This window comes from Sus scrofa, chromosome 7 (assembly GCF_000003025.6).
Source record: "Sus scrofa isolate TJ Tabasco breed Duroc chromosome 7, Sscrofa11.1, whole genome shotgun sequence".
NCBI classification, from domain to species: Eukaryota; Metazoa; Chordata; class Mammalia; order Artiodactyla; family Suidae; genus Sus; species Sus scrofa.
Genome location: NC_010449.5, coordinates 78,631,024 through 78,775,202, shown reverse-complemented (window position 1 = coordinate 78,775,202; position 144,179 = coordinate 78,631,024). Strand labels below are relative to the sequence as shown.

General features: G+C 38.8%; 7 protein-coding genes and 3 pseudogenes across 8 annotated transcripts; 9 read left to right on the top strand and 1 right to left on the bottom strand.

Moving 5' to 3' along the window:
• LOC100525057 lies at nucleotides 8,450-9,587 on the top strand (annotated as a pseudogene).
• LOC100525235 (olfactory receptor 11H6-like) lies at nucleotides 16,346-17,972 on the top strand. Its single transcript, XM_003128791.5, has one exon. It carries the CDS (start codon nucleotides 17,028-17,030, stop codon nucleotides 17,970-17,972), a length of 945 nt encoding a protein of 314 aa, XP_003128839.5. The 5' UTR covers nucleotides 16,346-17,027.
• On the top strand, nucleotides 26,443-29,476 carry LOC100523805 (olfactory receptor 11G2-like). Of its 2 annotated transcripts, XM_021099325.1 has the most exons (2): nucleotides 26,443-26,455; nucleotides 28,530-29,476. In XM_021099325.1, exons 1-2 carry the CDS (start codon nucleotides 26,443-26,445, stop codon nucleotides 29,474-29,476), a joined length of 960 nt encoding a protein of 319 aa, XP_020954984.1. The 2 variants fall into 2 exon arrangements, with proteins under 2 accessions (XP_020954984.1, XP_003128834.4); XM_003128786.6 differs by lacking the exon at nucleotides 26,443-26,455 and having other exon boundaries at nucleotides 28,419-29,476.
• Nucleotides 39,756-40,705, top strand: LOC100524879 (olfactory receptor 11G2-like). Its single transcript, XM_013997676.2, has one exon. The coding sequence runs from the start codon at nucleotides 39,770-39,772 to the stop codon at nucleotides 40,703-40,705; it is 936 nt and encodes a 311-aa protein (XP_013853130.2). The 5' UTR covers nucleotides 39,756-39,769.
• Nucleotides 60,221-61,489, top strand: LOC110261610 (annotated as a pseudogene).
• LOC100155522 lies at nucleotides 85,557-86,580 on the top strand (annotated as a pseudogene).
• LOC100738550 (olfactory receptor 11H4-like) lies at nucleotides 103,267-108,346 on the top strand. The gene is made up of 2 exons (XM_003482265.1): nucleotides 103,267-103,273; nucleotides 107,403-108,346. The coding sequence occupies exons 1-2, from the start codon at nucleotides 103,267-103,269 to the stop codon at nucleotides 108,344-108,346; spliced, it is 951 nt and encodes a 316-aa protein (XP_003482313.1).
• On the top strand, nucleotides 112,837-116,098 carry LOC100738521 (olfactory receptor 11H6-like). The gene is made up of 2 exons (XM_021100059.1): nucleotides 112,837-112,876; nucleotides 115,125-116,098. The coding sequence occupies exons 1-2, from the start codon at nucleotides 112,837-112,839 to the stop codon at nucleotides 116,096-116,098; spliced, it is 1,014 nt and encodes a 337-aa protein (XP_020955718.1).
• LOC100152678 (olfactory receptor 11H7) lies at nucleotides 120,745-121,778 on the top strand. The gene has a single exon (XM_001927282.3). The coding sequence runs from the start codon at nucleotides 120,751-120,753 to the stop codon at nucleotides 121,693-121,695; it is 945 nt and encodes a 314-aa protein (XP_001927317.2). The 5' UTR covers nucleotides 120,745-120,750; the 3' UTR covers nucleotides 121,696-121,778.
• LOC100153886 (olfactory receptor 11H6-like) lies at nucleotides 134,364-135,364 on the bottom strand. Its single transcript, XM_013989075.2, has one exon. It carries the CDS (start codon nucleotides 135,335-135,337, stop codon nucleotides 134,393-134,395), a length of 945 nt encoding a protein of 314 aa, XP_013844529.1. The 5' UTR covers nucleotides 135,338-135,364; the 3' UTR covers nucleotides 134,364-134,392.

Here is a 144,179-nt window from a genome sequence, read left to right as displayed (position 1 = left end):
AACTCCAGGTCTGTCAGACTGCAGAGATCAGTTTCATTGTTGACTGTTTTAGGTGAGTTCTCCTGTTGGTTTGACTGGGGGTGGTTTCTCAGCTTCTTCATCTTGCTTGTTGTCTTCTTTCTCCTGAGGGAGTTGTACTCTCTGTTATCGGGTAGTGTTTGCCTTGTCACTGCCCTGGAATATTTCCTGAGGGCTGTCGTTGTTGGTCAATCTTTTTTTGAGGCAGTGTGGCTTTTCTGGAGTGTTGATGGGACTAACAGTGTTTCTTTGAAGCAAAGGAGGACTTCCTGAGGGCAGACAGGACTGGGAGGTCCACCCCACGATGGTAGCAGATTTCACTTGGTTCTCAGCACCCCCTGGGGTCTTGGGCGGGTAGCAGGGCCCTTGGAGACTCAAGAGGTTCCTCCCCAGGGCAGCCCGACTCAGAAAGACCGTCTGAGATCTTTTCCCGATTCCGCCAGGCTTGTTGCAGCTTTTCTGGGCTGCAGGGGGTCCTGCCTGGAGCTGGCAGTCCTATGCAGCTGGTCCACTAGGTCTCAGCACCCCTTGGGGTCTTGGGCGGGTAGCAGGGCCTTTGGAGACTCAAGAGGCTCCTCCCCAGAACAGCCCGACTCAGAAAGACCGTCTGAGATCTTTTCCCAAGTCGGCCAGGCTTGTTGCAGCTTTTCTGGGCTGCAGGGGGTCCTGCCTGGAGCTGGCAGTCCTATGCAGCTGGTCCACTAGGTCTCAGCACCCCCTGGGGTCTTGGGCGGGTAGCAGGGCCCTTGGAGACTCAAGAGGCTCCTCCCCAGGACAGCCCGACTCAGAAAGACCGTCTGGGATCTTTTCCCAAGTCGGCCAGGCTTGTTGCAGCTTTTCTGGGCTGCAGGGGGTCCTGCCTGGAGCTGGCAGTCCTATGCAGCTGGTCCACTAGGTCTCAGCACCCCCTGGGGTCTTGGGCGGGTAGCAGGGCCCTTGGAGGCTCAAGAGGCTCCTCCCCAGGACAGCCCAACTCAGAAAGACCGTCTGGGATCTTTTCCCGATTCGGCCAGGCTTGTTGCAGCTTTTCTGGGCTGCAGGGGGTCCTGCCTGGAGCTGGCAGTCCTATGCAGCTGGTCCACTAGGTCTCAGCACCCCCTGGGGTCTTGGGCGGGTAGCAGGGCCCTTGGAGGCTCAAGAGGCTCCTCCCCAGGACAGCCCGACTCAGAAAGACCGTCTGAGATCTTTTCCCGATTCGGCCAGGCTTGTTGCAGCTTTTCTGGGCTGCAGGGGGTCCTGCCTGGAGCTGGCAGTCCTATGCAGCTGGTCCACTAGGTCTCAGCACCCCCTGGGGTCTTGGGCGGGTAGCAGGGCCTTTGGAGGCTCAAGAGGCTCCTCCCCAGGACAGCCCGACTCAGAAAGACCGTCTGAGATCTTTTCCCGATTCGGCCAGGCTTGTTGCAGCTTTTCTGGGCTGCAGGGGGTCCTGCCTGGAGCTGGCAGTCCTATGCAGCTGGTCCACTAGGTCTCAGCACCCCCTGGGGTCTTGGGCGGGTAGCAGGGCCCTTGGAGGCTCAAGAGGCTCCTCCCCAGGACAGCCCGACTCAGAAAGACCGTCTGAGATCTTTTCCCGATTCGGCCAGGCTTGTTGCAGCTTTTCTGGGCTGCAGGGGGTCCTGCCTGGAGCTGGCAGTCCTATGCAGCTGGTCCACTAGGTCTCAGCACCCCTTGGGGTCTTGGGCGGGTAGCAGGGCCCTTGGAGACTCAAGAGGCTCCTCCCCAGGACAGCCCGACTCCGAAAGACCGTCTGAGATCTTTTCCCGATTCGGCCAGGCTTGTTGCAGCTTTTCTGGGCTGCAGGGGGTCCTGCCTGGAGCTGGCAGTCCTATGCAGCTGGTCCACTAGGTCTTAGCACCCCCTAGGGTCTTGGGCGTGTAGCAAGGCCCTTGGAGACTCAAGAGGCTCCTCCCCGGGGGAGCCCGTCTCAGAAAAACCGTCAGAGAATTAGGTCGATCTATTCACGGCCTGGCTAGGCTTGTTCTAGCTTTTCTGGGCTGCAGGCCTTTTTTAGGGGGCTGGTGGTGTTTGGTGCTGCTCTGTGGAAGTGTAGCCCCTCCAAAGGGCAAGCAGGCCTGTGCAGGGAGAGCCCCTGCGGTGGTAGGCTTCAGGCAATTGTTGAGGCCAGCCCTCCTGGATGGCAGGCAGCCCCAGGTTCGGCGAGAGCGTAGGGGGTGGTGGGGGTGGGGGGAGGGAATGCACTGGGAAGCACAGCTTTCTGCTAGCTAGCGGGCCTGTAAGCTTGTTGTGGCGTGGGGGGTATTCTATGGGGACCCACCCCTTCTTCTCTCCCCTCCTCAGCACTGGCGCAGACCAGGCTCTTCTCCCAGGTTCCCTCTGAGGCGGCTTTCCACTTCCCCGCCCCTAGAGTATTGCTCCCTTCCTCTGCGACAGCTTTGTTTTCTAGTCTCCCAGGCAGTCTCTGCCCCGTCAAATGGTTTAGAGACCTCCCAAGCAGTTTCCGCTCTTCCCCGCCCCCCTAGCCCGGGGACTAATCTCTGGAGCCGAGGTCTCGGTGCCCAGCCCCCCCCAGGCGTCCCCCGGCCCTTTCTTGGGGACTAACCTTCGGAGGCGAGGTCTCGGTGCCCAGCCCCAACCCAGGCGTCCCCGGCCCCCTCTCGGGGACCAACCTTCAGAGCTGAGGTCTCGGTGCCCAGCCCCCACCCAGGCGTCCCCCGGCCCTTTCCCGGGGACTAACCTCTGGAGCCGAGGATTCGGTGCCCAGTCCCCACCCAGGCGTCTCAATTTTTGGTGACTGTGCCCGTAGTTCAGATGGTCCGTTGGGTTCTTGATCGTTTTTCCGTACTCCAACTTACTGCTACACTCTTCTCTGCATCTGGAGATTCCTCCGGTTCGTTTGATCTTTCGCCCGGTAGGTGACTTTCCAGGGTGCGGGATCCCTTTCCCCTCCGCAGTTCCCTTTCGGGAGCGCCCGTCCCGCTCGGATTCACCTTCTCTCACTCTCCTCTTTTCTCCCGTTCTGCCCAATAATGTCACGAATTTCTTGCCGTTATTGGAGATTAGGTTCCTCTGCCAGCGATTGGTTGTTGTTCTGTGCGAGTCATTTCTTCTGTAGATGTGCTTTTTTTGTTGTGTTTGTGGGAGAGGGCGAGCGTGTCCCCCTACTCCTCCGCCATCTTGTCCTCTCCCCAATGGTACTAGTTTAAAGTAAAAAGTTGCTTCTAAGAATTTTTCATAAGCCCTCTTTTCAGTAATACATGCTAGAAAATTTTCCAGATACAATGTCATTTTCACCACTTTTGTATTATTTCTCTATTTTTAGCTTAGTTAGCCATCTATCTATAATTGTTGATAATAATACATGTTAGCCTAGAAAAAGCTTTAAGTGATCTGGAAAAGCATTTTTTTAATGTTCTATGTATTTTAATCAAAAACATAGGTGAAAATAATTAGAAATTTTATCAAATCCATAGGCAATAAAAATAGAACTGGAAGCTAATATTTTAATGTTTAAAGTAAAATTAAATTAATATTTTAATTTTTAAAGCTAATATTTTAAAGATCTCAATCAGCTGAAACACTTGGTGAAACTCAGCAACTAACCTTCCTCACTTCAAACACTCAATGACTCAAGCATAAAATGGGGCCAGACTGGTTTTAAAGAAGTTCTTGTGGACAAAACTCTAAGGGCTCTGGTAAAATAAAAACCAATAAAAGTCAGAAGTAAAAAGTTACTGCCCAAAAAAACTAAAGAATTTAACCCTCCATGAGTTTCTGGAGCAAAATAGATTATAGTATCACAGTGCTCTGTGTCAGCCACACAGTATGAGGGAGATTGCATTCAGTTTTAGTAAGATCACATCTTCAGAAAGGTATGAGGAATCAAAAGAAGGCAGCTAGGAGGGTGAGCACGCTGGAAATCGTGTCATATTCAGTTGAAGAAACAAAAGGTGCTTAGTTCAAATAGAGAAGATATGAATATCTTCCTAAAATTTTTTTTTTTTTTGGTCTTTTCTAGAGCTGCTCCCATGGCATATGGAAGTTCCCAGGCTAGAGGTCTAATCAGAGCTGTAGCCACCAGCCTACACCACAGCCACAGCAACGCCAGATCCTTAAGCCACTGAGCAAGGCCAGGGATCGAACCCACAACCTCATGGTTCCTAGTCGGATTCATTAACCACTGAGCCACAACGGGAACTCCCCCAAAATATTTTTAAATGCTGCTGTGTAGTCTTACTCTGAGTTTCATCATAATGTAGTTGAAACAACACAAATCTGCTCAGCACTGCCCTTAATGCTTTCCCGTGGCTCAAATGTTACTTCTGTAATTGTAGGAAGAATAAAACAGATAATACTTGTTCAAAATTCTGATAGAGTGTGCCCATATGATGGGCACATAGTAAGTGTTAACTCCCCTTCCCTGGGGCAGAAGTAGGACCAAGCAGACAAATGAAGATGGGAAAGTGACTTGGGAATGTAACAAGGAAGTTTATTACACCTTCTAAAAATGAAAGCTCTTCTGCCTTTCAATAACCCTTTTGTTGTGGATTATTTCAGCAGAAGCTGGATAACCAACAAGCAACTAGAAGAGAGAGCTCTTACTGCTGGTGGAAGAAGAGGTTACACAACCCCTATAGATTCTTCCAGCTCAAAGATTCAGTGAGTTCAGATAAATAAGAAAATGTGATTTTTTTTTTAGATCCCATTTTAATTCATGCTATCTCTGAGGCCAGTGAATATGAGTGATAAGTTACTCCAAGAAACAGAAGGCCAGACTTGACAGTTGCTTTATTCCTCTATGATATAGGAGGAAACATGTGAATAGAAACAGATTTCAACTATTCCCTTAAGTGATTCCCTAAGATACAGCATATTGAATCAATTGGCCTTCATGCTACAAAAACAACTGGAAAACAAAGATTCAAGCAGACAGTGGTAGAAATGGGTAACATCTAATTGGTAAAATAATAATAATAATAATAATAAAATAATGAATCAAAGGCTCTAACAAATAAAACACCCAAAAATGCAAAGAAATGATTGCCTGAATCCCCCTTACATATCTCCTCAGTGTCTATCATCATCTTCTTAGTCTCCTCTCTCTCTTTTCTTTTTTTTTTTTTTTTTTTTTTTTTGGCCATGGCTGCAGCAGGCAGAAGTTCCCAGGCCAGGATCAAACCCAGGCCACACACAGCAGTGACAATGCCAAATCCCTAATCGCTTCCAACAGGGAACTCCCTCTTCTCCCTTTTTAAAATTGATTTTCATTTTACTTCTTTAAGTCAACTAACTATCTTGATTTTGTATAAATGAAAGAGTACTAATCTGCCTCAGGTTATGGATAACTACAGGAGCTGAATATTGCACATCACAACAGTCAGGTAAAATAACTGCAAATAACTGTCTGTTCTGCCCTTCTCACTTCAGTTCATTTGAAAGTGAATCACTTCTTTTTTAACTACTGCCAGAAATAACACCTGCATCAGATCTCATTTGCCATACTCAATTGATGTCACATTATGACTACATTTGAGAATATTTTAAGTTCAGCTCTTGAAGTATGACGTATGATATTTGTATGCTTTTTAACCATTCTTATTACAAAAAAATAACCATGTAAAAATGAAAAATAAAAGAAACATTATTCCCCCTAAGTGGTACATTTTGAGGGGTGCTACAGAGATTGTACCTACTTTCCCTCAGATGGTGTGGTGTTGTCTATTAGCACCAACAGTTATTCATTTTATTAATTTGATGCACTTTTTCCCCTGAGATGGTGACATCTCAGATACATTTATGCTGGAGATCCTCCAAAATAGCTGGGATGGGCAGTAAAACAGGAGCTGAAAAGCCTAGACTCTTGCTTTGACCTTGCCATTTACTGGTTTGGGACCTCAGGCACTTAACCTCTTTGAGTATTTATCGCCTCATTTGTGAAATGGAAGCAACAACTCTTGTTAAGACTTCCCTATAGAGTAAGTACAAAAGAAAGTACAAAAAAAAATACATGTTCTACATAAGGGTTATCTTGTTCAAAACTAATCCCTTTCAAGGTGCCCTTGCAAAGAGGCAGTTACCTCCTATGAAGCTCCATGGAAATGAAGCAGCACAAGACCTTAGGCAATCCTTTCTCTGCCAAGTGGCTAAAGTAAGGAATCTCACTACTAACTTGTCATATCTTACTGCTGCCAATGCAAAGCTTAAGCTCCAGTGTCCAGTCACACCAGGAGAAAAGTCTATGTTCCCTCTCCCCCAGCCACAAACTCTGAGCCTGGAAGTAGTACTAAGCCAAATTTTCTTCATTTTGATATTATATTCCAGCCCTAATCACATCTGAAGAGGGATTAGCACTTCCCTAATCATGCAATTAAAAATCCCTCCAATCTCAAAGGTTTGGGTGCCCTCCTGGAATGTAGTATCATAGATTTATGTGTGTCATTATGGTTATAGTGAACAAAAGGGACCAGCCCACCTGTGACTGATCCTGAGTCTACAAGTTTCCCCCAGCAAATGATGCTCCAATAAATCTGCTGTTTGTGCCATCTTGTCTTCTGCCTTGTGTACAGAACATGGAAAATGAAAACTGCTAAAATATTCACAGATGTTAGAGGTTAAGTTCATGCATGAGTTAACTGGGGGTTTTTTCCAGTAAACTGGTGTTATTAAGAAAAGGTGAACAGAGCATTTGAGCTCTGAGCTTCTAAAATAGGAAAAGAGGAGAGAAAAGGTGGAACAGAGATGACAGATAGACCCTTATTCCAAACTTCTAATGGGTTAAGCTTTGGCCTAGGCCAAGACCTAAAATTTAGATAAACTTCTCAAAAGAATAGCCAGGCTTTCTCCAGTGCTGAATACATCACAAAATCAAAGAATACAAGAGAGAAAAAAAGATTGTATCAAAAACCTGATTTCCAGGATTTCTCGGTAGCCTAGTGGATTAAGGATCTAGCATTGTCACTGCAGTGGCACAGGTTCCATCCCTGGCCTGGAAACTTCCACATACTGCAGGCATGGCCAGAGAACTATGTCTAGATACTCATGTTGCAACAGAAGAAATGGTGGGGAAAAAACTGTAATTGTAATGTATACATGTAAGGATAACCTGACCCCCTTGCTGTACAGTGGGAAAATAAAATTTAAAAAAAAAAAAAAAAAAAAAAAAAATGCAAAAAAAAAAAAAAAAAAAAAAAACCTGATTTCCATAAGGCTGCCTGTTTTGAAACAGTATTCATTAGTGTTCCTCTCTTGTGGTCATTTAAGTACTGACCTGATCCTCATTTCCCAGGAAATCCCATAGGAGAACCTGGTGAAGGGGGCGGGGGGAGCAGTGTAGGAACAGATTACTCAGGAAGTTCTGCAGATTCAAAGCTACTCGGCCTTAATATTAGTATAAACCACAGTGTAGCCATCAGGAAAATGATCCTATTATTTAAGATTATAATGACATCCCTACCAGGGAAGACAGTCTATAAAGAAAATGAGAGCTCTGGTGTGTCTCATGGGCGAAAAAAAAAAAAAATGGTCTTAAAACTTTTTAGGGAGTTGAATCTGATGTGGTCTGGGAGGACTCTCTATACGTACACACACATGTATACACACACATACACACATGTATATACACACATACACACAGGTACTTAGCCTGTCACATGGGTAAAATTCCACTGGTAAAAATATTATTTTGCATTTTGAAATCAGTTTAATTTATAAGATTAACAAAGGAGTGTAATAACATCTAGCATATTCCTTAATAGTTTATAATAGTTTATATTTTGGTTGCATTTTATAATATATAAACTGCTTTTTGAATATATTATTTGATGCCATTCTTAGTCTCAGAGGTTAAGTCCTTCCTTGAGGAAATACTCCTCAGGAAGTGGCAGAGCCAAGACCCATAATGCCGCCAAAGGCCTCGCTCTGCCACGTCAGTGGATCCCAGACCTGAACTGGGGCCCAGAAATCTACACCTTTCAGAGATGAGTCCTATGATTCTGATATTATCAAAATCTGGAGCTAATGTATTACATCATCCTACAGATAGAAAATCGATTCTAATAATGATCTATAAGTGGTCACTTAGTGAAGTTAAATTGTAACTTGCTTAAAGTCATCCTGTTATTTTCATACCTGGATTTTAAGCCTCAGGTTCTCTCCTTTATGCCACTTAGCTGAGATTAATGTTTGGTTCAGTAAATCTGTCATCTGCAGCGTTTTATAACTAAATTAATTTAGGTTTAGCCAGACACCCATCTGTACTGTCTAGACCAATGTTCTCCAAAGCTTGGTGCACCAGGCAACCCAATGAGACATGCAGAAAGGAAATATCTGAATTTTGTTTTTATTTTATTCTAAGAAACTTTTTAAGAATCTTTACCAATATTTATTATGTTCCTTGACAGTGGTTTGTATATACTTTTAAAGTGAAGAGTCATTTATAGACTATACTCAACACCTGTATTGTTGGGGTGCCCAATCAAAAATAGAAACCACTGGTCTAGGCCCCCTCCTCTATGCTCAGAAAAATGTGCTCATCTTCTGGGGAGGAATCAGGAGGCATGATTCCCTTTGTATACGTAATTTCTGCTGTAATCCTCACAGGATAGATGCTAATGATGACCTCTAAGGCCAGAAATTCTTCCCACACTGTGAGTGAGTTCATCCTCTTGGGCTTCCCTTGCCGCTGGGAAATACAGCTCTTCCTCTTTTCCATATTCTTTATAACTTACATCCTGACCCTCCTTGGAAACATGGCCATCGTGTGTGCAGTGCATTGGGACCACCAGCTCCATACCCCGATGTACATTCTGCTGGCCAACTTCTCCTTCCTGGAGATCTGCTGCGTCAACTCTGATGTACCCAACATGCTGGCCAACTTCTTCTCCCAGACCAAAACCATCTCCTTTGCTCAATGCCTCCTCCAGTTGTACTTCTTCTTCTCACTGGGCACAACAGAATGCTTAGTTCTCCCAACATGGCCTATGACCGGTTCCTGGCAATCTGCCGCCCCCTGCACTACCCTACCATCATGACTACTAAGTTCTGCAGCAGCCTGGTTGCCTTTTGCTGCTGGGTGTACGGTTTCCTCTGGTTTCTGATCCCAGGGATACTGGTTACTCAGCTACCATTTTGTGGCCAAATGTGATTGATGACTTTCTGTGTGACCTGGGACCTCTGCTGGCCCTGGCTTCAGCAGGTGTCCCAATCCCAGGGACTGTTCTCATATGTGGCACCATGAGCTCCCTCCTCATTTCTGCCACCTTTTTCTACATTACTGGATCCTACACCCTGGTGCTGAAGGCCGTAATACAGGTGCCCTCAGTTGCTGGCTGGAAGAAGGCCTTCTCTACCTGCTCCTCACATCTGGCCATTGTGTTTCTTTTCTACGGTTCTGTCATGATGACATATGTGAGCCCAGGGTCAGGACAAGCAGAGGGCATGCAGAAGTTCACAACTTTGTTCTACTCAGTTTTGACCCCTTTTTTCAACCCCATGATCTACAGCCTCCGGAATAAAGAAATGATGCCTTGAACAAAGTTCTAGGAGCTTCCTAAAATTGGTATTATGTACATTAAAGTTGGAAAATCATTGATCTGCAACATTCTCTGAAAGGCTCACAGTAATCACAACCATAGGTAGCACATTCTACTGACATCTACCTCCAACTAAGCAGTGGTTCTCAACTAATTGACTCAAAATTGGGGGTACTGGGGCCTAGGCACAGGTATTTTGCAAAGCTCCCCAGATACCATAATACATAGAGTGGGTTGAGAACCACTGCATTCAAATTTAGGGATTTTTAAACTTTGTGGTAACACAGAATGACACCATACACACATTCCTTTTCTTTCCAAAAGCCACAATGGTGCAAATCAATCAAATTGAATATTCAATAGTAATAACACATAAGTATAACAATTATTGCTTTGACAAAAAAGTTGATGTGCAGGATAAGCCAGTCTCTTTTGAATGATTTCACATTCTTATTTTGGGGAGATTATGCACAGAAAAAAGAAAGACTATGAAAAACTAATCTGGCATTATAATACTGGCCTTTGGAATGACCCAGATTAGCAATATTTCCTGGTTTAAGAGAAACCACAGTCTAGTTATAGAAATAAAAACTTTTTAACCTTTTTTCTTGTTTTATAGCAGCTTGATTAAAATATATTCATGTACCATAAAATTCATCCTTTTTAAAGTGGACAATTCAGTGTAATTTAGTTTATTAAAACAGGTGTGCAACCATCATCACTGACACATTTTAGAATATTTCATCACCCCAAAAATATATTTCATATCCACTGGCAGTCACTCCCTACTCCCCTCCCCATTTTTCCCATGACAACCATCAATCTACCTTCTGTCCCTATAAATTCTGAAGTATAGTTGATTAACAATATTGTGTTATTTTCAGGTGTAAGCATAGTGATTCAGTGTTTTTGCAGATTATATTCCTTTATAGGTTATTAAAAAATAATAGGTATAATTCCCTGTGCTATATAATATATACTTATTGCTCATCTATTTTTTTAGCTCACACATTTTTTTCATTAACATATAGTTGAGTTACAGGGTTTCTTCAACTTCTGTTGTACAGCAAAGTGACCCAATCACACTCAGTTCCCTGTGCTATACAGTAGGACCCTACTGCCCATCCATTCCATATGTTACAGTTTGCATCCACCAACCCCATCTCCTCATCCATCCCACTTCCTCCTCCCTCCCTGTGGCAAACACAAGTCTGTTCTCTATGTCCCTGAGTCTGTTACTGTTTTGTAGATAGGATCATCTGTGCCATATTTTAGATTCAACATATAAGTGATATCATATGGTATTTGTCTTTCTCTTTCTTTTTTTTATTTTTTTCCCACTGTATAGCAAAGGGATCAAGTTATCCTTAGATGTATACATTTTTCCCCCACCTTTTGTTCTGTTGCAATACGAGTATCTAGACATAGTTCTCAATACTACTCAGCAGGATCTCCTTGTAAATCTATTCTAAATTGTGTCTGATAACCCCAAGCTCCCAATCCCTCCCATTCCCTCCCTCTCCCATCAGGCAGCCACAAGTCTATTTTCCAAGTCCATGATTTTCTTTTCTGTGGAGATGTTCATTTGTGCTGGATGTTAGATTCCAGTTATATATCTTTCTCTTTCTGACTTACTTCACTTAGTATAAGAATCTCTAGTTCCATCTATATTGCTGCAAATGGCATTATTTTGTACTTTTTTATGGTTGAGTAGTATTTCATTGTCTGTATGTACAACTTAATGCATTCATCTGTCAATGGAGATGTAGATTGTTTCCATGTCTTGGCTATTGTGAATAGTGCTGCAATGAACATAGGGGTGTGTATCTTCTTGAATGAATGTTTTATCCAGATATATGCCCAGGAATGGGATTGCTGGATCATAGGGTAGTTCTATATTTAGTTTTCTCAGCTATCTCCATGCTGTTTTCCATAGTGGTTGTACCAATTTACATTCCCACCAACATCCCACCCCTTTTCTCCACACCCTCTCCAGCATTTATTATTTGTTGACTTATTAATGATGATCTATTTTATATACTTTGTATCTGTTAATTGCACACATACAAATCCTAATTTATACTTCCCCCTCCCCTCTCCCTATTGGTAGGCACATGTTACCAGTTAATTGAGCTGTATGACTGTTAATTTATTTTAGGTATTAACACGTTGTCAGTTATATCATTTACAAATAATTTCTCCCATTCTGTAGGCTGTCTTTTCATTTGTCAATGGTTTCCTTTGCTGCACAAAAGCTTTTAAGTTCAATTAAGTCCCACTTGTTTATTTTTGCTTTTATTTCTTTTGCCTTAAGAGACCAATCCAGGGAAATACTGCTACAAGTTACGTCAGAATGTTCTGCCTATGTTCTCCTCTAGGAGTATTATGGTTTCCATTCCTACATTTATATCTTTAGGCCATTTTTAGTTTAGTTTTATATACTGTGTGAGAAATGTTATAATTTCATTATTTTATGGTTGTCTGGTTTTTCTAGCACCACCTATTAAAAAGCCTATCTTTTATCCACTATATATTCTTGTCTCCTTCATCATAGATTAAGAGATCACAGCTGTGTGCATTTATTTCTAGGCTTTCTATTCTGTTCTAGGTGTCTGTTTTATGCCAATATCATGCTGTTTTGAATACTCTAGCTGTGTAGTATAGTCTAAAGTCTGGGAACATGATTGTTCCAGCTCCATTTTTCTTTCTCAGGATTGCTTTGGCTATTCAGGTCTTGTGTGAATCCATGTGAATTTTAGGATTATTTCTTCAACTATTTGAGTGTGCCAACCCACTCCCTTGTGACTTCAGTGGTTTCTGATGAGAGGTCAGCTGCTAATGTTATTTAAGACCACTCGCATGCTACAAGATGCTTTTCTCTTGCTATTTTCAATATTTTTCTGTCTTTTTCATTCAAGAGTTTGACCCTGATGTGTCTAGGTTTGGATTTATCCTACTGGAATTTATTAAACTTCTAGGATAAGTTAATCAATGTCTTTTATCAGATTAGGGTGTATTCACGCAATACTTCTTCAAATATTCTTTCTCCACCTTCTTGTATCTTTTCTCCTTCTTGGATTCCCATTATATGTTGGTATGCTTTATGGCATCCTATATTTTTCTTAAACTCTGTTCATTTTTCTTCATTCCTTTGGCTTCTATTCCTCAGACTGAATAATCTCAATTAATCCATTTTAAAGTTTGAGGAGTCTTTCTTCTAGTAATTTAAATATGCTATTGAATCCCTCTATTGAATTTTTCTATTTCAGTTACTGTTTTTTTAATACAAGAATTTCTACCTGATTATTTTTTGGTGAGTTATATCTCTTTCTAGATGTTTTCTATTTGGCAAGACATCGTTCTCATAATTTTCTTTAATTCTTTAGACACAATGTTTTAATTCTTTGAACTTGTTTCTAAAAGCTTATTTAAATTCTTTGCCTAATAAGTCTCATATCTGGACTCCCCCGAGGTCAGTTTCTATTAGCTGATGTTTTTTCCTGTATATACGGGACATATAATTTCTTCACATGTCTCTCTCTTTTTTCATTTAAAACTGGATGTTTTAAATAATATAATGTGGAAAATATGAACATCGAATTTCTCCTACTTCTCCAGGTTTTGTTGTGATTATTGTTTTTGTTGCTGATGCTGATGCTGTTTATTTATTTAATGGCATTATTTTTACTAATTCTAAGAAGCCTCTATCACCTGGTATGTGTAGCTACTGAAGTCTCTGCTTGGTTAGCTTAGTGGTCAGATCATGACTGAATGGGAGGGAGAACTTTACTACATATTTGGAGAGACAGCTATAGATGTAGATGTGGATAGAGCTATATTAAATCTCAAAAGTGTTCCTCAACTTGTTCCTATTAAGTTCTGCAATTTAATACTTCAGCTCAACTGTCAGAAAAAGCACATTTCATCCTATGAAAGTTAAATAAATTATTTGCTCCTAATCATAATTTTGGCAGAAATTAGTATCAAGAAAATTCTTTGTGCCCTCACACACCAAACAGTTTCATTAATAAATCATTCTGAAAACTTGATGACTGTGCATCCTAGGATATCAATTTATGGTGGAAGAAGTGATGTTTCTATTTAAAAGATGAAAACACTCTGCCTTGCAGAAATGATGCTGAGAAAATGAGTAAGTTCAATTTATAACCTACCCAAAAAAACCTCTTTTTGTCATTGAATAATATGTAGTCATTAGTAAATTGTTAACAAGAGCTAGTATCATTTAAGATTGTTCAAACCAATATCAGAAAAAAATAGTTAAATATCTGATCCAAATGCATACACACCCATGTGCATATGCATGCACATGCAAGTAATAAACACAAAGGGGTTCAGAAGTTTGAGTCAACAACCCTCTCAGCAATTTCTCACTTAAAAGAAGCAAGAAAATTTCAACAATCATGTCAGCTTTTAGGGATATCTACTAAACAGTTTGAAATACTCTAAAGGGCTAGGAGGAATTTCTAGATGCTTGGCGTTCCACCACTTGCACCATAGTCTCCTGGGAACTGCTTACCATGAAATGATATTTATTTATCAGTACCATGCTAGAAGCACAGAGCTGATCAAGAGAGAAAGTTTTTTACCAAAAAACTAAAGGGAATAATCATTTTCAAGCCAGAGTGAGTCAATCAGAAAAAGAATGAGAACTCTCATGACATTACTCTGATATTGACAGATAAGAGTTCAAAACTTGCAGACAGGCTCAAAAAATGAATAAAAGTGAATGTAAAGGAATAAGAAGATAAACCAAAACTTCTAACTGAGCTGGTACTAGTGTATTGTTTGCACAATGATGAGAGTAACCTATCTATAGAACAAAATAAACATGAGATGATCATTCACTACTGGAGAAAGTGGGTCCCAAGAGCCAATTAGTGGGCTCCTGAGGGAAGGGAACATTTGGGAGACAATTAAGACTCTCCTCTCATAGATTCTCACTTTTGGAATTGATAGGAGACTGTCCCTCAGGAGGTTTCAGAGCAACATAGATAAATCTCTGCTGTGCAGCAAATGTGATGATTTCTCTCTAAAACAATATTTTTGTCCACTAAGGTTACCCCCTTCTCTGGGCTGACAGTTGCCAAGCATGCTATGCTCCCAATCTTGCCTGCCTTTTGCTGCAGCAAAAACAGAAGATTACAAGTCAGACCCATGATTTCTACAAGGAGATGAGTTCAGAAGAGGTACAAGTATAGGATAGCTCTTAATTGTGTTTTGTACCTCCACCTTCTTTTGTGTGACTATAAAAATAATGGTATCTCAAGTTGCATGAATTACTGTAGGGAGATCCATCTTTAAAACTAAGAGGTATTTGCCTCTCTTTTTCTGACTTACTTCACTCAGTATGAGAGTCTCTAGTTCCATCCATGTTGCTGCAAATGGCATTATTTTGTTCTTTTTTATGGCTGAGTAGTATTCCATTGTGTATGCAGAGTATTGCCTTTGGAATGGATTAGCAATGAGATCCTGCCATATAGCACTGGGAACTATGTCTAGCCACTTATGATGGAGCATGGTAATGTGAGAAAAAAAATGCATACTTGTATGTATAACTGGGTCACCATGCTGTATAGTAGGAAATAATAAATAAATAAAAATAAGTTTTAAAATTAAAAAAAAAAACTAAGAGGGCTGGGAATCAGGGAAGTGAAACAGATGAGAATGAGGTAAGAGCCTTAATGTATATAAATTCTGTCCTTATTAACCAGGGGTTGCACCTAGTGAGAACCAGGTCTTTGGAGGAACAAACATGTTAGCAAAGTGACATCTGGAAATGAACAACAAAGCAGCTAAGAGAAGCAGGGTAGAAAAAAAAGAAACAGGTTTTTTTTAACCTGTGTTTGGCTCCACCAAGAGCCGATGATCACCTGCTGCCTCTGCAAGGAGGGAGAGCAGTGCAATGACGGAGCACTCCAGATTGGTGAGTTCACTCCCACGTGGTTTACAAAACCATTGGAATCCTCATGCACAATAGCACCAGATATTCCTTGCTATTTTCACTCTTTCCTCTTGGTTACTTTGGCTTCTGGGTAACTATCAACTCCTGCTACAAGGAATCACTCACAGATTTGCTGTGCCATATATGATCTCTTCACAGATTAAAGAGGAGACTTGCAGTGAAGTATGATATGAAAAATTCTGAATTTCTCTCATCCTTTGTGTCACTATTTGCAATCATCAAGATTATCCTTAAAGCTACGATATTATGTTATCTGGAAAGTAATACATTTTATAACTACTACATTAGTAAATATTCTTTGCTAGAATACTGTTTTTTAATACTTCTGGGTCTGTATTCTGCACTTATATTTTCCTGAATAAGTATCACTCAGGCCTATCACTTTGGGCATTTTGGCACAAATGATAACTGTCCCTCACTAACAGAGGAGATTCAAAAACAATACATTAAGACCAAATGACTGACAACAGAATCTTAAGTGATTTCAATGGATTTGTTTTTGTTTCTCTAGCATTAGAAGTCACATAAAGTTCAGAACTAAGTCTTACTCAGAGAAGGAAGATTTCACAAAGATTCTTAATACACTTACCAAAACAACTTTAACCTCCCACATCTTTAAGAGGATGGGGAATGTGACAAAAGAGGAGAAATAAGAGGAATCCTTGTCCAGAGGGACAGTTATGGCTCCCACCACTGTCCTCTGTTCCCAGAGGTCTCTGCTTATGAGTACCCAATATTTATGATCTCCGCATCTATCCATAAACTAGAATAGCAGCCTTTCTAGAAATCTTCACACATCAGGCAAAGATCTCAAACGTCTGTAATATATCAGATCCATTGCTCACTTTCTCTACGTTTTTCTAGTTTCAACCGAGATCAAGGTTGTACAGAAGTATTAAACTAATGGTAAAAGGACCATTATGTAGATATCTAGACTTTCAAAGTTTTCTTGAGTTAACAAACCATGATGAACACTGAAGAAAGGATGGCACATTTGACATTTCTTGTCTGGGTTATCAGAACACCTTAAAAGGCTGACACTTATAATTCCAGCACTAATTCAGAATAAAAGTGAAATGCACAAGACTTCACTGTGTTTTTACCTTTTTCCTCCTCTTATGATGCTTAGCATTTGTGTCTCTAATTACAAAGATCCAGAGAACTGAAATTCTGTGTCCAATATTAAGGCTCTATATATCCTATCCTATAGCTCCAAATAAAAATGTTCATACCTATTTATAAATAATTTGTAAGTTCTGTCAATAACCTTCTCCAAGCTGTTTATTGCATAAGATTCTATTTTTTGCTGGATCTGAGAAAATATTTAAAGAAGAATAAGAAAGTATAAAATTCAAAGTCTGAACATATCAAGCACTCTCAAAGTTTTACAGTCTTGAGCAGTATAGTTACATTATCTATTTAATAGAGTAATAGAGTCTGAGGCACTGATGGATCTCTTAAAGGAAATATTTCTAAACATTAGAGAATAAAGTCAAATTTGTCACTGTCATTTCTTCCTCTCCACCCCTTAGGAAGCCATGAATGCGTCAGGAGTCAACAAAGTGACTGAATTCATACTCCTGAGTTTTCCCTGCTCTAGAGAGGTTCAGGTCCTCCTCTTTGTGCTGTTCTTTGTGTCCTACATCCTGACACTGATGGGGAACGGGGCCATTGTCTGTGCAGTGAAGCTGGATCACAGACTCCACACCCCCATGTACACGCTGTTGGCCAACTTCTCATTCCTAGAGATCTGTTACGTCAACACCACCGTTCCCAATATGTTAAGGAACTTTCTCTCTGAGACCAAAACCATCTCTTTCACTGCCTGCTTCCTCCAGTTTTACTTCTTCTTTTCCATGGGCATCACTGAGACCTTCTTACTGCCCCTCCTGGCTTTTGATCGGTACCTGGCCATCTGCCGACCTCTCCACTATCCTACCATCATGAGCAGCCATCTCTGCATGAACTTGGTGGTCCTCTGCTGGGTAACAGCCTTCCTCTGCTATCCAGTCCCTATATATCTTATCACACAACTTCCCTTTTGTGGCCCCAATACCATTGACCACTTTGTCTGTGACCCTGGTCCTTTACTGGCCCTCTCTTGCATCCCTGCCCCTGGAATTGAGCTCTCCTGTTCCATATTGAGCTCTCTTATTATCTTCATCACTTTCTTCTTCATCCTTGGGTCTTACACCCTGGTTCTCAGAGCAGTGTTGCGTGTCCCTTCAGCAGCTGGCAGACGTAAGGCCTTCTCCACCTGTGGTTCCCACCTGGCTGTAGTGTCTCTGTTCTATGGAACTATCATGGTGATGTACATCAGCCCAACCTCTGGAAATCCAGCTGGGATACAGAAGATTGTCACCTTGTTGTACTCATCAGTGACGCCACTTGTAAACCCTCTGATCTACAGTCTCCGGAACAAGGACATGAAGGCTGCCTTGAGAAAAATCCAGATGTGCACAAAAATTAGCCAAAGCAAATGAGAGCTCATGAGTAGACTAAGATCATAACACTTATTTTTCCTTATTTCTATTCTCACTTGAGAAGGAGGATATTGTGGAGTCCCACTGTGACTCAGCAGGTTGCAAACTCAATTAGTATCCATGAGGATGCAGGTTCCAATCCTGGCCTTGCTCAGTGGGTTAAGGATCTGGCATTGCTGCAAGCTGCTCAGACCCTGCATCGCTGTGGCTGTGACATAGGCCAGAAGCTGCAGTTCCCTAGCCTGGGAACTTCCATATGCCACAAGTGCAGCCAAAAAAAAAAAAAAAAAAAAAGGAGGGACTTTACTTACGGTCACCTAGAAACAATCTTAAATCCATCCACTTCTGCTAGTCAAGTACAGACAATAGCACAACCAAATAAACCAGACCATACCTTCAAAATAGGACTTGACAGACAGTCATTTGAATTAAATGACCTGGATCTGAACTTTAAACTCTTCTCCTATTCTGACCTCCAATAACTACTTGCCTTTTATCTGTGATCACTTTCCTCTATTTTGTGCATCCACTCTTACACTTGGCTTCTCTGGCCTAATGATCTCTGTTCTACTCCCAGTAGAAGAAAAGGACATTCACACCTTTGTAGCTCAAATTAAAAGCAATTAGTGCCAATGAAGTCATAATTGAGCCACATTTTTATTTAACCAACATCCAAAAGACTAATAATGCCACAAAGCACTACTTCATGATTATTTGGCATGCTCTTTATTTTTTTTAATTTAATTTTGTTGAAGTATAGTTGATTTACAATGTTGTGTTAATTTCTGCTCTACAGCCACACATATACACATATCCATTCCCATATAGGTTGTCACAGAACACTGAGGAATTTCCCTGTGCTATACAGCAGATCCCCATTGATCACCCATTCCACATACAGAAGTGCCTTTGCCATTCTCAAACCCCCAATCCATCCTCTTGGGGAATCTCTTTAAAAGAACAGATTCCTAAGTCTTTCTCCAAATCGTCTAATTCAGAATCCTTGAAGTTGACCCCATAAATTCCCATTTTAATGCTACCCAGATGATTCTGGTGCACCTAGAGCAGCACCAGTCCACAGACTGATCTTACAGAGCCACTATTTTAAAATAAAAATGTGCTATAGACAGAGAAATAAAAAATCTTATATTAGCTGGGAAAAGTGAAAGGAGTTATAGTGAGTAGTATAGGTGACTCAAATATCCATGACAGTAGCAGTAGAAGTTTCTTCTGCTTCTAGTTTCTAATCCTCCATTTATAAAATAAGAAATAGATTACATTCTTCTTACCTTTTCCTATCTGTGCAAGATAATGAGGATACTTGTAAACAGATTTACATTTTAAAAGAAAATTAACATATAGTGGCAATATATTTTTGGGTTAGTTTCAAGTGAAAGAAGGTTTGGATGGAGCACACAGCCCAAAAGCAGACAGAGAGCAAAAGCCACTGATTCTAAGATACTGAGATGAAAACTGATGCAAAGGAATTTTATGGCAGGTCCAGGTTATTTGGCTCAACTATTTGATCATAAATAAGTTGGCCAGTTGGCATCCAGGGTTGGTGCATTTCATTCATTCATTAAAATAAACATTTATTTACCTCTTTGAAGTTCATTGGGTTTATATCAATATAGAACATCAAGTCCTTGCTTTTGTGAAACTTACATTCTAGTGAGGGAGACAGACAATAAGAACTTCAACACATAAATCTACAATTCTAGTAGCTATAAAAAGAATAAAGGGTAAAAAAAAGAAAATAAGTAACTATATGCAGTGGTGGATGCTTATTATAATTAGACTTACTGAAGTAAGTATGCCATGATATTTACATATATTGAATCATGTTCTACACTTGAAACTAATCTTGTATGTCAATTACATCTCAGTAAAACAAAAATAATAAGAGTATGAATATAGTTCATTGTTGGGGTAGGACAGAGTATAGTTTAGATCCAAATGGTTAGAGAATGCCTTGTTATGGAAGTGATATTTCAAAGTAAGATAATACGCCATGCAAGGATCTAGGGCAATCAACTCCCATATGAATGAGTACAAGTAAAACCTTGGGGTTTTCAAAGAATAAGAGATGTTGATTTGTCTCGCCATAAGGAAAATGGTACATGAGGCTGAAGAGGTAGGCAGCATCAGATCGTCTAGGCCACAATAAAAAGTATTTTATCTGAACTCCTAGGGAAGCCTGCTAAATACTATATAGTAGGAAGAAGGCTTAATAAAAATCTCTCCTTAATAAAATCAATACCTTCACCAGGTCTTCCTGTCTTGGAACTACTTATTTACTTATATGTTTGTTTATATGTGCCTTTATTATATTATATTACATCTCATTCTATTAAGGATCTGATATACTAAAGAGCACCAAAAGAAAGAATAAGAGAAATGTGAATGTTTTGTCCCTTTTTTGGCCACACCCACAGCATATGAAAGTTGCCAGGCCAGGGATCGAATCCAAGCCACAGCTGTGACCTATGCCACAGGGGCAGCAACACCAGACCCTTAACCCACCAGGCCAGGAACCAAACCTGCACTGCCTCAGAGACAATGCCAGATCCTTAACTACTGTGCCACAGTGAGAACTCCTAGAAATGTGAATTTTAAAAGGACAAATAGAATGATGATTTACACATTATAGGATATTCTGCTGGCATTAAGTCAAGTCTCTAAATGTGTTATGAACTTCCCTTAAAATGAAGTGGGGAATGGGGAAACATTATCTGTTATATGATTTTCATTAACTGTAAAAGGAAAACAAGTTGGTTCATGGGGAAAGCTAAATTACTGGTTCCTAGTTCTCTCAACCTCTTTCATGGTGATTCATATGAGACAGACTAAGAGATACACTGAACAGTGGCTCCCCAAAATGTCTGACATATATATAGTTCAATACAGCTGATTCTTATGGCATTTCTTAATAAAATCAAAAGTATTATAAAGAAGTATAACTCAGTGTTAGCAATTATTCCCAGATCTAAGTTCTGTGGTACAAATATCAACTTTCTGATACTCTACCTTAATCTAAGTCTAATCCTTACCTCACACCAGTCAGAACAGCCATCATCAAAAAGTCTACAAATAATAAATGCTGGAGAGGGTGTGAAGAAAAGGGAATCTTTCTACACTGTGGGGATGTAAACTGGTATGGCCACAACAGAGAACAATATGGAGGTTCCTTAAAAAGAACTAAAAACAGAGTTACCATATGTTACAACAATCCCACTCCTGGGCATATATCCAGAGAAAACTCTAATTCAAAAAAATGTACACACCCTGAAGTTCAGAGAAGCACAATCTGTGATAGTCAAGACATGGAAGCAACCTAAATGTCCACTGACAGATGAATGGATAAAAAAGATGATAGATAGATAGATAGAGATAGGTAGATATTATTATATGAGATCTTATTATATTATATTAGTCAGCCATAAGAAAACAATGAGATAACGCCAATTACAGCAACATAAGTGGATACAGACATCATCATACTATACTTAAGGAAAGTCCCAAGAGAAGTGAATAATGAACATAGAGACATCTCTTGACACCAGAAGTAAATGAATCCTTAAGGATCAGGGAAAACAGGGCTTACTTCCTGGCAGGCTAAGCTTATAACCCCTCCAACCTTCAGCAAAAACATGCAAGGACCCTTATCATAATCACTTCCACTTTTTTTCTCCTCTCTAGTTATTGTCAAGAAGACTATCTCTTCTCTCTAAGAAAATAAAAAAGAAACTTTCGAGAAGCTTCAGTGTAGAATTACCCCTGCTGTTCCAGGTAATAAGGTTATATTGTTTAGAAGAGGAAAAAAAAAAAAAAAAAACATAATCTACCAGCTTTTAACCAAAACTCTCTTTGCTACAACCATACACATGCAACCAATATTTCTTAAGTTCTTACTGGTCAGGGAATGGTCCACATGAATTTATTTCAGTCAGTAATCTTTATAACAGCCCTTTAAAGAATACCCATTTTATAGCTAAGGAAACTGAGTATTTATTTTCTATGACTAGTAAAACAAAGCTCTTTAGTTCTAAATCCAATGCTTTTTCTATTATATACAGTAGCCTACCACGCATCCTAGTCTGGAAAATTACCCTTCTTCTTAAATATTTTCCAGAAATAGATTATCCAATGTTACAGATGGGGCAGAGCCCTCACTGAAACTACACAAATTAACTAAAGGAGGGAACTGACTTGTCGTGAGACATCTCTGGCTTGGATATATAGAGAGGGCCAGCAAATAGGTACCAAGGCTTCTACTGTACTGAGCTTTAAGAGGAAATTAAAAAATCAGGGAATGTCTCCCTTGCACTCTGGGTAGCATGGCCTGGCTTGCTCAGAAATAGTCTATCTCAACTTTTCCAGGGTTAACTTATTTAACAAGTAATCCAAAGGGAAAAAAAAAGGTGATTATTGTTAATTAACTCAGTGCAAGGAGCGTGGGTACATAAACACAGACCTCATTGTACCCATCTTCATAGTGCCCTCTGTGGTTGATGCAAGGTGAATTTACCAGCCTTTTATGTTTGGTTGATTGGTTGGTTGGTTTTTTGAGAGCTTCAGCTTAGACATAAGGCGGTAACATCATAATTTCTTCTGTACAGAGGAGCTCAATAATAAAAGGTAAGTAACAATACAGTCTGGTTAAATATATTAGATTGAGCATAAAATAGTGATGATAATTCCTGTTCTCTAGGATATCTTCCTGTTTTCTAAAATAGCTTTGTAAGACTTCCTGGCACAGAATTGCTGAGAGGGAAAGGTTTTACTTAAAAGTCTAACATGATCAATTTTTCCATTTTAAGAAGCACTGCGTTGCTGCTTGGAAAATGGAGGACAAAAGGGCAAAACTAGAAACAAGGAGCTGTGTTAGAATGCTGCTGCAGAAGTCCAAAACAGAAAGGATGATAGTTTGAACTTAAGAGATGACAGTAAAGACAGAGGAGTGAATGATACGAGCCATATTTGAGAAACAGAAGTATCCTGCTGATGAATTAGACGTGAGGGGTAAAAGATGTAACACTGAAATAAACCAAACCAGAAAGAGTATGTTCTTGAACATTAACTAAGCCATTTAAAGTGCTGAAAATATTTTGAGAAGATAGACAAAGTTTATCACCCACACAAAAATACCTTTTTAAAAGGATCCTGCAAAACCCTTTGATTTATTTTTTTTTATTTTATTTTATTTTTTATTTTTTGTATTTTCTTGGGCCGCACCCATGGCATATGGAGGTTCCCAGGTTAGGGGTCTAATCAGAGCTGTAGCCACCGGCCTATGCTACAGCCACAGCAACGCCAGATCTGAGCTGTGTCTGCAACCTACACCACAGCTTACAGCTATGCCAGATCCTTAACCCACTGAGCAAGGCCAGGGATCGAACCCACAACCTCATGGTTCTTAGTCGGATTTGTTAACCACTGAGCCATGAAGGGAACTCTAAAACACTTTGATTTAAACTGTCCTAACCACAAAAGGTAATAAATTATTTTCACCTATGGAAAAACTGAATGACTTTTCTCTTAGTTGGTATTAAACTGTTGACCTAAAAATGACTTTTTTACCTTTACGAAATTTAGAGTTCATAAGTGACTTTAGCATGTTATAGCCAATTTTCTTTTGACTGACTCCTTCTATTCATTAGAAGTTATTGTATCATTATGGCTCCAATATTAATTAAAATCCCCATTCAAAGAAAAGGGCATTAGGAAAAATGCTTCAGAAAAACAGAGAATTGCTTCAGAAAATGCCATATTCTGTACATATACATGATGAAATACTACTGAGTCATAAAAGAAAAATGAAATGATGCCTTTTTCAGCAATACTGATGAACCTAGAGATTATCATACTAAGAGAAGTCAGTCAGAAAGAGAAAGACAAATATATCACTTATATATGGTCTCTAAAACATGATACAAATGAACTTATTTACAAAACAGAAGCAGGCTCATAGACTTAGAAAACAAATTTATGGATACCACAGGGAAAAGGCGGTGGGAGGAGGGATAAATTAGGATTTGGGACTAGGAGATACAAACTACTATATGTAAAGTAGATAAACAACAAGGTCCTACTGTGTAGTAGAGGGAACTATATTCAATATCCTGTAATTAAACCATAATGGAAAAGACTTTTTTTAAAAAAATAAAATACCGCTTTCTTTCTGATGACATGTGGAATCTGAAAAAAGGACAGACTGAACTTCTTTGCAGAACAGATGCTGACTCACAGACATTGAAAAACTTAGGGTCTCTGGAGGAGACAGTTTGGGGGGTGGGGGATGTGCTTCGGTTGTGGGATGGAAATCCTGTGAAATTTGACTGTGGTGATCATTATACAACTATAGATGTGATAAATTAATTTGAGTAATAAAAAAAATTAAAAAAATAAAATACCACTTTCTGAATATTTTCATCCTCAATAAAAATGGTATCAAGTAATGCAAATACATATTAGATATTTTATGTCTGGTTTAAGTTCACCTTCAAGAGATGAATATGTGGTACCTGAAACTTAATCTCAGTCCCTAGCCACATGTCCTTAAAATCAGAGAGGAAAGGGCATCTAGAAAGGGTAAGTTTATGGTATAAGAACCAAATCCTCCCCCATCTGAAGAACTGAAAGACCTGAGGTAACTGTAGATATAAACTACGAGGATCTTGGGAAATTTTATTGGTCACATGAGTCCCCCTTGTCACTGAAATCATATAAAATCCATAACTAGATGTAGCTCAAAGATGGACAGTTCTGCACATATTTAATAAGTTTCAAAACATTAATCAGTTTATTAATCTCTTGTCACAATTTTTCTTCCTCTCCAAAAGCAAAACAAAAATACACTGTAATCAATTACCCCCTTCCCTAACACCTTCTGCCATTTTTGCAGGGAGCGTTTTTTGAGAGTTTTTATTTGTTTGTTTTTGCTTTTTAGGGCTGAACCTAAGACATATGGAAGTTCCCAGGCTGTGGGTCAAATTGAAGCTGCAGATGCCAGCCTATGCCACAGCCACAGTAACACAGGATCCAAGCCACATCTGCAACCTACACCACAGCTCATGGCAACACTGGATCCCTAACCTACAAGTGAGGCCAGGGATCGAACCTGCATCCTCATGGAGACTAGTCAGATTTTTAATCCACTCAGCCACAACAGGAACTCCCTTTTTATTTTATTTTTATTGGAGTATAGTTGATTTACAGTGTTGTGAGGTCTTACTGCTTTTGAATATTTCAGACAGACTATTGTGAAGAGTCTATGCCAACTCTCAAAAATAATGGAAAATAGACACGTTTCATGTTCCTTACGCATCTCCTATTTACCAAGGCTATAATAACTAAGACCAAAGCCTGAATTGCAGGACTATTTAACAACGTTTTTTTAACTCAGAAAAATATAAAGCCAATACACAAACATATAACCATCCAAAGTCATTCTGCCAAGATTGGAAGAGGAAGCAAAGAAATTTAAAGTTTTCTCTTCTTTTCAAGTTTCCTGCTACATGTATCTTAACATTAAATCAATAATATCAGGTTCCACAGTTTACATAACTAGAAAAAGAACTAATGGATTTTGCATAGTCATATTCGCGACCCAGATAATCAAAGACCTGTTTGAACAAGACTAGATTATTGCTAATCCTTTCTCTTAACTGGAGGAACTCTACCCTAAATGACTGGGAAATGTATTAACAGAAGTAAGCTGCAGTTATTTCCTACAATTAATATGAATGTTTTCCTCTTGAAGCCGGTAGAGTGCATTACCAAATAGAATCAACAAGTTAGTTCCGTACCTCAAAAGAAAAAAGGCGATTCCAGTAGTCCCAAGGGTCCCTCGTTCCATGGCCACAGAGTCTAAGTCAGCTTTGTCCACAAGTAGCTATGTTGGTGTGATCTCTTTCTAGAAGTTAAAAAAGTGCATTTATTCATTCATTTTATAACATTTGCTTTTTTAATTTTATTTTATTGTTATTAACCATAGCTGATTTACAGTGTGGTGTCAATTTCTTCTGTGATAGTATTATATCACTAAATTGAAAATATTGATGGTGGCTTACCCAGCTAAATATCTTTTTTTAAATTATAGTTGATTTACAATGTTGTGCTAATTCCTGCTGTACAGCAAAGTGACCCAGTTTTCATATATACATACACATTCCCTTTCTCATAGCATCCCCCATCATGTTCTAGCCCAAGAGACTGGACTCAGTAGGACCTCACTGCCCATCCATTCTAAAAGTAATAGCTTGTATCTACTAACCCCAAACTCCCACTCCCTCAACCCTCCACCTTGGCAACAAGAAATTTGTTCTCCATGTCTGTGAGTCTGTTGGTTTTGTAGACAGGTTCATTTGTTTCATATTTTAGATTCCACATATAAGTGATATCATATGGTATTTGTCTTTCTTAACTTCACTTAGTGTGAGAATTTCTAGCTGCATCCATGTTGCTGCAAATGACATTGTTTCGTTCTTCTATGGCTGAGTACAATTCCATTGTGTATATATACCACATCTTCTTAATCCATTTACCTGTCATTGGATGTTTAGGTTGTTTTCATGTCTTGGCTATTGTGAATAGTGCTGTAATGAACATAGGAGTGCATGTATCTTTTTGAATGAAAGCTTTGTCTGGATATATGCCCAGGAGTGGGATTGCTGTATCATATGATAGTTCTGTATTTAGTTACCTGAGGAACCTCCATACTGTTTTCCATAGTGGTTGTACCAATTTACATTCCCACCAATAGCGTTTCTCTACACCATCTCTAGCATTTATGCAAATCAAAACTACAATGAGGTACCAGAATGGTCATCATTAATAAGTTTACCATTTTCTAAATATTTATTAAAAGATGCCTAAGTGCAAAGCATTATACTAATTCCTAATCATGTCTAATAAAGTAACTTCTCAGGCAAACTGATTTTGAGCTGATGACAAAGGTTCTATTTGAAATTTGCTGCTCAGGAAGATGTTTCTGTGTGACCCACTTTAAAGAATTCTCTCTTGAGACAAGCATATGAAAAAAGAAGGGGTGCAGTAAAAATATGTCTTCTTAAATCATAAGGCAGATCACAAGACTCAAATCTTATAAAAGATAAAGGTGGCTGTAAATTATATCATGCATTAAAATGTTCTCCTAAACCAAGTTTGGAGACAGTTTTATCATTTTCAGAATTCTCTTCCTTGAAAGCAAAACAGTTCTGACATAAGCATCTACTCTGAAAAAAACAAAACAAAACAAAACAAACAAACAAAAAAAACACTGTCAGGAAGACAACTACTAAGTCTGATATTACAAAAGGAAAAGAAAAAAGAGAGAAGCCATTAAAATTCAGTCTATATTTAATTCCCCAGGCTCTGGTAAATATAGACCTTAACATTACAAAAAGATGTTGACAATCAGAGATCTCATACACTGTCAATGAGAGTGATAAACAGTGCAATAATGATGGAACAGCGTTTAGCTTGATCTACGAAAATTGACGATACACACGCCCTATGATCCAGCCTACAGAAATGCAAGCATGGGTCAACCAGGAAAAAGGAACTATATATTCATAGCAGCATTACTCCTAATAGCTGTAAAGTATAAATAGCCAAAATACCCAACTCTAGTACACTGGTTTAATAAGTGGTGGTTTATTAATAGACTGTAATGGTATAGAGTGGTAAAAATGGACAAACTATAGATACATGCCACAAAATAAATTTCAAAAAACTTACTATTGAACAAAAGAAGCCATACAAAAGTACTATGTATACCATGATTTCATTTATGGAAAGTATAAAAACAATCAAAACTAAAAAAATTGTGTTTCAGAACGCATATTTAGTTTTTTTGTTTGGGGTTTTTGTTTGTTTGTTTTTTGCTTTATAGGTTCACACTTGCAGCATTTGGAAATTCCCAGGCCAGGGGTCTAATGGAAGCTGTAGCCACCAGCCTATGCCACAGCTGCAGCAGTGTCAGCTCCGAGCCATATCTGCAACCTACACCACAGATCACGGCAACACCAGATCCTTAACCCACTGAGCAAGGCCAAGGATCGAACAATAATCCTCATGGATCCTGGTCAGGTTCATTACCACTGAGCCATGACAGGAAAGCCCCATACTTAGTTATTAAAACAAAGAAAAGAAGGAAGGTGATTACCATCAGGAAAGGAGAATGTTTCAACTGGAGGGACAGAGAGAGGCAGAGGTAGTGATTGTGATAGAGCATGAGAGGAGATTTGAGGGTGCAAATGATAATCTATTTCTTGACCTCAGTTATAGTTACTGAAGAGTTTTATAAATAATTATTTAAATGTCAAGCATGTTTCTATATATTGCAAAATAAGGAAATGTCTCTGTCTACTGATATTCATTGACTTCTCGTGTTTTTACAACCCAGCCACTAAGCCAGTTCAATATTTCAGGATTAGATAAAATAGTAACTATTGACATATAAATGTTTATTGCATTCCCTAGGGTGGTTCCAATGCATATCTGAGTCCCCATCTGTCTTTGCAATTACTCAATAATTTGATGGTGCTTTCACAGCTCCCAGACACATGAACATCTCCAACACCCCCAGCAACTCCAGCACCATCACCGGCTTCATCCTCCTGGGCTTCCCTTGCTCCAGGCACGGACAGATCCTCCTCTTTCTGCTCTTCGCTGGGGTCTACCTCCTGACCCTCATGGGCAATGGTTCTATCATCTGTGCTGTGCGCTGGGATCAGAGACTCCACACCCCCATGTACATCCTGCTCGCCAACTTCTCCTTCCTCGAGATCTCCTATGTCACCTCCACTGTCCCAAACATGCTGGCCAACCTCCTCTCTGACAACAAGGTCATCTCCTTCTCTGGATGCTTTCTCCAGTTCTACTTTTTCTTTTCCTTGGGTTCTACAGAATGCTTTTTCTTGGCGATTATGGCATTTGATCGATACCTTGCCATCTGCCGGCCTCTACGTTACCCCACTCTCATGACTGCACGTCTCTGCACCAATCTTGTGGTCAGCTGCTGGGTACTTGGTTTCCTCTGGTTCCTAGTCCCTATCATCATCATTTCCCAAATGTCCTTCTGTGGATCCAGGATCATTGACCACTTCCTGTGTGATCCAGGTCCTCTGTTGGCCCTCACCTGCACTAGAGTACCTGTAATAGAGTTAACGAGCTCTACTTTAAGTTCACTGCTCTTATTTATTCCCTTTTTCTTCATCATGGGGTCCTATGCTCTGGTCCTTAGGGCTGTATTCAAAGTCCCTTCAGCAGCTGGACAAAGAAAGGCTTTCTCCACCTGTGGGTCCCATCTGGCGGTGGTTTCTCTTTTCTATGGCTCAGTGATGGTCATGTATGTGAGCCCCACATCTGAGCATGAAGCTGGAATGCAGAAGCTTGTGACTCTGTTTTATTCTGCAGTTACTCCACTCATTAATCCTGTAATATACAGTCTAAGAAACAAAGACATGAAACATGCTATGAAGAAATTATTAGGAACATAAAAGTCTTGGTTTAAAATATTTGAGGGGACGGAAGTTGTTTGCAATCTCTTGGTTAAAAAGAAGACTGACATCATTCAGCAAAGTGTTTATATTGGTTTTGACCTGTATACACCATAGTGTGTTTTTATTTCCTAGAATATAGGACTATAAGGAATCTCAAAGATGTACTCCATATCCCTAATTGTGCAAATGATAGAGACATAGATTGAAAACCTGAGTTGCGTTTTTTGAGGAAATATAAGTTAAAGTGGATTTCCTGCCAACCTAGAAAACTTCTCTACAATGGCAGAAGAAATTTTAAAGGTTTCATTACTGGATAAGCATTAAAGAAAGAGAATATGGCCATCACGGGCAATCCACTACAAGATGGCAAAGACAGAAAGAAAGCTCATCCTTTTATAGCCAAGCAAATACAACACATCACATACATGTTCTCAAAATAAATAATAACTAATCCTCAAAAAGACTTGACCATTTTACCACACATAGTTTATCCCAGATTCACCTGGTAATTGGAATGGCCATCTGATTTTGATAATTGGCTTCACACAAAAGAAAAATAACATACTTCTATGACAGGAGACAGTTTTGCAACTTGGACATTAAGCCAAAGTTAGTCTCCTACCTTCCCTCGATTATTACATTTCAAAGACACTCCCCAGATCCTTGACAGAGACATCCCTGGGTCTTAAATCTGACAAGAGTGTTATTAACCTTTTTAAAACGTACAAGCATTTCAAAGACAGAGAAATAACTGAAGTACAAATTTTCTAAGGTAAATGCTCCTTAAAAAGGGAGAGGGGAAAATCTCTTCATTTTCAACATGGATAATTAAGCCTCTTATTTTTTATGTGTATGTGCTCTTACAAATTGCATGAGCCTAGGGCAAAAACTGAAGTTTTATATTACCCTTCCAACATCAACAAATTCTTTACTCTTCTAGTTGCACTTATATTTCTGCCCTCCAAAATGTCTATTCTGATAGCATCAATAATAGAGATATCAATTATTATATATCTGTATGTATATATATACCTTCATATAAATAAGAAAAATAGCATCAGCATAATAAAAAGGTGCCAAATATATGACAAAAGTAAAAAGCAAAGTCTTTTAAATATCTGAAAAGACATTGTGGTTTATTCAGAGAAATATAAAGAAAACTACAATAAATATACCTCTTTTCCCTTCAAATTGACAAAGATCAAAAATAATGTTGGGTTGGAGTTCCTGTCATGGCTCAGTGGCTAACGAATCCAACTAGGAAATATGAAGTTGCAGGTTCGATCCCTGGCCTTGCTCAGTGGGTTAAGGATCCAGCATTGCCATGAGCTGTGGTGTAGGTCGCAGACGGAGCTCAGATCCCGCGTTAATGTGCCTCTGGCAAAGGCCAGCAGCAACAGCTCCGATTAGATCCCTGGCCTCCATATGCCACGGGAGCGGCCCCAGAAAAGGCAAATAGACAAAAAAAATAGTAATAATAATCATGTTGGAAGTTCCCATCATGGCTCAGTGGAAACGAATCTAACATCCATGAGGACGCAGGTTCAATCCCTGGCCTCGCTCAGTTGGTTAAGGATCCGGCGTTGCCGTGAGCTGTGGTGTAGGTCACAGATGTGGCTCGGATCTTGTGTTGCTATGGCTGTGTATAGGTCAGCGGCTACAGATCTGATTCGACCCCTAGCCTGGAAACCTCCATGTGTCATGGATGCAGCCATAAAAAGACAAATAATAATAATAATGTTGGGAAAAACAGCAATCTCATCCTTTGCTAGTAAAGCATAAACTGGTACAACATCTATGGAGGACAGTTTGCTTAAAAACTATCAAAATCTAAAAGGCATTCTCTCTGATTCAATAATTCTACTCTTAGATATTTATCTGAGTAGGACACTTATGCATAAGAAAAATGATAGTTGTACAAGAATTTTGACTATTCCTTCTAATAGAAAGGATTGGAGCAATATGAATTCCCATTTATTAAAGACTAATTAGATAAATTATTGTATATACACAGAATGGAATATACTATATAACTGTTAAAAATGAAGATCTGTGCATACTGACATAAAAGTATTCTCAAAGTTAAAGGAAAAGCAAGTTGAGGAGTTCCCGTCTTGGCACAGTGGAAACGAATCCAATTAGGAACCATGAGGTTGGGGGTTCGATCCCTGGCCTCGCTCAAAATAAGGCTCCAGCATTGCCGTGATCTGTAGGTCAAAGACACAGCTCGGATCTGGCATTGCTGTGGCTCTGGAATAGGCCGGCAGCAACAGCTCCAATTAGACCCCTAGCCTGGGAACCTCCACATGCTGCAAGTGTGGCCCTAAAAGTACAAAAGACCCAAAAAAAAAAAAAAAAGCAAGTTGAAAGATATCTGTATCTTGATTTTCTATTATGTGAAGAAAGATTATGTAAATATGTATATATATGTTCATAAACACAATGTGTATTTCTAAAAGAAGAAAGAGGAAACTAGTACCTGGGAAAACAGAATTGTGTATCTAGGGAATGGAGAAAAAAGGAGATGTTTTCACTGTAGTAAATGCCTCTGTATTTTTAAAATTTCTTCCTATATGCCTGTATTTCATTTAAACAACATTTAATGTTAACATTTAAAAATTAATTTTAAAACTATTTCATTATGAAATTAGAACCAGGGAAAATTTCTTCATAATTCCTGTGATTCTTTGGGAAACTAGGAAAAGAACTATTTGTTAGTGGAAGAAAAAAAAAGGAAACTGACAACCCTTGGTGTAGAAGTAAAGACAATAAATCACATCATCATCGTGACACTTCTATAAAGCCTCATCTTAAACTTCCTTAATGAAAGCCTACATTGATCTCAGCTTATTTATAAACACTAAATTCAGCCACTGGGCTCATAAACTCATAATTTATGAGAAGAGAAACAATTTAGGTATAGCCCAATCACTGCCTACTGTTACTAACAGTTTCTCATTTGAACTTCACCCTAAAAAGTAGTTGACTGGGAATGTACAAGGAAAGGAAGAATAGTACATGAATAAAACATTATCAACTCTTCTGAGGATTTAGCTGTGATTGACGTCTGTTTTTTAATCCTATTCTGCATATACTTTTTAAAAAGTAACCATTGCTGGAAATATAAATTCGAGCCAAAGACTGAAGTTTTCACCAGATTTTTTCCATCTAAACATTATGAATGATGATTAAGTATCTAAGTTAGCACAAATAACCTATTCAACCTATAACGTACCTGCTCATAATGCGAATGTATTCCAAGATCTAATCCACGTACCAGTGGGGGTAGGAAAGGCAAATAAAAAGGAATAAAAACATAGTAACACATTCTTGCTTGCAATTAATATGTAAACCTGCTACAACTAAATATATGAATTTAGGTGCTCTCTGGGTGCATTACTCCACAGAGGTGGGTGTCTCCTGCTTTCAGAGTCAGGATGGTCTTCCATGCCTTTCAGACTCACTCAACAAAACATGGCTATTTTGTATATGCATAGGCTAACTATGACTAGAACAGAACACAGGGCAAAGAGCCCAGGAAACTCTGACAGGGAAAACCTGAAAGACAAGGCAGAGCTCTACTGCAGAGGTCTTATCAACCAGGCTATGGACTTTGAGTTTTATGTTGTGGGTAGAGGAAGCATAAAAGGTGCTTAAAGAGGAGGAGAGATGTTTAAGATGAAAACTCTTTCAAGCAGTGTGAAGGGACAAAAGGTGGGTTATGCTAAAAGACCTGCTCCTGTGTTGAGGATGAAGAAACCTTGAAGCCCAACCCCTAACTGCAGCTTCTCTGCAAACTGCTACAGAATGGCCCTGCTACCACCTCTTAGACAAAAGTATCCTTGGGCCTGGTAAGTGCCCCATGAGAGGCAGGGTTCTTCAGTGCAACTGTTGGAACTCCAAGTTCTAACTGAGAGAAGAGAGGAAAAGGTCCCTGAGAAGGCCATGGTGGTCTTAGGAAAAGAGTAATTCCAAAGCCCTCTTGACTGACCTCCATCACTCCCTGAAACCAGTCTACTCTGTCTGAGAGCAAGACAAGGATCTGTCCCCAGAACACACAATTGGCAACAACCTAACAGAAGACAACAAAAAACTCCAGCAATACCAACACCTTATCATGGGTTTTGTTTGACAAAACTTCCCTAGAGCACATGAGAGGTACTCTAAACATGTTTAGTGAGTGATGGATGAACTTATTAAATGCATCTCTGGACATCACTAAGAGATTTAGACCCAGTAAAAGATAATATTCCCTCCACCACTGGAGAAAATAAAGGAAAAAGTGAAGGCACAATGGTCTCCAGAGAAGACAGGGAGTGAGCAAGGGAATAACCAGCACAGACCTGTCTCCTGGCACCATCCTCTTTCTAGAGACAGTGAATGATTCCTCAAGGACCAAAAGACAAGCTCTACTTATAATCCATGGATCCTAAAGTGCACACATCCACTCATCTTCATCCCACCTATTTTTACTTTCTCTCCCAGCTATTTACTACAAAGAGTTTCTACTCTCAGAAAAACCTGCATGAAACCAACTGAGAAGCCTCTGTTGGGATTCCCTTCGCTGCTTCAGGAAAGAAGGTAATTTTGTTCTTAGAGGAGAAAAATATTAAAATATAGCTAGAGAATCTACATCTCTGAAAAAAGTCTTGTGTTAACTCTGCCACAGTTTTACACAAAACATCTAATATTTACTATATAACAGATATGGACAAGGTGCTTGCACTTTGTCAAATAATTATTTCATTCAACAGTATTCATAACAACTCTTTGTTATCTCCATTTGATGTCTGAAGAAACTAAGAGTTTCAAGAAATAACTGGCTTAGGAGTTCCAGTCATGGTTCAGCGGAAATGAATCTCACTAGTATCCGTGAGGACACAGGTTCGATCACTGGCCTCACTCAGTGGGTTAAAGTATCCAGCCGTGAGCTGTGATGTAGGTCACAGATGTGGCCTGGAACCCGTGTTACTGTGGCTGTGGCGTAGGCCAGCAGCTACAGCTTCAATTCAACCCCTAGCCTGGGAACCTCCATATGCCAAAGGTGAAGTCCTAAAAAAGAAAAGAAAAGAAAAGAACTGCCTTACAGAATTTTCCACAATAATGCAATGTTAAGTGCTGGAATTCAAATCCTGTATTCAAATTCAGTACTCTTTCTAGTATAAGACAAATGCCTACCACTTACCAGCAATGGATAAGTATACTTTCAAGGGGTTTCAAAAAAGTTTTTACAGTGAGATAGAGGGCCAAAGAGAGACAGAGACGGACATATAGAGAGATAACAGATAGATACCACTAACTAGTGCCAGGCATTTAGAAAATATTATTTCTGAAATCTTCAAAACACCCTCTGTAGTCAGTGCTCTTATTCTCTCCACCTTACAGAAAAGGAAACCAAAGCATAGAGAGGTGCTGGAAAGTTGTGGAGGCAGGATTCAAACCCAAACAGTCCCATTATGGAAGCTGAGCTCCTGCATGCAGCAGCCTCTCCATGTCAGTGAGGCAAAGGACAGTGCTCAGCTGGGCTGGGAACTGTCTGGGCTGGCTACTGAGAGAAGCTAGTGAGGATACCAGGACTCCACTCCAGTTTGGTTTCTGGGATCCAGCTTTGGAGAAAAAAAGAAAGTATCAGTCAAAAATATCCAGATTGGGAGTTCCCGTCGTGGCGCAGTGGTTAACGAATCCGACTAGGAACCATGAGGTTGCGGGTTCGGTCCCTGCCCTTGCTCAGTGGGTTAACGATCCGGCGTTGCCGTGAGCTGTGGTGTAGGTTGCAGATGTGGCTCGGATCCCGCGTTGCTGTGGCTCTGGCGTAGGCTGGTGGCTACAGCTCCGATTCAACCCCTAGCCTGGGAACCTCCATATGCCACGGGAGCGGCCCAAGAAATAGCAACAACAACAACAACAACAACAACAACAGCAACAACAACAACAACAACAACAACAAAAAAAAAATCCAGATTGTTAAACTAGTCAAAATCAGGATGATCACATAACATCCAGACATTTAGATACTAATTTACTAAGTTTAAAAGTGAAGCTTGTTTTCTTGGTTCTGTTAATCCTCTGTCTAAGCAGCTTGAGTACACAGACAGTCTTGGGGCCCTTTTGCTCCAGTTCTCACTACCTTGGCCACAGCACCCTGTAGCCACCCACAGGGACCTGGCCAACTTAGGATGACCTGTTAACACAGGCACTAAATTCTATCCTTAGGAGTTCATTAACAAAAGATGCATAACAAAACAGCTTAGCAGAAATATCTCTACCTTTACCCACTCAATTTTATTAGGTTTAGAATAAAATATTTTTACACATTTTCTATTTCGTGGAACAATTTTCTCTACCTTGTATTTAGAAAACTATTCTGAAAAGGGAGCTGTCCTGAATCCTGAATCCTGTCTTGAGTCCTTCTTACACAATTAATATATCACCCAGCAAGAGTTTCCATTCCAGGATTATATATCACTTCTAGATCTGCAAGTTTGTGTCCCATATACTCAGGGCATTCTTAGAATAACAATTAACATCTCTGAGATGAACAGGATTAAGAATTATATAGCACAATTCCCATTCTACATTTAAGATACTAAAGTTACAGATGTTAAATAACTATGCTAGATTCATAAATAAAGTTAGTTTAAAAAAATCAACAAAATATAGAACAAGTCTTTCCTCTTTTCCATTCTGCTGCCCATTTTTAGCAGCTAAAGAGATAATCGATTAAAATAGAATAGCTTCCGTTACCAAGAACATTCAACCTCTTATATCCCCCTTTCAAATGAATTTCATAGACTATCAATAGTCTAGTATCTTCAGGTAATACAAAGTTCTTAGATAAAACATTCCTATGAATTTTACTGACATTAGTTTCTAGGTTCACATGATATGAAAATCATTTTCATATAAATATTGTTTTCAGGCTTGAAACATATTTCTCTCAAAATGTCTTCTATGTATGGATATTTTAAGGAATCTTTTATTCTCTTCACTCTAATCCATGTGTTTTCCAAAGTTTCTATAATAAAGAGATTTTATAATTAGAAAAATATTTTTGGAAAAGAGAGAGCTGTTAAACAAGTTTAGTAAACAGCTACTATGTGCCACAACTATAATGAAACAATGAACTCAACAGCCAGAGTTCCTGCCCTCATTCAACTGGCAAAGATATACAAATAAGAAGCAAAATAACTTCAGATTTTTATAAGTAGTAGGAAGGAAATAAATAGAAATTTATAAATAAAAAAATGGCAGGAGAAGTACAGTGTTCAGAAGAACAGAATAATTAGGCTAGAAACTGAAGTATAGACTTCAGATAACATTTCCAGGCACACACCTAAAACAAAGAACTTGGTCAGAGAAGAACTTGGCTTATTCCAGGATACAGAGAAGGCCCATGTAAATGAAGGGGGAGAAGGGAAGCCATGACCAGGAAAGGGGGAGGGAGAAGTGAAAAAATAGTGAAGTAGGTGGAAGCCAGACCATTCAGGGGTCATGCCTCGCAAAATGGAGCCTGGATTTTATTCTAGGTTGGAGGAAGTTACTAAATAATGTTTTCATATGAGGAAATGACATGATCTTATTTACATTATTAAAAGGTCAGTCTGGCTGCTGTGTAGAGAATTGGTTGTAGAGAAGCAAAGGCAAGAGGCAAAGAGACCATTCAGCAGGCCTTTGCAGTAATCCAGAGAAAAAAATAAGGGTAGCATAAATAGGGGGATACAGGGCAAAGAGAGAGAAACAGACGCCTCAAGGCTCAAGGCATATTTTAGAAAGAGAGCAAATAGAATTACAGGCGAACTATGTATGAAGGATGAAAGAAAGAAGTGATATTAAAACATAAGAGAAAAAAAAGAAGGTCCTCAAATGTTTTCTCAATCATCCCTACTTCAAGTAATAAGATGGTCAAATAAATGACCATGAATAAATTGAGATTTCAGGAAAACCAGCAAAACAATAACAGACCAAAAAAACACAATCACTACTAAGCAACAAATTCCTTGAAAAATTGACTTGATAAAAGCCAGGTGTCACTTCTCTAAATTACTATTATAAACTCACGCCTTCGGAGTTCCCGTGTGGCGCAGTGGTTAACGAATCCGACTAGGAACCATGAGGTTGCGGGTTCGGTCCCTGCCCTTGCTCAGTGGGTTGACGATCCGGCGTTGCGGTGAGCTGTGGTGTAGGTTGCAGACACGGCTCGGATCCCGCGTTGCTGTGGCTCTGGTGTAGGCCGAAGGCTACAGAGCTGTGGTGTAGGTTGCAGACACGGCTCGGATCCCGCGTTGCTGTGGCTCTGGTGTAGGCCATAAGGCTACAGAAGGCTACAGCTCCGATTCAACCCCTAGCCTGGGAACCTCCATATGCCGCGGGAGCGGCCCAAGAAATAGCAACAACAACAAAAAATAAATAAATAAATAAATAAAAAATAAACTCACGCCTTCATAAAATGTTTGTTTTAACTTCTGAGACTCTATAATCTGAATTCATCAGTCATATTAAATCCTACCTTCTGCCACTTATGAGTAAGCAGTGCGCCAAATGACCCCATTAGTTTCTAAACATTCTACAAACAGACAAGCCAAATTTGGGGGGGAAAAAACTTCTTCAACAAAGACAAAAGTCCTGAACATTTTTATCCTAAATGAATACAGAGGAGAGCTGTTTTACAAATATGATTTTTTTTTTTTCTTTTTCAGCCATACCTACAGCACGTGGAAGTTTCAGGCTAGGGACCAAATCTGAGCCAGAGCTGCAGACCTATACTACAGCTGCAGTAATGCTGGATCTTTAACCCACTGCGCCAGGCTAGGAACAACTGGCACATCGACAGAGATAAGCCAGATCATTAACCCACTTTGCCACAGCGGGAAATCCAAATATGAGATTTTTTAAAGAAAATATGTTTTCAGTTTCCCTTCATGATATATATAATTGTTTGAAACTTAATCTGAGCCCCTTGACAGATGACTTTAAAAGCTAAGCAAAAACATAGAAGAGCTCATACATAACATGTCATTTTATATATATACACATACACACACACAGAGTACATAACGTATATTCTCCCCTTCCTCATCCCACTCTTGCTGCAGCCAGCAATGCCCTGTGGTAATACACATTAAAATAGAGATGGTCAGGGCATTTCTGTTGTGACTCATTAAAAACAAACCCAACCAGAATCCATGAGGATACAGGTTCGATCCCTGGCCCCACTCAGTGGGTTAAGGAGCTAGCATTGCCACCAGGTGTGGTGTAGGGTCACAGACACGGCTTGGATTTGGTGTTGCTGTGGCCATGGCATAGGTTGGCAGCTGTGGCTCCAATTCAATCCCTGGCCTGGGAACTTCCTATGCTGCAGGTGCAGCCCTAAAAAAAAATGCAAAAAAAAAAAAAATGGCAGAGATGGTCAGAATCTTGGGAGTTCTTATTGGACATAAGAGTGCCTCTTGACCTGAGAATCAAGTAATATCCTAAGCAAACCTGACGCAGAGGAAGGGTTCCAGGACACCACTACGTTCTCATTCCAGAGAACAGACCTAATTCAATATGGTCACATTACTGATGGTAATTTTATCTTTCAAGATACCTATCCAGATGGCCCTTTTTTGGGGTGCTGTTTTCTCAGGTAGTTTTCTCCAGCAAAGTTGACTGATTTACTTATGAAATTCATAGATAATTTGTAGATAATTATGAGAGAATAAATCAACAAGTTAAGCTGAAATATAGCAACTGTCTATTTTTAAATGACATCAAAAGTCCCATATGTTTTCCTATTTCAAAATCACATGATTCAACAAGGCACCTGCCTACAAACAGTTGCATTTGGTGACAATTCAAGGAGTACTTAGGAAGTGCACTTCTCCATTCATTAAAAAAAAAATTACAGAACCTTTATAAGTGCAAGAGTCATGTGCATCCCCAGTCAACACCATGACACTGCTCTTTGGCATAGCAATAATCTTAACCTACTCTTAAAAAATCATTTTCCAAAAAGAGAGCTAAGCCAATATATTTAGTTTAAAAGGACAGGAAAAGAGAATAAACACTGTAATGTGAGTCTACACTGCATCCTCCTTCCTGGGATAAGCTACATGAGGTAGGTATTTTAATCTATTTTGTTCATTGCTGTATCTAAAAAAAAATACCTAGCAAATAGTAAATACTCAATAAATATTAAATTAATAACAAATTAGAAAACAAAGCTCAGTTTCTTGTTTGGACAAATATAATGAATTCCTCTGCTATTCCAGGGATATTCAGCAATTTTAACCTTTCACAGCTCCCAGACACATGAACATCTCCAACACCCCCAGCAACTCCAGCACCATCACCGGCTTCATCCTCCTGGGCTTCCCTTGCTCCAGGCACGGACAGATCCTCCTCTTTCTGCTCTTCGCTGGGGTCTACCTCCTGACCCTCATGGGCAATGGTTCTATCATCTGTGCTGTGCGCTGGGATCGGAGACTCCACACCCCCATGTACATCCTGCTCGCCAACTTCTCCTTCCTCGAGATCTCCTATGTCACCTCCACTGTCCCAAACATGCTGGCCAACCTCCTCTCTGACAACAAGGTCATCTCCTTCTCTGGATGCTTTCTCCAGTTCTACTTTTTCTTCTCCTTGGGTTCTACAGAATGCTTTTTCTTGGCGATTATGGCATTTGATCGATACCTTGCCATCTGCTGGCCTCTACAGTACCCTACTCTCATGACTGCACGTCTCTGCACCAATCTTGTGGTCAGCTGCTGGGTACTTGGTTTCCTCTGGTTCCCAATCCCTATCATCATCATTTCCCAGATGACCTTCTGTGGATCCAGGATTATTGATCACTTCCTGTGTGACCCAGTTCCTCTTTTAGCACTCACTTGTACCACAGCCCCAGTAATGGAGGTTTTTTGGTCAATTATAAGTTCTCTCCTCTTATTTATTCCTTTCCTCTGCATCATGGGGTCCTATGCTCTGGTCCTACACGCTGTGTTGAAAGTCCCTTCAGCAGCTGGACGAAGAAAGGCTTTCTCCACCTGTGGGTCCCATCTGGCGGTGGTTTCACTGTTCTATGGCTCAGTGATGGTCATGTACCTGAGCCCAACATCTGAGCATGATGCTGGAATGCAGAAGCTTGTGACTCTGTTTTATTCTGTAGGGACCCCACTCATTAATCCTGTGATCTACAGTCTGAGGAACAAAGATATAAAACATGCCCTGAAGAAATTTCTGGGAATATAAAAATTAGAACCAAAAAATAATATTTGGGTGACTAGTGTATATTTCCACTTTTTCAGATAAAAAAAATTAAAGTAAATAACTAGTACCATTTTGAAAATTGTTCATCCTGTTATTGAACCTATTCATCATGACTGTTCCTAGAATTGTTAGGGGGAGAAAGGATTCAGAGACTATCCAACTCCCTCATTTTGCAGATGAAAAAGCTGGAGAATGGAAATTTTGAGTGATTTACTCTGATCATAATTTATAAATGCACAAAAAAACCTTTTTAAAAGAATTTCTCTTTTTACTTGTAAAGAGAGAATTACCTAATAAACTATAAGAAAGTATTGAGGTTTTGGCATTCAGCAGCCATCAGATATTTTTTCATCTAAGGAGAAGAAAATGTCTACATTACTGGTAGAAGTCTAAACTGGTACAATTTCTACTTGGGACATTACAGCCAATTGAACAGAATTTAAAATTCACATATCCATCAACCAAGCAATTGAATTTACTCCTAGATATTCAGTCTACACATAAATCATACAAATTAACTACATTGTTTTTAACAACAAATTACTAGAAACCACTTGAATGCCCATTTATTGAGACCTATTTTAATATGTATAATGTGTCCCTGCCCATGGAATGTGATGTAACATTTTTTAAATGAGGGAGTTTTAGATACACAGATATGGAACAGGTTATATTTGTTGCTAAGTGAATAAATTATGTATAGTAGGCAGTCATTTATTTATGCATGAGATTATAAATTTGTGTGTGTGATTTTTTAAAAAGATAGAATATATCCTTCAAAGGACAGATAAGAAAGCTAACCATAGCTGCAGTTGGAAAGAGGATACTTGGATTCAAGAGGAAGAAAAGACTTTGCACTCTCTGGTGTCTTTGGTACAAAATTCTATAGACGGAACGCCCACTGTAGCGCAGAGGGTTAAGAATCTGAATGTAGCAGCTCAGGTCACTCCAGAGGAACGGGTTTGATCCCCAAGCAAGCACAGTGAATTACAGGATCCAGCATTACCACAGCTGCCACACAGGTCACAACTGCAGCTCAGATTCAACCCCTGGCCTGGGAATTTCCATATGCCACAGGTGCGGCCATTAAAAAAGAAAGAAATTTTACAGATGATGATGATAATATCTTTATTGGTAAAATATTCTACTGTATAGCGCACAGAGAACTATATTCAATATCCTGTGTTAAACCATAATGAAAATAATATGAAAAAGAATTCTAAATGTGTTGTGTATAACTGAATCTCTTTATTGTACAGCAGAAATTAACACATTGTAAATCAACTATACTTCAATAAAATAATTTTTTAAAAATTAAAATACTGTGCTTTATTTTTATGAGATAGATTCCCAGGAATGTATTTTTGGATCAAAGAGCTGTACACATTACATATATTGTTAGATTTCTTTCACTCAAGGCTATATACAATCACATTTCCACTGTCCATACAAGTACTATTCACCTTAGAAGCTAATGAAATAACTTTAAATTTTGCTGGTTTGGTGGGTTCAAAGAGACAGCTTACTTCTATTATTAGCAATAGGTTGAGCTTTTTTTTTTTCTTATGTCATTGGACAATGGATTTTCTCTACTGTGATCTGCCTGTTGACATCTTTATCCATTTTTTAATTGTTTATACTTTGCTTTAAAAACTTTAATTGTTTATATTTTGCTTTAAAAACTTTATTTTAAATATCAACACCATATCTGTGAGTGTACTGCAAATATTTTTCTATACCATTTCATTTCTGTTTATAGTATCTTAACTAAAATTTTGTTACAGCAATGGGAACTATGTCTAGTCACTTACGATGGAGCATGATAATGTAAGGAAAAGAATCTATACATGTATGTGTAACTGGGTGGCCATGCTGTACAGCTGAAAATTGACAGAACACTGTAAACCAGCTATAATGAAAAAATAATTATATAGAAAAATAAATAAAATAAAAAAATAAAATTTGATTAAACATACTGGATACTTTTCCCTTTTAACTAGAGATTTATAAAGAACAAATACAAGTCAACTTGGATTGTTGAAAGAGAATTATTCTCAAGGATTACTCTCCTATACACCTCTTCATCGAAACAGAAGAAGACAGAGCTAGTTATTGGGCTATACAAAGGCAATTCATGAGCTTGGATAAATTCTCATTTCACAAAACATGACTGACGGCAAGATCCAGATTATTGCCAAGTAGACTAGACGTGGCAGGGATTGAGACTGATATCACTACAGAATATGCAATACCTGTCTGCATTTTACCTGAACTCCCAGAATTGGGACCCAGGGAATGAAATATGTATTCTATGGTGGGTATGAAGGTACAGAACAGAGCATCAGTGGGTCCACGAAACATAGAGAGTAACAGTGTGGAAAAAATGAGCATTATGCATATAAAGACATGAATGAGCAATCACAAGAACAATGGAATACCCAGAGCCACCCATGTCGATGGGATAACGCAGCAGATGTTCATATACCAATCATTAGTCATGAAAGAGAGGCAGTAGCATCCAGTTGTGTGCAGGGAAATACAGCAGAAATGAGCAAAGCAGCAGAAGGAGAGTGTTGGACTGTATATTGATAAATATGTTGTGGGCTGTGCAGGAAACATACAAGAATGCAATCACTGTTCCAACAACTCATCAACACAGGCTCAAAGAACAATGGACCCAAACACTCATGTCCAGGCTTGAATTCTAGGTGTGCCAATTACAAGTTGTGTAATGGCAGAAAGTGACTAAAATCCTCTGAATCTCAGTTCCCTGTATGTAAAAGGTAAAAGTTAAATGTAACATTTATAATTTCCACAAGCCATTTTACTGTTAAATCCTAGACAAAGAGCATTTATTTTTATGAGAATTACCCATATTTTTGCCTTAGGCTGAGAATGGTTTAGCAAGAGTTATACCAGAAGGGTTAATGGTCAGTCTTTAACTCACAACTGAACAAAGCTAAAAAGAAAGTATTAGAAATTGAGGCTGATTTACTAAATAACTTACTTTAAATCATTGTTAGGCAATAAAATCAAATACAGAAGATAGGGCTATCAACAGACAGTCCAAAGTACTCTCCTGGAACCAGCCTTGCCTGAGCCCATCATGGATTGGGAAGTTTATAAGAACTGGGTCCATGGCTACTCTGTCCTGGACTGGCACAGTAGGCAGAATAATCACAACCGAAGACATCCATGTCTTAGTCTCTAAACCCGTGAATATGTTACCTTGCATGGCAAAAAGGACTTTGAAAACAGGATTGAGTTAAGGATCTTGAGACAGGAAGACAGTCCAGGATTATCTGTGTAGCCAGTCTAATCATAAAAGCCCTTATAAGTGAAAGAGAAGCAGAGGAGAAAGAATCAATGAAGATGTGACAATGGAAGTAGGGGTTAAATTTAGAGAGAAATTTGAAGTTATTACACTGATGTATATCAAGATGGAAGAAGAGGGCAAACCAAGTAATGCACTTTTAGAAGTGTTAGAAAAGGGAAGGGAGGAGGCTGATCAAGATAGCAGAGGAGTAAGACGTCACGCTCACCTTCTCCCACAAACACATCAAAAAAACACATCTGCATGTAAAATGACTCACATGGAACATCTAATGAATGCTGGCAGAAGAACTTAAACCTCCAAAAAGGGCAAGAAACCCTTAACATAACCAGGTAGAACAAAAGAAAAAGAGAGAGAAAAAAAAGGAATCAGGACAGGACTAGCATTCCTGAGAGGGAGCTGTGAAAGAGAAAAGGAACCCACACCCTGGGACACCGCCTAACCTAACCGGAGATCAGCCCAGATGGAGGGAACCTCAAAGTCGCTGAGAAAAGCGCAGCAGGTGGCCTGAGGACAAAGCAGAGTGAGAGCCACACAGATGATCTGCACCACCGGCCAGGATGCCACAGCCTGAGACTCTCAGGCGGGGACTGGGCACTGAGACTCAGGCTCCAAGGGTCAGTCCAGGGGAGAGGACTGGGGTTGGCTGTGTGGGGACAGCCTGAGGAGCTAAGGAGCCGCGCGCCACAGGCAGGGGAGCGGTATGCTAGGAGCATGGGAGTGGAACGCCACAGCAGAGGGAACCCTGGAGAAGGTCTGGGCCCATAGGAGAAACAAGGCACCACTGTTAAGGAGGGTGAGAGGAGGAGGGGCAGATGGTCATAGGAATCTCCCTGCACTTGAGCACTCAGGCTCTCAGAGGGCAGAGCACCTATGGTGCAGGCTACAGGTGGTGAGGAGCCACTTGCTTAGTCTACGGGAGACCGGGAGACCAGGGGCTTCTTGTGCAGGCTCCGGGGGCCAGGAATTTCTTGTGCAGGCTAAGTGCAACATGGGGCTATGTGCAACATGGTGCCCCTTGCAGGTACTTCTTGCATGATTTACAGACAGCAGGGACTTAATGTGATGGTCATCTCAGAGGCCAGAGGGAGGCATGGCCTGCCATGACTGAGGGGCCTGTGAGTGGGCTCCACCTGCAGGCCCAGTCACCTCAAGGGTCCACAAAAAAAAAAAAAAAAAAAAAAGAGGGCTCTGTAACCGAGCTTCACATGATGTGGCTCTCACCCTACAGGTAACACATCTGCCCCGTGGCTGCCACTGCCAAACACTCTGGACAATGCCCCAATGCTTGATCATTATCCTTTCCCAACACCCTACAAATAGAAGCAGCTGGTGCAGCACCTCCTGTGGGGGCTAAGCAGAATGAGGTACTTCTTGTAGGGTCTACAGGTGGTGGGGGCAAACCACAGCAGTTATCTCTGACTCCAGAGTGGGCGTGGCCCACCATCACTAGTGGTCCCTGAACAGGCACCACCTGCAGACCCAAGCACTTCAAGGGTACTACAGAGGAGGGCTATTGTGACCAAACACCACCTGTTGTTGCTCTCGCACCCCTGGGAGCACACCAGCCCTTTAGCTGCCACTGCCAAATGCTCTGGACAGTGCCCACACACTTCATCTCTGTCACTTCCCAGGATCCTGAAACTAGGAGCTGCCTGTGCAGCACCTGCTCTGTGGGCTAAGTGAGACAGGGTGCTCCCTGAACTGTCTGCAGGTAGCAAGGGCAAAACACCACAGTTATCACTGACTCCAGAGGTCGGCAGGGCCTGCTACCACTAGGGGCCCCTGAACAGGCACCACTTGCAGCTCCAATCCCCTCAGAGGAGGGCACTGCAATCAAACACTACCTGTTGGGGCTCTCACTCCCCTGGGAACTCACACACCCTGCTGCTGCCACTGCCACATGCTCCGGGCACCTTGGAAATCTGCCTAGGCTCATTACCACTTCCCAGGGCCCTGCAACTAGGAGGAGCCCGCACCACCTTCCTGCAGGTCCTTGCTGCTCTTAAGAGCCCAAAAACCAGGCACTGACTACTAACCCTATCCATTGCCTCCTTCTCCCTGGACACACTCAGCACCCTGGGGATAACAGCCTGCTCACACCAAACAAAGAAACAACAAACATTTGAATGTTTTCCCACACCAAAAATAAATAGTAACCCCCCACAAAATACAAAGGGGAGCTCTTGCATACAAGTAGCCCTCCAAGACTACAGTGTGGCTTCCCTAAACTCACAGAAAAAGAAAACCATAAGCAAGGTGAAGAAGCTCAGGAACCAGTCCCAGTGAAAAGAACAGAATTCACATGAAGCAGCAAACAATGAAACAGACCTCTGCAGTCTGACAGACACTGAGTTCAAAAGGGACGTAGTGAAAATACCGAAGAAATTAAGGCTGAATATCAAGGAATTCAGAGTGGATATGAACAGTAATGCAGATTCCTTTAGACAGGAACTAGAAAATATAAGGAGGAACATAGAGAAATTAGAAAATTCATTTGCAGAGACACAAACTGAGCTAAAGGCAATAGAGAGCAAAAGGAATAATGCAGAGAAACGAATCAGTGACTTTGAAAACACATTAATGGAAATCACCCAATCAGGACAGCAGACAGAAAACCAACTGAAAAAACACAAAAGCAACATGAGAAATCTATGGGATAACAGAAAGTGGGCCCATCTACGCATGATAGGAATTCCAGAGAAGAAGAAAAAGAAAAGGGGATTGAAAACCTATTTGAAGAAGTTATGGCTGAAAACTTTGCAAATCTAAAGGATACTGATACCAAGATACAGGAAGCACACAGGGCCCAAAACAAGTTGAACCCAAATAGGACCACACCAGGACACAGTATAATAAAAATGGCAAAAGGTAAAGACAAAGAGAGGATTCTAAAGGCAGCAAGAGAAAACCAAAGCATTAATTATTACGGAACCCCCATTAGGCTATCAGCTGGTTTCTCTACAGAAACACTATGGGCCAAAAGGGAGTGGCAAGATATATTCAAAGTTCTGAAAGGAAAAAAAAATTGCAGCCTAGAATACTCTATCCAGCAAGAATATCATTTCAAATAGAATGGGAAATAAAGAATTTCTCCAACAGACAAAGGCTAAAAGAGAACAGCAATACTAAACGCATTCTAAAGGAAATAATGAAAGAGCTTCTCTAAATAAATAAAGAAAGAAAGAAGTAAGAAGAAACAGGATGGAGGAAACCACTGGAAAGCAATCACTTAAATAAGCCAGCATACAGATCTAAACATGAAGATGTTAAAAAAAAAAAAAAAAAAAAAAAAAAGACTTCAAAATCATGAAATGTGGGGAAGGAAAGTAAGAAAATATAGATTTTTTTTTTAATGATGTGTTTGAGCCTATATGACTATCAGACTAAAGCAAGCAGATACAGGAAGAGGTTAACATACTTAGAAAACAGGGCAACCACAAATCAAAACCAAACATTACATTCACAAAAACTAAAAAGAAAAATACTCGAATGTAAAATAAATGGAAATCATCCAACCAAAAAAAAAAAAAAGATAAACATAGAATCTACTGGAAAACAAGGTTTAAAATGGCAATAAATACATATCTATCAATAATCACCTTAAATGTCAATGGACTGAATGCTCCTATCAAAAGACACAAAGTGGCAGACTGGATTAAAAACCAAAAGCCTACAATCTTCTGTGTACAAGAGACTCACCTTCAGGCAAAGGACACATATAGATTGAAAGTGAAGGGATAGGAAAAGATATTTCATGCCAATGGACAAGACAGGAAAGCATATATACTTAAAAATCCTCCTATCAGACAAAATTGACTTTAAAATTAAGGCCATAAAGACAGACAAAGAAGGACACTATTTGATGGTAAAGGATCCACTCAAGAAGAGGATATTACAATCATCAGTATATATGCCTCTAATAGAGGAGCACCCAGATACCTCCAACAAATACTAATAGACATAAAAGGAGAAAATGGTGGGAATACAATCACAGTAGGAGAATTTAACACCTCACTCACATCAAAGGACATATCCCCTAGACAGAAAATCAATAAGGCAACAGAGATCCTAAATGACACAATAGAAAAGTTAGACCTGAACGACATTTTCAGAACACTACATCACAATAAAAAAAGAATATACATTCTTCTCAAGTGCCCATGGAACATTCTCAAAGATCAATCACATGATGGGGCACAAAGCTAACCTCAAAAAATTTAAAAGTATGGAAATTATTTAAAGTATCTTCTCTGACCACAATGACATGAAAGTAGAAATCAACCACAGGAAAAGAAATGAGAAAAAACTAACTACATGGAGACTAAACAACATGCTACTAAAAAACCAAGAGGTCAACAAGGAAATCAAGAAGGAAATTAAAAAATACCTTGAGACAAATGATGATGAAGGGAAGTTCATAGCAGTGCAGGCCTTCCTCAAAAAGAAGAAAAATCTCAAATTGACAACTTAACCCATCACCTAAATGAATTAGAGAAAAGAACAAATAAAACCTAAAGTCAGAAGAAGGAAGGAAATCATAAAGATCAGAGAGGAGATCAATAAAATAGAGATTCAAAAAACAATAGAAAAAAATCTATAAAACCAAGAGCCAGTTCTTTGAAAAGGTAAACAAAATTGACAAACCTCTGGCCAGACTCACCAAGAAGAGGAGAGAAAAAACCCAAATAAACAAGATAAGAAATGGAAAAGGAGAAATCACAGCAGATACTGCCGAAATACAAAAAACCATGAGAGGATACTATGAACAATTGTATGCCAACAAATTTGACAACCCAAGAGAAATGGACAATTTTCTAGAGACTTACAGCCTGCCAAAACTGAATCAAGATGAAACAGATCAACTGAACAGACCAATCAATAGAAATGAAATTGAATATGTCATAAAAACACTCCCTACAAATAAAAGTCCAGGACCAGATGGCTTCACAGGCTAATTCTACCAAACCTACAAAAAGGAACTTACACCAATCCTCCAAAAACTTTTCCAAAAGGCTGAAGAAGAAGAAACACTCCCAAAGACATTCTATGAGGCCACCATCACCCTAAAACCAAAATCAGACAAAGATACCACCAAAAAAGAAAACTACAGGCCATTATCTTTGATGAATATAGACACAAAAATTCTCTGCAAAATTTTAGCCCACTGAATCCAACAACATATAGAAAAGATCATACACCACAACCAGGTAGAATTCATCCCAGGTGCACAAGAATGGTTCAACATACACAAATCAATCAAGGTCATACATCATTATTAACCCAGGAAAGGTCAAAAACCACATATCATCTCAATAGATGCAAAGAAAGCATTTGACAAAGTCCAATATCCATTCATGATAAAAACTCTTACCAAAGTGGGTAGAGAGGAAACATACCTTAACATAATCAAAGCCATTTACCACAACCCACAGCAAACCTAATACTCAATGGAGAAAAGCTGAAAGCCGTATCTCTAAAATCCGACACAATGGAGTCCCCATCACGGCACAGCAGAAACAAATCCTACTAGGAACCATGAGGTCACAGGTTTGATCCCTGGCCTCACTCAGTGGGTTAAGGATCCAGCACTGCCGTGAGCTGTGGTGTAGGTCACAGATGAGGCTCGGATCCTGCATTGTTGTGGGTGTGCCATAGGCCAGTGGCTACAGCTCCGATTAGACCCCTAGCCTGGGAATCCCCATATGCCATGGGTGCGGCCCTAAAAAAAAGGACAAAAAAGACAAAAAATTAAAAAAAAAAATCTGGAACAAGATAAAGATATCCACTCTCACCACTGTTATTCAACATAGTACTGAAAGTCCTAGCCACAGCAATCAAACAAAAGAAATAAAAGACATCCAAATAGGAAGAGAAGAGGTAAAACTGTCACTGTATGCTGATGACATGATACTATATATAGAAAGCCCTAAGGACTCAACCCAAAAACCTCCTGAACTGATCAATAAATTCAGCAATGTAGCGGGATATAAGATTAACATTCAGAAATCAGTCACACTTCTGCATACTAACAATGAAATATTAGAAAAGGAATACAAAAATACAATACCTTTTAAAATTGCACCCCCAAAAATCAAATACCTGGAAATACACCTGACCAAGGAGGTAAACAGCTTTATGCCAAGAACTGTAAAACATTAATCAAGGAAACTAAAGGAGATATAAAGAAATAGAAAGATAGTCCATGCTCCTAGGTTGGAAAAATTAATTTTGTAAATATACCCATACTACCCAAAGCAATCTACAGATTCAATGCAATCCCTATCAAATTACCCACGACAATTTTCACAGAACTAGAACAAACAATCCAAACATTTATATGGAACCGCAAAAGACCCAGAATCGCCAAAGCAATCCTGAGGGACAAAAACCAAGCAGGAGGCATAACTCTCCCAGACTTCAGGCAATATTACAAAGCCACAGGCATCAAGACAGTGTGGTCCTGGTACCAAAACAGACAGACAGACCAATGGAACAGAAGAGAGAACCCAGAAATAAACCCTGACACCTATGGTCAATTAATCTTTGACAAGGGAGGCAAGAACATAAAATGAGAAAAAGACAGTCTTTTCAGCAAGTATTGCTGGGAAAGCTGGACAGCTGCATGTAAATCTATGAAACTAGAACACACCCTCACACCATGCACAAAAATAAACTCCAAAAGGCTGAAAGACTTAAATGTAAGACAAGACACCATCAAACTTCTGGAAAATACATAGGCAAAACATTCTCTGATATCAACCTTACAAATGTTTTCTCAGGTCAGTCACCCAAAGCAACAGAAATAAAAGCAAAAATAAACCAATGGGACTTAATCAAACTGACAAGGTTTTGTATAGCAAAGGAAACCATAACAAAAAAAAAAAACAAAAAGACAACTTACAGGATGGGAGAAAATAGTTTCAAACAATGCAAGAGATAAGGGCTTAATCTCTAAAATATAGAAACAACTTATAACTCAACAGCAAAAAGCCAACAACCCAATGGAAAAATGGGCAAAAGACCTGAATAGACATTTCTCCAAAGAAGATATACAGACGGCCAATGAGCATGTGAAAAAATGTTCAACATCACTAATTACTAGAGAAATGCAAATCAAAACAATCATGAGGTACCACCTCACACTAGTCAGAATGGCCATCATTAACAAGTCCACAAATAGCAAATTCTGGAGAGGGTGTGGAGAAAAGGGAACCCTGCTACACTGTTGGTGGGAATGTAAATTGGTACCCCCACTATAGAAAACAGTATGGAGGTACCTCAGAAAATTATACATAAAACTACCATATGACCCAGCAACCCCATTCTTGGGCGTATATCTGGACAAAACTTTCCTTAAAAAAGACACATGGGAGTTCCCGTCGTGGCACAGTGGTTAACGAATCCAACTAGGAACCATGAGGTTGAGGGTTTGATCCCTGGCCTTGCTCAGTGAGTTAACGATCTGGCGTTGCCATGAGCTGTGGTGTAGGTTGCAGATGCGGCTCGGATCCTGCGTTGCTGTGGCTCTGGCTCTGGCATAGGCCGGCGGCTATAGCTCTGATTAGACCACTAGCCTGGGAACCTCCATATGCCACGGGAGCGGCCCAAAAAATGGCAAAAAGACAAAAAAAATAAATAAATAAAATGGCCAATGGGCACAGGAAAAGGTGCTCAATATCCACTAATCCCCAAGAAAATACAAATCAAAACCACAATGAGATATCACCTAACACTTTTTAAAATGGCTATCATCAAGAAGACAAGAAACAACAGGTGCTGGAAAGGAGGTGGTGAAAAGAGAACCTTACATATTTTTGGTGGTAAGGTAAACTGGTCCAAGGACTATATGGAAAACAATATGGAGGTTCCTCAAAAAAGTTAAAATAGACCAACCATATGATCCAGCAATTCCACTTCTGGGTATATATCCAAAGGAAATGAAAACAGGAGTTGAGTAAGAGGTGCACTCCCATATTTACTGCAGCTTTATTCATAGCCAAAATACGGAAAAAAAAACTCAAATTCCCATTAATAGATGAATGGGGGAAAAAAGATATGGTGCATATATACAACAGAATAGCATTCAGTCTTGAGAAAGGAGCATGTCCTGCCATTTGTCACAACATGGGCCTTCAGCACATTATGCTAAGCAAGATAAGTTAAAGACAAGAACTGCAGGATATAATTTACACATGGAATCTAAAAAAGTTAAAATTGTTAAAAAAAAAAAAAGTCAAATGGTGGTTACCAGGGGCATGGGGGGAAGTGGATAAGATTTATAGTGTTTAAATGTTCAAAATGTAACAAACAGTAAATAAGCCAATGAGATCTAATGTACAACATAATGAATACAGAACTAATACTGTACTGGAATCATGAAATATGATAAATACTACAACATATTATAATCATACTACAACATATAAATGTATCAAAGTAATACACTATATACCTTAAGTTTATACAATGTTACATGTCAAATTTATTCCAAAAAAAAATTTGTTTAAAAAGAAACAACAACCTATGGAATGGGAGAAAATATCTGCAAACCATATCTTTGACAAGGGATTAATACTCAAAATATGTAAAGGACTTTTACAACAAAAAAAGCAAAAATATAAACAACTTTTTAAAATAGGAAAAGCACCTAAAGAGACAATTCTCCAAAGAAGACAAATAAATGACCAACAGGCATATGAAAAGATGTTCAACATCAGTAATCATAGGAAATGCAAATCAAAACCACAATGAGATGACACGTCACACTTGTGAAGATGGCTATTACTAAAAAGAAAAATAAAAGGTAACAAGAGTTGTCAAGGATATAGATTTAAGAGTACTTTGGGTTACTGCTGGCAGGAATATGAATTGGTACAGCCTCTATGGAAAACATACAGCATTTCCTCAAGGTATTAGAAGCACCATATGGTCCAGTAATCCAAGTTCTGAGTATTTATCCAAAGATAAATTTTTGGTGGAAATGTGATTTTCTTCTAATTTCAAATAAATTAAAATCAAGATTTTGAGGAGATATCTGCACTACCATGTTTAGAGCAGCATAATTCAGAACAGCCGAATATGGAAACAATCTAAATTTCCATCGATAGATGAATGGACTAAGAAAAATAAATATGTATATATGTACATATATATATATCACATATACACATACAGACCCTGTATATACACACCTTTAAAAAGAAGGAAATAGAGAGTTCCTATCACGGCGCAGCCTTAAAAAAGAAGGAAATAGAGAGTTCCTATCATGGCGCAGCGGAAATGAATCCAACTAGGAACCATGAGGGTGCAGGTTTGATCTCTGGCCTCACTCAGTAGGTTAAGGATCCAGCATTGCTGTGAGCTGTGGTGTAGGTCGCAGTCACAGCTCAGATCTGGTGTCGCTGTGGCTCTGGCGTAGGCCAGCAGGAACAGCTCCGATTAGACCCCTCGCCTGGGAACTCCATGTGCCACAGGTGCAGCCCTAAAAAGACAAAAGACAAAAAAAAAAAAAAAAAAAAAAAAAAAGGAAATCCTATCATTTGGACAACATGGAAGCTGAAGGACATTATGCAAAGTGAAATAAACCAGACACAAAGGACAAATACTATATGATCTCATACATATGTGGAATCTAAAGTAGTCGAACTCACAGAAGCAGAGAATGGAACAATGATTGCCAGGGGCTGGGGCACATAAAAGTGCAGAGGTAATGCTAAAAGTAAACAAGTTTCAGGTATGCAAGATAAATATCTTCTGAAGATCTACTATACAATATAGTGCCTATAACTAACAATACTGTATTGCATACTTAAAATTTTCTAAGAAGGTAGGTATTCTTGACACAAAAAATAATAATAATAATGGAAACACCATTAGCTGGAAACTTTGGGAGGCGATAAATATGTCTATGGACTTGATAGTCCTGATGGTTTTTCACAGGTGTACCCTTATCCCTAAATTCATCAAGTTGTATTCATTCAATACGTAGAGCTCTTGCACATAAAACATACCTCAAAAAAAAAGTGTTGTTTTTTTTTTTTTAAAAGACATATTTTGGGCATGTCTATTCAGTGACTCAGAGAAAAATGCTATTAAAAAATGTGACTATTGCCAGCAAAACAGCTGATTATTTCCAAAATAAAATGTTAGTATAAATTCAGTCTCAAAAGGTTAACGGAAAAATTCACAGCAAGGTTCAATGTGTGACTGTTTCTAGAAGCACAAGAAACTGCTCGAAGAAAAGAAAAATGGTGGCCTGGAGAGGGAAAAGCAAAAGAGGGGGTGCAGAAAAGGAAGGAAGGGAGGGAGGCAGGCAGGCAGGCAGGCAAGAGGGAAAGAAAAATGGAGAGAGAGAAAGAGGAACAACAAGGAAGACAGAGAGAGGAGGGGAGGATGGAGTGGGAAGGGAAAAAAATAAGGAAGAAAAGGAGGAAGGGAAGAAGATTTGGGCACACAGGCCACATCCACAAACAGGAAAGAAGAGGAGAATTTAAAGAGCCAGAGAGGACCAGGGAAGAGACTGATTCCTGGAGTTTATACAGAGTCCTCTGTGGCTAAGGTCACAAATCTCACCAGCCCAGCTCTCTTTCTGGGGGATCAGAGGAGACTCTATTCCCCAAACCCACAATTAAGTACTCACTAGAGACCCAGTGAACAGCTTTTCACATCACAGCCAACACACTCACGGTTACAATTACAGACTTGCCCTGAAACAACTGGAAGGCACTCTGAGTTGGCTTACAGACTGATTAGATACCAGGCCATCCCTGAGAAGTTTGGGGCTGCAAAAGGTAGTATGTTCCACTCTACGGGAAGACAAAGGTAGAAGGCATCAGGGTCTCCAGAGAAGGGAGGGCCCAGGGGAAGGGACTACCTAGTATGGAACAGCCTCCTAACACAGTTCTCCTTCTGGAAGTGGTAACTCAGTCCTTATGGATCCTCACTACCAGGAGGCTCTGCTTATAATCCCTCCATCCTCCAGCAAACACAGAAAGATCTTCACCCTATTTCTACTCCTTCACTCCTTGATGGGTTTTGTAGAGGAGACCAACCCCTCTCTCCAGGAAGATCAAACACTGCCAGAGATACTTCAGGTCTGAACTCCCCTCTGGTCCATGTAAGGGGATGAGGTAATGCTTAGAGGAGAAAATAATTATGAAAGAACTACAAAAACTACTACCCTCTAAATAAGCCTCCCTTTTTAGCTATGTATTCTTCAGCTAACGATTTCTAAGCAGTACACTGTTTCAGGATCAAGACAAGGCTGCATGGTTACCTCATTCTGAGTCCTCAACCCTTTGGTGAAAATGTTACTGTGCCCATTTCTACACTTGAAAGAATTGGAAATAGTTTAAATAACTGACAAAGTTTTCACAATTGGTGAAGTATGACTGGAAATTCAAACCCTACACTCCTGACTCCAAACCCTTTACTTCTCTATTATGCTTCAGCTGCCTACCCCTTCTCAGAAGTGGGAACGTTGTTCTTATTTTCAAGAAATGAGACAGGTATGACATTTCCTATACAGACAAAATGAAGAAGAGGGGTGTGCTCTTGAGAGAGCAGGTCAATAATATTCCACACCATTGTGCCTTCTTGGACTAGCCCTGGGACGAAAGTAAAATACCAGAGAAAGGTCTTTCCTTCATCTTATACATTACAGCTGAGGACATGGACGAACTAGACTGGTACTATCCCATCTTGCCATATGACGGAAATGAGTATATAGTTTACTTTGACTCTTTAGTGAACTCAGGCCAAATATCCTGTATACCTAGCACAGCCTTGACACCACTGTATGCATATAACAACTCCCTCAGCCACAAAACTTTCTACAGCTGATTCAGGGGAATCTGCCTGCCTCCTGGACAGCTCAGGTTTCCCCCTGTGCCAGATAAACAGATAAACTGCCACACTATACAGAGGAGGGAAGTAAAAAAAAGCAAGGTAACAGGAGTTTCTCTTATAGTGCAGCAAGTTAAGGATCCAGCATTGTCACTGCAGAGGCTTGGGTCACTCCTGAGTTGCAGATTCAATCCCTGGTCCTAAAAATTCCAAATGATGCAGGTACGGCCAAAAATAAAAAATAAAAAAAGGTAAGTAACAAACAATATGATCTTGTTAGAAATAGCTCTTTTTTTTTTTTCATTCACAGTCAATTTAGTTAGGTCAAGCATGAAATGCTGATGACACAGAGAGAATCCTTTTCCACACCCTTAGTGTTTTCTAGGGAAGCTTTTTCAGACTCTCTAAAGTAAAAATGCCCTGAAAGGGAACTGGCTTGCATCTTTTGGCTTCATCTAGAAGTGATAAACTATCTAACTGATGTTCTCACCTGAGAACTAGAGGTAAAATACAATATAACCTCTAGATCTATGAAGTCCTGATATCAAGTATACTTGCAGTATACTCAGAAGGAAACAGGTTATAATGAAAATGGTTAAAAATCTTAAGAGGCTACTCTCTGGGAGTTCCCGCCGTGGCTCAGCAGAAACAAACCTGACTAGTATCCATAAGGATGCAGGTTCGATTGCTGGCCTCACTCAGTGGGTTAAGGATCCAGCTTTGCCATGAGCTGTGGGGTAGGTCACAGACATGGCTTGGATCTGGTGTACTGTGGCTGTGGCATAAGCTGGCTGTGGTGTAGGCAAGCGACTACAGTTCTGATTAGATCCCTAACCTGAGAACCTACATATGCCACTGGTGCAGCCCTAAAAAGACCAAAAAAAAAAAAAAGAGGCTACTCCCATTTCATATAAAGAAAATGAAGCTTATAGACATTAGAAGACTCTATAGAGCCACTGTCAACTTTGTCTCAATACTGAACCTAGAATTTCCATCCCATCCTCCCTCTCTGCTACTTTAACATCCACACCTGTGGGACCATGATTATCTTGGCACTCAGAGTAAACCACCTGGTGTGGGGCTTATCCTTTTGCCCAGAACATTCAAGCTCCCATTACTTCCTTTGAATAGATTCCTCTCAAGTCTGAGCCAGCACTCTCGAAAGCTCAGATCACTTGGAGCCTTTTCTTGTAAAATCCGCTTCCTAAATTTTCATCTCACAGGATTTTTGAAGTTCAAATGAAGTAATCTGAATATACCTCCATATCATCTGTGTATGTTCTCTATGTCAGTTACAATATACACAATCATTTCTTTTAAAAATTGACAAAGTACATATCATCTACTTCATATTCTGCTGAGAACTAGGAATAAAGAGTGACCATGAAGCACAACAAGAACAAAGACCTTGAGTCAGGAACCCACTTCGCTGTGTCTAGAAACTGAAAGAAGATCAATGTTATGTTACTAAGGTATTGTGTGGAGGAGGGTAAGTGTGTATGCATGAGTGTAACTGTGTGTGTGTGTGTTTAGAGAGAGAGAGGCAAAACGTAGTAACTTTGGAAACTCATTCTTCTAAATAAGCTGCAAGCTGGTCCAATAGATCTCTTAGCACAGGAGAAAAACAGGATGGTTGCAGCTGCCCTCCAGAGGGCTCCTCCCTGCCTAACAAAGACACTTGCTAGACCATGGAGCTTCCATTGTTCCACAATAAAATAAATGGTCTTTGTTTTCCTGTCCCTGTCTGGGCACAGACCTATATAGGATCAGGAAATTATAGCCATTGGGCCAAGTCTGGCCTGCTGCCTGCTTTTCTATAGCCAGTGAGCTAAGAATCCTTAATTTAAAAATCAATAGGTGACTAACATTCTGTGACACATGAAAGTCACATGAAACTCAAATTTCATCATCCATTGCACAAGAGAGTTTCTGTTTGTGTGCTTATGTGAGACAGAGTGAGAGAAGATCAGTGTGATTGATTAATACAATCACAACATGAGGTTGAAGATGTTAAGAGTGGTCAAATCTACAGTGTAGATTGAAGATGTTATTATATTCTCAGTGTACTGGGAAGCTAATTGAAGCTTATGGGAAAGAAAAGGGTTGATCTGATATTCCTTTTTTAAAAGAGTCACCATGGCTATAGCCTGGATAACACATTGAAGAGAAGCAAGGGTCGAACCAGGAGCCAGTTAGGACAGCATCACAGTGGCCCAGGCAAGAAAAGGTGATGACTTGAGGGAGAGAATATTGGACATCAGATTTATTTGGAGAAAAACTAACAGAAATTGCTGACAAATTACATCTGAGGTTAAGAGTAGGGAGGAAATACTACACTGAAATAAATTCCAGCCACCTCCAAAAAAAAGGAGTTCTTAAACATTCATTCAAGGGGTCATTTATTACATTGTTGAACAGATGCTTACGCCTAAAATGAAATTTCAGGAACACCAACGCCACATATCGAGTCAGAGATACTGAATCATGATTAGTAACAATTGTTCTTAGTTGAGCATAACAAATACCTTTCTTTGAATTGGTACTAGACTTAGAGACTTCATCACTGTCAGAACCATGAAGGACCTTTACACACAGCACAATTATTGCTTTCTGTCCTCTTTTTATCATTACCAATCAATAGAGACATGTGACTGCAACATAATTTTGAAAACACACTACTAAGGTCCAGAATGCTTTAGAAAGGGATAAAATCTAAATGTCATTTATTATGAGGGAAAACGGTACAGAGTGACTTTTTTTAAATGTTACACTCTTCTATTGTCTGCTTTCAACGCCTCTTTTTTTTTTTAATTTCTGGTCCTTTTAGGGCCCCATCTGTGACATAGGGAAGTGCCCAGCCCAGGAGTCAAATCAGAGCTGCAGCTGCTGGCCCACGGCAGAGCAATGCCAAAACTAAGCCGCATCTAGACCTGCAATACAAATTGTAGCAACGCCAGATCTTCAACCCACTGAGCAAGTCCAAGGATCGAACCCACATCCTCACGGATACTAGTCGGGTTCCTATCCCACTGAGCCACAACGGGAATTTCTCTTTTTAAAAGGTAAATATGTGGTCTCAGAAATATACTGCACCCTTAGAAAGGGTGAAGAAGAGAAAAGCAGAAGAGAAAAGGACTTTAGGAAATGTAAGTTCATGGTGCAGGTACAACAACCTAAGCCACTCTCCTCCCACCAAGAACGGAGTCCACTAAACCCTATTTCTGTTACATACTTTAAAAGAGAGTCAGGCAGATTTATGGAGATTGACTGGCCACCAGAATCCCTCGTGCAATGGGAATCAGGCGATCTACAGCTTCAAATGACCCAGAGATGGCTTTATAGGAACATGTATTATGTAATAACCACTTCCAATGTCTCCTCCCTACTCCAACCAACACAGCTGTATTCCTCCTCCAAAACACCACTCTAAGCACTCCCACTTACACTTGAGAAGGCGTATCAATTGTCCCTGTCACCTTTAGCTCTTGACGAGAACTTGATCTGAACTTCAGCTTCTCAGAACTTCAATATTCCTAGCAAGGAATTATTAGACTCCCTGGATCCCTGTGCCAAACTTCAAAAAGGAAAATAGGACTTTACATAAAAGGACTTTACATAAAAGAGCAAGTGAGGAACACAGACTTTCTTTATGTTGCTCATTTATACATTTCCTTACAGGGTTCTTATTGATTCAAGGTCAACATATACATGAGTGTTTAACAAAGGTAATCTAACTCGTTCTGAATAAAAAGAAGGCATTTTGCAGATATCCAGCCTCCAAAGGTCACTCTGCCTTGAGATGCTGCCAAGTAGTTACTGGAGGATTCAGCAAACTTTTAGTTTTCCATCTCCTGCTATTTAGAATTCCACATTATCAATGATATCCACAGTTGGAATAGAATTGGATAGAATTATAGCATTGGAATAGAATTATAGCTGCAGACTGTGAAAATTCATATACCCTTTCCAGCTAAGCACAGACCTGCTTTAACAGTACCCATTAATAATTCATTCATCTTGGATCTAAGATTGCTAAGATTGCTGTTTAACACAACTGAAACTAAGGCTAATTTCCTGTAGGTGATCTGACTCTGATCTGATTCTCTCATAGAGAATTGGTGTATAATATTATTAAATTAATAAGGTAATCATTTAGTTTGCAATAAGACCAGGTTCCAAACACACATAAAGAAGTAATTCAAAAAGTTCTATGAATTCATGTTACATGGCTATATTGTTCAGATTCTGTCACAAATGCAATGATGTCATCCCCTCTCAAATTGTAAGAAATCCATTTTGTGACATTGACATGTAAATTGGTAGACAGATAAGAGAGACAGATATATTCTGTAAAATGTAATACATTTATGTGGATATAATCCATTTAGTCTAATAGAATCTTCAAACTACTCTACAATATTTTTTGAAGGACTAATAAATACTGACCATAAATTTTCTTGAGACCATGATGAAAATGTTATTGAGAATACAGTCAACCCAGGTCAGCATTTCAATTTGAAAGGAAAAAAAATAGCTATTGATAACTAAGTCCCTATGTAGTTTCCCAAGAGGGTTTAAATACAACTCTGGGTCCCCACATGCCTGTGCACACTCATTTGATCTTTGCCGGTCCTTTCACAGCTCCCAGACACATGAACATCTCCAACACCCCCAGCAACTCCAGCACCATCACCGGCTTCATCCTCCTGGGCTTCCCTTGCTCCAGGCACGGACAGATCCTCCTCTTTCTGCTCTTCGCTGGGGTCTACCTCCTGACCCTCATGGGCAATGGTTCTATCATCTGTGCTGTGCGCTGGGATCAGAGACTCCACACCCCCATGTACATCCTGCTCGCCAACTTCTCCTTCCTCGAGATCTCCTATGTCACCTCCACTGTCCCAAACATGCTGGCCAACCTCCTCTCTGACAACAAGGTCATCTCCTTCTCTGGATGCTTTCTCCAGTTCTACTTTTTCTTCTCCTTGGTTCTACAGAATGCTTTTTCTTGGCGATTATGGCATTGATCGATACCTTGCCATCTGCCGGCCTCTACAGTACCCCACTCTCATGACTGCACGTCTCTGCACCAATCTTGTGGTCAGCTGCTGGGTACTTGGTTTCCTCTGGTTCTTGATTCCCATCATCATCGTCTCCCAAATGTCCTTCTGTGGATCCAGGATCATTGACCACTTCCTATGTGACCCAAGTCCTCTTCTTGCACTCACTTGCAAAAAGGCTCCTGTGATAGAGCTTCTCTTCTCTACTTTAAACCCTGTGCCTATGATCATTCTCTTTACCTTAATTATGGGGTCTTATGCTCTGGTCCTTAGAGCTGTATTCAAACTCCCTTCAGCAGCTGGACGAAGAAAGGCTTTCTCCACCTGTGGCTCTCATCTAGCTGTGGTTTCACTGTTCTATGGCTCTGTACTGGTCATGTATGGGAGCCCAAACCCTGAGCATGATGCTCCAACACAGAAAATTGTGACTCTGTTTATTCCGTTGTGACTCCACTTCTTAATCCTGTGATATACAGTCTCAGGACAAAGATATGAAGAAGGCCCCTGCAAAAATTTATCAGACTATAGGAATTCCTGTCATGGCTCAGCAGTAATGGAACCAGCAGTATCCATGATGACAGGGATTTGTCCCTGGCCTGCTAAGTGGGTTAAGGATCCAGTGTTGCCATGAAGCTGTGCTATAGGATGCAGAGTTGGCTCAGATCCTGAAATGCTGTGTCTGTGGTCTAGGCTGGCAGCTACAGCTCTAATTAGACCCCTAGCCTAGGAACTTCCGTGTGACATGGATGCAGCCTTAAAAGCCCAAAAAAATTTTTTTTTTACTATAAAGTATTTATTAAAAGGCTCTTGATTGGAATCTCTAATAATTAGTTATGTTGAGCATCTTTTCATGTGTTTTCGGCCATCTGTCTGTCTTCTTAGAGAATGTCTGTGTAGACCTTCTGACCTTTTTTTTTTTTTTTTTTGCTTTTTAGGGTTGCACCTGTGGCATATTGAGGTTCTCAGGCTAGGGGTCAAATCAGAGCTACAGCTGCTGGCCTACCCCACAGCCACAGGCAACACAGGATCCAAGTTGCATCTGCAACCTACAACCACAGCTCACGGGCAATGCCAGATCTTAACCACTGAGCAAGGCAGGGAGCGAACCAGCAACCTCATGGTTACTAATCAGATTCTTTTCTGCTGCACCACAATGGGAACTCCTGACCATTTTTTAATTAGGCTGTGTGGGGTTTTTTGTTTGTTTGTTTTTGTATAAAGCTGTATGGGGAGTTCCCACTGTGGCACAGGTTAATGACCCAGTGTTGTTTCTGTTGGGGTGCTGGTTCAATCTTTCCTGGCACAGTGGGTTAAGAACCTGGTGTTGCCACAGCTGTGGTGTAGATCACACTTGTGGCTCAGACTCATCCGTGGCCTAGGAACTTTCATATGCCACAGGTGTAGCTGAAACAAAAGAAAAAAATCTGTTGAGATGTTTGTATATTTTGGTGAGTAATTTCTTATCTGTTGCTTCCTTTGCAACAGGGGTTATCACCTCACACCACTCAGAATGGCAATCTTCAAAACTGAATGGGTCACTATGCTGTACATCAGAAAACTGACACAACATTGTAAATAAACCATACTCTAATAAAACAAAATACATTTTTAAAGTCTATAAAAAATCAATGCTGGACAGACTATAGGAAAAGAAGAACCCTCCTACACTGTGGTGGGAATACGAGCTGGTGAAACCACTATGGAAAACAGTAAGAAGGTTCCCTGAAAACCTACATATAGAACTACCATATGATCCAGCAATCCACTCCTGGGCATCTATCAGGAGAAAACCATCATCTGAAAAGATACATGCACTCCAATATTCACTGCAGCACTAGTTGCAATAGACAAGACATGAAAGCAACCTAGATGTCCATCAACAGAGAATTAGATAAAGAAGATGTGGTACATATAAACAATGGAATATTTCTCAGGCATAAAAAAATAATGAAACAATGCCATTTGCAGCAACATGGATGGACCTAGGAATTATTATACTAAGTGAAGTAAGTCTGACAGAGAAAGACAAGTATCACGAGACCACTAATATGTGGAATCTAATTTAAAATTACACAAAAGAACTTATAGAACAAAAACAGACTCAAAGGTTTTGAAACCAAATTTATGGTTACCAAAGGGAAAATGTGGAAGGGAGGATAAATTAGGGGGTTGGGATGGACATATACAAACGACCATGTATGTGATAGATAACAAAGACCTACTGCATGCAACTGGGTAGTCTACTTAATACAGTGAAATAACCTATATGAGAAAAGAATCTGAAAAGAAATACATATATGTATATGTATAACTGATTTACTTTGCCATACAACTGAAACTAACACAATTTTGTTAAGTCAATTATACGCCACTGAAATCTATTTTTAAAAAGGCTCATGAGTGAATCCAAAATTGTATTTATTTGCAGATATTTATAAAAATTGTATTTAAATTATTTTCAGGGTAAAAAAAACTTTCTTCAGAAAATTGTTCATCCTGGTATTGATCAAATTTCAGTCACCTAGGAGCATGTGTCTACTGTTGATTTGTTCTCATGGTTCTTGCTCATTTGTCCTGTTTCTTGATATGCTTCATTTTTAAAATTAAATGCTGATCATTTTATTTTTAACATTGTACATAAAATGGTATGGTAGGAGTTCCCGTTGTGCTGCAGTGGTTAACGAATCCGACTGGGAACCATGAGGTTGCGGGTTCGATCCCTGCCCTCGCTCAGTGGGTTGACGATCCGGTGTTGCCGTGAGCTGTGGTGTAGGTTGCAGACGCGGCTCGGATCCCACGTTGCTGTGGCTCTGGCGTAGGCTGGTGGCTGCAGCTCTGGTTCGACCCCTAGCCTGGGAACCTCCATGTGCCGCGGGAGCGGCCCAAGAAATAGCTAAGAAGACCAAAAAAAAAAAAAATGGTATGGTAACTCAACAAATGTTAACGTTTCTTCTAGCAGTAGGATAAGTAAACATAGATCACTTTGTTCTCACCTAAGGACTGGGTTTAGATGTTGTAAAAACAATCTAAGCCAATTTGTTGCTACATCTGGGATGTGATCCTTACTCAAGAACAAGGCCTTTCTGAGATCTCAACTGCAAGCCTGGGCTGTTCTCAGCACACCTTCACCTGACTGAGTGACCCCTGACTTCCTACTCTTGTACTCTTGGAAACCCTGACCTCTGAAACCTCTGCTCGGCTCTTTAGACTCCCAGTTCCGCATTCTGATGGATTTCTTGAAATCTCATCTTGCACATGAATGGCTTAGAAATCAAAAAATGTCTTGCAAGGAGACTATATCATCTTTTGCTCCTCCTTCACTGTGGTCCTCCTTTCTCCAGAATTTGTTTCCCAAACCCCAGGTGCCTTAGTGGCTGTCCATAAACACCAAATCCATGATCTCCTCAGTTCAGTAAAACTACTGCTTTTTGCTGAGACTTTATTCTTCCTTCCCCCTACTCTTTCCCACATTCCTCCATGTCCACATACCCCTGCCCAAGCCAGAGGACTGTCATGTCCTCAGGCCACAACACCCAAGGTGAGTATGGAACTCATCTCCTTGTTCTTTCATCTTACAATTGTAACACCTGAAGTCTTTTCTCTATTGATGGCTCTCTAGGGCCTTCAAATAGTTGCTTTATAGATGTTATCCAGATATTATAGCTGTTTTTGGTACAAGGGTTATTAGTTTAACACCAGCTGCTTAGTCATAACCATAACCAGATATTCTTTCCTGTTAAATTTCTATATAAATCCCATATATTCTCACTACTTCCCTCACTTTCAGAAGATGATCTTGAAGCATGAAAAAGACCCACAAATCAAGAATAGGTCTATACGGACTGGCATGAACACAAATCTAGGAAGCAGATCTGCTTTTTTCAATGCAAGCAGCTCCAGTGGATTCCATCCTTTCATTATGTAGTGAGGGAGGCAGTTTACTCCAGATGGATTCAATGGATTCATCTTTCATCGAGCAGTGAGGTGGAGGCAGTTTACTACAGTAAAAGAGGAAAACCAGCCAATACTAAGAGAACAAATTTGGGGTGTATTTTTTCATTGAGGGGATTAAACTATATATTAGTTGGTGAAAGCAAGTAATTCAGAATGATTTATAATCCATTATCAATTAACACAGTATGATGATAATATACTTCTCAAAAGCACAAACCCAAAAGGAAAAAATCAACAACTGGGCTAATGATTATACCTCTGTTTTTGTGACAATAACAACTGTTTTATGACTGTAGCTTTGTGGTACACCAGAGGTCAAAGGCTTGATTCCTCCATTTCCTTTTTTTTTTCTTTTACTTATTTATTCATTTTTTATGATTTTTATTTTTTTCATTATAGCTGGTTTACAGTCTTCCGTCAATTTTCTACTGTACAGCATGGTGACCCAGTTATACATACATGTATACATTCTTTTTTCTCACATTATCACGCTCCATCATAAGTGACCAGACATAGTTTCAGCGCCACACAGCAGGATCTCATTGCTAACCCATTCCAAAGGCAATAGTTTGCATCTATTACCCCAAGCACCCCATCCATCCCACTCCTTCCCTCTCTCTTGGCAACCACAAGTCTATTCCCAAGTACATGATTTTCTTTTCTGTGGAAAGGTTCATTTGTGCCCTATATTAGATTCCAGATAGAAGAGATATCATATGGTATTTTTCTTTCTCTTCTGACTTACTTCACTCAGGATGAGAGTCTCTAGTTCCATCCACATTACTGCAAATGGCATTATTTCTTTTTTACGGCTGAGTAGTATTCCATTGTGTATAGATACCACTTCTTCCTAATCCTATCATCTGTCAATGTCTTGGCTATTGTGAATAATGATGCAATGAACATGCGGATACATGTCTTTTTCAAGGAAAGTTTTGTCCAGATATATCATTTTTCTTTTTCAATATTGCTTTGGCTACTTGGGGTCTTCTGTGTTTCCATACAAGTTTAAAATATTTTGTTCTAATTCTGTGAAGAATGCCTTTGGTAATTTGGTAGGGATTGTGTTGACTCTGTAGATTGTCTTGAGTAGTACAGTCATTTTGACACTGTTGATACTTCCAATCCAAGAGTGTGGTATATCTTTCCATCTGTTTGTGTTATCTTTGATTTCTTTCATCAGCAGCTTAGAATTTTCAGAGGACAGGTCTTTGATCTCTTTAGGTACATATATTTCTAGGTATCTTATTCCTATTTCATGAGATGGTAAATGGGATGGTTTCCCTAATTTCTCTTTCTGATCTTTATTATTATTACGTAGGAATGCAATCAATTTATGTGTATTAATTTTTTTTCCTGCAACTTTACCAAATTCATTGGATGAGCTCTAACAGTTTTCTGGTAGCATCTTTAGGATTTTCTAGGTATACTATCATGTCATCTGCAAACAGTGACAGTTTTACTTCTTCCTTCCCAATCTGGATTCATTTTACTTCTTTCCTTCTCTGATGGTCCTGCCTAGAACTTCCAAAACTATGTTGAATAAACGTGGTGAGAGTGGACATCCTTGTCTTGTCCTGATCTTAGTGGAATGCTTCAATTTTTACCATTCAGAATGATTTAGCTGTGGGTTTGTCATATATGGCCTTTATTATGCCAAGGTAGGTTCCCTATCCCCACTCTCTGGACAGTCTTTATCTATAGGATAGAAAGACCAGAAACAAACCCAAGCACCCATGGTTAACTAATCTATTAAAAGGAGGCAAGAACATACAAAGGAGGTAGGAATGTACAATGGAGCAATAACTGGTACTAGGAAAACTGGACAGCTACAGGCACCAGAAAAGAATTAAACATTTTTAATACCATAACAAAATAAACTCAAAATGGATAAAAACCTACATGTAAGGCCAGAACATAAAAACTCCCTAGAGAAAACACTGGCAAAACATCTTTGACATAAATCATGGAACATCTTGTTAGATCCACATTCTAAGAATCATGACAATAAAATAAATAACCAATGGGATCTAATTAAACTAAAATATTTGCATAGCAAAAGGAAACCATTAAAAAAAAATACAATGCCATAGAAGTGGAAAGAAAATTTTAAACCAATCATGATATCTGCCTAATCCACAACCAAGAGCCCACTGGGAGAGACCTAATTACATTTCTAAAAAGACACATGATCAGCAGGCACTTAAACAATGTTCATCACTAATTATTAAAAAATTCAAATAAAATACAAGAGGTCCAGTCACATTCATTAACAGTCAGCATAACAAATGCTGGACGTGGAAAGGGTGGGAGAAAGGCAACCCTCCTTTAGGCATGGAATTGACACAACCATAAATACATATAGTTCCTCCAAAAATAAATGGAACTACATATGATCCCCAATCCACTCCTTGAACAATGTCCAACATAAAATATTAATTCATAAAGATACCATTAAACAGCGAAACATTTAAATGCCCATCAACAGATGAATGGTATAAGAAAATGTGGGACCTATATACAATGGAATTCCATTCAGCCATAAAAAAAAGAGCAAAATAATGCCATTTGCAGCAACATGGATGCAACCAGAAGTTCTCATACTAAGAAAAACGAGTTAAGAAAGAGAAAGACAAATATCATATGATATCACTGACATATTGAATCTAGAATATGGCACATATGAACAATTTACAAAACAGAAACAGACTCACAGACATAGATAACAGGCTTGTGATTGACAAGGGGAAGAAAGAGGAAGTGGGATGGATGGGGAGTTTGGGGTTGGTAGTTGCAAACTATTACATTTAGCATAGATAAGCAATGAGGTCCCACTGTACAGTACAGGGAACTATATCCAATCTCTTGGGATAGAACATGATGGAAGACAGTATGAGAATATATATATATATATTCTTTAATATATGCACACACACACACATATAATATATAACGACTGGGTCACTATGCCGTAGAGAAAATTGATACAGCACTGTAAATCAATTATATTTTAGTAAAAATTTAAAAAGCAAATGGGACTACATGAAACAAAAGCTTCGATTTAAAGAGCAAAGCAAAAGAATCAATTAACAAAATGAAAAGACAAGCTACAGAATGGTATATTTGAAAACCATATAACAGACAAGGGTTTTATATCCAAAATATATAAAGAACTCAGGCAACTCAACCACAAATAACAAAACTTGATTAAAAATGAGCAAAAAAAAAAAGGGAGTTCCTGTCGTGACACAGTGGAAACGAATCCGATTAGGAACCGTGGGTTCAATCCCTGGCCTCGCTCAGTGGGTAAGGATCCAGCATTGCCATAAGCTGTGGTGTAGGTCGAAATGTAGCTCCTCCTGCGTTGCTGTGGCTGTGGTGTAGGCCAGCAGCTACAGCTCCAATTAGACCCCTAGCATGGGAACTTCCATATGCTGCGGGTGCAGCAACAAAAAGACAAAAAAAAAAAAAAAAAAAAAAAAAAGGAGCAGAAACGTGAATAGATGTTTTTCCAGTAAAATATATAGCTGGCCAATAGGCACATGAAAAGATGTTCAATATCAGTAATACTCAGAGAAATGCAATCAAAACCACAATAGATTTCATCTCACACCAGTCAGCATGGCTATCATAAAAAGGCCTTATATAATAAATGTTGGCAAAGATATGGAGAAATGGGAATCCTTACACATTGTTAGTGGGAATGTAAACTGATGCAGCCACTGTGGAAACAGTATGAATGTGTCCCAAACAACTAAAATTAGAGCTACCATAAGATCCTCCAATTCTACTCCTGGGTATTTATCTGAAGAAAATGAAAACACTCATTCAAAAAGACAAATGGGAGTTCCAGTCATGGCGCAGTGGCTAACGAATCTGACTAGGAACCATGAGGTTGCAGGTTTGATCCCTGGCCTTGCTCAGCTGGTTAACTATCCGGCGTTGCCTTGAGCTGTGGTGTAGGTCGCAGACGTGACTTGGATCCCTGTTGCTGTGGCTCTGGCATAGGCCAGCAGCTACAGCTCCGATTCGACCCCTAGCCTGGGAACCTCCATATGCTGCGGGAGCTGCCCTAGAAAAGGCAAAAAGACAAATGTTCACAGCATCATTAAAAAGAGATAATGAAAGCAACTGAAGTGCTTATCAACAGATATGAATGAATAAAAAGCATGTGCTCTATATATATATGTATATATGCAATGGAATACCACTCCGTCATTAAAAAAAAAATGACATTTTCTCATTTGCAACATCATGGATGGGCCTGGAGGGTATTATGCTTATTAAAATAAGTTAGATAGAGAAAGACAAATACTGTATATTATCACTTACATGCAGAATCTAAAAAATAAAACAAATGAATGTAACAAAACAGAGGGAGGCTCACATACATGGACAATAAACTAGTAGTTACCAGTGGGGACAGGAAAGGGAGGAAGGACAATACAGGTGTAATGTAAAGAGGTACAAACTACTATGCATAAAATAAATAAGCTGGGGGAGGCAGATCAAGATGGCGGAGGAGTAAGACGCGGCACTCACCTTCTCCCACAAACACACCCAAAAAAAAACATCTACATGTAAAACGACTCACACGGAACACCTAATGAATGCTGGCAGAAGAATTAAACCTCCAGAAAGGGCAAGAAACCCTCGACATAACTGGGTAGAACAAAAGAGAAAGAGAGAGAAAGAAAAGGAATCAGGCTGGGACTAGCATTCCAGAGAGGGAGCTGTGAAGGAGAAAAGGAACCCACACCGGTGAAGCCATTTAACCTACCAGGAGATCAGCTGAGATGGAGGACCTTGAAGCCACTGAGGAAAGCACACCAGCTGGACTGAGGACCAAGCAGAGTGAGAGCCGCACAGATCATCTGCACCACTGGCCAGACACCATAGCCTGAGAGCTTGGGCAGGGGCTGGGCGCTGAGACTCAGGCTCCAGAGGTCAGTCCCAGGGAGAGGACAGGGGTTGGCTGTGTGGGGACAACCTGAGGGGCTAAGGAGTAGTGCACCATGGGTGAGGCATGGTATCTACAGGCTGGGCAGTGGAACCCATGGCAGGGGACCCAAAGGAGAAGCAAGGCGCCGTTGTTGGGGAGGGTGAGAGGAGGAGGAGCGGCCACCGTAGGAATCTCTGCGCATGCGTGCTCCTGCTCTCAGAGGGTGGGGTGTCCCGGCATAGGCTGCAGGGGGCGCAGGAGAAGTCATTTTCTCTGGCTATAGGAGAACAGGGGCTTCTTGTGCAGGCTCCAGGTGCCGGGAACCTCTTGTGTGGGCTAAGGGCAGCACTGGCTAAGTGCGACATGGCGCCTCTTGATGATCACAGGCAGTGTCAGAGAAGGACCTGGGCGGTCCTCTTGGAGGCCAGAGGGAGGTGTGCCTGCACCACTGGGGACCTGTAAGTGGGCTCCACCAGCCGCCCAGTCACCTCAGGGGTCTGCAAAAAAAAAAAAAAAAAAAAAAAAAAAAAGGGCACTGCAACCAAGCACACATGATGTTGCTTCACCCTACAGGGAACACACCTGCCCCAGCTCCACTGCCAAACTCTGGACAGCCCCAGATGCTTGATCACATCCTTCCAAACCCTACAACTAGAAGCAGCTGCAGCACCTCCTGTGGGGGCTAAGCAGAATGAGGTACTTCTTGTAGGGTCTACAGGTGGTGGGGGCAAACCACAGCAGTTATCTCTGACTCCAGAGTGGGCGTGGCCCGCCATCACTAGTGGTCCCTGAACAGCACCACCTGCAGACCCAAGCACTTCAAGGGTACTACAGAGGAGGGCTATTGTGACCAACACCACCTGTTGTTGCTCTCGCACCCCTGGGAGCACACCAGCCCTTTAGCTGCCACTGCCAGATGCTCTGGACAGTGCCCACACACTTCATCTCTGTCACTTCCCAGGATCCTGAAACTAGGAGCTGCCTGTGCAGCACCTGCTCTGTGGGCTAAGTGAGACAGGGTACTCCTGAACTGTCTACAGGTAGCAGGGCAAACACCACAGTTATCACTGACTCCAGAGGTCGGCAGGCCTGCTACCACTGGCCCTGAACAGGCACCGCTTGCAGCTCCAATCCCCTCAGAGGAGGGCACTGCAATCAAACACTACCTGTTGGGGCTCTCACTCCCCTGGGAACTCACACACCCTGCTGCTGCCACTGCCACATGCTCCGGGCACCTTGGAAATCTGCCTAGGCTCCTTACCACTTCCAGGGCCCTGCAACTAGGAGGAGCCCGCACCACCTTCCTGCAGGTCCTTGCTGCTCTTAAGAGCCCAAAAACCAGGCACTGACTACTAACCCTATCCATTGCCTCCTTCTCCCTGGACACACTCAGCACCCTGGGGATAACAGCCTGCTCACACCAAACAAAGAAACAACAAACATTTGAATGTTTTCCCACACCAAAAATAAATAGTAACCCCCACAAAATACAAAGGGGAGCTCTTGCATACAAGTAGCCCTCCAAGACTACAGTGTGGCTTCCCTAAACTCACAGAAAAAGAAAACCATAAGCAAGGTGAAGAAGCTCAGGAACCAGTCCCAGTGAAAAGAACAGAATTCACATGAAGCAGCAAACAATGAAACAGACCTCTGCAGTCTGACAGACACTGAGTTCAAAAGGGACGTAGTGAAAATACTGAAGAATTAAGGCTGAATATCAAGGAATTCAGAGTGGATATGAACAGTAATGCAGATTCCTTTAGACAGGAACTAGAAAATATAAGGAGGAACATAGAGAAATTAGAAAATTCATTTGCAGAGACACAAACTGAGCTAAAGGCAATAGAGAGCAAAAGGAATAATGCAGAGAAACGAATCAGTGACTTGAAACACATTAATGGAAATCACCCAATCAGGACAGCAGACAGAAAACCAACTGAAAAAACACAAAAGCAACATGAGAAATCTATGGGATAACAGAAAGTGGGCCCATCTACGCATGATAGGAATTCCAGAGAGAAGAAAAAGAAAAGGGGATTGAAAACCTATTTGAAGAAGTTATGGCTGAAAACTTTGCAAATCTAAAGGATACTGATACCAAGATACAGAAGACACAGGGCCCAAAACAAGTTGAACCCAAATAGGACCACACCAGGACACAGTATAATAAAAATGGCAAAAGGTAAAGACAAAGAGAGGATTCTAAAGGCAGCAAGAGAAAACCAAAGCATTAATTATTACGGAACCCCCATTAGGCTATCAGCTGATTTCTCTACAGAAACACTATGGGCCAAAAGGGAGTGCAAGATATATTCAAAGTTCTGAAAGGAAAAAAAATTGCAGCCTAGAATACTCTATCCAGCAAGAATATCATTTAAAATAGAATGGGAAATAAAGAATTTCTCCAACAGACAAAGGCTAAAAGAGAACAGCAATACTAAACCCATTCTAAAGGAAATAATGAAGGGGCTTCTCTAAATAAAGAAAGAAAGAAAGAAGTAAGAAGGAACAGGATGGAGGAAACCACTGGAAAGCAATCACTTAAATAAGCCAGCATACAGATCTAAACATGAAGATGTTAAAAAAAAAAAAAAAGACTTCAAAACATGAAATGTGGGGAAGGAAAGTAAGAAAATATAGACTTTTTTCATTTGAATAATGTGTTTAGCCTATATGACTTAAAGCAAGCAGATACAGGAAGAGGTTAACATACTTAAAAAACAGGGCAACCACAAATCAAAACCAAACATTACACTCACAAAAACTAAAAAGAAAAATACTCAAGCATAAAATAAATGAAATCATCCAACCAAAAAAAAAAAAAGGAAGGAAAGATAAACATAGAATCAACTGGAAAACAAGGCTTACAATGGCAATAAGTACATATCTATCAATAATCACCTTAAATGTCAATGGACTGAATGCTCCTATCAAAAGACACAGAGTGGCAGACTGGATTAAAAACCAAAAGCCTACAACCTGCTGTGTACAAGAGACTCACCTTCAGGCAAAGGACACATATAGATTGAAAGTGAGGGATGGAAAAGATATTTCATGCCAATGGGCAAGACAGGAAAGCAGTAATTGCAATCCTCATATCAGACAAAACTGACTTTAAAATGAAGACCATAAAGGCACAAAAGGACACTATTTCATGGTAAAAGGATCCACTCAAGAGGAGGATATTACAATCATCAGTATATATGCCCCTAATAGAGGAGCACCCAGATACCTCCAACAAATACTAGTAGACATAAAAGGAGAAACTGATGGAATACAATCATAGTAGGAGACTTTAACACCTCACTCACATCAATGTACATATCCTCTAGGCAGAAAATCAATAAGGCAACAGAGATCCTAGAGGACACAATAGAAAAGTTAGACTTAATTGACATTCTGTGGATATTACTTCAAAAAAATCAGAATATACATTTTCTCAAGTGAACATGGAACATTCTCAAGAATTGATCACATACTGGGGCACAAAGCTAACCTCAAAAATTTTAAAGTATGGAAATTATTTAAAGGTATTTCCTGACACAATGACATGAAAGTAGAAATCAACTCAGAAAGAAATGAGAAAACTAACTACAAGGACTAAAACATCCCTAAAAACCATGGTCATGAGAATCAGAAGGAAATTTAAAAATCCGTAAAAGGAAATAAAAAAACAGTATGGAGATCCTCAGACAAAATAGAATTCATTTGTCCAGCAATCCACTCTGGCATCTATCAGAGAACATGATCAAAAAGATACATGTACTCCAATGTTCATTGCAGCACTATTTGCAATAGCCAAGACATGGAAACAACCTAAATGTCCGTCAACAGAAGAATGGATAAGAAGATGGGTACATATACACAATGGGATATTATTCAGCCATTAAAAGGAAAGAAATAACAGCATTTGCAGCTACATGTATGGACCTAGAAATATCATGCTAATGAAGTCAGTAAGACAGTAAAACCAACTCAAATGCTAGGCATGTGCAATCTAAAAAGGACAAACGAACCTCTTTACAGAAAGATACTGACCACAGACTTAAAAACTTAAGGTTTCCAAATGAGACAGTTGTGGGGTGGGGGATGCCTGGGAGTTTGGGATGGAAATGCCATAAAATAGGTTGTGATGATTGTTGTATAACAATAAATTAAAAATTATTTAGTAATTTAAAAAAAATCCTGGGAGTTGATCGTGCTCAACAGAGGAAATCTGATAGCATCCACGAGGACGCAGTTCACTCAGTGGGTAGGATCTGGCGGTGCATGAGCTGAGGTGCAGGTCGAGACGAGCTCAGATCCCAATGCTGTGGCTGTGGTGTAGGGTGCAGCTAAGCTCATTAGACCCTGCTTAGGAACCTCCATATGCCAAGGGTGTGGCCCTAAGAAGCAAAAAAAAAAAAAAAAAAAAAAATCAATTCTGAACCACAAAGGAAACTGTAGACAAAATAAAAAGACAACCAGGACAACCTACAGATTGGGAGAAAATTACTGCAAATCATAGATCAGATAAGGGGTAAATATCAAAATATATAAAGACTCAGTCAACTTAAATAAAAATCTGAATGAAAATGGGCAAAAGAACTAAATGGGCAGTTTTCCAAACAGGATGTCAAAATGGCCAACAGGCACATGAAAAGATGCTCAATATCACTCAACATCAGGAAATGCAAATCAAAACCACAATGAGGTATTACTTCACATCTGTTTAAATGATTACCATCAAGAAGACAAGAAACAACAGGTGTTGGCAAGGATGTGGTGAAAGAGAATCCTTGTGCCTTTTTTGATGGGAATCTTAAGTGCTCCAACCACTATGGAAAACGTGGAGATTCCTCAAAAATTTGAAAAAGACCAACCATATGATACAGACAATTACACTTCTGAAACAGGATTTCAATAGACACACACACACACACACACACACACACACCTCAAAAAAAGATGAAGAAAAAACATATATACACTCTCATATATACTGCAGCAGTATTCACATTAGCCAAAATGGGGGCAACTCAAATGCCCATCCACAGATGAATGGATAAAAGATATGTGGCACATATACACAACAGAATATTATTCAGTCATGAGAAAGGAGGGTATCCTGCCAATTGTGACAATGTGGATAGACCTTGAGCACATTATGCTAGCGAGATAAGTCAAGACATGTACTGTATAATATAGCTTATACATGGGATGTAAAAAAGTCACACCTGTAGAAAACAGAGTCAAATGGTGGTTACCAGGGGATGGGGGGGAAGTGATAAGGTTTATAGTGCTTGAGGATACAAACTTATAACAGTAGTAAATAAGCCATTGAGATCTAATGGACAGTGTCATGATAATAGACACTCATATTGCACTGGAATCATGAAATGTCGTTAAGTAAACTACAGTATCATATTACAATATATAATGTATCAATAATATACTGTATACATTAAGTTTTACAGAATGTTTACATGTCAAATTTATTCAATAACAATTTTTTTAAAAAAGAAAATGCACCCTATGGATGTGAGAAAACATGTGCAAATATATGACAAGGGGTTAATACTCAAAATATGTACAGAACTTCTACCACACAAAAGGAAAGAAATAAATAACTTTTTTAAAATAGGGAAGGAGAGTTTCCACTGTGGCTCAGCGGTAACAAACCCACTAGTATCCATGAGGATGCGAGTTCAGCCACTGGCCTCATTCAGTGGGTTATGGATCAGCATTGCTATGAACTGAGGTGTTAGCCACAGATACAGCTCTGATCTAGCTTTGCTGTGGCTGAGGCTTCAGCTGGCAGCTGTAGCTCCATCTCGACCCCTAGCCTGAGAACTTGCATATGCTACACCTGCAGCCTAAAAAAATAAAATAAAATAACAATAAATAAATAAATGGGGAAAGGACCTAAATAGACATTTCTACAAAAAATATGCAAATGGCAAACAGGCATATGAAAAGTATTCACATTAGTAATCATCAAGGAAATGCAAATCAAACTGCCATGAGGTATCACTTCACTCTTGTTAAAACAGCTGGGGTTTTTTTGTTGTTGTTAACAAGAGTTGGCAGAGATATGAAGTAAAAAGAAACTTCTGTTACTATTGGCAGGAAATGAAATTAGTACAGCCATTATGAAAAGAGTATAGCATTTCCTCAAAGAATAAAACTAGAAGTACAATATAGTCCAGTAACCCATTTTCTGAGTATTTATCCAAGAAACGGAATCAGATGTTGAAGGGATATCTGCACTGCCATGATTACATCAGCATTATCACAATAGCCAAGATATGAAACAATCTAAATTTCCACTGAAGATGAACAGATTAAAAAAATACACATATAGTAATATTTTATTTATAAATATATATAGAGAGAGAGAGAGAGACAAACACATATATTCCATACAGCCTTTTAAAAGAATTCTATCATTTTGAAAACATGGATGAACCTGGAGAACACTATGCTAAGTTAAATAAGCCAGACACAAAACAAATACTCTATGATCTCATTTATACATGAAATTTAAAGTATCCAAACCCACAGAAGCAGAGAGCAGAATGATGATTGCCAGGGGCAGGGAGGAGATAAAAGTGGGGAGGTAACAGTAAAAGGGAAAAGTTTCAGGTATGCAAGATATTGTATGTTAGGTTTGGAGATCTAATATACAATATAATGCCTGAGCTGACATACTGTATTGTACGTTAAAATTTCCAAGGGGTAAGTATCTTGCATTAAAAATATAATATGGAAACATTATGAAATGGAAACACTCATGATTTTTTTTTTGGTCTTTTTTAGGCAGCACCCAGGTCACATGCTAGTTCCAGGTAGGGGTCGAATCAAGCTTAGCTGCTAACTACACACAGCCACAAGCCACGCTAGATCTGAACCAGATCTGAGATCTTACGCCACAGCTCATGGCAATGACGGATCCTTAAACCCAGTGAGCAAGGCCCAGGGATGGAACCTGAGTCTCAGGATGCTAGTCAGATTCTTTCCACTGAGCCATAATGGGAACTCTCAATGAACTGGAAACTTCAAAGGTAATAAATATGTCTATGGACCTGATGGTACTGATGGTTTCACAGGTGTACAATATTATTCCCCAAATTCATCAAGTTGTAGACATTCAACATGTGAGCCTTTGCATGTCAAACATACTCCAAAAAAGGGGGTTTCTTAAAAAGACATATTCTCAGCAATCTACTCAGTGGCTCAGAAAATTCAATTGAAAAATGCGGTTTTTGCCAATAAAAGTCCTGATTACAAGTCATAATAAATGTTAGTGTAAACTCTGTCTCAAATGATTGACAAAAGTTGCCAGTGAGGTTCACGTGTGATGTTTTCAGAAGTAAAAGAAACTCGTTTAAGGAAGCTGAAAGGGTAGCCTGGAGAGAGAGAAGGAAAGGGAGAAGGGAGGGAAAGAGGAATCACAAAAGGGAAGAAAGAGAGGGAAGAGGGAAAGAGAGATGAAAGCAAGGGGAAGAGAAGTCAGGAGGAAGATGGAGGAAGGGAGAATGAGGGGATGGAGGGGAAACGGAGGAGGAGGGGAGGGAGACAAAAATGAAGAGAAGGAGGAAGGAAGAAGATTTAGTAAACAACATTAATGGGATTTAAAATCAGAAAATGATGATGGGTAACCTGATACCAGATGGGAATGTGGAAGAAAAAAAAAATGGTATCAACTCTGTAGTTGTTCAAAAAATGGTATCACTCTGTAGTTGTTCATAATCTTAGAAAAACGGTCTGTACAAACTGACTTGAGAAGAAATCAGCTTGGCTGCACAATGAGGTAATAACTCCTGCACCTTCTCTATAAGAAAATGCTTTTATATCAGAGACATCCCTCCCACTGAGTAGGGCAGCAATCTCTGTGGTTCTCTAAAAGAAAGCAGCAGAATTCTGTCATAGTGGAGAATGTTATGCAACTGGTCCTCAGAGGCATATTATCTTTCAAATCTCTCTTCTTTGCTTATAGAAGCTTTTTTGGATTCCCATGTGGCTCTGTGGTAACGAACAACTACACCATGAGGACTTGGGTTTGACCCTGCTTGCCAGTGGGTAAGGATCATGTTGACATGAGCTGTTGTATAGGTTGCAGATGGAGCTGTATCTAGCATTGCTGTGGCTGCGGTGTAGGCAGAATTAACCCTTAGCCTAGGAACTTCATATGCCACAGGTGTGGCCCTAAAAACAAAAAAAAAAAAAAAAAAAAAAAAAAAAAGACTTATTGCTGATAACATTAGGGAAAAAATCAGTAATCGTGAGGTGTCACATGAATCCATTATTTCTTTACCTGGAAATCGACATGAATGCTCCATCTTTCACAGTAAAAAGTCCTGATTGCAAACAGATGGTGTTTTGATGATAACATACTCTCAAAGAAACATTATAGAAAATAGCACCCACCAGACAAAATCAAATTTAAGTTATAAAAAGTGTAAGTGGAGAAAAGTTTATTTAGTAATGTACCAGCGTCTATATTTCTGTTGATCTTTCCAAAAGTAAATCCTAAGACAAAGGTTCAGGCCAAGTAGTTTATTGGGAAATGAAGGGAAGAGGAAGAGAAGGAAGGGAATATTCAACAAAGAGTGAATTGTCAAGCCAGCTACCACTGTGGGAAAATGGTACCAATTGCTCTAGAGAATCTCAAGGTCGTCAAGAAGACAGCCCAGAATTATCCCACTATTACAGGCAAGGTAGCTGAGATATTGATATTAAATTCCCATCTGTCCATAGTTGGGAGTTTTCTACGGAATGTGGAGGGTCATTAATTTCTCCAGCACTTTGGCCTGGAAGAATCAAAATGGGCAGCCAAAGCAGGTTTCCCATTTATGCAGGGGGAAAAAAAACCTCAGGAAAATAAATGTAAAAGCTGCAGGTGAACTGAAGTGGAAACTAGGGGGAAATACAGAAAGGATATGGACCAAGAACCAATACATCTGATACACTGGCTAACACCACCTCCAAGAATTCTGTGAGGAAATATCTCAGCTGAGAGTTACAATGAAGGAGAGCTAAGAAAAAAGAAGGCAAGGAGGATACTCCATAAGTTAGCTCTCCACAGCTGCAAAGTAAATTAATCTCCTGGGTCCCTCACTGCACAGGGCTTATTTTTCCCACTGGTAGTTATTAAGACAGAGTGTTCTCTGCAGTTGAGAGAGTAAAATTATTCACCCAACAAAAAATTATGACCTTCCATTGTGTGCCTAAGCAACTTGATGTGACCATGACAAAAGGTTAAGGACAAGAAATGGTGAGGAAAGTGTAAAAAGAAAAATAGTAACAATAATAACACTAAGTTAAAGCTGTTTTTGGCAAGGGTCCATTTTTTTTGCAATTTTGAATATCCTGTCAAGGAGAGAAAAAAACATCAAGCTGTTCAAAGATAGGAAACGAGCTGATAATCTTTGAGATGAAACTCCTTCAAAACTGGTGCTAGAAGGAGAGGAAATGAGTTCTGCTAAAAGACCTGTACCTCCATTGGAGATGAGGAAGCCTTAGGGCCCAACCCCTAAAGAAATAGCAGGTAAAGCTGTGAAATGCTCTGCTTTGGGCCTTCTGAGACATGGGAGGTCTACCCCTCAAGCAATGTTTGAGGCTCACAGTGCCAACCACAAACAAGAAAAGAAAAGATCTGGAGTTCCCGTCATGGCACAGCGGAAACGAATCCGACTAGGAACCATGAGGATGCGAGTTCAATCCCTGGCCTCACTTAGGTTAAGGATCTGGCATGCCATGAGCTGTAGTATAGGTCGAGATGCGGCTCAGATCCCATGTTGCTGTGGCTGTGGTGTAGGCGGCAGCTGCAGTTCTGATTGAACCCCTACTCTGGGACCCCATATGCCACAGGCCCTAAAAAGACAGAAGGACAGACAGACAGACAGAAAGAAAAGAAAGAAAAAAAAAAAAAAAAAAAAAAGAAAAAAAAGGAAAAGTTTTTTCTATAGAAGACTAGACCCTCTCTCCAGGAAATCAAACACTACAGATACTTCAGGGGCCGGTTCTCCTCTGTCCATGTAAGGGAATGAGTAAGCTTAGAGGAGAAAATATCAGAAAGAACTACAAAAACTATACCCTCTAAATAGGCTCCCTTTACTTTATTTGTATTTTCAGCTAACAATTTCTAAGCAGTACACTGTTTCAGGATCAAGACAAGGTTTGTACAGGTTACCTTATTCAGAGTCTTCAACCCTTTGGTGAAAATGTTACTGTGCCCATTTTACACTTGAAAGAACTGGAAGTAGTTTGTATAATTGACAAGTTTTCAGAATTGGCCAATTATGACTTGAATTCAACCCTACACTCCTTACTCCAAATCCCTTGCTTCTCTATATGCTGTAGGTGCCCTACCCCTTCTCAGAAGTGGGAAAGTTGTTCTGTTTTCGAGAGCTTACAGAAATGGGACAAGTGTGACATCTCCTGTCCAGACAAAATGAAGAAAAATGGGAGTTCCCTTCATGGGAATGCACAGCAGAAAAAATCTGACTAGGAACCATGAGACTACAGGTTCGATCCCTGGCCTCACTCAGTGGGTAAGGATCTGGCACTGCGTGAGCCATGGTGTATGTCGCAGACGTGCTCTCATCCTACGTTGCCATGGCTCTGGCCTAGGCCAGCAGCTGTAGCTCTGACTGGACCCTCACCTGAGAAGCTCCATATGCCACAGGTGTGGCCCTAAAAGAAAAAAAAAAAAAAGATGAAGAAGAAGAAAATGGATGTACTATTGAGAGAGCAGCCAATAATGCTTCTACACCATTGTGCCTTGTTAGCCCTGGAACAAAAGTAAAATATTAGAGAAATGTCTTCCTGCAGCTTATATATATCTAAGGACCAGGCTAATCTAGATCAGGTTATCCAATCTTTCCAAGGTAAGATGGAAGCGAGGGTGTAGTTTATTTTGTTTGCTTTGTTAATTAACTCAGTCCACATCCTGTATACCTAGCACAGCTTTACACACTGTATGCATATTCCACTCCCTCTGCCACAGCACTTTCTGCAGCTGATTCATGGGAATCTGCCTGCTTCTCTAGAAAGATCCAGCTTCCCCTTGTGCCAAATAAACACTGCTGCTGCTCTATATAGAGGAGGGAAATAATAAAAGGTAAGTAACAGGAATTCTCTTGCATTACAGCTGGTTAGGGATCCAGGATCATCACTGCAGCAGCTTTAGTCATTACAAGTGATGAGCTTCAGGTTCCATCCTGCCCAGAACTTCCATGTGCTGGAGTATAGCCAAAAAACAAAGGTAAGTAACACACAATACAGTCTTATGAGAAATATATTTTTTTCATTCACTGTCAATTCAGTTACGTCAACATGAAATGGTGACGGACACACAGAGAAGCCTTTTTCACAGCTTTCATGTTTTCTAAGGAAGATTTTTCAGACTCTCAAAGCAGAAAAACTGCCCTGAGAGGGAATTGGCTTGCATCTTTTGGCTTCATGTAGAATGACAAACTATCCAACTGATGTTCTCATCTGAAAGCTAGAGGTAACTGCAATATCACCTCTACATCTATAAAGTCGTGATATAATGTGTTCTCAAGGTATACTTAGAAGGAAGCAGGTTATGATTGTTCATGTTGTGGCTCAGGGGGTTACAAACCTGACTAGAATCCATGAGGATGCCAGTTTGATCCCTGGCCTTACTCAGGGAATAAGGATCCGGTGTTGCCGTGAGCTATAGTGTAGGTTGCAGATTTGGCTCAGCTCCTCATTGCTCTGGCTGTGGTGTAGGCCAGCAGCTACAGGTCTAATTCAACCCCTAGCCTGGAACTACTATATGCTGCAGGTACAGCCCTAAAAAGCAAAAAAAATAAAAGAAGAAGAAAGCATGTTAGAATGAAAATGGTTTAAAACCATATGAGGCTACTCCCTTTTTCATATAAAGAAAATTATGCTTATATTCACGAGAACACTCCATAGAGCCACTATGCAACTTTGTCTTGATACTGAACCTAGAATTTCCATCCCATCCTCCCTCTCTGCTACTTTAATATCCACAACTGTGGCACCATGATTACCTTGGCAGTCAGAGTAACCACCTAGTGTGGGGCTTATCCTTTTGCCCAGAACATTCAAGCTCCCATTACTTCCTTTGAATGGATTCCTCTCAAGTCTGAGCAGACACTCTCAAAGACTCAGATCATTTGGAGCCTTTTCTTGTAAAATCCACTTCCTAAATTTCATCTCACAGGATTTTAGAAGTTGAAATGAAGTAATTGTGTAACCTCCATATTTTCTGTGAAGTCTATGTTGTAACAGTGCAGACAATCATTTCTTTTTAAAAAAAAAATTACAAAACATACCATCTCTTAATAAAGTGCTTAAAACTAGGAATAAAGAGTTCTTTGAAGGACAATAAGAACAAAGACCCTGAGTTAGGAACCCACTTGGCTGTATCTAGAAACTGAGAGAAGACAATGTTATATACTAAGATATTGTGTGGAGATGTGCATGCCTGACTGTAAGTGTGTTTGTGTGCATGTAGAGACAGAGAGAGGAAAATCCTAATACTTTGGAAACTCATTTTTGTAAGTAAGCTGCAACTGGTCCAATAGATCTAACAGCACAGGAGAGAAACAGGCTGATTTCAGCTGCCCTAGAGGAGCCTCCTCCCTTCCTAACAAGGACACTGCTAGACACAGAGCTTCCATTGTTCCACAATAAAATAAATGGTCTTTGTTTTCCTGTCCCTATAAAGGCATAGACCAAGGATCAGGAAATTATAGCCATTGGGCCAAATCCAGCCTGCCCCTGCTTTTGTACAGTCAGTGAACTAAGAATTCTTACAATTTAATTTAAATTTAAAAATCAGTAGAAGACTAACATCTGTGATGCATGAAAGTTACATGAAATTCAATTTCAGCATCCTTTGCACACGAGTGTGTGGTTTTTTGTTTTGTTCTGTTTTGTGTGTGTGGTGTGTGTGTGTGTGAGAGAGAAGAGAGAGAGAGAGAGAGATTCAGACAGAAACTATGTATGTGATTGGTTAACAGAATCAGGAGATGAGGTTGGAGGTGTTGAGAGGTCAAATATATAGTGTAGATTGAAGATTTTATTTTATTCTCAGTGTACTGGGAAGCTAACTGAAGTTTTTGTGCAAGAAAGGGGTTGATCTGATTTTATTTTTTTAAAGCATCACCTTGGCCATGGCATGGATAACAAGTTATAGAGATGGAACGGTGGAATCAGGAAGCCAGTTAGGACAGCATCACAGTGGCCCAGGCGAGAAAAGGTGATGACTTGAAGAAAAAAGCGTTGGAAATGAGATTTATTTTGGAGAAAAACTAACAGAAATTGCTGACAAATTATACCTGAGATTAAAAGTAGGGAGGAAATACTGTACTGAAATAAATTTCACCGAAAAAAAAAAGTGTTCTTAAACATTCATTTCAAGGGGTCATTTATTAGATTGTTGAACAGATGCTTACTCCTAAAATGAAATTTCAGGAACACCAGCAGCACAAACCTAGTCAAAAATACTGAGTCATGATTAGTAACAATTGTTTTTAGTTGAGTATAATAAATACTTCCTTTGAATTAGTATTAGACTCATAGGTTTAATCACTTCCAGAACCATGAAGGACCTTTACATGCAGCAGAATTATTCTTTTTGTCCCTTTTTTATTATTACCAATCAATAGGGTCATCTGACTGCAGCATAACTTTGAAAACGCACTACAAACGCCAGAATGCTGCAAAGGGATAAATGCTTAATGTCACTGATTATAGTGAAACTGATACAGAGTGACTTTTAAAAATGGAGTTCCCATTGTGCCTCAGCAGGTTAAGAACCAGACACTGTCTATGAGGATGTGGATTGATCCCTGGCCTCACTCAGGGGATTAAGGATGCAGCATTGCTACAAACCTTCACTGTAGGTCACAGATGCAGCTTGGATCTGGTGTTCATTGCTATATGTGCAGTGTAGGCCAGCAGCTGCAGCTCCAATTTGATCCCTAGCCTGGAAACCCCATAAGCTGCACGAGTAGCCATAAAAGAAAAGAAAAAAATGTTATCTTCTTCTCTTGTCTGCCTTCAACTCTTCTTTATACAAATACATATGTGATCTCAGAAATTTACTGGCCCTAGAAACATGACCTTAAAAGCAGAAGAGGAGTTCCCATTGTGGCATAGCAGAAACAAATCTGACTAGTATCCATGAGGATGCAGGTTTGATCCTGGCCTCACTCAGTGGGTCAGTGATCCAGCATTGCCATAGCTGTGGTGTAGGTCGCAGATGCGGCTCAAATCCTGTGTTGCTGTGGCTGTGGTGTAGGCTGGCAGCTGCAGCTCCAATTTGACCCCTAACCTGGGGAATTCCATATGCCACTGGTGTGCCCTAAAAAGCAAAAAAATTAAAAATTTTTAAAAAAGCAGAAGAGAAAAGATAGGAAATGGAAGTTACAGTGCAGGTACCACAACCTAGCCACTCTCCCCCTACAAGAATGGAGTCCATTAAACCCTATTCTAGTTTATACTTTAAAAGAAATTCAGGCAGATTTATGGAGATTGGCCACAACCATCCCTCATGAAATGGGAATCAGGGGATCTACAGTTTAAAATGACCCAGAGAGGCTTTACAGGAATATGTATTGTGTAATAATCACTCCCACAGTCTCCTCCCCACACCACCACCAACACAGCTGTATTCTTCCTCCAAAACAACAGTCGAAGCACTCCCGCCTATACTTAAGAAGGAATGTCAGCTTGCTGCTGACACATTTAGCTCTTGATCCTAGGGTTTTCTCATAATTGAATATTCCTAGTAGGAAATTATTAGACTTCCTGGGTTCCTGTTCCAAACTTCAAAAAGCAAACTACGGATTTACTGTAGAAGGGTCAGGAACACAGATTTTCTTTATGTTGCTCATTTTTACATTTTCTACCGGGGTTCTCATTGATTCCAAGGTCAGTGTGCATAGTTGTTTAACAAAGGTATTCTAACTCATTAAGAAAAAATAAAAGCACTATGCAGATATTCAAAACCTATGCAGTTTGCATCCCCTACAAATCCACTTCTATTAGAATTCCATGTTATCACTAATATTCATACATAGAATGAATCTATATCATTGGATAGAATTATATCTATAACTGTAGACTGGGAAACTCATACCCCCTTTCCATCTAAGCACAGACCTGCTTTAACATGGTCTGTTGAATAATTCTTTCACACTGTTCTTACCGTGGCTTACTAAGATTGCTTTTCGACACAAAACAAAACTTAAGGCAATTCTCTTTTGTTGATCTAATTGTTTTACACATGATTGTTATATAATACTATTGAACTAATAAGAAAATCATTTAGTTTGAAATAAGGTCAGTTACAAAAGTCACATAAAAGAAATATTTCAAAAAGGTCTATGAGTTCATGTTACATGGCTACATAGTTTGTTCAGCCTTATGGCACAACTGCTGAAAATAATGTCATCTCTCCTAAAAGGAGAACAAATTTCACTTTTATGAAAATACTTAGGTAGATAGATATGAGAGATAGATCCTCTATGAAGTATAAAGTTTAATAAAATTTTCAAACACCTCTACAACAGTTCTTTCAAGACTTATCAATTCTGATCAAAAATTTTCTTGAGTCCATGATGAAAATGTTATTGAGAATACAGTCAACCCAGGTCAATATTTCAATTTGAAAGGAAAAAAAATAGCTATGATAACTAAGTCCCTATGTAGTTTCCCAAGAGGGTTTAAATACAACTCTGGGTCCCCACATGCCTGTGCACACTCATTTGATCTTTGCCGGTCCTTTCACAGCTCCCAGACACATGAACATCTCCAACACCCCCAGCAACTCCAGCACCATCACCGGCTTCATCCTCCTGGGCTTCCCTTGCTCCAGGCACGGACAGATCCTCCTCTTTCTGCTCTTCGCTGGGGTCTACCTCCTGACCCTCATGGGCAATGGTTCTATCATCTGTGCTGTGCGCTGGGATCAGAGACTCCACACCCCCATGTACATCCTGCTCGCCAACTTCTCCTTCCTCGAGATCTCCTATGTCACCTCCACTGTCCCAAACATGCTGGCCAACCTCCTCTCTGACAACAAGGTCATCTCCTTCTCTGGATGCTTTCTCCAGTTCTACTTTTTCTTCTCCTTGGGTTCTACAGAATGCTTTTTCTTGGCGATTATGGCATTTGATCGATACCTTGCCATCTGCCGGCCTCTACAGTACCCCACTCTCATGACTGCACGTCTCTGCACCAATCTTGTGGTCAGCTGCTGGGTACTTGGTTTCCTCTGGTTCTTGATTCCCATCATCATCGTCTCCCAAATGTCCTTCTGTGGATCCAGGATCATTGACCACTTCCTATGTGACCAAGTCCTCTTCTTGCACTCACTTGCAAAAAGGCTCCTGTGATAGAGCTTCTCTTCTCTACTTTAAACCCTGTGCCTATGATCATTCTCTTTACCTTAATTATGGGGTCTTATGCTCTGGTCCTTAGAGCTGTATTCAAACTCCCTTCAGCAGCTGGACGAAGAAAGGCTTTCTCCACCTGTGGCTCTCATCTAGCTGTGGTTTCACTGTTCTATGGCTCTGTACTGGTCATGTATGGGAGCCCAACATCTGAGCATGGTGCTGGAATGCAGAAGATTGTGACTCTGTTTTATTCTGTTATAACCCCACTTCTTAACCCTATGATATACAGTCTTAGGAACAAAGATATGAAAAAGGCCATGCAGAAATTTCTGAAACTATAAAGAGTGTTCATCAAAAAAATGCTCTTGGAGTTCCCGTCGTGGCTCAGTGGTCAATGAATCTGACTAGGAACCATGAGGTTGCGGATTGGATCCATGGCCTCGCTCAGTGGGTTAAGGATTAGGCATTGCTGTGAGCTATGATGTAGGTCACAGATGCAGCTCGGATCCCGCATTGCCGTGGCTCTGGCATAGGAAGGTGGCTACAGCTCCAATTAGACCCCTAGCCTGGGAACTTCCATGTGCCGAGGAAGCGGCCCTAGAAAAGGCAAAAAGACAAAAAAAAAATGCTCTTGAGCAATTAGAACCCAAAATTATATTTATTTTCAAACATTTCCAAAAAATTATTTAACTCATTTTCCAATTAAAATGATTTTCATTTGCACAGCAAGGAAACCCAAAAGAAAACAAAAAGACAACTTACAGAATGGGAGAAAACAGTTTCAAATGATGCAACTGACAAGGCTTAATCTCTAGAATATATAAGCAACTCATACAACTCAACAGCAAAAAACCAATCAATCAATGGAAAAATGGGCAAAAGACCTGAATAGACATTTCTCCAAAGAAGATATACAGATGGCCAACAAACACATGAAAAAATGCTCAACATCGCTGATTAGAAGAGAAATGCAAATCAAAACTACCATGAGATACCACCTCACACCAGTCAGAATGGCCATCATTCATAAGTCCACAAATAACAAGTGCTGGAGGGGATGTGGAGAAAAGGGAACCCTCCTGCACTGTTGGTGGAATGGAAACTGGTATAGCCACTATGGAGAACAGTTTGGAGATACCTTAGAAATCTATACATAGAACTTCCATATGACCCCGCAATCCCACTCTTGGGCATCTATCCGGACAAAACTCTACTTAAAAGAGGCACGTGCACCCGCATGTTCATTGCAGCACTATTCACAATAGCCAGGACATGGAAACAACCCAAATGTCCATCGACAGATGATTGATTTGGAAGAGGTGGTATATATACACAATGGAATACTACTCAGCCATAAAAAAGAATGACATAATGCCATTTGCAGCAACATGGATGGAACTTGAGAATCTCATCCTGAGTGAAATGAGCCAGAAAGACAAAGACAAATACCATATGATATCACTTATAACTGGAATCTAATATCCAGCACAAATGAACATCTCCTCAGAAAAGAAAATCATGGACTTGGAGAAGAGACTTGTGGTTGCCTGATGGAGGGGGAGGGAGTGGGAGGGATCGGGAGCTTGGGCTTCAGACACAACTTAGAATAGATTTACAAGGAGATCCTGCTGAATAGCATTGAGAACTTTGTCTAGATACTCATGTTGCAACAGAAGAAAGGGTGGGGGGAAAATGTAATTGTAATGTATACATGTAAGGATAGCCTGACCCCTTGCTGTACAGTGGGAAAATAAAAAAAATTATAAAAAAAATGATTTTCAATTGTTTATCCTATTATTGACCAAAACTTCAGTCACCTGTGAGCATGTGTCTATTCTTTATTTGTTCTCGTAGTTCTTGATCATTTTTTCTGTTTCTTACATGCCTCATTGTGTTTACTGAATGTTGAATACTATGTTTTTAACATTGTAAGTACAATGGGTATAGTAACTCAACAGAAGTTGAGTTTTCTTCCAGAAGCAGATAGAGTAAGAGTAGATCACTTTGATCCTAGTTAAGGACAATTTTAGGTGGTGTAAAAATAGTCTAAGCCAGTTTTGCTCTTATAACTGAAATGTGACCCTTAATCCAGGAATGTGGCCTTTTTGAGATCTTAACTGCAAGCCTGGACTGTTTTCAGAGCCCTTCCACCTTAGCAAGCCCTGACTGCCTCTTCCTGTACTCTTTGACTCCTGAAACCTCTGCTCAGCTCTTTAGACTCCCAGTTTCTGCTTTTTGCTAAATGTGTTAGAAATATCATCTCTCACATGAATGAATAAGAAATCCAAAAATGCCTTCAAAGGAGACTGCGTCATATTTTAAGCTTCACTTCTCTGTGGTCCTCCTTTCTCTACAGTTTGTTCCTGAAACCCAAGGTGCTTTGGCAGCCACAAACACCAAATCCTTTATCTCCTCAGTTTAGTGAAATTACTGCTTTCTGCTGTGACTTTATTCCTCCATCCCCTTTTCTTTACAACATGCCTTCATGCTCCCATATTCCTCCTCCCAGTGATTATGTCCCCAGGGAAAAGTATCCAAGCAAATGTGGAACTCATCTCCTAGTTCCTCTTTTCTTGGAAGTGTAGCCTCTGAAATCTTACCTGTGTTGACTGCTCTCTAGTGCCTTCAAATAGTTGTTTTATGTGTTTTGTCCAGATACTACAGTTATTTTTGGCAGAAGGGTTAGTTTAATGCAAGCTTCTTTGTCATGATCATAACCAGAAATTCTTTTCTATCATATCTAAATTCCATACATTCTCGCTTCCCTTCTCACTTTCAGAAGATGATCTTGTAACATAACTATGCAAAAACCCACAAATCAGAGACAAGTTAATATAGGTACTGGTATAAACACAAACATTGGATGAAGCCTCATTTTATTTTCACTGCAAGCAGCTCCGGATTCCACACTGCAAACAAGGTGGGCAGGGAGAAGGGGGTGGAGGGGGCAGCTTTCAGTAAAACAAGAAAACCAAGACCCCAGATAACCCTATTTTTTTAAATGATAGGTGTTCAGCAATTTTGGATCAGTAAAAATATTTAGTCAGCATTTGTATTAGTAACTTGAACCAGTTCTCTTGAACTCCCACCCATTCAGACCCTGAATGAAAGGTCATCCTATTATTTTTAAGTATCTCTAACAATTCAACTACCTGATTCTGCAGATGAATAAAACGAGGATTGACTATCAGGGGTTATTTTCTGAGGATAATATCTTTAATGGTTAAAAAAAAAAAAAAGGTTCTATCCATCACCCTTTCCACTGGCCCAAGATGCTTGTTCTTTACTAACTAATCCTATATTTTTAAGTTTGCCACTTCTCAGTTATTTGCCCTTCCCCAGTTCTCAGTGATTTGCCAGTTATACATTGTTTCCTTAATATACATAAAGCTCTGAACAGAACATCCCAATAGAAAAATAAGCAAAAAGATATAAACAACATACAGAATATATTCTTAAACATACATAAAGATCACTAACTCATTCAAAAAAAGACAAAGGCAGCATAAACGTAATCTCATGTTTCACCCAATTACAATGTAATGAAACTAGAAATCAACATCAGAAGGAAAATTGTAAAATCCACAAATTATTAGAAAGTAAATAACGTACTCTTAAACAACCAGTGGGACAAAGGAAAAATGATAAGAAAAAATATTTTAAAAATCTTTAAGCAAATGAAAAAAAAAAACCACACATACCAAAACTTATGGAATGAAAATAAATCAGTGCTCATAGAGAAATTTACAACTGTAAGCCCTTATATTAAAAAAGAAGAAGGATCAACAATAAGAGGAAAATGAGAAGATCTACAAATATGTGGAAACTAAACAACACATTTCTGAACAACCATTAGGCCAAACCATTCTATTCAAAAAAGAAATATAAAATTATCTCAAAACAGGTGTTCCTGTTGTGGCTCAGCAGGTTAAGAACCTGACATATTATCTATGAGGATGTGGGTTCAAGTGGGTTAAGTGATCCTTAACTCACTAAGTAGGTTAAGGATCCAGCGTTGCTGCAAGCTGCGGTGAAGGTCATAGATGCATCCTGGATCTGGCATTACTGTGGCTGTGGTGTAAACTGGCAGCTGAAGCTCCGATTAGACCCCTAGCCTGGAAACTTCCATATGCAGCAGGTGCAGCCCTAAAAAGAAATTTTTAAAAATCTCGAAACAATTAAAACACAATAATATTACGGGATGCAACAAAAGTAGTTCTGAGAGGAAAGTTTATAGCAATAATGTATATATTAAGAAATTAGAAAGATCTACTTCCTCATCTATAAACAGGGTGAAAGGCAGTACTGAGTCATTGGCACATTGAAAAGGCACCCTAAATGTTAGTTATTATTAAGGGACCATAAAGGCAAATTGTAAATACTGGAGAGAGAAAGAAAATAAGAGGGCTTGTTTAAATAAACAAAATAAGAGGACTTAGGTTGGGAGTTTAGAGAAAGTATATCTTCAGGAAATGATACCAGGGTTGAAACTTGAAGGATCAGCTAAAGGTAGAAAGACAAACTGTGGACAAAGGAAAGCAGTAAAAGTACAAAGGTCTTATTTAAGGCAAGGGAGAGCTTGAGGCATTTCAGGAACTTTGTGTGATCAGCAGACACTAAGCAAGTGAGGAAAAGATAAGCAAGAGCCAGAATGTGCTGGGTCTTGTAAGCCAAAATAAGTATTTTGGATTTTAGATGAAGGCTTTTAAGCAGAAGGATGACAGGATCCAAATTTTATTTCCAAAAGATCCCTGGATGTTATGAGGGGGAAGAGCATGCAGTCAGAAGGCTACTGCTGTGTTACAGGAAAGAGATAATGATGACGTGGAATACACTGCAGTAGAGTTCCTAACAACCTTGGCTGGGCTGAGACACACAGAAATGAAAACAAGGACTTGCAGCAGAATCTCGTCCATTCTGTTCTACACATGCAGCCAGCACTGGATAGAACATGGAAGGAAAAGTGAACACAACATAGAAGCAAGTATACCCTAGCAGAACTGAATCCAAAAGCCCTCAAATTCCTAATTCTACTGCCAACCAACTATGCAATCATGGTAAAGATCCTTCTTGAGCCTCAGCTCCTTATCAGTATAATTTGAATAACAACTCTACCTCATAGGATTACTCTAAGATTTAACTGACTTTATGGGAAAGTGCCTGCAGAGAATTAGGCAGTGTGCCCACTAAATGCTAGTCAACTTAAGAGATAAACCCAAAACAAAAACAAAACACACATTGTGATTAGTTATTTGTTTCACTAAGGTCAAGTTGTTTTTTGTTTTGCTTTGTTTTGTTTCATTGAGTACGTTCTAAGCTTCTTCAATATACTGGGGCCTGCAGAAGAAGACAGCCTGCAGAGAATAAGGCAGGATCCACAGGACTTTCTTGCTGGGAAACCCATACAGTTGTTGCAGAAAAAAAGTATTTTCTCATAGACACACCTCTGAGGAGCAAATGCTATTTAAAGAAAGCTCTTCTGTAAAGAAGCCCAGATCAGAGAATGCATGGACCTGGAGAAAGCAATGAGCACTTTGCTGTAAAACAAGTTTATGAAGCAACCAATATAAGGGTTGGTTTTAAGAGGTATGTGGCAATGATCATAACAAAATTATCCTGTTTATATGTTTTAAATTCTGCTGAAATTAATAAATTATATCTAAATTTTACCTGAAAAATACAACACTTTGGTCTTGCTGCTGGTGAAGACAACCCTGTAGACATTAGAATCTGGAACTTTCTAAAGTATACTGAAGTAAGGGTACACTTGGAGTTTTTCTCAAGTTAGTTAAATGGTCATAAAAAAAAAGAAATTAAAAAGATCTCAAATAGCCTAACTTTACACATCAAGAATCTAGCTAGAAAAAGAACAAAGCCCAGAATTAGCAGAAGGAAGGAAATACTAAGAATCAGAGGAGAAAAAAATAAAGTAGAGACCAGAAAGACAATAGAAAGAATCAACAAACCTAAGAGGTGGTTCTTTGAAAAGATAAATAAAATTGACGAACTTTTACCTACTCTGCAAAAGAAGAAAGAAGGCAGATAAAATTAGAAATAAAAGAGAAAACATTACAACTAATACTATGGAATAACAGAATCATAAGAGAATACTAAGAACAATTACATCATAAATTACATAACCTTATTAAGAAAAGGGTACATATCTAGAAACACACAGCCTATCAAGATTGAGTCAGAAAGAAACAGAAAATCAAAACAGACAAATGACAAGTAAAGAGACTGAACCAATAAAATGCCCAACACAGAAAACTCCAGGACCCAATGGCATCACTGGAGAATTCTGCCAAACATTTAAAAAGGAATTATCACTGGAATTCCCACTATGGCACAGTGGGTTAATGATATGGCTTGTCTCTGAGGTACCAGTTCAATCCCCAGCCTAGCACAATGGATTAAGGATCCAGCATCACTGCCACTCCAGAACAGATTTGATCCCTGGCCCTGGAACTTCCACATTCCATGGAAGCAGCCAAAAAAAAAAAGAAAAGAAAAGAAAAGAATTAACACCAATTGTCCTCCAACTCTTCCAAAATATCAAGGAGAAGGGAACATTTCCAAATTCATTCTAAGTGGCCAGCTTTACTTTGATACCAAAACCAGATAAGGGTAACACAAGAATACTGTAGACCAATATCCTCGATAAACAGAAATACAAAAATTCTCAAAAATATTAGCAAAGAGAATTCAAGAACATATAACAAGGAGTATATATCATGACCAATTGGGATTTATCCCTAGGATACAAGGATAGCTCAACACACACAAACCAAAAATGTAATACATCACATCAATAAAATGAAAAATAAATCATATCATCATCTCAAAAGACACAGAAATAAATTTTTACAAAATAAAACATCCTTTCATGATAAAACCCTTGACAAAATAGGTTTAGAAAGAATCATATATTAACCTAGTAAAGGCCATTACAACAAATCCACAGCTAACACTATAGTCACTGGAGGAACAAGGCAAGGATACCCACTTTCACCAATTCTATTCAATATAGTACTAGAAGTCCTAGCTAAAGCAATTAGGCAAGACAAATAAATAAAAAGTCATCCAAATCAGAAAGGAAGAAGTAAAATTGTCATTACTTATAATGAAATAATCCTATATATATAGAAAATCCCAAAGAATCAGTGAAAAAAAATAATGGAATTAATCAACAATTTCGTAAAGTGGCAGGATACAAAATCAACATACAGCAATCACCTCTGTTCCTTTACATTAATGATGCGGCATCTGAAAAAGAAATAAAGCCATCCTATTCACAATAGCATTAAAAACAATAAAATACTTAGGATAAATTTAACCAAAGAAGTGAAATATCTGCACAATGAAAATTACAAAACTTTTCTGAAAGAAACTGAAGACACAAATTAATGGAAAAGCATACCACATTCATGAATCAGAAGAACTAATACTGTTAAATGCCCTTACTACCCAAAGCCATCTACAGATTCAACACCATCGCCTTAAAATACCAAAGACATTCTTCAGAGAAATGCAGGAAATAATTTTAAAATTTGTTTGGAAGTACAAAAGACCTCAGATAATCTAGAGGATTAAAAAAAAAAAAAACAAAGCTGGAGGCATTATGCTTCTGGATTTCAAACTGTGCTACAATATATAATATCATATAACATATTACACAAACACAGTATGATACTGGCACAGAAATAGACACATTGACCAATGGAAACAGAATAGACAGGCCAGAATTAAATCACAACATATACAGTCCACTATTATTCAACAAAGGAGCCAAGAATACCCAATGGAGAAAGAAATATCTCTTCAATAAATGGTGCTAGGCTGATAAGAAGCATAAGAGGGAGGGTATATTTAAGGAGTTGAAAAAATATCCATTTTAAGTGTCTTAGGTTGGATTGCCTGTAGAATTTCCAGAATAGACAGGTTTGTTTAAGAATGGTACAGTTGGAGTTCCCGTTGTGGCTCAGTGATTAACGAATCTGACTAGGAACCATGAGATTGTGGGTTTGAACCCTGGCCTTGCTCATTAGGTTAAGGATCCGGTGTTGCGGTGAGCTGTGGTGTAGGTTGCAGACGCAGCTTGGATCCCGAGTTGGCTGTGGCTACAGCTCCAATTAGACCCCCAGCCTGGGACCCTCTATATGCCATGGGAGCAGCCCTAGAAAAGACCAAAAAAAAAAAAAAAAAAGAATGGTACAGTATATACAATATATACACATATCAGATCATCACATTGTACACCTTAAACTTATACAATGTTATATATCAATGACATCTCAACAAAACTGGGGGGAAAAATAAATGGGGCTAGGAAAATTGGAAACATATGCTAAACTATAAAACTGGACATTGCTCACATGGCTGACAAAATTAAAATGGATCAAAGACTTAAACATAGACCTGATACCATAAAAATTTTTAGACAATAGGGAAGAAGCTCATAGATATTGGTCTTAGCAATAATTTTTTTCAGGATGATGCCAAAAGAAACAGCAAAAGAGAAACAAATGGAACCATGTCAAACTCAAAAGCTCCTTCACAGCAAAAAAAAGCAATTAACAAAATGAAAAGACAAATTGCAGAATGGGAGAAAATTTTTGCAAACTATATACCAGATAAGGGGTTATTATTCAAAATATATATAGAACTCAGTCAATTTAATTAAAAAAAACTGATTAAAAACTGGCCAGAACAACTAAACAGACATTTCTCCAAAAAGGACAGTAAAGTGGCCAACAGGCACATGAAAAGATGCTCAGCATCACTAATCATCAGGGAAATATAAATCAAAACCACAATGAAATATCACTTCATACCCATTAGGATGGTCATCATCAAGAAGACAAGGAACAGCAGGTGTTGACAATGATGTGGTAAAAAGGAAATCCTTACACACTGTTGATGAGAATGTAAATTGGTCCAACCACTATGGAAAATGATATAGAGGCTCTTCAAAAAATTAAAAACATATCTATCACACAATCCAGAAATGCCACATTCGGGTATATACTCAAAAAAAATGAAAATCGTATTTTGTCAAGATATATGCACTCCTGTGTGTTTATCACAGCATTATTCACATTAGCTGAAATATGGAAACAAATGCCCATCAATGGATGAATGTATAAAAGAAATGGTACATATATAATGGAATATTATCTAGTCACAAGGAAGGAATATATCCTCCCATTGCAACAGTATGGGTGGACCTTGAGCACATTATGCCAAGCAAGATAAATCAGACAAAGAAAGACAAGCACTGTATGATATTACTTATATGTGGACTCCAGAAAAGTTAGACATATTTTTTTAAAAAAGAGCAAAATGGTGATTACCAAAGGATGGGGAGAGTAAAAGAGATAAGATTAAGAGGAGTGGAATTGATAGTATTTACAATCACTATTTAAGCTTATAATGAGTAGTAAATAAGCCACAGAGATCTAATCCACAGTATAATGAATATAGACAATAACACTGTATTATAATTATGCAATGATAAATCATATACAAACCATATATATTGTAATATGATAGCAATCATATTACAATAAACAAATGTATCAAAGTAATATATTTACACCTTCAACTTACACAATGTTACATGTCAAAGTTATTCAATTTTTTAAATCCTGAAAAAATTAAAAATTAAATAAGAAGTTTCCTTATGGCTCATCAGGTTAAGAACCTAACTGGTATCCATGAGGGTTCAGGTTAAATCCCTAGCCTCACTCAGTGGGTTAAGTATCCAGCATTGCCACAAGTTGCATAATAGGTTGCAGATGTGGCTTGGATCTGGTCGTTGCTGTGGCTGTGGCATCAGCCAGCAGCTGCAGCCTCAATTCCATCCCTAGCCTGGTAACTTCCATATGCTGCAAGTGTACCCCCCCCAAAAAAAAAGAGAGAGAGAAAGAAAAAAAGAAAAAGAAGCAGTAGCACAAACAGAAGAAGAAGAAAGATCTCAAGTTAAAACCTAACTTTACAATTTTAAGAACTAGAAAAAAGAACAAACTAAACCCAAGGTAACAAAAAGAAGGAAATGATAAAGATTAAAGTAGTAATAGATAATATAGAGAATAGAAAATCAATAGGAAAAAATAAATGAAGCCAAGACTTGGAATTTTTGAAAGATTAAGATGATTGACAAACATTTAGCTAGATTGACTATAAAGAGAAAAAAATTCAGATGAATAAAATCACAAAGTAGAGACTTTAAGGTGATTTTCTAGAAAGAAAAATGATCATAACAGAGTACCATAAACAATTGCCCATTGTAAAAATTGGTTAACCTGGATGAAATGGAAAACTTCCTGGAAACACACAATCTACCAAGATGAACCATGAAGAAATAGAGAATCTGAATCAACTATACCAGTAAGGAGATTAAACCAATAGTCGAAAACCTGAAAAGAAAAGCCCAGATCCAGATGGTTCTGCAGATAAATTTCACCAAACATTTAATGAAGAATTAACAACAATCATCAAACTTTTCAAAAAAAAAAAGATTAAAGAGAAGGGAACACTTTCTACCTCATTCTATAAGACCAACATTACCTTGACATCAAAGCCAGACAAAGATACTACAAAAAAAGAAAACTATGGACCAATCCTTTATGCACACAGATGCAAAAATCTTCAAAAAATATTAGCAAACCAAATTCAAAAGCATTTAATTAAAAAGATTATACTCCATGACCAAGAGGGATTTATTCCTACAAGTTTCAACATAAGAAAATTAATCAACCATCTACATTAGCAGAATGAAAGAAAAACCATATGATCATCTCAAGTGATGCATAAAAGGCATTGGACAAAATTAGAGACACTTTATGATAGAAATACTCACAAGCAAGGTACAGAAGAAAACTACCTCAACATAATAAAATTCATGTGTGACAAAATCACAGTGAACATCATACCCAGTGATTTTTTAAAAACCGAAAGCTTTTCCTCTAAGATTAGGAATAAGACAAGAATGTCTAGTTTCACCACTTCCATTCAACATATTATTGAAGACCTAGTCAGAGCAACTAGGCAAGAAAAAGGAATTAAAGATATCCAAATTTGAAAGAAAGAAGTAAAATTATCTCTGTTCACATATGATGTGATCTTATATGTAAAAAACCCCAAAGATTATGCACACATCCCACCTGTTGGAACTTAAAAATAAATTCAGCAAAGTTACAGGATACAAAAATCAACAAACAAAAAAGTTTCATTTTCATACACTAACAATGGACAACCCAAAAAGGAAAATAACAGTTATATTTATAATAGCGTCAAAAAGAATAAAATACTTAGAATTAAATTTAACCAAGGAGACAAAACACTTCTACACTGAAAAATGTAAAATGTTGCTGAAAAAATTAATGAAAAAACAAAAAAATGGAAAGACATCCCCCTCATTCATGGATTGTAAGACTTAATATTATTAAGATGTCACTACTATCCAAAATGACTTATAGTCAATGAATTTCCTATCAAATCCTAATGATGTTTTTTGCAGAAATAGAAAAATCCATCTTAAAATTCATGGGACCCCAAAAAACAAACAATTTTTTTTTAAAGTTGGGTTTTCTGAAATCACTTTCTGATTTCAGAAGTTACTAGAAAGCCATAGTAATCAAAATTATGTGGTAGTTGCATAAAGACAGACAGAGGAGTTCCTGCTATGGCACGATGGGACTGATGGCATCTTGGCAGTGCTGGGATGAAGGTTTGATCCCAGGCCCACCACAGTGTATTAAGGATCCAGCATTGCCACCTCTGCAGCTTGGGTTGCATCTGTGGCTCAGATATGATCCCTGTCCTAGGACACCATATGCCATGGGTAGACAAAAAAAAGAAAAAAATGAAAAAGAAAAAAAGACATTAGACCAATGGAATAAAACAGAAATTGACAAAATAAACACTCACATATATAGTCATATGATTTTTGACAAGAATGCCAACACCATTCAATGAAGAAAAGACAATCTTTTCAACAAATGTTGCTAAGAAAATGGATATCCATATGCAAAATAATGAAATTGGATTTTAATCCCATACTATATTCAAAAATTAATTCAAAATTAATCAAATACATAAACTTAAGACCTAAAACTATAAAATTCTTAGAAGAAACACAGTGAAAAAGCTTCTTGACATTGGATTTGGCAATGACTTCTTAGATATGGCGCAAAAAACACAAGCAACAAAAGAAAAAATAGATAAACTGGACTACATTAAAAAACATTTGTGCATCAAAGGACGCTATCAACAGAATGAAAAGGCAACCCATAGAGTGGAAGAAAACAGGGAAAAGATAGAATGCAAAGTTATTGTTTAATGGGTGTGGAGTTTCAGTTTTAGATGATGAAAAGCTTCTGGAGATGGATGGTGATGACTGCATGATGTACATGTATTTAATATTCCAGAACCATACACATAAAATGTTATATATATTTTGCCATAATAAAAAAATTTTAAACTATCAGAAGAGGAAAATAAAATAATAAAAATATTTGAATAATCCAAAAGGAAACAAGATAGTAGAAATAAGGGAACAAAGAACAAACAGGACAAATGGAAACTAATAGTCTAATGGTAATTAAGGACTGGAAACAAAAATTTACAGTTATCAATGTGAGAAGAAAACACTCCCAGAGAGTATAAACAAGGTACATTGTGAACATTCTCTATATTTCACAGTGGAAATACTTTTCCTGAAAACAAAAAGAAATTCTCTGGAAGTCTACACAGTCAGCTCACCACTGCCTTTAAGTCATCATTCGTTCCTAGCCACAACAATCAGACAAACAAAAGAAATAAAAGGGATCCGAATTGGAAGAGAAGAGGTAAAACCATCACTGTATGCAGATGACATGATACTACATATAGAAAACCCTAAGAATTCCATGCAAAAACTACTTGAATTGATCAATTAATTCAGCAAAGTAGCAGGATACAAGATTAACATTCAGAAATCAGTCACATTTCCATATACTAACAATGAAATATTAGAAAAGGAATATAAAAAGATATGCCATTTAAAATCACACCCCAAAAAATTAAATACCTAGGAATAAACCTGACCAAGGAGGTGAAGACTTATATGCTGAGATCTATAAGCTGCAATTTAATTAATCAATTTCCTTGATTAATTAAAAACATTAATTAAGGAAATTAAAGAGGACTCAAAGAAATGGAAAGATATTCCACATCCCTGGATTGGAAGAATTAATATTGTTAAAATAGCCATACTACCCAAAGCAATCTACAGATTCAATGCAAACCCTATCAAATTACCCATGACATTTTTCACAGAACTAGAACAAACAATCCAAAACTTTATGTGGAACCATAAAAGACCCAGAATTACCATAGCAATCCTAAGGGGAAAAAAACCAAGCAGGAGGCATAACTCTTCCAGACTTCAGACAATATTACAAAGCTACAGTAATTAAGACAGCATGGAACTGGTACCAAAAAAAAAAAAAAAAAAAACATACAGACCAGTGGAACAGAATAGAGTACCCAGAAATAAACCCAGATACCTATGGTCAATTAATCTTTGACAAAGGAAGCAAGAATATAAAATAGGAAAAAGTCACTTCACAAGTGGTGCTGGAAAAACTGGAGAGCTGAACGTAAATCAATGAAACTAGGACACACCCCATGCACAAAAATAAACTCAAAATGGCTTAAAGACTTAAACATAAGACAAGACACCATCAAACTCCTAAAAGAGAACATAGGCAAAACATTCTCTGACATCAACTGTACAAATGTTTTCTTAGGTTAGTCTCCCAAAGCAATAGAAGTAAAAACAAAAATAACCAATGGGACGTAGTCAAACTTAAAGGAAACCATTAAAAAAATACAACCTAGGGAATGGGAGAAAATAGTTTCAAATGATGCAACCAACAAGGGCCTAATCTCCAAAATATACAAACAACTCATACAACTCAACAGCCAAAAAAAAAAAAAAAAGAAAAGAGAAGAAAGAAAGAAACCACCCCAATTGAAAAATGGGCAAAAGACCTGAATAGACATTTCTCCAAAGAAGACATATAAATGGCCAACAGGCACATGAAAAAATGCTCAACATCACAATTATCAGAGAAACACAAATCAAAACTACAATGGGGTACCACCTCACACCAGTCAGAATGGCCATTATTAACAAGTCAACATAGGCCAAACACTCTCTGACATAAATGACAGCAACATCTTCTCAGATACACCTCTTAGAGTAATGACAATAAAAACAAAAATAAACAAATGGAACCTAATCAAACTTCAAAGTTTCTGTACAGCAAAGGAAACCCTAAACAACACAAAAAGACAACCCACTGAATGGGAGAAAATCTTTGCAAGTGAAGCAACTGACAAGAGATTCATCTCCAAAATTTATAAACAACTTCTGCAGCTCCATACCAAAAAAACAAACAACCCCATCCAAAAAATGGACAGAATATCTAAACAGACATTTCTCCAAAGAAGACATACGGATGGCCGAGAAACACATGAAAAGATGTTCAACATCACTCATTATTAGAGAAATGCAAATCAAAACCACGATGAGGTACCATCTCACACCAACCAGAATGGCCATCATCCAAAAGTCTACAAACAATAAGTGCTAGAGAGGGTGTGGAGAAAAAGGAATCCTGTTACACTGTTGGTGGGATTATAAATTGGTGCAACCACTGTGGAAAGCAGTATGGAGATGCCTCAGAAAACTAAACATAGAACTACCATTTGATCCAGCAATCCCACTTCTGGGCATTTATCCAGAGAAAACCATGACTCGCAAAGACACACGTACTCCGATGTTCATTGCAGCACTGTTTGCAATAGCCAGGACATGGAAAAAACTTAAATGTGCATCGACAGAGGAGTGGATCCAGAAGATGTGGTACATATACACAATGGAATATTATTCAGCCATTAAAATGAACGAAATACTGGCATTTTTATCAACATGGATGGACCTAAAAACTATCATGCTAAGTGAAATCAGCCATACAATGAGACACCAACATCAAATGCTTTCACTGACATGTGGAATCTGAAAAAAGGACAGACGGAACTTCTTTGCAGAACAGATGCTGACTCACAAACATTGAAAAACTTATGGTCTCCGGAGGAGACAGTTTGGGGGGTGGGGGGATGTGCTTGGGCTGTGGGATGGAAATCCTGTGAAATTAGATTGTTATGATCATTATACAACTACAGATGTGATAAATTCATTTGAGTAATAAAAAATTTAAAAAAAACAAGTCAACAAATAAATGCTGGAGAGGGTGTGGAGAAAAGGGAACTCTCCTACACTGTTGGTGGGAATGGAAATTGGTATATACACTTTGGAAAACAGTATGGAGGTATCTCAGAAAACTAAATACAGAACTACCATATGATCCAGCAATCCCATTCCTGGACATATATATGGACAAAACTTTCATTCAAAAAGATACATGCACCCATATGTTCATTGCAGCACTATTCACAAGAGCCAAGACGTGAAAACAACCTAAATATTCAACAACAGATGAACAGATTAAGAAGATGAGGTACATATACACCATGGAATACTACTCAGCCATAAAAAGAACAAAATAATGCCATTTGCAGGATTTCCCGTGTGGCTTACAACAAAGTAACGCCATTTGCAGCAATATGGATGGAATAAGAGACTTTCATACTAAGTGCAGTCAGAAAGACAAAGACAAATACCATATGTCACTTATATGTGGAATCTAAAATATGGCACAAATGGAGTTCCCGTCGTGGCGCAGTGGTTAACGAATCCGACTAGGAACCATGAGGTTGCGGGTTTGATCCCTGCCCTTGCTCAGTGGGTTAAAGATCCGGCGTTGCCGTGAGCTGTGGTGTAGGTTGCAGACGTGGCTCGGATCCCTGCGTTGCTGTGGCTCTGGTGTAGGCCGGTGGCTACAGCTCCAATTGGACCCCTAGCCTGGGAATCTCCATATGCCGCGAGAGCGGCCCAAGAAATAGCAAAAAGACAAAAAAAATAAAAATAAAAAAATAAAATATGGCACAAATGAACCTATCTACAGAAAAGAAACAAACTCACGGACACAGAGAACAGACTTCTGGTTGCCAAAGGGGAGGGGGAGGGAGTGGGATGGACTGGGAGTTTGGAGTTAATAGATGCAAACTATTGCATTTGGAGTAGGTAAGCAATGAGATCCTGCTGTATAGCACAGGAAACAATGTCTAACCACTTGTGATGGTATATGATGGAAAATAATGTGAAAAAAAAGAATGTATATATATATGTATAACTGGGTCACATTGCTGTACAGCAGAAATTGACAGGACATTGAAATCAACTATAATTTTAAATTTTTTTAATTATTTGACCATTAAAAAAATTATTCCTGCCTTCACCCTGGGAGTCAACTTAAACTAAAATATATGAAAATTATAAATAAGAAAAAGATGTTACACAGAGCATTGAGTGAGTCATAAACCAGCCCCAGTGGAGTCTGAATTCTTCTAAGATGAAGATAATAATCTCTAAGATGAAACTGTAATTTCACCCTTGAGAATCTCAGCAATACTCCCTTGCCCTTCATTCACATGAGGTTCATACCCCATTTCTTTCAGCTACTTTACAGCAAAAGTAACAAACATAAAACTCAGCTGCTGAATTTTCTCTTCTGGGTGAGACAAGTAAAAGATCTGGGTGCCTGGGGATGACTGAGGTCTCTTATGCAGCTCTTACATCTTACAGAAAATATCAAATGGGGCCCACATCTCAGAGACTAATTATAGAGCTGTGCTGTTTTCACTGGCTATATTGCCTAATACAAGCACCCTGTTGCTATAACTGTCTCTTTTAAGCATTTCAGGAAGAGAGGAGAGAGAGTTTCAGCATTTAATTTTGTATTTCCTAGGATGCTCAGGGTGAGGCCCCTGGGTTTTGATTCCATGTAAAGGAAAGAGAAGCATCAATGAGAAGATATAGTCTGTTATTCTCAGCTTTGTCTACATTTAGCCCCATAATGAAGGGTAAGTAACTTTTCTCCCTGTCTAGACATTGCTGCATTTTTTTCTAAGACATCTACAAATGGATGCTGGCTCCAGTGAGATTCCATTCTAACATTAATTTATTTTTGCAAACTTTTGTGGGGTTTATGTTTCTGGATATAAAGTTTTACCCACTAGTAACATAATAAGCTATATTATATGAACTGTCAATCCCAGTGCCCAGCTACTCATCTCCCTCAGTTTAACAATCTCTGAAAATTTCTTGCCTAAAGATTCACAAAGGAATGCCTCCTTATTCAGAAATTTGATAAATTATATAATTTGACATGAGAAGACCACTTAGTGTTGTACTCAGTAACTCATTTCCTACAGTGTCCCCAATTAAATATAACTTATTCCCACTTATTCTCATGCACATCACAGGTAATGTAATGCACTTCCTTTAATTATTTATCTTCTGCTCCTTGAATTATTTAACATTACTATGTTTTATTATTGTTTTTGTCTCTTTGTCTTTTTAGGGCCACACCTGCAGCATATAGAGGTTCCCAGGCTAGGGGTCGAATTGGAGCTGTATCTGCTGGCAACACCACAGCCACAGCAACACTGCATCCTTAATCCACCGAGCAAGGCCAGGGATCCAACCCGCATTCTCATGGATGCTGGTCAGGTTCATTAACCACTGAGCCATGATGGGAACCCCAACATTACTATGTTTTAATGTCTTCCTCCTTTATATCAGAACAAACTGTATGCTTTTAAGTGCTAGAATATACAAGGAGGTCCATAAAATAAATCTGAGAAACCAAAGAGTGTTGCCCATAGCTTTGGCTGTATGATATATTGGAACTGGTTTACTTTTTAATCATTTAGGCTTTTAAATAATTATGCTAAAAAATAATCCTAGTTACTTTGTAGTCATATTTGTTGGTAGTATTATTATTAACAACAGCTATGAATTTTTTCATGCCCTGGTATATTCCAGAAACTGTACTAAGCATGTATACTTCAACAGTATTTTCACAAGAGTTCTGAAAAATAGGTGTTAACTTGCCCAAGAGCACATAGTATGTCATACAGTCTTTGAACCCAAATCATTGTAACAGTATAATTTATTTCCTTTCAGTACAGTGATATAACAGGACTACTGAGTTAAGTACGACAGGATTGAGAATCTGGTTGGGAACCTGATCCAGTTGTGGAATGTCACCACACAAATTGCAGAGTAGGTGTTCTCTTCTTTCCTCATGAATCCATGTGCTCTCCTCCTATAGAGGCTCATTTTTCTTTTTGGTTATACATGTAACTGCTTCACTCTGCTACTGGACCATCCAAACAATGAAAGCATTTACACTGATCTCCTATGTGCCCAAGACAGATTTGAAAAACATTTGGGAGGGAAAATCGATAGGATTCGGTTATTGACTGCATATGGGAGATGACAGAGTTGGAAAGTGCCTTGAGTGACTCTCAAGTCTCTGGCTTTATTTAGCAAATGCTAAATGCATTGGTGAATGGAGAGTAGTTCCATTCACTAAGGTAAGACCACTAAAGGGGAAGGGAGCCATTACAAAGGAAAATATGTAATACGGAGAAGTACTGAATAGAAGGGTGACTACAGGCTTGAAAACATAAAAGAGGATAAATAACTAGGAAGACTTATATTTAAATAGACACTCACACCTGTTATATTGAGCAAGGTGGGATTAGTAGACCACAGGTTTTCTATAAGTTTGGACAGTCACATAAGACTGCCCAGTCTTATTCAGAGACAATATTCAGGATATTCAGATATTCAGAGATAATATTCGAGATATTCAGATTGGAGGCAGTGATGGTCATGTTCATAGTCAGTGGCTTAGTTTTTCTGGTGACAGACTTGATGAATTGTAAATTCATGCAATCATTAAGTCATGGAACAAGTGCCTACTAAGCACCAGAACCTCAGTCAACTGAGAATATAATGATAAATTTAACATCACTCATGAATTATAAAAGTTTTCAGTCTAAAACACATGATTTAGTTATTATGGCACATGCTTTACATATAACATGCTATGGAAATATAAAGCAGGAATTTTTCTTATACATAAAGGTTTTACTTTGTTTACTTCAGGAAATGATAGATATCCAAAGGATATCTAAAAATCCTCATCATCAAAAACTAGGACACAATACATCGATTAGTCTAATCATTAATTTTTTAAATCATTATAACTCACTTTAATGGGTTAAGTATATAAAGATATATGCTTAAGAATATTAATTAGTGTCCATTATAATACAAAACTCTTAACAATCAAAGCTTATCACTAGGGAGTTAGTGAATACACAGAAAACAATACACAGCCGCTGAATTGTTGATGTGTATGTACAGCATCAATATTTTCAACACAGAAAAAACACTGAAATATATTAAGTTAAAAATCAGTTTATACAAGTGCCCATCAACATGCGATTGGCTGAAGAAGATGTGAGAGATACACATATCTCTCACATGCAATGCATATATTTCTCAGCTATAAAAAGAATGAAATATTGCCACTTGCAGCAATGTGACTGGATCTAGAGAATATTATGCTTAGTGAAATAAGTAAGGCAGAGAAAGAACTATCATATCACTATATGTGCAATCTAAAAAGTGATACAAATGAATCTCTGTACAAAATAGAATCAGACTCACAGACATAAAAAACAAAATTATGGCTACCAAAGGGGAAAAGGGAAGAGACAAATTAGAAGTATGGGATTAAGGAGTTCCCATCATGGTGCAGCGGAAACAAATCCGACTAGGAACCATGAGGCTGCTGGTTCCATCCCTGGCCTCGCTCAGTGGGTTAAGGATCTGGCATTGCCATTAGCTGTGGTGTAGGTCACAAAAATGGCTCGGATCCCCACTGCTGTGGCTGTGGTGTAGGCCAGAGGCTACAGCTCCGATTAGACCCCTAGTCTGGGAACCTTCTTATGCTGTGGGTGTGGCCCTAAAAAAAAAAAAAAAAAGAAGAAGAAGTATGGAATTAACACATACAAACTACTATACATAAAATAGATAAGCAACAAGGTTTACAGTATGGCACAGGGAATTACATGCAATATCTTATAATAACCTATAAGGGGATATAATAGGCAAAGAAACAAATCACTCTGCCAAACACTTGAAACTAATACAATATTATAAATTAGCTATACTTCAATAATAAACAAGTTATAAACAACATATTTTGAAAAATCTTATTTTAATTTTTAAAGAAGAGAGGAGTGCAATTCTCCAGAGAGTTAAAATTTGTTTACTCTGTGAAGAAGGATTTTTTTCTGTTTCTATATTTTTCGTGTTTCCATTTTTTTAATTATTTTTATTTTGGTAAATTTTGAACATTGTAGCATTAATTAACTGAAATAACAACAGAGTAGCAATTTAGATTATTTGAAATGCTGTACTGAATAACAATATTTAAAAACATCATTGTGTTTGGAGAAAGCTTAATGAAAATTTTTTACATGTCTTGTGTATAACCAAAATGAAAGAAAATATAGTTTGCGTTCAGCAAGAATTGATCTTTTGCAACATCCAAAGTGATGTTATGTTGATTTGTCTATTTGACTTTTGATAAATGACCTCTGCAAGCTTATTAAGATCCTGAGTTTCCTGGAGGTGGACAGGTGGGACTGCAGTCAGAAATGTCAAAACCTAAGACCTGGAGCTCCCTGGTCACTTGTGGAGTTAAGAATCTAGCATTGTCACTACTGTGGCTCTGTCACTGCTGTGGTGAGGGTTCCATCCTTGGCCTGGGAACTTCCTCATGCCGCAGGTATGGCCAAAAAAAACCCAAAAAACAACAACAAAAAAAAAACCCTATAATCTGTGTGCTTTTCACAGAGGGTAGTGTTTCTGATTTCCAAAAATCCAAAAGGGAAGAAAGGATTTTTTTAACCCAACCCACTGATAAAGAAAAACCAGTGTAAAGATTATATTGAAATTTGAGATCATTGGTATTGTTCATTGGTGGCTTTTAAGTAAGAGCTAGGAGTAAATGATGAGTTATTCCAACTAATTGCCAAACAGCCAGCATAGGTACCTTGCATAGGTTTCCTACAAGTTTTTCAAGAAACAAAACAACTTACATTTTGTTGTTTTCTGTCTTCCCTGCAGCCCTGGGATTTGTGAACAATTCAACAGCAAGCACTGTGACTAAGTTTGTCCTCCTAGGCTTCCCTGGATGCGAAGAGTTGCAGTGCTTCCTCTTTTCACTGTTCTTTGGGGTCTATGTATTTACCATGATGGGCAATGGGACCATAGTTTGTGCTGTGAGGTGGGACCCAAGGCTCCATACCCCAATGTATATTCTCCTAGGGAACTTTGCTTTCCTTGAAATCTGGTACATTACCTCCACTGTACCCACTATGCTAATCAATTTCCTCTCAGAGACAAAAACCATCCCTTTTGTTGGCTGTTTCCTCCAGCTATATTTTTTTACTTCCCTTGGTACAACTGAGGTATATTTCCTCTGTATCATGGCATATGATCGGTACCTCGCTATCTGCCGCCCATTGCACTACCCAATCATCATGACCCAACAACGCTGCTCTATCTTGATGTCTCTTTGCTGGTTGTTTGGATTCCTCAGTTACTCTGTCTCCACCGTGCAGCTCTCTCAATTGCCTTTCTGTGGGCCCAACACCATCAATCACTTTCTGTGTGACATGGACCCACTGATGGCTCTGTCCTGTGCCCCAGCTCCTGTCACTGAGATTGTCTTCTTTGTCTTGAGCTCTCTCATTATCATCCTAACTCTTCTATACATCCTTGGCTCCTATACCCTTTTATTGTTAACTGTGTTAAAAGTCCCCTCAGCAGCTGGCCGGCGGAAGGCTTTTTCCACCTGTGGATCACATCTGACTGTGGTGTGCTTATTCTTTGGGGCTCTTTTGGTAATGTATGTGAGCCCTACAGCTGATAACCCAGCTGAAATTCAAAAGATTATGACTTTGTTCTATTCTGTGGTGACTCCTTTCTTAAACCCCCTGATTTACAGCTTACGAAACAAGGAGATGAAGGCTGCAGTGAAGAAAGTCCTAAGAATAGAACGAACATAAACTAAGCTACTTGAGAACAAGCAAACCATTGATCAGGCATAAGAGATTAATTAAAAAAGACTTCATGTACTGCTGATAATTCTCCAATGAACACCTTAAAGAAGATATTTCTCAGTGGGGTCCGTCACTGTTTTATTCTTCAAGTAATCTGGCAGAGCTATCTATAGCTGATTCAGATTCCATTCTAAGTAGAACAATAATATTTTCAATGTGTATTACTTCTTAGATAGTAATATGAGAGCATTATATTTCTGCTATTTCTCATACTGTGTTAGTTTTGACTGTTGGGGGATGGAAGTGAAGCTGGAACAAGAGCAGTTATTCTGGGCGAATCATCACTGGTGTACTCAAGGCATTTCTTAAGACATTCCAGTCTTTTTAAAAGCGAAAAAGTAATTGAATTTAAGTGCCTAATGGATACATACCTAAAGTATTTAATAACAGAAAAAGTTTCGTATCCCCTTGACTCTAATGGTTGAGAATCTTCCAGATGAGGGACAGACTGAAAGTTTTATGTTTAAATAAGTAATGTTTTAGCATCAGATAAGATAATAATTCTTTCATTCAACAAAAATTCATTGAGCATCTACTTTATTCCAAGCCCTCCTTAGGCATTAGAGATACGCTATGACCAAAATGGTCAAAAAAACACCATCATGTGGACTTTACTTTCTAGTGAGGGACAGATGATAAAAAAATAAGTGAAATATATAGCATGTTAGAGAGTGATAAGCAATATGGAGAAAGGGGGAGGAGGACAGGGAGTGTGGGAGAAAAGGCTGAAATTTTAAATAGGATGATCAGGTAAGGTCACACTGAGAAAGCAATATTTAAGCAAAAGCTGGACGGAGATGAGGGAATGAACCATGTGAACAGCTGAGGGAAAAGAGTATTCCAGGCTGAGAGAAGCAAAGTTCTCTATAAGATCCTAAGGCAAGACTGTGTTCCAGTAACAGCAAGGAATTTGTTTTGTTTGGAGAAGAGACATTAAGGAGGAAAGCATCAGAGATGAAGTCAAAGAGAGTATAAAGAGGGTCAAATTGTGCAGGACCTCGTGAGCCATGTAAGAACTTTAAATTCTGTATGAGATGGGAAGCCTTTTTGAGCAGAGGAGTAACATAATCCCATTTACATTTTCAAAGGGTCATCCGCACAGTTGTTTCCTTGTAAATAGACTAAAGAGGGGCATGGGCATTTCAAAAACTCTTATTTCTAGTTGTAAAATAAAAATTGTTTGTTTCTTTTGAAAGGAATTTGTATCTGTAACCTGTTCGTGAGGATATGTATTGGGAGAGGGGGGAAAATCAGGGAACTGGTTTGCTCAAGAGCAATGGAAACCCCTCCTAGCCCCTGCCAAAGGAAACTGTAATTCTAGAATGATGTTTTCATGACAATCTTGAGAGATAATGGACTTAGGAATCCAATCCTGAAGCTCTTGAATCACAGTTAATTATATTATGATTATATAGACACTTACAGAATATTTTCATATCTATTAACTCATGCCATTCTCCTATCAGCCCTATGGGGAACACAGGGAAGGTGAGTATGTACCTAACATTTGAAGGAATGAACTCACTAAGCTCTTATATCCAATGAAAACATTCAGGCTAGGACCTAGATTTTCCATGTCCTAGTTTTCTATTTCCACACCACCTTCTCTTTAGGTTCAACTCTGTTCCCACCCAGTAACCCCCACTTTTTTTTACCCCAGATCACTTGCTTTCACACGATGCCTGAAAAATCTTCTCTGCCATTTCCCTACCTATGCCAGTCTCTTTCAAAAGCCTCTCAGATGCTTAAATCTAAGCTGGCTTTTCTAGGTACATCACATAAAACTCAGCTTCAAGTGTCATTATCTCTACAATTTTTTCTTTTTTGGCCTCCCCACAGCACATGGAGTTCCCAGGCCAGGGACCAGATCTGAGTCACGGTTGCAGCCTGAGTCACAGTTGCAGCCTAAGCCACAGCTGCAACAACCCCAGATCCTTAACCTACTGTGCCAAGCTGGGGATCGAACTTGCATTCCAGCACTCTCAAGACACCATTGATCCCATTGCACCACAGCAGGAACTCCTACAAATATTATTCTTAACCCTATCTACAAGCCATGCTTAACTAATTCCTGATCCTACTGAAATCCCTCCCAAACTTAGAAGCTATTTCAAACATTTTCATCCTTAACCCAGACTTTAACGATCTACACAGTGGTTGTCAAATTTCAGTATGCAACACAAACATCAAACTTTTTTAAAAACAAATTTCTAGGCCCCACACTGAGAGTTTCTGACTCACTAGGTCAGAGTGGGGTCTAAAAACTTGCATTTTAACAAGTTCTCAAGTGATGTTAATACTGCTAATACAGGGACTACATTTTGTACAAGCTTCTCTGTGAACGTGGCCTCACTCCTAAACTCAGTAGTATTCTCTACTTGCGCTCTTGCCTCATCTTGTTTGTTCTCCTTCCCCTGTATCAGTGAAAGAAATCACACTTCCACTTCTGACCCATTTACAATGTTAAACTTTTATTTTCACTAATATTGCATGTCAATCAACAACATAAAAATCCACTTTTATAGAAAATTCAATTTTGTCAAAGAAACATGTTTCAAGTTGTACTTAAAACTGAAAAAGAAGTTTCTTTAACTTATGTCGAACGTAACAAAATTAAGTGATTACATGTAGACAAATTTTTTTTTTATTTTAAGTCCTTAAGGTTAGGCACTAAGAAAGAATCAGATGTACTTTGGAGAAAAGACCTCTCTCTCTCTCTCTCTCTCTCTCTCTCTCTCTCTCTCTCACACACACACACACACACACACACACACACACTTACATATATTCTTTCTCTTTCTCTCCTTTTTTCCTTCCTCTCCCACCTCCCATTAGTGGACACCTCCCTCCATTAATAGAAGGTGTCCCATTCTCCACCTCCTTTCTCCCACTCAGATCAGTTCTTTAGAGGACTGATCACCACAAAGAGGAAATTTTTCCTGGCCTCTGTGTCTCACTAATTAAATCACTGGGGGAAATATAAACAAATACAGATAGCATTAGATGAATGCAAGAAGATACACGCACAGGGAACTAGGCACCTCCCAAAGAGCACACTGGGGAACTATGGCTCCTATTCAAGAGAGACTTATAAACTCTTAACAATCACTGACATGACAAATATATTTCGTCTGGTTCAGAATAGTAGAGGTAGCAAGTCTCTGGAGCCACAAAAGCTGCTATCCATCCATGGATGAGCTTTTAAATTGGGTAATGAGGACAGCTTGTGCCAGAGTTGCTCTCCTCTTAGAAACAGAAACACCATCTGGTAGGTAAGGAAAGTCTGCCTGCATCAGTGCATCACTGCTCCTACACAGACACTGCTCTCAAATATTGTGCTGTTCTCCTCTAAGTCTGCTAATTCTTTGTTCCTTTGTTCTCTGTGGGAACAATGCCTTAGGGCCCACAGTTCTCTTCTCCCAACACACTCCTGAAGAGTGCTGGGGTGAAAAACATTCATTAAGGGTATCACACTCTGGTATCACAGAGTTCCCACCATACAACTCACTTAAGGAAAAGAGTGCTTAAATGTCTTGGATATTTTGGAAGGGGCATTAAATTTCCTTCAGTTAGATGTAGCATGAGTCTTGTACCACTTCCTTTCTAATACAGGTCAGTGAAGCTTTGATTAACAAATATCCTTCAGCACGAGGAACTAAAGTAGGCTGTTCTAAATTTTTTTAGCGTTGTTGGCAAGTGACAAACAGCAAGTAGAAAGTGAGAAAGAGGTAGACCAGCAGACTCTCTTGCCCTTTGGATTGATCTAGAGATTAACCTTAAAATATAAATACTTAAAGAAAAAAGAATCCTTGCAATTATAATTTTTGAAGTGCTCTTCACTGGTGTTTCCACTGTGGCCCAGCGGTAATGAATCCGGCTAGTATCCATGAATCGGGTTCAATCCCTGGCCTCGCTCAGTGCATAAGGATCCGTCATTGCCATGAGCTGTGGTGTAGGTCGCAGATGTGGCTCAGATCTGGTGTTGCTGTGGCTGTGGCGTAGGCTGGCAGCTACAGCTCCAATTCAATTCCTAGCCTGGGAACTTCCATATGCCATGAGTGTGGCCCTAAAAAGACAAAAAAAAATAAAAATAAAAAAATAAAGTGCTCTTCTCTGAGCAAGTGGCTTAAATCCTAAGCAAGTGGTAGGGGGTTACAAAGAAGGATCTAGCTTCCTTACTAGTTCATACAGAAAGAATCGCTCAGGTTCTTTGTTCCTCCTCTTCTCTCCAGCTGCTCATCTTGTCGTATCACTTGAAGTAAATTGAAAGATAAAAGGTGTTCATTTCAATTCATCACTTGAGGTTTCATAAATATACTTTGGAGGTAGAGGAAACAGAAATGGGTGCAGAGATTTCAAATTATCTGTGAAGTTCATTCATCCATCTTTCTCTGATCCTATATTTCACAGATAACTAAAATTTCACTGCAGCACAAATGTCAAAAGGTCTTGGACATTATGAAGTCAGACGACCAGGTACGAGTTAGGATTTATAAGGTCTGGTTCCAGGTCAAAAACCATGAATTGGAATTGTATTTCTCTTCTTTGTGCCAAGAACTTTCTGGCAAGTGAGTACAGTAAGTCAATTCACGTCTCGTGTCTCTGCAATACTATCTTGAAAAGCCCAAAATATCTCATTTATATCAAATAAAGTTTGCTATCATGCTACTGCCTTCACCATAGAGACTCTTCTAAGTTATTCCTAACTGAAATAAATATCTTTTTAGGCCCACAGCGTATAGTTGGGCATGCTATGAAACACACAGCTGAAGGAAGCCCCATCCACATACAGAAATGACTGTACAGATGTAAGTGGCATTCTTGATTACTTTTATAAACCATAAGTTCCAAAAGGGGAGGAATTTTATTTTCCATGTTTACCACTCTACCCCAGAACTTAGCACACTGCTAAAAACATAATAAATTGTGAATAAACATTCGTCAAATGCCTAAGTGAATAAGTAAATGGGTAATGTGCTACAATTTAAATTCAACATTCAATTTTTTATTAGAAGCCCAGTAACTCTATTTTCCAAACAAAAATGACACCATATAGTCTGACAAATATAGATATAGTTACAAAAAGCATATTTGAAATTACAACTCCCCTAGAAATGTTGATATATGTGGTCATTATAATGATAGTCCATTGAACTACATCATTTGGATAAAATTTAAATTTTCCTAAAAAATCATGTTTATTAGTGGTCTTTCTCATCATTCTAAAAAATATTGTTAATCAATACAAATACCTAGCATTACTTTGGTAATAAAAACATTTATCCTCTGGATTTGCTCCAGGTTTTATCAGACACTAAGAGGCAGGCCTCTTTCACTCTGAAGATTATATAAACTGCAAAAGGATGAAATTCTGTGAGTATCTTAACAATGACATTAATAAATAATATGTTCAATTATCCTACTTTTGTAATTAATATATCACTAAATTTAAAAAATATCTTGAAGTCTAATCAGGAAACTCCAAAACATAGATATAAGCCTAGCCCAATAGTTTTAGGAAGGTTGTTAGCAAAATATCTAAGTTTATAGTCCTGTCTCAACTCCTAAATCAACCAATATTAGAAAGGTCTTGACACATCTGAAGGCAAGGTCTCTACTCATTATTTAATTCAAGTAAAAGCAAGATGATGAATGGACAAGTTATGGTGTTTATGGCTTAATTCCCAGCAAAAATGAAGATACTTGGTGTTATATACCATACCTAGCTGCAAGTTACCTCAAGAGTTCCACCATGACGTAAAATAGTGAAGCTGAGGGGGAACGACTCGGGAAAATGGTGGCTTCCAAAAGAAATCGTGTTTAGGGGGAGTCAGTGGTTAGCGAACCCAACTAGGATCCATGAGGACAAGGGTTCGATCCCTGGCCTCTCGGGGTTAAGGATCCTCATTGCCGTGAGCTGTGGTGTAGGTCACAAACATGGCTCAGATCTGGCGTTGCTATGGCTGGTATAGGCTGGCAGCTGTAGCTCTGATTAGACCCCTAGCCTAGGAACCTCCATATGCCAAGGGTGTGGCCCTAAAAAATTAAAAATAAATAAAAATAAAGTGCTTTGAGAGAACTAGAGTGCCTCAAGATTGGGGTGGGTTGAATTGTTCAGCAAATCCAGATGCCACACAGAATGTGACCTAGAGAAAGCTGGATAAATGGTTTTCAAACCATTTTGCAGAATCCTGAGGGTTCTACAGCACCTCCCTAAAGACAGAAAAACAAAAGGGCTCAAGATCCCCACACTGCAGTTCTACTCTTATCTGCTTTTTAATTAAACTTCTATAGATATATTTGCTTCAGATTTATACCCAATTTTATTTCAAAGTAAAAAGATGTGTCTAAAGTTTATATCTGTATATAGGATAAATATCCAAGGGGTAATGATTTAAACATGAAAAACAAAGCACTCCTTAGCCTTATAGGAATATTTGAAATGAAGTGGGGTTTGTTTCAACCAGTCTCCCGATGAACCAGAGTATCTAGGAGTTACTGGCTTTGCACATTCAAGCAAACCCCTTAAACCTCTATGAATTTCAGTTTTCTTATCTGTAAAAAAGAGGGATAAAGCACACCTCCCTATAGCTCAAAGGGTCACTAGGAAGATAAAATGAGATAATGTATTTATAAATACTTTGTATATTTTCAAACAGTTTGTTAGCAAAACCTACAAACGTCCATTATTATTCACTGCTTTGTTATTTCTGCTGTCTACCAGTTCGGGGATCCCAGAACACGACAATGCATTTTGTGACTGAGTTTGTCCTCCTCGGTTTCCATGGTCAAGGGGAGATGCAAGTTTTCTTCTTCTGGTTAATCCTGGTGGTCTATCTCCTAACACTGCTGGGGAATGGGGCTATTGTCTGTGCCGTGAAATGGGACAGGCGGCTTCACACACCCATGTACATCTTCTTGGGAAACTTTGCTTTTCTAGAAATCTGGTATGTTTCCTCCACTGTCCCAAACATGCTGGTCAACATGCTTTCTGATACCAAGACCATCTCCTTCACTGGCTGCTTCCTCCAATTCTACTTCTTTTTTTCACTCGGTACCACGGAGTGTTTCTTCCTATCGCTTATGGCCTATGACCGCTACCTGGCCATCTGTCGCCCACTACATTATCCTTCCATCATGACTGGGAAGTTCTGTGTGATCCTGGTCTGTTTTTGCTGGATGAGTGGATTTCTCTGCTACCCAGTCCCCATTGTCCTTATCTCCCAACTTCCATTCTGTGGGCCCAACATCATTGACCACTTTGTGTGTGACCCAGGTCCACTGTTTGCACTGGCTTGCATCCCTGCTCCTTCCACTGAGCTTATCTGCTACACCTTCAACTCAGTGATTATCTTTGGGCCTTTCCTTTCCATCTTGGTATCATATATGCTGGTACTCAGAGCTGTGCTTCGTTTTCCCTCTAGTGCTGGTAGAACTAAAGCTTTCTCCACATGCGGGTCCCACCTAATGGTGGTGTCTCTGTTCTACGGAACCCTTATGGTGATGTATGTGAGCCCAACATCAGGGAACCCAGTGGGAATGCAGAAAATTATCACTTTGATATACTCAGCAGTGACTCCACTCTTAAACCCCCTTATCTACAGTCTCCGAAACAAAGACATGAAAGATGCCATAAAGAAAGTCCTGGGTTTAAGAATTAATCAAAACCAATGTCTACCAGTTCGGGTACATTTCTGAAAGATAGCAGAATGCCATTTCTGACCTTAGCTATTTAAAACAGCAATAGAGAAATGCTTCAATCAGTCATGTTCTGGCTCACACTTAAGTAGAGAGAGAGAGATTTATTCTCACAGTTCCTTAGCAGTTCAAATTCAGCTCAATAATGATAAATGCTCAGTAAAATATTTTAAACATGCACAACCTCAGTGAACAATTATATGGTGTTGTGTGTGTGTGTGTGCGTGCGTGTATGTGTGTGTGTGTGTGTGTGTGTGGTGTATCTTTGCTGAATTAATCTTATTTGGTGAAGAAATCAAAGGCATGTGTACCTGGAGCCTTTCAAGAAAGGGTACTCTCTTTTAAATTCAGAAAATAAATATTCTTAAAGACAGTGGGTCAAAGGGTCATAAAAATAAAAACACATAGTAATGGACATTTTCCATTTTTTGAGGCTCTTTCACAGCAAAAACATAGTATGCTTCATATCTCTATCACTTACAGATAAAATACAAACTCTTCTTCCTGCCATTCAAAGTGCTCACTCAATAAACTGCTCCATTCAGTCTTCTCTCCTACTGATCCTCTGGTCCTATACTTCACAATGATCAATAATCTTATTTTGCCTGCAATATATTTTCTCCCAGTTGTGCATTTTTACTCATAGTACTTCCTCCAAAATCAATTTTGGCAACTCCATTACCACTTGTAATATAGGATAACAATACCCCAAACATATTTTGATGTCTCTCAGAAAGCTGTAAGGCAAAGTCTCAAGTGGGAAAGTATTCAGAGAAAATTATACCAAGAACAATTTCCATTTTTGCACCAAAAGCCATGCAGAGACAGGAAAGTCATCAGCTGAAAGGATAATCTACTTAAAATGAAAGTACATCCCTTTAGTCATGGCTACACTGGGAATGAAATTAGGTGTGCCAGAAAGACAGTTCTGCTGGTGCCAAGTGATGAAACACTCTAGTACAGTGTTTCTCAAACCTTTCTATCACTGGAGGATGTTTAGCAATGGTGGTCAGAAAACATAGGGCATTTGGAGGTAATATTTCTTTGAATTCCAAAGTGTTATCTTAAAAATTATACTTTCTGCTCCATAGAACATACATATTTGGTATAGTACAAAGTTATCTCCTCTGAGTAAAACTGTCCCTTCCTCAGAAGGTATTTATTTAGGGTATTTGTGTATCCCATGGCACAAAATCACATACTCTGAGAAACACAAGCTTGAGGAGACTATGGGGTTCCCCCAGAGTCAATGCAGCACATTATTTCTAATAATCCCTATAGACCAACTTATCAAAAATATTAATGAAGTCCCAGGCAAGAAGTAAAGGTCTCCAAGGAAAGCATGGAAAATTATAGGATCACATGTAAGTAGGAGATACGTGAGAATTCTCAACAGTGGCTAAAAATGATGCATAAATTAAGACCCTATACTTTACAAGGATCAATATTCATTAGCACATAGATAGAACACCCTCTGTAGAAACAGGGCCACTAGAACCTTATCATGCAAGTGGAGTGAAATAAGCTATGCGTGAAGCTCTCACATAGGGCTTCCACATTAAAGCCAGTGAAGGAGAGAATCTATAGACTCTCCTCAGGATGACCTAGGAAAGCTTCACACCATGCAGAAGTCTTCTCTGCCAGGTACAGCTGTTATTATACACCACAGGTAGGCCTATTCACCTATACATTTATACATTCAATGTGCTCAAGAGATGAAGTGTCAAAAAAATATACTCAAGATCCAAAAAAAAAAATTCTGAGAAAATTTAGATCACCGTGGAACTCATATTCTCCAAATTAAATGCACTAAACAGTGCCAAAGTCAGCCAAAGGTTTTCCCCTTCTCAGAAAGTGGCTGGGGCACCAGGAATGGGGTGACTTTTATAGATATTTTGAACAAAACAGTATGAAACTAGTTCCATCTACTGGGGCTAAACCCAAGAAAAAGAGATGTGGGGGGGGGGGTTCTATCCTTTTTCAGTTCCCACCTCTTTGTCCACCCTCTTATTCATCTTGAGGAAAAGTGACACTTAAAAATTGTTTTACTCTGCTATTATTTCCCGGGACACATACTTTTATTAATTTCTCATATATGAAATAATAGTATTCTGTATCCAGCCTTATAATACATTTTATTCATAATGGCCATGTATGATTTTACTATTGAAAATAGTTGTTTTTACGTCTTGTTCTTTAAAATTCTATTAAAATTTAAATTTAATTTAAAATTTTAATAAAAATTTTACATTCAGAAAACAAGGTTTTTACAGTAAAATCAAATCAGTGTGTATGAGGACTAAGATTCACATAAGGGTTTAATGGTGACTATATAAGAACTGCTGCTTACAATTATCTGAGAAATTATCTGTGAAATTCATTTACAATGATTTTGCTACAGTTGACTGATAGTTTTTCTGTGATTTTTCTTTTCTCTCTTGGTCACACCCGCAGCATATGGAAGTTCCCAGACCAGTGATGGAATCTGAGCTGCAGCTGTGACCTATGCCACAGCTGCGGCAACAAGGGATCCTTAACCCACTGCGCCAGACCAGGGTCGAACACATGCTGCCACAGAGACAATGTTCAATCCTTAACACACTACACCACAGCAGGAACTCCTGATTTTTTTTTTTTAATTTTAATGTTAAAAAGTGTGGTCTACAGCTCAAATACATGGAGCTAAGTCTTGTGCATTTTGGTTTTGAGTCAAAGCCTATCACTCTAAGACTATGAATTCAAGTCATTGTCGGTGCTGTTCCAGGCGTGAATGGCTACTCTCTGCACCATTGCTTTCTTGTCTTGTTACAAACAGAGGGCTCTAGCTTGGAAAGAACCAAGTTACCATACTGAAGCACCAGTGGCTCCAATGGGGAGCCATTTTTTCCAGACGTCTCATCAAAATCATCATCGATGCAAGTTTAGTTCTTCGGAATCATCCCAGTTTAAAAAATTAAAAATTATTTAAAAATTATCTTCATCTCTCATTTTCCTTCTCCTCTTGATTTCTTGCCCACAGGATACAACTTGCTTTGACATAACCAGTTCAATAGGAAGGCTATCTGTGCTTCTAGATGAGTAGGTTCATAGTTTATGTGTTACTAATCTACAGAGCCTGCAACATCTGTATTATTATAAATATATTTATCTTATTTAATACAACTTCACCAACTAGGATTTTTTTCTATTATGCCCAGTAGATTCTGTAAATATTATATATATACCATTTTATCAAAATTATTTTAAAGGAAATTTCCTCTTAACAGTCAAAAAAAAGTTAAAACCATCTTGTTAAAAAATGTCTGTAGGAGCTCCCATCGTGGCTCAGCAGTAACTAACTCAACTAGAATCTGTGAGGTGGTAGGTTCAATCCCTGGCCTTGCTCAGCGGGTTAAGGATCCAGCATTGCTGTGGTGTAGGTCACAGCAGCTCAGAGCTGGTATTGCTATGGCTGTGGCACAGGCCAGCAACTGCAGCTCCAATTTGACCCCTAGCTCATATGCTTCCATATGCTGCAGGTGCAGCCCTAAAAAGCCAAAAAAGAAAAAGAAAAAAAAAAAGTCTGAAGGTCCCATTTTGTTAAAGGTATCATTGTGATGTTTTCTCTATGTTGTATTTGAATCTTGAAATGACGTCTTCTTTGGAGATGGTATTCTAAAGAGAAAAAGGGTAAATTTTGGAATATAGGTAAATAATTATTTTTGAAATATTTCTGATTCTCTTGTTTTCTGTCATTTTGAAAGTTGAGGACTATTGTTTAAATAAAGTAAGGTAAAATCTTTCAAATACTGAATATTAAGGGAAACCTGTGGCAACAGTAACAAGAGCTTTAGAAGAAAATCTCTTGGTTACGTTAATTTTCTTCTCCAGTACCTCTTATATGTTTTATTCATCTCTAATGAGATCTATTTTAAACGCATATGAAGCGTAATAAATTATCATGTAACGCTAATCATGGAGTAAATAATAATGACTTTTCATTGCTAAAAACAAAGGATTAAATATCAAATTATAAGTGAGCTGTGGTGCAATATAAATGTCTTTAAATAGGAACAGCAAGATATATAAATAATTCGTTATCTGAATACCCTTTTTTATTTTCTTCTGGTATCATGGGAGGAAATGACAGAAAATCTCCTAATGAAAGCAGCTCAAGAAAGAAAAGAGAGAGAGAGAAGCGAGAAGAGAAGGAAGGAAGGGAGATTCTGAAGTAATGTCAAAGGTCAAATCACTCAAATCTGTAGCAAGCGTCAGGTTCAAATCTATTTTAAAATGGCAGCATATGTCGTGTCCTCCCATTTTTGAAGTGAATAGCATTAACTGCCATACATGAATCTTTTTCTGAAAAAAAAAAGACTAAGACAAACCATTTCCGCCACTACTTCGAAAAAATTTTATACTAAGAGGAGATAAAAATTTAACTGATTTTGTCCACTGGCAAAGAAGGTTCAAGCAGCCTAGAAGCGTACATTTACAAAGAGTCAGGGTCAAAGTGCTCTTTCAGAATCAGACAGGAGTTATTCAAGACTTGTTTTAGAACATTCAATACATTTGCCTGCATGAATAAAACTCCCTGTCCAAAGAAAAGTTTCAAATGCCTCAGCAGCAAAGTGACTTTTCATTGTCTGTCTTCTCTCCACAGTCTGGGGACCATGAATAAGTCCGAGATATCTACAGTTACACAGTTTGTCTTGTTGGGTTTTCCTGGTCCCTGGAAAATGCAGATCACGTTTTTTTCAATGATTCTGTTGGTCTATGTCTTGACTCTAACTGGGAATATGGCCATCATTTGTGCCGTGAAGAGGGACCACCGACTCCATACCCCTATGTACATGTTCCTGGCTAACTTTTCCTTCCTAGAGATCTGGTATGTGACCTGCACAGTCCCCAATATGCTGGCCAATTTTCTCTCCAAAACCAAGACCATATCCTTCTCCAGTTGCTTCACTCAATTCTACTTCTTCTTTTCCCTGGGCACAACTGAATGCTTCCTCCTCTGTGTCATGGCTTATGATCGCTACCTGGCCATCTGTCGCCCACTACACTATCCCTCCATCATGACTGGGCAGCTCTGTGCCATTCTAGTGTGTCTTTGTTGGCTCACCGGCTTCCTTGGATATTCCATTCCAATTTTCTTCATTTTTCAACTACCATTTTGCGGTCCCAACATCATTGATCACTTTTTGTGTGATGTGAACCCACTGATGGCATTGTCCTGTGCCCCCTCACCCATTATAAAGCATGTATTCTATTCTCTAAGCTCTATTATCATCATTCTCACCATTTTGTACATCCTTGGGTCCTATACCCTGGTTCTCAGATCTGTGCTTCAAGTTCCTTCTTCAGCTGGGCGACAAAAGGCTTTCTCTACCTGCGGATCCCACTTGGTTGTGGTGTCTTTGTTCTATGGAACCATTATGGTGATGTATGTGACTCCCGCATCTGGCAACTCAGTTGCTATGCATAAGATTATCACACTGATATACTCCATAGTGACACCATTCTTAAACCCCCTCATCTATAGCCTACGCAACAGGGACATGAAATCTGCCCTCCATCAGGTCCTCTGTGGAATGAGAATTATCCAAAGTTCATGAAAAGATTTTGTGAAACCTGATGACTCTTTTTCTGTAAGTAGAAGAACAATCATTTTTCTACAATCCAAATCAATTTTGCTTTATTCATAACCATCATGGTCCTTTTGTGCAAAGCAAAATTCATCATGTACTTGATTATTTTTTGATGCACCTTTAGTTTCATAAATGTGTTTCTCTAGGAAGAGACTGCCACTTAACACATAGTAAAAATAACTCTTAAAAGAATTTTAAGGAGTCTCCTGGCAGCTCAGCAGGTTAAGGACCCTGCATTGTCACTGCTGTGGCTCAGGTCACTGCTGTGGCACAAGTTCAATCTCTGGCCTAGGAACTTCCACATGCCAAGGGCATGGCCAAGAAAAATATTAATATTTACTTCCAGGAAGATTTTTATTTTTTCAATATGTAATCTCCGTCCACACAACTTTAAGAGACATGAATCAAAGTGGTTATTTGCTTACTTGGCTGTCTAACACTTTGTTTAAAAGACGTATAACACAAAAAATGCCTGTTGTCCTGAATTTTGGGCAGAAACCCTGCACATCAATGTTGTATACACTAACAGGCTGTTAAACCAGTGTTACAATTCTTAGTTCATCATCCTCATCAACGGTGTACAAGGGTAGGCTATAAGTTTATTTGAAACCATGAGTAAGAATATCTTTGGTAACACCATATGATATCACTTATATCTGGAATCTAATATATGACACAAATGAACCTTTCCACAGAAAAGAAAATCATGGACATGGAAAACAGACTTCTTGTGGTTGCCAAGGTGGGGGATGGGGTAGGGTGGACTGGAAATTTGGGGTTAATAGATGCAAACTATTGCCTTTGGAATGGATAAGCAATGACATCCTGTTGTGTAGCACTGGGACCGATATCTAGTCCGGAGCATGATAATGTGAGAAAAAAGAATGTATGTAGGTATGTGTAACTGGGTCACCCTGCTGTACAGGAGAAAATTGACAGAACACTGTAAACCAACTATAATGGAAAAAATTTAAATCATTATTAAAAATATATATCTTTGGTGAGTTGTCAGCATACAAAACCCATAAGTAAAATGAAGATTACATGAAAAGAAACACTCAGAAGTCTTGCTCTTGTCTTCTGGAGTTTAAGAGACACTTGTACCGTCCCTGGTTCATACCCAGAAAAAAACTTAAATACTGTGGAAGAATTCGCTCTGAGAGCAGAGCAGAAAGACACAGGCTGTTAACAGGAGTAAAGTGAATTCCCACAAATAATAGAACAAACATAGAATACTCTGGCCTAGTTATAGCTCATGGAAGATAAAAAATTGGAGGAATTCCCATTGTGGCTCAGCAGATTACGAACCCAACTTGTATCCATGAGGATGTGGGTTCAATTCCTGGCCTCACTCAGTGGGTTAAGGATCCAGCATTACTGTGAGCTGTGGTGTAGGTCTCAGACACGGCTCAGATCTGGCATTGCTGTGGCTGTGGTTTAGGCCAGAAGCTGCAGCTTTGATTTGACCCCTCGCTCAGGAACTTCCATTTGCCACAGGTATATGGAAAAGACAAAAAAAATTTTTTTTGGACTATCTTTAAAGGGATTCCATACAAAAGTACTACTTAGAGAAGTAAGGTAACCCCAAAAGTTAGTCTATATGGACTGGGTCACCAGAATCCAGAAATGAAAGAATTATAAAGAGCTCACATCAAGGAATTGCAGTTTAGGGTGCTCCCTTCTTCCAAAAAAGAGAGAAAAAAATCTTTCCATGAGAGAAAAAATCAACATAAAAATTTTCATCAAGCCTGTAAGGCAACCATACCAGTGAAGGAAAAGCCTTTCTACCTTTGCTTCTTTCCCCAGTCAAACCTGAAGTAACCAGATGGAGTGCAGAAATGTGGGAGAGGAGGAATGACAGAGCAAAGGAAAAGGAGGAGATCAAAAGAAGTAGAAGCCTGAGTCAGACTGTCTTGAGAAATAAGCTTTAATTTAGATTAAAAAATTCAATTGGTTTTAGATTGTACTAGAATTGCTAATACCTGGATAAGGAAACAATGTATTAATACTAAAAGTAATCATAAAAATTATTCATACTGGCCTAAAATACTATCCATGAGTGAAGGCAAAGAGAACATCAGAAAGTCTTTGAAGTAGACATGATGAGAAAAAATAAAGTTCCTTCGTGTTTATACCTTCCCAATTCCAAATCATCCCATTAAATAAAGTACAAATGTTTAAGCACTGCTGTAGCCTAAGAAAGGAAGAAAACATTTATCTGAAAACCAAAAATTATTTATTTGAAAGTCCTCTTGGGCAACTGGGAGAGCACTATGCTTCAGCATGGGTAGAGGGACCTCAAAACAAGTGGGAAGAGGAATCCAAAAGTGTGCTTAGAAATATACTAAAGACAAATTTGAAATACCCATCACAGTTGTGCCTTGATTCAGCACTAGTATTTTAATGACTCAACTGAATTCACTAGCTGAAAGAACAGAAAACATTTTGTATAAAACTCAATAGCTCATAAGTATCCTATTGCTACAACATACTAGATATTGAATATGTAGTTACACCTGTTATTTTTTACATTAAGAGTATTTTTTTCTTTCATGAAGATTCAACTTACATATCACCTCCACTAGAAAGTCTTTATATATAAAATCCCCAGGCTAGACTATGTGTCCCTCTATAATACATCTACAATACACCAGGTCATATTCCATCATTGTACTTAAAAGACCTCTTGAGGTGAGTCTATTATGTGGCTGTGTCTCTTCCCCTAGACCCTTTGAGGACAAGAACAAGATCTTATCTTTTTATCCCCAGCATCAGCATGTTAACTTACTGATTCATAGTAAGAAGGTGGTAAAAGAAGCAGTTTTTAGAATTGGATAAGTGAGCTAGTTCTTGAATCAGTCGTCTGTAGAGTTAATATACTTTGATGTCAAAACCACTATTTACATTTTCTAATATTTAAGAAATGTACCTGTTTTTAAAACTACATTTTGATATGTGTTTTTATTACAAAATAATATATGCTTGTCACAAATTTTTCAAATACATGAGAGTATTAAAGTTAAGGGCAAAGGTTCCCCACCCTACCTTCATACAATCCCACTTCCCACAAATAACAAATTTAGTACTTGTCAGTTTCTATCTATATACAAGCATGCAAACATATGCACATATAATGGTTGTCATTTCTTCAAACTGACCATATTATACAAACTATTTCATAGATATTTTTAATTCTCTTAAAAATTTGTAAACTTCAATTCAAATGAATACAATTAGACATGGCTTATAGTTTAAAATTGTCCTCCTGTGAATAAACCGTAACTTATTTAATTTTCCCTTACTGCTAGATACATGTATTTTAAAGTGTTTTGTTCTCTCATACGTTCAAGCTTTTAAAAAAAAGTTTTAGGAAGGGTCTTGTTAGAGACAATAATAAATCTACCACAAATCCTGTTTTAAAATTACACATCATACATACATAAAAATCTATGTAATACATATGCAAGTTTAAAGAATACGAAATTTATAAATGTCTGTGCTCTTCTTTATCCACGTAAAACGATGGAATATTATCAGCAATTTAGAAGTTTCCTGTGATGTATCCCCAATATCAGTCTACGCAGCAAAGGGGAAAGGGAAATTTTGTGTTAATAATTTCCTTGTTTTCCTTCAGCTTTACCACTTATTTACCTCTAAACAAAAATGATGGAGTAGGAAACTCCAAAGATCACATTCCTCCACAGAAAGACTTAAAACACAAGCAAAAATTGTGAGAATCAGTTTTATTAAAATTCTGGAAAATATCTGAAGATTTATAGCAACCAAATAAATGCCTCATCAAAGAAAAAGCAAATAAAACATGGTAGGAGAGCTTCATGGTATTGTATTTGAGCTTACCTTTGCCACATTCCTTTCTTCTCAGTTCAGCAGCATTTTAAAGATAGAAGACCATATTCCTAGAAGGTTTTTCTTGTTCCAGAGTAAACAGAATGGATTTCACTCTCAAAAGTTTCCTATTTATTTTGACCTGTCTAGGCACTTCCTGAAAGACTACCACAGAGGGCTTGCCTTTATTTCACCTAAATTGGAATTCTATCAGAACAGATAAACATGGAGTGTGTTCTACAAAAACATTTAAAGGCAGAATTCCTGTAGTGGCTCAGCAGAAACAAATCTGACTAGCATCCATGAGGACACTGGTTCGATCCCTGGCCTCACTCAGTGGGTTAAGGATCTGGCATTGCCATGAGCTGTGGTGTAGGTCATAGACACAGCTCAGATATGGTGTTGCTGTGGCTGTGGTGTAGGCCAGCAGCTATAGCTCTGATTGAACCCCTAGCCTGTGAACCTCCATACGTAGCAGGTGTGGCCTTAAAAAAAAAAAAAAAAAAAAAAAAAAAAAAAACATTAAAAGAACATTAAAAGGCAAATGAACCAGCCACTGCCACCCAGGGTAAAGGATATGGATTGAGACAATGGACACATTAAAAATCCTGGGAAGAAAAGCTGGGGAGGTCTTATTACTTTGGATAATAAGGACTCTGAAGAGCTCCCATATATTCCTGGGGATCTTTCCTAATAGAGAATATCAGTAAATAGAAATTATACAAAAGAACCAAATTAAATTACAGAGCTAAAAAGTACAATAACGGAAGTGAAAAATTCACTATATAGGTTTAACAATATATTTGAGCAAGCAGAATAAAGAATCACTGAACTTGAAAATAGGTCAACTGAGATTATCCAATCTGAGAAAGATAAAGAATGAAGTAAAACCAACAGAATCTAAGAGACCTGCGGGGAACATCAAATATATAAATATGCAGATAATGGAAGTCCAGAAGAGGAGAGAGAAGGAAAAAAATAGAAAGAAACTTTGAAGAAATAATCATTAAAATTTCCCAATGATGAGAGACATGACTCTACATGTTTAAGATGCTCAATGAACTCCAAGTAAACGAGATCACATTGAACCACATTATTATAAAACTCTCAAATACAAAGAGAATAAAAGAATCTTGAAAGCAGAAAAAGAAGTAATTTTTTATGAATAAGGGATACAAAGATGAACAGTCAGTTTCTCATCAGAAACCAGGAAAGCCAGATGGCACTGGGATGAAAAATTTAGAGCCCTAAAAGAAAAAAATCAACCAAGAATTCTGGCAAATCTACCCTAAAAATATGTCAAAGAAAGTCCTCCAAGCTGAAATGGAAGGACAAGAGGCAGTAACTTGAAACCATATGAAGATATAAAAAACACTGGATAAAGGTAACTACGTAGATAAAAATAAAGGCCAGTATTTTTGTATTTTTAATTTGTAACTTTTTTCTATGAAATGTAAAACACAAATGCACAAAACAATGAATTTAAATCTATGTTAATGGGAAAGCAATGGCATGAGAGCAGTTTTCAGTTGGAAATTCATACCAGTAAATATCTACATTTAAAAAAAAGAGGACTTCCCTTCACGGCTTGGCAGAAACAAATCTGACTAGTATCCATGAGGACACAGGCTTGATCCCTGCCCTCACTCAGTGGGTTAAGGATCTGGCATTGCCATGAGCAGGTGTGGGTCACAGATGTAGCTCAGATCTAGTGTTGCTGTGGCTGTGGTGTAGGCTAGTGGCTACAGCTCTGATTCATCCCCTAGTCTGGAAACCTCCATATGCCTTGGGCGTGGCCCTAAAAAAAAAAAAAGAGGAGTTCCCACTGTGGCACAACAGGATCAGAGGTGTCTTAGGAATTCTGAGGCTCAGGTTCAAATCCTGGCCCAGCACAGTAAACAGGACTATGAAAAAAAAGAAAGAAAGAAACACTCAAATTACAAGGAAGGAAGGAGGGAAGGAAGGGAGGGAGGGATAAATGGAGGGATGGAGAAAGACAGGCAGTGGGACACTGCTATCAACCTTAGAGAAATAAAAAGAATTATAAGAGATTACTCTGAGCTATTATATGCCAACAAACTAGATAACTTAAACAAAATGTACAAACTTATAGAAACACACAAACTACCAAAACTGACTCAAGAAAAAATAGAAAATATTACTATACTTACAAAAAAAGCAGAAATACTGAACTGATAATCAAAATCTGCCTAAAAGGAGAAAAACCCATATCACTACAATGATGTAATCCACCAAACATTTAAGAAGAATTAACATCAGTCTTTCGCATATCCTTCCAAAAATAAAAGAGGAAAGAAACTTCCTAACTCATTTTATGAATTCAGCATTACCCAGACACCAAACCAGAGAAAGACATCAAAAGAAAATTAAAACAACAGGATTTCCCACTGTGGCCCAGTGGGTTAAGAATCCAACTGCAGCAGGGACAAGATGAGAATGTTTACTTTCACAACAATGTGAAAGCTTCTCAGCTTCCCCAGTTGTGTGGGGCACTGCCCAAGAGACCCATTTCTTTCTTGCCCACCCAGAATACTGAGGTAATCTGCACAATTGAGGGGTTAGGAGAGGCTAGGACCATACAGCAACAAAGGCTCAGAACTCATCAAAGGGACAGTACTAATTGCTTCATGACTGAACCTACTGATTGCTTCAAGAATACCATTAAGAAGTCCACCCACAAGCTGCTTAGAACACCTAGCCCTCCGGTGCCCCCAGGGCTCCACAGACTTCACCTACCCTCACTCTTAAACACAAGTCCAGCTCCCAATATGCACTCCTGCAGATGGTGAATGTAAGTCTTTACAGACAGCTAGAGAGTACATGTAGAAAGTCAGCCTAACTCTTTGGGATTTGGAGAAGGCTCACAAACTTGAGTATTTCAGGGCACTACCCTAGGGAAAACAAATAGAAGGCTGATGGGTGCCTGGGTGGCATTGCAAGATAGAAAAAAAAGAATACAATCTTCAGAATTCTCCTACAAGAAAGAATAAGAAGTGTGGAGCAAATAAATCCATAGAAAATGGATTCCTAACCAAACTGACTATTGGAGGTATTTCTCTCCTGAAACAGTTAGCAAAGATCAGAGGAAATGCATCATCATCATCATCATCATCATCATAAAGATTGGAGGAAATGACTGTTCCTTCAGTTGTGAATACAGCAGATAATTTAAAAAAAAAAAAAAAGAAAGAAAATAAACTATCAAACTGTTTTCCAAAGTGCTGTACCATTTTTGTATTCACACTGGCAGTGTATGAAAGCTCCAATTCTTTTATATCATCACCAACACTTGTATGGTTAGTCTTTTTAATTTTAGTCATCCTAGTATGTATATAGTAGTATCTCTTTGTGGTTTTACTTTGTATTTCCCTAATGATATTGAACATATTTTCATTTGCTTATTAGCCATTTGTATGTGTTCTGTTTAATGCCTTCAAAGAGATATATGCTGTGCCAATATTTTTTCCCAGTCTGTGGCCTGTCCTTTCATTAACATTTTTTTCAAAGTTTTACTGATGTATAGTTGATTTACAATGCTGTGACAATTTCTGCTTCACACCAAAGTGATTCAATTACTCATGTACACACATCCATTCTTTTTCAGATTCTTCCATTACCTTAATAGTGTCTTTCAAAGGGCAGATATTTTTAATTTTCATGGACTCCAATTTATCATATTGTTATTTTGTGGATCATGCTTTTAGTGTTATATTGACAAATCTTTGCCTAAGCAGGGGTCACAAGGATTTTACCCTATGTTTTCTTTCAGATTTGTGTGTGTGTGTGTGTGTGTGTGTGTGTGTGTGTCTTTTCTAGGGAGGCACCCACGGCATATGGAGGTTTCCAGGCTAGGGGTCAAATCAGAGGTGTAGCCACTGGCCTACACCAGAGCCACAGCAACGTGGGATCCAAGCGGTGTCTGCGACCTACACCACAGCTTACGACACTGCCAGATCCTTAACCCACTGAGCAAGGCCAGGGATCGAACCCACAACCTCATAGTTCCTAGTCGGATTCGTTAACCACTAAGCAACGACGGGAACTCCTTTCAGATGTTTTATAGTTTTAGGCTTTATATTTAAGACCATGACCCATTTTGAGTTGATTTTTGTAAATATTGTGAGGTTGTTCAAACACTGATGTTCAATTTTTCAGACATGAATAGTCAACTATTCCAGGACCATTTATTAAGAGTCTCCTTTCTACACTGAGTTGCTTTTGCATTTTTGTTGAAAACCAGTTTTCCTTAAATGGGGTCTATTTATGGACTCTATTTTGTTCTCGTTGTCTATTTGCTTAATGCTGAAGCCACACTGGCTTGATTATTATAGTTTTATAATAAATAAGTCTTAAAATCAGATAATGTTACTCCTTCAACTTTGTCTAGTCTAAGTTCTTTGCATTTCCATATAAATTTTAAAATCAGTTTTCCAATTTCTGCCAAAAAAAAAACCAGTCCTCTGGAAGCTTGAGTGGGATTACAATGAATCCACAGACATTTGGAAGAATTGATACTTTAACAATACTGAATTTCCAACCAATGAACAAGTTATGTTTTTTACATTTATTTATATCCTTAATTCCTCATAGCTATGCTTTTTAGTTTTAATTGTATAGGTCTTTCACATCTTTTATCAGCTTCATCTCTATTTAATATTCTTTAATATTCTTTCTTATTGTTATTAGTACCTGTGTATAGAATACAAGAGATTTTTGTATGAGATTCTTTTTGTGCAAGATTCTTTAAATCTTGCAAAACTCGTGTTGACCAAAAATAGACTGCCAGATAGTTCTCAAAAAAAAAAAAAAAAAAAAAAAGGGTTTATTCGAAATCAGCCTAGGGAGTTCCCATCATGGTGCAGTGGAAATGAATCCAACTGGGAACCAAGGGGTTGTGGGTTTGATCCCCAGCCTCGCTCAGTGGGTTAAGGATCCGGCATTGCCATGAGCTATGGTGTAGGTTGCAGACACAGTTCAGATCCCGAGTTGCTGCGGCTCTGGCGTAGGCCAGCAGCAACAGCTCCGATTGGACCCCTGGCCTGGGAACCTCCATATGCCACAGGTGTGGCCCTAAAAAGAACAAAAAAGAAAAGAAAAAAATTTCAAACAACCCAGTTCTGAGAAAAGTTTTGCCCTTAATGTTCAATCATGTCAGATTAACTATTCCAACTTCCCACTTCTTTTCAGTTCTAGGTCAGACTTTCCTTCAACTCCTAACTTTTCTTCAGCAACCAAGTGTGAGAACCCTGCACAAAAGCATTACTTCCAGTGGAGAAAGAAATTTAATAAACTTCTTGAGGGAAATATATAATATCAACAATTCCTTTCATTCTTGTGACAACTCCTCCAATGTTAACTTCTACATGAAAAAAGTGAAGCTTGGTATCCAAATTTAAGAGCTATTAATCTTTGACTTGGGTGAATATGCAACTAACTCTAAAATTTAATAAACTACAAAAATCTAGGTCAGATTTTTGGGTTAAGGGAGATCATCAGAAAGCTCATATTTGGACCACAATCCTTAAACCTGGGAAGAATTCCTTCTATTGAGTTGTACTTCTACATAATGCTTTCAAATTTTATTGAAGAACTCTATAAAAAGCAACTCTATTGAATCCACTATATACATATATATAACATTATTTAGGAGACCACAGTTCACTGTATCTCTCAATCTTTTGAATATGAATCCCTATGAAGGAAGTTATTTTAGAACTAGAAGCCAGTAATTTAGATTTTCCTAAAGAACACATTTGTTTTCTTTTTATAGATAATGAAAGTCATATAACAGATAATATTTCTCCATTCCTCACTTTGCTTTAAAGGGAGCTGAAAATGCATTTGGGAATTTTACTTTTTATCAGCATAAAATCTTATAATCCATAAAGCTTCATCCCATTCCTTTTTAATTAATATTTCTCTTCATTCTTTTTGTACATTTTGTGTTGAGTACATCAAATCCTTGATAAAACAGAGATGAATATAGTGAAAGCATTTTTAATTAAACATGTTAGTAAATAAGTAGTTCCAAGTCAAAAGCTGCTTAGAAAATGGGATATTCATTAAGCCTTCCCCTTAGTTTTTAGTATTGAGCAGGCTTCCCCAGAGTTCAGATAAAACATTCTTTATGCGACCTAGAAAATTCTAGGTGATCAGATAAGGCCTATTCCTACATCTTCATATACTATTTTCTTCTGGATAGCTGTACTTATGTGAAACCTAATTCCCCTATATCTTTGCATGCTTTATTCCATTACTTGAAATATCACCTGCTCACAAACACATTCTCTGAGCATCCAATCTAAAGTATATCTGGAGTACCCGTGGTGGCGCAGTGGTTAACGAATCCGACTAGGAACCATGAGGCTGCAGGTTCGATCCCTGGCCTTGCTCAGTGGGTTAAAGATCCAGCGTTGCCGTGAGCTATGGTATAGGTTGCAGACATGGCTCGGATCCTGAGTTGCTGTGGCTCTGGCGTAGGCCAGATGCTACAGCTCCGATTGGACCCCTAGCCTGGGAACCTCCATATGCCGCGGGAGCAGCCCTAGAAAAGGCAAAAGGACAAAAATAAATAAATAAATAAATAAAAATAAACTATATCTTATCCTGCCCCAATAATTTCTACACCCATATTCTCCTTCATCATTTTTATATTACTTATGACTTCTGGAATTACAGACTTATAGATGTAACTTTATTATCTAACTCTCTCACTAGAATGTGATTTTTACAGAGGAAGGGACTTGATCTTCTACACTGATGAAAACCCAGGGCACATCAAAGAGCTAAATAAATGTTTATTGAATGAATGAAATGTATCAACCTCAGATGTCAACTTGATTAGTTTATTTTTGACCTAATCGTTGGGCCAAATCACCTAGAGCTATCATCAAATTCCTCTTCAACTGTTTTCATTTCAGTATCTTAGAATCACTGGCTTTTATTCTCTGTCTGCTTTTACCTTTTTTGGGCTTTATGCGTAAGTCCTTCCTTCATGTGACACTAACTCAAACTATATTGCCACTATATGCTAATCTTCTTTTAAAATATAAACCTATTTCCAGCTATATTAATTATTTTGTACAGGCAGGAAAAGGTAAGGAAAATGTAATCTATTTCTTATTTTATAAGTAGATCTGAAAACAGAGGCAGGAGAACAAAACTACTGCTACTATCATGAGTGTTTGAGTCACCTATACTACTCATTGTAACTTCCTTCATTTTTCCCAACTAATACAAGATTTTTATTTCTCTGTCATGTATTTACTTAAAATAGAGGCTCTATAAGATTAGCCTGTGACTTCAAAAATGAACATGGTTACCAACAGGGACAGGCATGGGGGGGGCATTTGGGATTGGCATATGAACACTACTGTATATGGGATATAGGTCAACAGGGACCTATTGTGTAGCACAAGAAACTTGACCCAACATTCTGTAATAACATATATGGGGAAAGAATCTGAAAACAATGGGTATGTGTATATGAACAACTAAATCACTTTGTTGTACAGCAGAAATTACACAACATTGTAAATCAACCATAGTTCAATAAAACTTAAAAAAGATTAGTCTGTGAACTGGTGATGGTCTAGGTATACCAGAATCATTTGAGTAACATAAAATAAGGATTTCCAGGGTCCTCTTAGAGATTCTGATTTAGGAGATTTGTAGAAAGGCCTACGAATCTATTCTTCTAAAAAAAAAAAAAAAAGCTCCTCAATTAACTATAAAACAGACAGATTTGCAAGACAGTCAATATTAATCTTTGGATATCAATAAGTAAAAATTCTGGCTCAGTTTTGACTTGATTGACACTAAATTCCACTTTTTTCTGAGTTAAAAGGCATGAAAGCTCTACTCTTCTGCAGAAGAGCAGAGATCTTTAAGCCAGAAAAACCAAATAGAACAACGGGTGTACTTATGGCCAAGGGGATCCTGCTGTATAGCATAGGGAACTGGGTCTCCCTTGGAAGAACTAATCTCTTGGAACAGACCATGATGGAGGATGAAATGAGAAAAAGAATGTATATATATTTATGACCTGGTCACTTTGCTGTACAGCAGAAATTGCCACAACATTGTAAATCAACTATACTGTACTTTAATATAAATAAGCAAACGAACAAATAAGAATGGATTCACTTAACAGAAACCAAAAAAGCATGAGGTCAAGGACCAGGTAAGTGATCACTGATAAAAGGGCAAGTGCTTACTGAAGATCTGCTTAGGAAAAGAGTCCAAAGTCCAGACATACAGGACATTTAATTCAATTTACCATCTACCAACTCCTGATTTAAAGGCAAGGCCTGCTTTAACTCCATGTACTAACGTTCATTTTTGACTAGACAGTAACAGATCAATTTGAGTCTGCATCTCCAGAACACCTACTTTTTTCAGAATATAAAGAATATAGGCGTTCCCGTCGTGGCGCAGTGGTTAACGAATCCGACTAGGAACCATGAGGTTGCGGGTTCGGTCCCTGCCCTTGCTCAGTGGGTTAACGATCCGGCGTTGCCATGAGCTGTGGTGTAGGTTGCAGACGCGGCTCGGATCCCGAGTTGCTGTGGCTCTGGTGTAGGCCAGTGGCTACAGCTCCAATTGGACCCCTAGCCTGGGAACCTCCATATGCTGAGGGAGCGGCCCAAAGAAATAGCAAAAAGGCAAAAAAAAAAAAAAAAAAAAGAATATAGATAAGACCATAAAGAAGAATATAAATCATATAAAGACTTAATTTTAAATGGGGCCTAGAAATGAGTTAAAATAATAATTCTGATCTTGAACCACCCATGGGCTCTCACTTACTCTGACTAATTTTTGTGCACATCTGAATTTTTCTCAAGGCAGCCTTCATGTCCTTGTTCCGGAGACTGTAGATCAGAGGGTTTACAAGTGGCGTCACTGATGAGTACAACAAGGTGACAATCTTCTGTATCCCAGCTGGATTTCCAGAGGTTGGGCTGATGTACATCACCATGAGGGTTCCATAGAACAGAGACACTACAGCCAGGTGGGAACCACAGGTGGAGAAGGCCTTACGTCTGCCAGCTGCTGAAGGGACACGCAACACTGCTCTGAGAACCAGGGTGTAAGACCCAAGGATGAAGAAAAAAGTGATGAAGATAATAAGAGAGCTCAATATGGAACAGGAGAGCTCAATTCCAGGGGCAGGGATGCAAGAGAGGGCCAGTAAAGGACCAGGGTCACAGACAAAGTGGTCAATGGTATTGGGGCCACAAAAGGGAAGTTGTGTGATAAGATATATAGGGACTGGATAGCAGAGGAAGGCTGTTACCCAGCAGAGGACCACCAAGTTCATGCAGAGATGGCTGCTCATGATGGTAGGATAGTGGAGAGGTCGGCAGATGGCCAGGTACCGATCAAAAGCCAGGAGGGGCAGTAAGAAGGTCTCAGTTGTGCCCATAGAGAAGAAGAAGTAAAACTGGAGGAAGCAGGCAGTGAAAGAGATGGTTTTGGTCTCAGAGAGAAAGTTCCTTAACATATTGGGAACGGTGGTGTTGACGTAACAGATCTCTAGGAATGAGAAGTTGGCCAACAGCGTGTACATGGGGGTGTGGAGTCTGTGATCCAGCTTCACTGCACAGACAATGGCCCCGTTCCCCATCAGTGTCAGGATGTAGGACACAAAGAACAGCACAAAGAGGAGGACCTGAACCTCTCTAGAGCAGGGAAAACTCAGGAGTATGAATTCAGTCACTTTGTTGACTCCTGACGCATTCATGGCTTCCTAAGAGGTGAAAGGAAAAACTGACAATTATGAAGACTATTTTATTTTTCTATGGCTGTACCCACAGCATATGGAATTTCCCTGGCAGTGGGGATGGAACCCATGCCTCTACAGCAACCCAAATTGCTGCAGTCAGATTCTTAACCCACTGCACCACAGGGGGAATTCCAGATGACTTTATTCTTTAATCCTCATGAATATTGCTTCTTAAGAGACACTTAGATCCCACAGGTCCCATTATTCCATTAAACAAATAATAATCTAACTATTCTGCTGAAGACTGTCACACTTTAAGGATGCTTCCTATGACCAGACTTTGAATTTTGGACTTTCTCATGCCTCTTTCAAAATTTTCTCACATTAAAGACAGGCAGACATTAAAGACAGCTGCTTATAAGCAACTTGGAGGTTAACAAAATACTTATAAATGTAAGTTAAGTATGATAACCATGTATTTGTATCTATATAATAAGATATAAAAGACTCTTAATATTAGACACAGAGGATTCCTGTTGTGACTCAGCAAGTTTAGTACACAATGTAGTGTCTGTGAAGATGCAGGCTCGATCCCTGGCCTCGCTCAGTAGGTTAAGGATCAGGCATTGCTGTGGCTGTGGTGTAGGCCGGAAGCTATAGTTCCAATTGGACCACTAGCCTGGGAACCTCCATATGCCATGGGTGAGGCCCTAAAAAGACCAAAAAAAAAAAAAAAGAAATAGAAAGAAAGAAATTAGAAGTGTTTATATCTTTAACGTGGTCTGATAACCAAGACTAAAAATGTCAAATGTGCTATACTTTCTTTAGCGTTCATCATGGTTTGTTAATTCAAGAAAAGTTTAAACATCCAGACAAATGGCTTTCAATCTGGTCCCATCTTTCACCTGTTGTATTTTTGATCTAAGTTAAAATTCTACTTAGAATTTTTTTTAAGTAAGCAATGTATCTGATACATTACTTAAGGATTTTGGAAGGTTCTGCCTGATGTGTCAGAATTCTACAAAGGCCTCTATTCTGCTTTAGGGACAGATTCAGAAGATCACAAATGCTTATAATACTGTTGTCAGTAGTTTGGACTTAATTTATTAATTCGTTCTCTGGATCCCTGCTGTTAGTGAGGAACAGTCATCATTTGGACCCAAATGATCCAAAGTGACATGATTAAGTGATGATATTTATTCAGGAAAATATAAATGCAGAATACAGCCCACATACTTTTAATAAAAGTATTCTAGCTGAGAATATTTAACGTATTAGTTATAAAATGTGTTACTTTCCAGATCACGTTATGTCATAGCTTTAAGGATAATCTTGATGATTGCAACGAGTGACTCAAGGGATGAAAGAAATTCAGAATTTTTCATATCACATTTCACTGCAAGGCTCCTCTTCAGTCTGTAAAGAAATCACATATGGCATAGCAAAGCTGTGAATAATACCTCTGTATCGGGAATTGAGAGTAACCCGGAAGCCAAAGTAACCACGAGGAAAGAGTGAAAACAGCAAGGAATATTTGGTGCTATTGCGCCTGAGGATTCCAATGTCTTTGTAAACCATATGGGAGTGAACTCACCAATCTGGAGTGCTCCGTCATTGCACTGCTCTCCCTCCTTGCAGAGGCAGCAGGCAATCATCAGCTCTGTGGCAGAGCCAAATACAGCTAAAAACAAGGAGAACTTAAGCTTTTTTCTGCCCTTCTCCTCAGAGCTGTTTTGTCAGTTATTTCCAGATGTCATTTTGCTAACGTCCTCTTTCCCCCAAAGCCCTGGTTCTGACTGGGTACAGCTCCTTGATTAGTAAGAACAAAACGTGCACACTGTTGAGGCTCTTTCCTCACCTTCAACACTCTCAGTTCCCTGATTCCCAGCCCTCTTGTTGTAACGATGAATCTCCTTACATTAATTCACACATCTTGAAATGTTATTGTGTTGTTTTGGTTTGGTTTTTTGTTCACACACACAGCATGTGAAAGTTCCCAGGCCAGGGATGGAACCCACACCACAGCAGTGACCCTAGCCACGATAGTGAAAATGCTGGATCCTTAACCAGCTGCACCACAAGGGAACTCCAAGTGTTACTGTTTTCAAAGTCCCACGAAAGAAGGCAGAACTATAAAGCACACTTAAGAGCTGTTTTATACTTGTACCTCTTCTGAACCTGTTTCCTCATTGAACTGGTTGGTCTGACTTGTAATCTTCTACTTTCACTGCACCAAAAGGCAGCAACTGCCCAAAGAAGGGGTTATCCTTACTGGACACTGATACAGGTTTAAAGAGAAACTGGCATATTTGCCGCACAACAGAGACTTATCTACATTGCTCTGAAACCTATGTCTTATTCCTTCAAAAGGCTATATTCTCCTATGAATTCCAAAAGTGGGAACTTATGAGGAAAGATTGTCAGTAGTATTTCAAATGTTCCCTTCCCTTGGAGCCCATTAATTGCCCTTTGGGACCCAGTTTCCCCAGTGGTGAATTTTCCTCTCATGCTATTTTTGAAACAAATGTTTATTTTGTCCTATAGATAGGTTACCTTCATGGCAGTGCAAACTCTGCAACAACATCAGCATAGCTGGAACACAGGGTTTTTATCTTTCTATTCCTTTACACTCATTTGGTTCATTTTTTCAGTCTGTCTGCAGGTCTGGAACTTTCTTATTTGTCAATATCAGAGTTATGTCATTGAAGTTATCATTTTCTTTCCTACTGATGCATCCAATGGCTTCAAAAGGGTTATTCCCTTTTTTGGTAAAAGGCTTTCTCTCCTGTGTCACCTCTGTGCTTCTGCATGGTACTGATAAATAAATAGTCCATGGTGAGTAGGTCCCAGGAGACTGTGGCACAGTGGGGAAATGCCAAACTTCTAGGAGACTCCGCCCATTTAGCACTTCATAGCATTTCAAACTGCCCTCAGCAGGTGGCCCTAAAGCCTGGCATGAATGTTGAAATTTTCTTGCTTCTTTTAGGTAAGGCACTGCTGAGAGAAATGACTCAAACTTTTGAAGCCCTTCTTTCTTTTTTATTGAAGTATAATGTTAATTTTGGGTGTATATTACAATGGTTCAATAGCTGTATATACTATAAAATAATTGCCACAAGTCTACTTAATATACATCACTATACATCACATATTTTTTTTCTTGTGATGAGAATTTTTAAGATCTACTCTCTTAGAAACTTTCAAATATGCAACATAGTATTCTTTTCGTTTTCTTCCTTTGGCGGCACTGGCCCCATATGGAAGGTCCGCGGCCAGGGATCAAATCTGAGCTGCAACTGCAACCTATGCCACAGCCACGTCACCTGTCATCCTTTTAACCCACTGTGCCTCAGTGAGAACTTTAGCAACACAGTATTCTTAACTACAGTCATCATTCTGTATATTACATCCTCAGGACTTATTTTATAACTAGAAATTTGTACCTTTTCATCCACTTTACCCATCTCACCTCCCATCTCCCACCTCTGGCAACCACCCTGGGTTCTCTGTATCTATGAAAATGGTTTGCCATGGGATGTGGGGGCGTTTTAGAGTCCACATAAAAGTAAGGTCACACAGTATTTGTCCTTCTCTGTCTAACTTATTTTTCCTCAGCATAATGTCCTCAAGGTCCATCTGTATTATTGCAAATGCTAAGATTTTCATTCTTTTTTATGGCTGAATAATATTCCATTACAGATATAATCCTCTTTATCCATTCATATATTGATAAACACTTAACGTTATTTCCATAAGTTGTCTGTTGTAAGTAATGCTGCAATGACATGGGGTTGCCTATATCTTTTCTTTTGTGTTTTCATTTCCTTTGGATATATCACCAAAAGTGGAATTTCTGGATCATATAGTAATGAATGCTCTTTTGAATTTTTTGAAGAATTCTACACTGTTTTCCATGGTGGCTGCACCAATCTACAACAACAGTGCACAAAGCTTCCTTTCTCTTCATCCTTGCCAACACTTGTTATTTCTTTCCCTTTTTATTATAGCCATTCTAACTGGTATGAGTTGTTTCACTGTGGTTATGATTTAATTTCCCTGATGATTAGTGATATTGAGCATCTTTTCATGTACCTGTTGACCATCTATATGTATTCTCTGGAAAAATGTCTATTTAGATCTTCTGCCCATTTTTAATAGGAGTGTTTGGGGGTTTTATTTGTTTAGCTATTGAGCTATGTAAGTTTTTCATCTATTTTAGAATATTAACCCTTTATCAGATATATGATTTGCAAATACTTTCTGCCATTCAGTATGCTGCCTTTGAGAGAAGGATCAAAATGGCAGAGGAGTAAGACATCACACAACCTTCTCCCACAAACACATCAAAAAAAAAATCTACATGTAGAATAATTCACACAGAACATCTACTGAAATGCTGGCAGAAGAACTTAAACCTCCAAAAACTCTCCACATAGCTGGGTAGAACAAAAGAAAAAAAAAAGCAGCATGTTGCCTTTTATTTTGTTGATGGCTCCTTAACTGGACAAATACTTTTTAGTTTGAGCTTTTATTGTCTTTGCTTTTGGTATAGCCAAAAACCATTAAGAAGACCGACGTCAAGAGACCTACTGCCTATGTTTTCATCTACAAATTTTACGGTTTCAAGACTTACATTCAAGTCTTTAATCCATTTTGAGTTAATTTTTGTTTACAGTATAAGATATCAGTCCAGTTTTACTCTATTACATGCAGCTATCCAGTTTTTTCAATATTATTTATTGAAGAGACTATTCCTTTCCCATTGTATATTCTTGCCTCCTTTCTCATAAATTAATTGACCTTATACATGTGGGTTTATTTCTGGGCTCTCTATTCTGTTCCATTGATCTGTGTGTCTGTTTTTATGCCAAAACCATACTGTTTTTATTACTATAGCTGGTGTGTGTGTGTATCTTTTTAGGGGCGTACCTGCAGCATATGGAAGTTCCCAGGTTAGTGGTTGAGTTGGAGCTGCAGCCACCAGCCTACACCACAGCCACCAGCAATACCAGATCAGAGCCACATCTGTGACCTACACTGCAGCTCACAGCAACATCAGGTCCTTAATCTACTGAGCGAAGCCAGGGATCAAACCCGCATCCTCATGGATACTAGTCAGATTCGTTACTGCTGGGCCACAATGGGAACTCCGATATAACTTTGTAATATAATTTGAAATCAAGACATGTGATGCCTACTGATCATCAGAGAAATGTATATCAAAACCACAATGAGATATCACCTTACACCTGTCAGACTGGTGATTATCAAAAAGAACACAAATAACAAAAGATGTCAAGGATGCCAAGAAAAGGGAACGCTTGTACACTACTGTTGGAAATGTAAATTGGTACAGCCATGTGGAAAAGAGTATGGAGGTTACTCAAAAAATTAAAACTAGCATATAATCCAGCAATTCTACTATCAAATAAATATCCAAAGAAAATGAAAACACTAATTCAAAAAGATACATCACTCCAAGGGTCACAGCAGCATTATTTATAATAGGCAAGATATGCAAGACATGGAAGCAACCTAAACGCCCATCAACAGATGAATGGATAAAGATGACTTTGTGTGTGTGTGTGTGTGTGTGTGTGTGTAGTATATGTATATATATTATATATATACACACTTAGTATATATACACAATGACTTACTACTCATCCATAAAAAAGAACAAAATTTTGCCATTTGTAACAACATGGATGAACTTGGTAAGGCTTAGTGAAATCAGTCATACAGAAAAAACAATACTGTATGTTATCACCTATATGCAGAATCTAAAAAATAAAATAAACAAATGAATATAACAAAACAGAAACAGACTCACAGATATATAAAACAACGTAGCGGTTACCATTGAGGAGAGGGAAGAAAGGAGGGGCAAAATGCAGTAGGAGTTTAAGAGGAACAAACTACCATGTATACAATAAATATGCTATAAGGATATACTATACAGCACAAGGATACAGCCGATATTTTATAACTTTAAATGGAGTATAATCTCTAAAAACTTTGAATCACCATATTGTATACCTGAAACTAGTATAATATGATAAATCAACTATAGCTGAATAAAAATAAATAAATACAATTTTTAAACTAATTTTTTTTTAATTTTTTGACCACCCTGCAGCACATGGAGTTTCCAGGCCAGGGACCAGATCTGAGTGGTAACACCATCTCCTTAACCCACTGTGCCAGACCAGGGATTGAACCTGCATACAGAGCACTGCTGATCCCTGTTCCACAGTGGGAACGCCTAAATAAATTAATTTGCAATGCAGCAATAAGAACATAAACAAAAAAAGCTAAAGGCTTTAACAGACACCTCACCAAAGAAGACATACAGGTGGCAAATAAGCATGATAAGACGTTCTGCATCATAAGTAATCAGGGAAACGCAAGTTGAAACAATAACTAGATATCACTACACACCTATTAGAATGGTCAAAAGCCAGAACACTGACAAGATCAAATGCTCGTGAGGATGTGAAGCAACAGGAACTCTCACACACTGGTAGGAATGCAAAATGGGGAATACAAAATAGTACAACCACTTCAGAAGACAATTTGGAAGTTTTTACAAAGCTAAGCATACTCTTACCAACAGCATTCCTTGATATGTACCCAAAGGAGTTAAAAACTTATGTCCACACAAAAACCTGCATTCAGATATTTATAGCAGCTTTAGTCATAATTGCCAAAATTTGGAAGCAACTGAGACGTCCTTCAGCAGGTGAAGGGATAAATAAACTGTGGTACATCCTGCAATGGAATGTTATTCAATGCTAAAGAGAAATTTGCTATGAAACCATGAAAATACATGCAGGAAGCTTAAATGCATATTACTAAGCAAAATAAGCCAATTTGAAACAGGCTACAAACTGTATGATTCCAACTATGACGTTCTGGAAAGAGCAAAACTATGGAGACACTAAACATTAATCTGGGAAAGATGCATTCAAAACTACGCAGGGGCCTTTCCCCAGTTTCTCAAGATTGAAACAGTACTCTCACAATTTGTAACTTTCCTCCCAGGAGAAGGAGACGCGGCGAAAGAAGGAAACATTAAAAGTGCTCATACCGCACGAGTAAAAACGGAAACACGGAATTCAGGTGCATGCTGAAGCCCCACACCTCAGAGTTAGCCAGCCTCTCTTTTGACGTTTATCTTCCGGCAGGAAAAAACCGCAGCTCAGTCCAGCTCTCCTGCCCAGACTCCGGGGCGCCCTCCTGCGGCAGTGACGCGCATGCCTGAAGGGAGCGCTGACGTACCAAGCGTCGGGCGGGGCCTCGGTGACTGTGGGATAGGGGCGCACCTGCCCGGGTTAGCGTCGCCTGTTACCGCTGCTTGCTCTGGTGTCAGAGGTGTGCCAGGCTTCTGCAGTCCTTCCCTGTTTATTGCGCCAGCTCTGTGGTTTACAGCCCTGAAGAATCTATGCTTTTCCCTTCATTTTTTTCCCTGTGGTAATAAATCCCACTATGGAGACCCGAAAAGGAAAAAACAAAAAAACTAATGCTCGCCAGGGATGGAGGAAGGGTGTTGTAAAAATGAATAAAGCTGTGTACAGAGGATTTTTAAGACCGTGACAATACTCTGTATGTTACTGTAATGATGGGTATAAGTCCAAAACCACAGAATGTACAACACCAAGAGTAAGACCTAAGATAAACCATGGACTTTGGGTGATTGTAATGTGTCTTTGCAGCTTTTTCCTTGGTTTAAAAAAAAAAAAAAGTTCCATTCTGGTGAGTGATGTCAGTAAAGGGAGAAGCTGTGTATGTGTGTGATTTGGGGATCTATAGGAAATCTCTGTGTCTTCTTCGCAATTTTGTTGTAAACCTAAAACTGCCCCTTAAAAAAGATGGTCTTAATTAAAAGTCTATCAGACTTATGTCAGAAAAATATGGTAAATATAAATGAACTCCCCAATAAACAACTAAAAGGCATGCTAAAATATATACTATACCTGCACGCTTATGACACATCACTAAAATACTGTGAGAAACAACATAAAAACAAACAGGTCAGATCAATAAATAAAACTTTCAATTTAAGAATAAAACATTTTTGTGGATCCTAGAATCCAAGGCAAAAAAAAAAAGCAAAATAAATTATATTGTTCTGATTATATAATAAGACAATATAGATCAGAGAAGCAAAATTTTACAAAGCAGGATACTTCAAAAGCACTTGGGAGTTCTGTGGCCCAGCAGGTTAAGGATCCTGTAATTGTCACTGCAGTGGCTTGGGTTGCTGTTATAGCACAGGATACCATCCCTGGCCCCTGGGGTGGGGGTGGAGGGATTCAATTAGGTTCTCCATGATTTATCTAAAAACTTATTTATTACAACTTTCTTTAAAATGCAATACAAAGCAGAAAATGTGTAAAACATATGGAAAGTATAATGAGTATAATGAAAAATTATAAAGCAAATATCCAATTGCCACTACAAAAGACAAGAAATAGGGCACTGTATGTCTTTTATTGTTTTTGATCATTCCTATCTCTCCCACTAATATTTATTATAAACTTCTTTGCTTTACATTTTTTATTTATCTACTAAAAAAATAGATTTACCTGTTTTAAAACTTTCCATAAGAGGAATAATATTTAACATATTCTAGTTTTTTAATTTACTTACTTTTACTTTATATACAGAAAAATTCACTGCTTGAATTAACTTCACTTTGATCAGTTTTTGCTTATGTATTTTCAAGCTCTATTGTTAGGTACATCATACCTTTAAAATTGTTATATCTTCCTGAAGAAATGACTCCTTTTGAATCATGCTGTAGCCTTCTTTAGTCTTGGCAGTGTTTCTCATTCTAAAGTCTACTTTTTCTGATGTT

Excerpts from the sequence above, each read along its gene's own strand:
- LOC100525235 (XM_003128791.5), top strand. The coding sequence starts at position 17,028 with ATGAATGCGTCAGGAGTCAACAAAGTGACTGAATTCATACTCCTGAGT.
- LOC100153886 (XM_013989075.2), bottom strand. The coding sequence starts at position 135,337 with ATGAATGCGTCAGGAGTCAACAAAGTGACTGAATTCATACTCCTGAGT.
- LOC100152678 (XM_001927282.3), top strand. The coding sequence starts at position 120,751 with ATGAATAAGTCCGAGATATCTACAGTTACACAGTTTGTCTTGTTGGGT.
- LOC100524879 (XM_013997676.2), top strand. The coding sequence starts at position 39,770 with ATGAACATCTCCAACACCCCCAGCAACTCCAGCACCATCACCGGCTTC.
- LOC100738521 (XM_021100059.1), top strand. The coding sequence starts at position 112,837 with ATGTCAAAAGGTCTTGGACATTATGAAGTCAGACGACCAG. Across the intron at positions 112,877-115,124 it reads TTATGAAGTCAGACGACCAG|TTCGGGGATCCCAGAACACG; the intron begins GTACGAGTTAGG and ends GCTGTCTACCAG.